Source organism: Mustela putorius, unplaced genomic scaffold, assembly GCF_011764305.1.
Source record: "Mustela putorius furo isolate JIRA1106 unplaced genomic scaffold, ASM1176430v1.1 tig00000480_pilon_pilon_pilon, whole genome shotgun sequence".
NCBI lineage: Eukaryota > Metazoa > Chordata > Mammalia > Carnivora > Mustelidae > Mustela > Mustela putorius.
In genome coordinates this window covers 7,739,088-7,883,266 of record NW_025421397.1, presented here as the reverse complement: position 1 = coordinate 7,883,266, position 144,179 = coordinate 7,739,088, and positions in this window count along the sequence as shown.

Genomic DNA, 144,179 nt, shown 5'->3' with positions numbered 1-144,179 from the left:
ACAAGTATTGTGTGATATCACATATATGTGGAATCTAAAAAAGGTCATGTTTTCTTACATTTTCTTTTAAAATTTGAATAGTTTGCTTTTCTCATTTAAATTATAATCTACCTGGAATGGATTTTTGTCACAGGATAGGAGGAAAGAGTCCAGATTTATATTTTCTGTGTAAACAATCACCCAAGTCCACTACACAGGAAGTTCATTCTTCACTGTTTTTGTAAAGTCAAATCTGTCATTTCACATGTCATTAAGTTGTCATTCTATTTTGTCAATCTATACTAATGATACACTGCATTAATACGTGGTAGAGTGTGTCTTCCCAAATTTGTTCTTCAAAATCTACTTCACTCCTCTTGCCCTTTTGTTTCCCAACTAGGTGTTCTGCAGTAATGTTGTGAGGGGCTGATCCTACTTCCAGCCATGTTTCCTAGACCCAAGCATTCCAGCTTCTGAGGACCTATCACTATGTAACCTGGGAGTTCAAAACAAATTGGAAAATTGTAACTCAAACTCATAAGATATGTTAATCTGAGTTGTTTCTTAGTGGTGACTTTTACAACCATTCCATTATTCTGTTGGTCAAGTTATGTCTCTATGACGTAACATGCTGTAGAAGCAGTGGGTGCTATGATTAAGAGTTCATTGTTCAATCTCTTCTGCCATAAAATTGGTCCTTTGGTATGAGGCGATGTGGTACACATCCACACCAATAAGTCAGGTTTTCTCTTTGCCTTAAGATGATAATGTTCTCAGAGACTCTACAGCAGGCAAGGAAGACAAACTTCCATCTGAGCTAGATGTCAATACCAGTAAGAATGAATTGCTGCATGTTCCAGGGTGGAAGCGTTCCAATATATTCAACCTGGCACCAGAGGTTTCTTTGAGGACTGGTGATAAGATAAAGGGCTCAGAGTTGTTTTCTTCTGCTGGCAGGTTTATAGGTGGCGATAGTGAACATACGTCCTTGAGCCCATATATAGTTTACAGCCATGCTACCATGTAAAATCTCTTCTTGAACCCACTGTGCAAGAGTTAGAGTTGATGAGGAGAGAGGCTAGTAGACAGATGAGAAATATCCTGTCCAACTCCTCTTCACTCTCTTTGACTTTAATTTTTCCAAATTTGTCTTTCAAATATCTGGAGCAAATCTTAGGCCACTCATGCTTGCCTAGGAGTCAATGTATATTGGTACTTAATGCCATTTTCCCCCAAAATGACCAATGTGCTCAGCATACCACTCTTCCCATTGGAAGGATGTTTATTCCCACCGACCACCAGGGCCATCCCTGAAAAGGGAAAAGGGTTTGTGGTTTGGAAGGAGTCCATTTTCCTCTAGTAACAATTCACCTGTAAATGAGAGCTGGATTAGTATCTACTTTTGTCAATGAGCCTCAGGGAACACTTTAGGAGACTATAGGTGTAAAGCTGAAGGAGAGGTAGCAGCAAGACAGAGGTAGGTTACATGAGAGTCTGGACTGTTTCTGTAATTTACTTAAGTTTTTTTGAAATTCAAGGCCTCCATCCTAAGTATACCATTTCTACTGCATGATGAATTGCCTCCCAGTGCACTCAACGTTATGAGTCTCTGAGAATAATAATACCTATTCATTCATGGCTCAGCTGGTACCCAATAGACTACAAAGATATGCTTCTTAAATAGTATCTTGCATCCTGCTGTAGATCACATGAGTTTGCATTGCTAGGGAACTTGTTAGATATATAAATTCTTAAGCTCCAACCAAGACCTACTAATCATACATTCTGAGGGTGATATTAATGAACAATGAAGTTTAAGAACCACTGACTTACTAGGATATCCTGGCAGACCAATGATTACTGAAACCCTAAATGCTTCACTGACATGGCAACCTCCAAGTTTTTGAAGGCTTTATTTCTCATCTCCAAAGCAACCAGAATACTTGTCTACCACAAGGTCCAATTATAGCCTGGTGGACCTCAACTCTGACATTCTGGAATTTATCCTGAGTTTTTGTTTTCAGTATTCATATTTCATATTCATATTCATTTCATTCATATTCATTTCATTTCATATTCATATTTTTTTCAAATATTTCCAATGGACTTTTTTAGAGTTGTCTCATATTGTCTCATTTCTGCACTGTTTTTGCAGAAATACATTTTGAGTCTTAATCCCTCACTTATCTCTTTAATGATACTAAATTGAAGTATGTAAAAGTTTTTACATATTATCACATTATTCTTATTTAATTTAGTGTAAATTCATTTAGAGTAATTTGCTAGCTTTTCATTCTTTGCGTTTGTTAGAATTTTGATTGTTCAGGTTCATCTTGTGTGGTATGTGGCAGTGATTAGAGCAGTAATTCTTTCCCTATTTTTCTCTACCTTTTCCTCATAACCCATCCTGTAGACTGGATTTAAATGCCTCCAATTAACCCCCAAGGCCCATAATCCAGAGTCCATTCTGAAACTGTCATTTTGGAGTATCCTCGAATGACACCGGGGATATGGTAAATTCAGACACCACACCAGTGGTAGACTATTTTCCTCCTTTTTAGTTGGCTTTTTGTTCCTCTACTTCCCAGATTCGTCATTTCTAGTAAACCATAATTTTAGGCTCAATTTGGCCTTAACTTATTTTAGCTCCTTTCACTATCAGTGGAAATCCTCTTCAGCTCTAATTTCAAGAGACAAGCCTGTCTGTGGACACCCCCCTCCCCAGTTAAATGGTTTCCATTTTTATTACTTCAACAGACTGAACTTCAGGTTTTTTCAGCTTACACTGATACCCCAAACCCAGGAAGCATGTGGCTTTAACCTTTCTCACTGCTTTACATTTACATCCTATATCTGATACTTGGAAATGCTTATTTTGCTGGGCTTTTAAAATCTCTCTTCATGTATTTATATACCATTGCTACACATTTTGATGTAGGAGGTAGGGTATCAGAGAAATCAATGTTTAAACTTGTCAATGTACAGAGTCATCTTAAGCAGAAATTCCATATTTTATTTTTCTTCTTTTTGATGTCAAAAATAAACTTATAAGTAAGGCAGAAAACATTTTCAAGATGAAGAAACCACACACCGATACTAGCTGATACACCTAGAATACCTAACCAATAAATGTCATTAATAATAGCTAGGCTATCCTAGATGATAGAACTCCTGGACTCTTCCCCGTCCTTTGAAACTATAAAGCAAGGGAAATTATTTTAGTAAGATAACATCCTGCACAATGGCCAGACAGTAGCTGGGAATTACATTAATATGTATTAGTTCTGAGTGAAATTGTGTTTTCTTCAGTATTTCCTTATTATCCAGCAGATCGGGGCTAAATATCTGCTCTTCTTCAATATTTTCCATGAGGTATCTGCTCCTTCCTAACCAAACATATATCAAATTATTCTGTGACATTTCATCAAGCAGTACTACTCCTTTTTCCTAAAGACAAAACACGCTACTTCCTTGCTACTGTAATGGCTTTGCTTATTCTAGCCTGTCTTTCCATGACATTCTCGAACACCTTTTCTTACTTATCCATACCCTTCACATCCTTCGTGAACCAGTCAACTCCAATCTTCTGCACTAAACTCTTAGCTTCTCAGGAGTCCTACAGTAGTTTGGTCTATTCCGTTTATCTTATATATCATTTTTCTCTATTGAGTTTTTATTGTTAACCATTCTTCTCTGTATGTGTTGGTACACTATTTGAAATTTGAAATCCCTGAGAAGAAAAAATGTGTCCTAACTTCCTTGAATATTCCACAGGGCATGGTCAAATGCAAAAACATTGTTGACTGTCTGATTTGATATGTGGTCTAGGGACATGATAATAATGTGTATGTTATTCCTCTTCACTCTTCATAGCTTCAACTTATGCTGCCTTTTTTGTTTGTTTGTTCAAAGAAATTCATGTGGTTTCTTTCAGGAATAATTGGAAAGAAGGATTAAATTTGTTTTCTCTTTATTTTTTTTTAACCTGTATTTATTTATTTTAGAGAGGAAGAGGAAGTGCAAGTCGTGGGGGAAAGGCAGATGGAGAGGGAGAGAATCTGCAGACTCTGTGTTGAGCATATAGCCCTGTGCGGGGCTCAATCTCATGACCCTGAGATCATGACCTGAGCCAAAATCAAGAGCCAACCGCTTAACTGACTGAGCCACCCAAGAGCCCCTGTTTCCCCTTTGTTTGAGGTAATTGCTCATTTTCCCAGAATACATCCTCCTCACTTTGATACTCAGAAATATTAATATTTGGTTATACAAACTTCAGAATTTCAAGTATTCCATGTGTCAATTGTCAGTCATTAGTCAAGCATTCACTGACCTCTTGCTTCAAAGCCTTAACTATGCTAGACATTTTACATCCCAGAGTTAATGGAAAGAATACTATTTGGGACAAAGTTCCAAGTACCTTATGCTCTTAACCAAGTACATCAACTGGAATATTTTCTACATGACTTGTATTCTTCTAAACTTCTAAGAATCACAAGAAAAAAAGAAATTCAGTGACTTACAGGCAATTTATACAATGGAGTTCCAGATTTTGCAGTGTAAGCAAGCAATGGTAAAATGTGTTCTCTTCCTCATTATCCCAAGTTAATGTATTAGTTCGTAGCATATGGCATGTGAGCCTCATGATAGGAGAATAAGCTTAGGCTTTTATACTGTCTACCAATAGGTGCCAGCATTCATTCAGTTCCCTCCAGGCATGGTAATTGTTCACATAACAGCAGGAAGCACATCTACACTCGTGGCAATGGCTGAGAAATTGAGTTCATCTCACATTTTTCTTTCAAGCTTTTATTACACCGTGTATTTCAGAGTAGTGACTTGATTTTTATGCAATTTAATCCTCTTGCTGTGAGCATCATATTTGAGAACTTATGATCTTTCAGTTCATTCTTCATTCAATAATGTGTTTATGTGCTCTGTATACAGCATTATTTTGATACCAACTATTCTGTCAAATGCTCCAAAATGAATCAATTCATATAAACTGGGCCAAATAAATCAGTCCTCAGAAATATGCTATCAATTCCATTATACAAGTGAAGGGTAGAAACACTGTATTTCAGTGAAAAGTAGAACTATAGACACTAAAATATGCATTACTAATATATCAATCCTCTCATTTTGGTATATACCACTTCTAACTGGGTCTTTTTAGGATAGTAATTACCATAATATAATTTAAGCTCTGATAGCGATATGGAATGTCTCCACATGTTCATCCTTTTCAGGTAATAAGACACCGTAGAAGAGGTCTTATCATATAAGATATCTTCTAGTATTATCATATTAAGTATAGTATCATATTATCATATTAAGTATAGTATCATCATATTCAGATATCTAAAATATCAGAGAGCTAGGGAAAACATGAATATTTGCCATATATGGAATTTAAGAAACAAAACAAAGAAAGGGGAGAAAAGAGAAAGAGGGAAGCAAACCAAGAGACAGATTCTTAACTACAGAGAACAAAACTAATAGTTTCCAGAGGGGAGATGGGTGGAGTGAATGTGTGAAATGAGTGATGGGAATTAGGCAGTGCACTTGTGATGAACACCAAGTGATGTACGGAAGTGCAGAGTCATTACATTGTACCTGATACAAATATTAGTGTATGTTAACTAACTGGAATTCAAATAAAAACTTCAAAAAAAAAAAAAAGAGAGACAGAAAGGCGTGTTTTCTAGGAATGAAGAGTAACCCATGAAATCAATAATCATATTTTAAATCTCTAAAAATGTACAAATCATATTACTTAGTCATGCTATGGATCAGAACAAACTTGACGAATTCATTGCATGACCATCAGGTTTTTGACTGCCAGCAGGAGAAACCAACTCTGACTCTAATATGCAGGAAATAACACATTTTGGAAGAATGGTAAGTCTTGGAAGCCACCAGAAGGTTGGAGAACTTGATCAGATTGAGCCAAAGCCAGGGGACACCAGTTTGTGGGAACCAGCCTCCCTTAAGAAGCACATCCACCTCAAACAGAACTAAGATAACTGCAAATATATAAACCTCAAACAAACTAACCTTATCAACCTTTCTCTGTTCATTTATTAATCACTTAGTTACATGCTTTCCTATGGTTTCTAACAACTTCATTTTTATAATCACTTTTCAACATTCAATAACATTGTGAGTTATGTAAGGTATGTATGATTTTCTGTATTACAGGCAAAGGTAATAATATCTAATGTTTAATTTACTTGTGTGGTTAAAACTCAGTCTTTGATCAAGTTTCAATGTTCTTTCTACTACATTTAAGTCATAGGTGTATTTCTATATTTTCCTTTCTGACTTGCTTAACTTTTAAGTAATCTTGTTGGACAAGATGCTATAATTATATTAACTAAAAAAGTTGGTGTATTTCATTTTGTTATATGTTAACAAACACTACTCATAGAAAGAATGAAAAATACATAATGTGTCTTGGGGACATATGTTTAGTCAGTGTGAATTATTTCCTAAAATGCCTATTGTGGTCCGCATTCAAAATCGCTAATGAAAACTGTGCTCTTTGAAGTTCAGTTTAGCTTATTACCAACAGTTTTTTCTTTTCATATTTTTCTACCCATATCAGAATGAATTCTAGAGCAAAATAAATTAGCCGATTTTGGCCTTTGTTTTTTCAAAATATTTCTTGAAGTTAATTTTAAATATGACATACACCAAGACTTGAACTGATTGTACATTGATCATCTTGGCTTTTTTAAGCTTGGATTTCTATAGTTTTCCACTTTATAATCTGTGAGCCAAGCCCATGACTTATGTGTAGTTAGCTCAGAAGTAAAGAAAAGCTGCTTGAAAACTGTTCAGATTAGCAGTCTGCCACGTATGGTACTCCATTTCCATTTACAAAACTGATTATGCCCTAAGTGGTTCATAGTGGGCAGAGGCACAGAACCTTCCAACTACTTCTGCTACATGAGCATCTTTTCACTGTTTTGTTCCCAGTATCCTAAGGTTTGAACTGCTTGGAATTCTTTTGCAGCTATTTTCACATCTTGGTACTGTGACAAAATAGTTACTGATGCTAGCCAGGACATCTTTCCTCCACAAAGACATTACGGGTTAGCTAAGCTGTCATAAAAAACATCTGCTGAAGTACAGAAAACTGGTATAGAGGGAAAATGCAGCATTCAATATGGTTGAAATATTTCACATTCAAAATTGTTTTTATTATCCAGATATTTGTTAAAAACAAACAAACAAACAAACAAACAAACAGGTCTTCTGTAATTATATGAAAATTAGTGAAAGGATTGCTCTACCGCAGTCACTTTCAAGGATACCTCAAGGTTAACACGACTTCGTAGATATAACATCTGTCTCTTGGGAAAATATTAAACTACTTGTGTCAAGAAAAGTCGTTATTTTGAAACACTATATTACCTTGCAAATTGCTAGGATTGTAAACCATGGCTAATTAGCTTGGTATGGTATGTACATTAGGTGAAAATGAGCTTTTCCTTCAATATCAATGGAAGCACTGTCATATCATGTCATTGAAACTTGCTTAAATGAGAAAATACCTATGATATATTATGAATCATATCCAGCACATAGTAAGCCCCCATTTTATTCAAAAGGAAATAAGTATATCACGAGTTGCTCATGTTTTTATACTCTGCATTGTTCTCAAGCCAATTGAGAAGCAAATAGGATACACATTTTATTAAATTCTCATCCCAAACTGTCTTCCCATCACAGTAGGAATAAAAGAATAAATTATGCCATATAAACTACCACAACTGAACCAGGAAGAAATAGAAAGCCTGAACAGACCTATAACCAGTAAGGAGATTGAAACAGTCATTAAAAACTCCAAACAAACAAAAGCCCAGGGCCAGACGGCTTCCCGGGGGAATTCTACCAAACATTTAAAGAAGAACTAATTCCTATTCTCCTGAAACTGTTCCAAAAAGTAGAAATGGAAGGAAAACTTCCAAACTCATTTTATGAGGCCAGCATCACCTTGATCCCAAAACCAGACAAGGATCTCATCAAAAAAGAGAGCTATAGACCAATATCCTTGATGAACACAGATGCGAAAATACTCAACAAAATACTAGCCAATAGGATTCAACAGTACATTAAAAGGATTATTCACCACGACCAAGTGGGATTTATTCCAGGGCTGCAAGGTTGGTTCAACATCCGCAAATCAGTCAATGTGATACAACACATCAATAAAAGAAAGAACAAGAACCATATGATACTCTCAATAGATGCTGAAAAAGCATTTGACAAAGTACAGCATCCCTTCCTGATCAAAACTCTTCAAAGTGTAGGGATAAAGGGCACATACCTCAATATCATCAAAGGCATCTATGAAAAACCCACCGCAAATATCATACTCAATGGAGAAAAACTGAAAGCTTTTCCGCTAAGGTCAGGAACACGGCAGGGATGTCCATTATCACCACTGCTATTCAACATAGTACTAGAGGTCCTAGCCTCAGCAATCAGACAACAAAAGGAAATTAAAGGCATCCAAATCGGCAAAGAAGAAGTCAAATTATCACTCTTCGCAGATGATATGATACTATATGTGGAAAACCCAAAAGACTCCACTTCAAAACTGCTAGAACTTATACAGGAATTCAGTACAGTGTCAGGATATAAAATCAATGCACAGAAATCAGTTGCATTTCTCTACACCAACAGCAAGACAGAAGAAAGAGAAATTAAGGAGTCAATCCCATTTACAATTGCACCCAAAACCATAAGATACCGAGGAATAAACCTAACCAAAGAGGCATAGAATCTATACTCAGAAAACTATAAAGTACTCATGAAAGAAATTGAAGAAGACACAAAGAAATGGAAAAATGTTCCATGCTCCTGGATTGGAAGAATAAATATTGTGAAAATGTCTATGCTACCTAAAGCAATCTACACATTTAATGCAATTCCTATCAAAGTACCATCCATCTTTTTCAAAGAAATGGAACAAATAATGCTAAAATTTATATGGAACCAGAAAAGACCTCGAATAGCCAAAGGGATATTGAAAAAGAAAGCCAAAGTTGGTGGCATCACAATTCTGGACTTCAAGCTCTATTACAAAGCTGTCATCATCAAGACAGCATGGTACTGGCACAAAAACAGACACATAGATCAATGGAACAGAATAGAGAGCCCAGAAATAGACCCTCAACTCTATGGTCAACTCATCTTCGACAAAGCAGGAAAGAATGTCCAATGGGAAAAAGACAGCCTCTTCAATAAATGGTGCTGGGAAATTTGGACAGCCACATGCAGAAAAATGAAATTGGACATTTCCTTACACCACACACAAAAATAGACTCAAAATGGATGAAGGACCTCAATGTGCGAAAGGAATCCATCAAAATCCTTGAGGAGAACACAGGCAGCAACCTCTTCGACCTCAGCCGCAGCAACATCTTCCTAGGAACAACGCCAAAGGCAAGTGAAGCAAGGGCAAAAATGAACTATTGAGATTTCATCAAGATCAAAAGCTTTTGCACAGCAAAGGAAACAGTTAACAAAATCAAAAGACAACTGACAGAATGGGAGAAGATATTTGCAAACGACATATCAGATAAAGGACTAGTGTCCAGAATCTATAAAGAACTTAGCAAACTCAACACCCAAAGAACAAATAATCCAATCAAGAAATGGGCAGAGGACACGAACAGACATTTCTGCAAAGAAGACATCCAGATGGCCAACAGACACATGAAAAAGTGCTCCATATCACTCAGCATCAGGGAAATACAAATCAAAACCACAATGAGATTTCACCTCACACCAGTCAGAATGGCTAAAATCAGCAAGTCAGGAAATGACAGATGCTGGCGAGGATGCGGAGAAAGGGGAACCCTCCTACACTGTTGGTGGGAATGCAAGCTGGTGCAGTCACTCTGGAAAACAGCATGGAGGTTCCTCAAAATGTTGAAAATAGAACTGCCCTATGACCCAGCAATTGCACTATTGGGTATTTACCCTAAAGATACAAACGTAGTGATCCAAAGGGGCACGTGCACCCGAATGTTTATAGCAGCAATGTCCACAATAGCCAAACTATGGAAAGAACCTAGATGTCCATCAACAGATGAATGGATCAAGAAGAGGTGGTATATATACACAATGGAATACTATACAGCCATCAAAAGAAATGAAATCTTGCCATTTGCGACAACATGGATGGAACTAGAGCGTATCATGCTTAGCGAAATAAGTCAAGCAGAGAAAGACAACTATCATATGATCTCCCTGATATGAGGAAGTGGTGATGCAACATGGGGGCTTAAGTGGGTAGGAGAAGAATCAATGAAACAAGATGGGATTGGGATGGAGAAAAACCATAAGTGACTCTTAATCTCACAAAACAAACTGAGGGTTGCTGGGGGGAGGGGGTTTGGGAGAAGGGGGTGGGATTATGGACATTGGGGAGGGTATGTGCTTTGGTGAGTGTTGTGAAGTGTGTAAACCTGGTGATTCACAGACCTGTACCCCTGGGGATAAAAATATATGTTTATAAAAAATAAAAAATTAATAAAAAAAAGAATGAGTATAATAAATTGCAAGATTATAATAAAAAAAGAATAAATTATGCTTATAGTACAATATAAGTAAGAAAACAGAGGTATAAACTAATTTATGATACCTAAAGACATCAGAAATAAAATAAACATAAACATTTTTTAAAAATAACAAATAAAATAATGTCTATTTTAGTTAAGTTTCAAATAATACCTCCTTCTCCAAATTTCTCTTCTTACTCATTAGATATATCATTTTCCATTCTTCTGGAAAAGCAAACTATTGTATTGCTATTCTCCAGGACATAGTGTGCATACTTGGAGCAACATTTCACAGCTGATTTTTTTTTTTTTTCTGATATGAAGTGGCCATGATGAATTACCTGCTTGCTGAAGGAAATGAGGCAGGTTGGTGAATATCACCCAGATAATTCCAAGTATATTGAAAAGAATAAAAGACAGTATCCCTAGGTTCTGTTTCTGCACATGCCATACAATAGCTGGGGGGGAAATTTTTTGAATTGCAAGCAGTTTTCCACTAAATATAATAGGTAACCCCTTCTTTATTTCAGCGTACCTAAACATTGTCATGAGTCTTCTGCTTGAACAAGGAGATCAATAGGAAAGTTACAACCCTATAAGATACTCCATTCAGTGTCCTTTCTAGGAAGATTTTTAGTGAGTATCATTTTCCTGGGCACTAGGTCTTCTATACATTCAAAAGAGATGTAATGTGTTCCTTCTAACCTCACTCTGCTTCATACAAAGTCTTTGCTTTTCCAGGTACATATAGTCTCACTTTAACAAGTTATATTCCCTATAATGCTTTCTGGACCCTATATAATATTTAGCAAAGTGTTTGGCAATTTATCAGCAGGCTGATACATGATAAACTGAAATTAAACTTACTACTCTCTTCAACATGTAATTGTCTGCCAATGTTCTTTGTAACAAAAATGTTTAGAATGGAATACTAGGTATGTGGAACATTGTAGAATATTGCTCTACTTTATCTAAAAGCTGTAATTCTTTTATTTTTTAAAAGATTATTTACTTGAGCGAGAGAGAGAAAGAGTGTGTGTGCACACACCGGTGTGTGTGCACACATGGGTGGGGGGAGGGGCTAAGGGAGAAGGAGGCTTCCTGCCCCAAACGCGTGGGGCTCCATCCCAGGACCCTGGTATCAAGAACTGAGCAGAAGGCAGATGCTTAACCTACTGAGTCATCCAGGTGCCCACAGAAACCATAAATTTTTAAAATTGATTATTTATTGCATTAGAATTTGAAACATGAAATGATATTATGTTGGTATAGACAGAGAATACTTATCTCCCTGAAATTGTTTTAATTACACTGAAGTATGCATTATTCATTATTCGTTTTATCTTGATTATTTATGCCTATCATTTCAGTATGTCAGAATGCACTTAAATTAAAAAATTTCAACCTACCTATGTACTCTTTAGTCTGGCTTTGTGCAAAGGACCATTATTGAATGAAGAATAAGTATTTAAAATTGTCTAGCAGTATTCATTGAAATCTCCCAGTGTAGAGGCATGAACTCAGAAATTCTTGCTAACATTCATATTGGGAATCTTAATTATTAATTTGGGTTAAGTTGAAGATAAATTTCTGTGCCTCAAGAAAGCTACTTTTTTTGAAGTACAGGATACACTCTGAATCCCTGTACTACGTTCCCATTCTGCAACATCTAACTACTTCTTACCCAGAAACATTCATGTTGCCCAATCCCTTGGTGTCCCAACCTATTGTCTGATGGCACCACCACTGAAGTGATATCTATGTGCCCCTACCTTCTCTCCTAATATATGTAATTTGAACATTTCCTTAAAATTCACTTCCGTGTGGCTAACTCCTAGTTATGTCTATCTGGCCCCAAAGGCACCATACCCCACCAAACACCAGTTCTGTTTTTGTTTTTTTTTTTTAATTCATCATAATAAAGAAAATATTTCAAGATGCTTCCTTTTAGGGTATTATTATGGTAAGATTTCCACACTCAGAAGAATCTTTGAATGGGAAATTTATTTCATGCTATTTAGGACTCCAGTTTGTTTAAGTCTGGGTTAAAACTGTTTCAGTTTTGGGGTTTTGAATTGATTTTGGTCGTGCAGTACAGAATACCCAATTTCCAGGGAATCATACACAGGAAGAGATACAATTCTGCCTTTATTCATTCTTCAGTGTTTTTCATGGCCCTGGAAATGCTGTGTCGATTTTTATATGATTATTATAGCAAACATCTGGAATACCAGATGTGAGCAGACACATTAAGGGGCATTTAATCTATACATTTAAGAATGAGTCAAGTTAATCAGAAAACTCATTTCATTTCTGAAAATGAGTTAGATAAGCCAAATCAATAGTAAAAGTCTATACAATCTGGAAGACAAAAGATTTAAAAAGAGACCATATGGCACTTAAGACAAGAGATTGTATGCGACAATCTAGTGTGTGTGTGTGTGTGTGTGTGTGTGTGTGTGTCCATACAGAAATACAAACTTCTCTGCAAGTCATATATGTCCCTTAGAAGAAAGGGCTAAATATTCAGAAAAGAATAATTCTGGTTTATATTACCCTACTCCATTAATTGTATAATAATTGCATTTAAGAACATGGATCAGATATAAATATTTTTGTAAATATGTCTGAAGACGTATACTATATATTTCATATACTATATTTTAAGTTTAAGAGAGATTTTAACTTCATCACTTACCTTCTGATTACTGAAACATATTAACAAACTATGTAAACATACATTTGAGAAATGCATATATTATGTAAACCTTTTATTGTCCTTCAGTAAATTCTGCTGAAAGAGATTTAATTTAAAGCAACATTTCATTTGAGCATATTTAGTGCTTAAATCATCAAGCAACTATGACTACAAAAAGTATTAAGCAACTGTGTTTTTATAAGAAAAAATATTGTATATGTCATCTTGAGATATTTGGAGACAGCTAAATTGACTTATGAAGAAACTTGTCCATGATCAATACTCAGGGATTTAGAATTCCGCAATTCAACTCCGCTTGTTATCAAAACAAAGATGAGACTTTGCTTCATGTCAACAAGTCTATTAAAAATTACCCCACTTTTTCTTGCACTATTTCATAAGGATTTATTTTCATACTTTAGTATGCAAAAAACTCAACTTGGGGGTTAGCCCAAATACAGATTTCTGGGTCCCAAAGAACTAAGAAATAAAAATTTCTAGTTCTCAGGACCCAGGAATCTATATCTTAATAAGCACTTCAGAAAATTTTGCTGTTGCTCACTATACTGTCTCTGGTTTTCATATAAATGTATAATATGTAAATTAACATAAATGTATAAAGTCATTTGCATAATCCAAATATTTTATTCTGGTGTAGATGCTTCATTTTGTTTTTCGGTAAATATCAACTGAGAGTCTATCATGTTTCAGCCCTGTACTAAGTCTGGTAATACTAAGACGCAGAACTTTCCCTAAAGGGATTTTGAATCTAATAATAAAGACACATAATTTAACAAATATGGATATTGAAGTTTACAAATGAACAAATAAACATAGCATAGTGGTGGCTGAATGAATATTGTAAATTTGAGGTTTTAGAGAAAAACAAGAAGGGTGATGTCTCTTCTGCCTCTCAGGTACGTCAGAGAGCTATTTTGTAGAAGTAATGCTTGAGCTAAAGCTTGGAAGAAATAAGAGGAACAAATTGGGTTAGGTGTTCTATTCGGAGGGAACAGCATGAACAAGTGTAGAGAGGTGTAATGTACTTCAGAGGTAGAGAGTGTAATTGGGAAATAATTGGAAAGGAAGGTGCAGGGAGGTTTGTACCTGATCAATGAAGTGCCTTTAAATCATGCTGAAATATGTGGATATTAGCTTGCAGGCAATGGGACCATTGCAGGATTTTAAGAAGACTAATATGATCAGACCCGTGTTTTAGAAAAAATCAATTAAGTGACAGTATGATGAAACTGGAGGCAGAGACCATTTAATACTTCAGAAAACAAAAAGCGGGGGCTTGAAGGATTGCAGTAATCATGGGGGTGAAGAGAGGAATCTTTTCACGATTTTTACAATTCTATAATACAATGAACTTAGCTGATATATACAAACAGCCCCAATTCAATTTGAAAAAACACATAGGTCTTCAGAATGAAAATAAGTGATCATGCACAAAGTATATAGGTAATATAAGGGCTTGATAGAAAACACAGTGATTAAATTGACTATTATCAGAGACCCATAGAAATTTAAAGCTATAGAAAACCTTGGGATCATCTTGTTTAAATCAAAGAGAGTAAGTTCTACTTGTGGACTACAGGATGCACAACTAGGGACCATAGTGGGTTCATTGAAAAACCTGGAGCCTAATACTGAGGGGTTCTGTTCCTGTTGTAGGGATATAAGAAGCCATTCCTATACTTTAAAAAGGATTTGCTATAATTGAAAAAGAGTGAAAAGTTTGAGTTGGTAATAGTGTTTGGCCTTACAAAGAAACATAATAAAAGTCACGTTTTTACATTTTATTTTCTGTTTTTGTCTCTTTAAGGGATTATGGAAGGCAGTTTATTTATTTATTTATTTATTTATTAAGATTTTATTTATTTATTTGACAGAGAGAAATTACAAGTACACTGAGAGGCAGGCAGAGAGAGAGAGAGAAGGAAGCAGGCTCCCTGCTGAGCAGAGAGCCCGATGCAGGACTCGATCCCAGGACCCTGAGATCATGACCTGAGCCGAAGGCAGCGGCTTAACCCACTGAGCCACCCAGGCGCCCCAGGAAGGCAGTTTATTTTCATATTGATGGTAGTCTTTACAGAATTCTTGCAGGGATTAAAAAAAAGTGAGTTTAAATAATTATAAGAATATTCATGTTTTATGCAACAACAATTTATTTCAGGAATCTCTGCTTTAGATTATGTTAATCATATGCAAACCTTGACATATATGTTACTATCTATTCACATACATAAACATATAGACTTACATATATACATGTTTATACATATATTTGTGTATGCCCATACATATAAAACATGCAGATATTTACACACATACTTCTTTTGCACCGTAAGTACTGTCTAGTGTGCTGGACGAAAACAAATAAACACTATATATATTATATAGATGCCTGGGTGGCTCAGTCAGTTAAGCAGCTGCCTTTGGCTCAGGTCATGATCCCAGGGTCCTCGGTGGAGTGTGGTATCAGGCTCCTTGATCAGCGGGAAGCCTGCTTCTCCCTCTGTCTGCTCTGGCTGCTGCTCCCCCTGCTTGTGTTCTCTCTCTCTGACAAATAAGTAAATAAAATCTTAAAAAAAACAAACAAACTACTATATATGTATGATAAAATTCAGTGAAATATATATGTATCTTTCAATAAAAAACAAAGAAAAATGTCAGTGATTTTTTTTCTGTACTCAAATTTACTTCCTGTTGTCTTTCTAATTCTGGAAAAAAAGCAAAAGAGAATAAGTACAATTTTATTACTTAATGAATCTTTAATAAATACACACATGTATTTTACCTGGAAACTACAAATGTTACACATTTTATTATCAGAAAAATTATATTTTCATTATGATGTTCTTTAAATATACTTTTGGCAAAAAAACATGCATATTTACTCTATAAAATGGTTTTTAAAATATAATTTTGAGGGGCACCTGGGTGGCTCAGTGAGTTAAAGCCTCTGCCTTCAGCTCAGGTCATGATCCCAGGGTCCTGGCATCGAGCCCCGCATTGGACTCTCTGCTCAGCGGGGAGCCTGCATCCCTTCCTCTCTCTCTCTCTGCCTGTCTCTCTGCCTACTTGTAATCTCTGTCAAATAAATAAAATCTTATTTACTTAAATAAGATTTTACTTAAAATTTAGGCTATAGTCACAAATTACTGGTATAAAATAGTGTTAATGTAAAATCTAGTCTCATTATAACCAATCTAGTTTTTCACTATTTTAAAATCTGGAGATAAAAGAGTAAATCCGAACGAAAATTCTCTGTATTTTATATTATTTATGATGATGTTGAGAATGTCATTTTCGCAGACATTAAGAATTACATATTCTCTTGATCTTAAGAAAGTCTGTAATAGGGCGCCTGGGTGGCTCAGTGGGTTAGGCCGCTGCCTTCGGCTCAGGTCATGATCTCAGGATCCTGGGATCGAGTCCCGCATCGGGATCCCTGCTCAGCAGGGAGCCTGCTTCCTTCTCTCTCTCTCTGCCTGCCTATCTGTCTACTGTGAACTCTCTCTGTCAAATAAATAAATAAAATCTTAAAAAAAAAAAAGAAAGTCTGTAATAATGGTTTATTGAATTCCACAATTTAGAAAATTGTCACTAACATGAAGACATAAGCCCCAAATTATCTAATGTAGTAATATTCAATACTAACATACATACAAGCAAGAGCATATGGGGTTTTTCTTTAAACAGTCATCAATGGAACCCACAGAATGTCTAACACATGTATTTAGATACCACAAAATTCAGCCGTTTTATGAAATATTAATGTAGTTTTGCAAGTCATTTTAAAATTCAATGATCAATAATTGATGAGTCTATAAAACAGATGTATTGCACAACAACATCAACACTATATTAAATTTACTTGAAAAGTTAAATTTGACCTAACCTCTCACCTTTTCTTTTTTCTTTACAGGAAAGGGAAGAATAAGTAAAGTACTCCTTCTTTTACCCATGCATTCCGAAACCTAAGTTCTCTCTGCTCATTCTCCTATTTCTTTATTAAAACCTAATGCGGCATAGAGACATCTTAGAGAAAAATAAAGAAAAGATGTGATAAATCCAAAACAAAAAGTCATCTTTAACTGGTAAATATACAATGATGCAAGTAAAACACACAGGAGAGGGAATCAAAGCCAACTTTCCGGCTAGCCAATTGCTTCAAAGGTAGTTCTATGGCCACTAAAGTCAATATCTACAAAATTATCTTCAAATCCACAAGCCAACCTGAATTGTGCATTTTTTTTCTCCCTAGAATTCAGACAAAACTAAAAAGGATTCATAGTATTAAGTTTTAATTTCATAAGGATGGGGGAGGAATATGTCTTGAGAGAATTAAGGCTCAAAAGTTAAGGAAAATTAATCTTAAAAACCCCATAGGTTTTTGGACTAAAGATTAAATATGGAATATTTGCTTAAACATTTATGACATCAGCAGATGGAATGCACCTACCCTTATCACCAAAACCAAAGTAAAACAAAATCTCTCTCCCTTTCTCTCTCTCTGTCTCTTTTTACCCCATCTCTCACTGGCTCTCTCTCTTTCTTGCATGTTGGGCGGTGGAGGTGAGACATCTTCCCTTCCTTTACTACCTTTGCATATTCAGGCTGACTTTTACCTCATTTTTTATTATGAAATAGTTGGTAGATGAAAAGTGTTAGATACATGGGTAAATTATGAAGTATAATAGTAAATCATTAAAGAAATAATTTAAAGAAAGGGAACATTTCCAATTCTTTTATGGGTTTTCACCAGTCTATCTTTTTGCTTTTATTTCAGAAAAAGAAAACACACAATTCCCAGATTAGTTTGTTTTATCATGCCCTTTATTTTTGTAATGTATTTATTATTTATATATGTATCACATTTTAAAAAATTACAATTTTGGCTTTGTCTTATAAAATGTTTTCATAATGTACATATATTTTTATTTTTACATTTTGATGCCCATTGTTATAATGCAACGTTTTCAGTTGTACGATATTAAAAACAACACTTCTATGCTGTTATTTTTCATGCTTCTGGGACAAAAACACAAGGTTTACTTGTTTATAAGATGTCACTAAATTATCTTCTAGGGTGATTATAATGGGTTTGACCCACAGGCAGTAAGTATATGAGAGTTTCAAAGCACTAATATGTCAGCATTTCATATTCTTACAAATCTGAATTCTTGCCAAATTAGTGGTACAGGATATTATTTCATTGTAATTTGAATTATAAATTTTGTGTTACCTAAGGTTGAGCATAGTTTCACAGATTTATTGACCATTTGAATTATGATGTACTTATTTATAACTCTTGCCCATTTCTCTATTAGGTTGTATTTCTCTTAGTAGTTTTTGGTATCTTTTTTCTGTCAACTCATCCTTTGTTGATTAGACGTGAAGGAAATACTTTCTCCTAACTCATGGATTATTATTTTCCTTCTTTACGGTGCCCACACTTACTTTTAAAATAAGTCCTGAAAGGGGTTGCCTGGCTGGCTAAGTTGGTAAGAGCAAGCAACTCTTGATCTTGGGTGATGAGTTCAAACCCCACATTGGACAGAGAGCTTACTTAAAAAAATAAAAAGAAGAAAAGAAAAGAAGAGAAAAGAAAAGAAGAGAAAAGAAAAGAAAAGATGTAAAAAAAATATATAAGAAGTCTTGATCTCATGAACTGCAAATAAGTAAATAAAGGTTTTTTCCTTTAAATTCCTGAAAGGCTTTGGCAGTTCAAAGCAACACAAGTCAGTAGATTGCTGAACAGTTTAACTTGCATGAACATGAAAGACATTGTCCTCACTTTGTGGTGATCACTTGAGCACCACAGGATATGGGGAAGGACAGGAAGATCAAAGATCTAAACTTCAGGTTATAGCAACTATTCCTGAGATTCAGCAGAAGGGGAAAAACCTTTAGGTGGATTCGAATTATTTATATTATATTAATATTGTATAAATGATTACAGTCAAGAGCATGAGAAAGAGAGAAAGACAGGGGGCATTTGAAGACTAAAACTGTCGACCAATTTCTAAAACTGTTAGAACAAATTTAATTATAACAAGGCTGAATTTCATGCAAAATGGATGAATGTTTCAATTAGCATATTTATCTAAGAGTTATGCTGATCCTGTTATTGTCCCAAGAGTTTTAAACTAGGAAAAATAATTGTAAATCATAATAACAAAATTTCAGATAAATTCAAGAAAAGGCTTTCACAACCCTTGGTGACAAATACATTTTGAAATATTTAGGTTTCTTAGGATTATGGTAACAATTTTGTCAATTTTAGCTGCTTGTATTAGTTTTGAAATCCCACAGTCAAAATGAAGAGGTATATAGTGTGTTTAAGAAGAGGTCACATATCATTACTGGAAGACAAATTCTCCATGACACTCCTGCACATGTATCAACTTTTGTCCTGAACTAATCTTGGGATGTTCCTACAGCAAACAGCCTTGGAAGATAGAAATAGCGTACCCCTTCATGGTTATAGACAGGTTTGTTTGAATACCAGTTTAAAAAAAGATGTCTCCCGGGGCGCCTGGGTGGCTCAGTGGGTTAAGCCACTGCCTTCGGCTTGGGTCATGATCCCAGGGTCCTGGGATCGAGCCCCACGTCGGGCTCTCTCCTCGGCGGGGAGCCTGCTTCCTTCTCTCCCTCTCTCTCTGCCTGCCTCTCTGCCTGCTTGTGGTCTCTCTCTGTCAAATAAATAAATAAAATCTTAAAAAAAAAAAAAAAAAGATGTCTTCCTCCTAGAAAAGTGTGGACAAGTTTGCCAGTGCCAGTGGCCCCTTTTAAGAGACTGGGGTTTCCTAAATTCAGGGTTCTTTAACTGTGACACTAACACACTATGTACAACATCCAGCTGAGCCCAGCTCTGCTTCAACTTTATGGAACCTGGGGACAGGGGTAGGGGGAAATTGTACACTATCTCTTATTGGTGTGTAATAAAGTGATAATGTCCTTTATCTCTGACCCAGGAGTCTCATGTTTTCTGTCAGCATCTATGAAAGATTGGTAGGCTAATAATATGTTAGTTTGCAAAAAGAGTAATACTTTAGATCTGCCACAGTTCCTGGAGTATAAAATGATGCTTTTTCACCATCATTTCTTGGTTAATGCTATGTCTACACTACTACTCATTCTTATGGAATCTCTTGATTGGTCCTCCAATAATAGAATAGCTTTGGGATTCTTGTGAACTAGAGAAAAATTTATCCTGAGTGTGAACATTTCTCAGTTATCCTATACCAGTTTCTTTCAAATTTGTTATTGTGGCAAATCTTTCAAACTAAAAGTAGAATTTTCTGAGATGGCTGGTATGATAAAGAGAATTGCAACATGGCCATTAGAACTAACTTCAGTCAATAAAGTTATGATTTACATCTTCTTTGTACACCAGATGTTGAATCTAGTATAAAAACTTATAATGGACCAAGATAAATAATAAAATATTTGAGATTAATTGTGAGAAATGTGAGATTTCTACTTCATATACATGTATACCCTATCCAAGAAATAAAGAGATTCCAGGGAAATTTCTTACTTTTGCTTTAGTAAGAAACACATAAAAATTCTTAAAAATTATAAATAATAAAAGCTATATAATATCCAATAAAGGAGGTTTAGTTATGGATACAAGTTATATTTTCTATTTAGTCTCTCATCCAGTGAAGTGACTGGATGTTTATGCAGGGTGTTGTAAAATGGATTTCCTATAGACGTCCTATTATGTTCATAAGATTACTTAACAACTCTAAGAGTCAATGATTTTACAACTTTTAGAAATTTTTAAAAATCCACAGAAGTATTTCTAATTATATTTTTTTCCTAACAATCTAATTGCAAGTTTACATTTTACACATGACTAGATTAATTCTTAGTGGAATCATCTTGTATTTAATGTGCCGCAAGCTTCTCCAGTTTTATCCCTCATATATGCTAAAAATAAAGTAAATTTTAAGATATACTGGGACTTTTTTTAAATTTCTTTTCAGTGCAACAGAATTCATTGTTTTTCCACCACACCCAGTGCTCCATGCAATATGTGCCCTCCTTAATACCCACCACCTGGCTCCCCCAACCTCCCACTCCTTGCCCCTTCAAAACCCTCAGATTGTTTTTCAGAGTCCGTAGTCTCTTACGGTTCACCTCCCCTTCCAATTTCCCTCAACTCCCTTCTCCTCTCCATCTCCCTATGTCCTCCATGTATTTGTTATGCTCCACAAATAAGTGAAACCATACGATAATTGACTCTCTCTGTTTGACTTATTTCACTCAGCATAATCTCTTCCAGTCCCGTCCATGTTGCTACAAAAGTTGGGTATTCATCCTTTCTGATGGAGGCATAATACTCCATAATGTATATGGACCACATCTTCCTTAACCATTTGTCCATTGAAGGGCATTTTGGTTCTTTCCACAGTTTGGCAACCATGGCCATTGCTGCTATAAACATTGGGGTACAGATGGCCCTTCTTTTCACTACATCTGTATCTTTGGGGTAAATACCCAGTAGTGCAATGGCAGGGTCATAGGGAAGCTCTATTTTTAATTTCTTAAGGAATCTCCACACTGTTCTCCAAAGTGGCTGCACCAACTTGCATTCCCAACATATACTGGAACATTTGATGTATTATATACATTTGGTTTTATATAAATTCCTAAAAACTTGTGCATTCAGAAAACTTAATGCATGCAAATAAACCCATAACTCAGAAATGTATATACTTTTACTTGATCTTTGTGTCTTTTAATTGTAAAAACTAAGTTGATATCTCCTCTTCAAGAAATAGAGGTTTTCAGAGTGCTATGGATTTATCTATAATGACATTCCTTGAAGAAACAACCAACTTCATTTTTTAAAAGATTTATTTATTTATTTTAGAAAGAAGCAGAGAGAGAGGTGGGGAGGGGCAGAGGGAGAGGAAAATAGAGAGTCTTAAGCAGACTCCATGCTGAGCCTTGAGCCCCAGGCAGGGCTCAATCTCATGAGCCTGAGATCAGGACCTTGAGAACATACCTGAGCCAAAACCAAGAGTCAGAGGTTTAACCAACTGTGCCACCCAGGCACACCCCCTTCTTCATTTTTTTAAATTAAGTTTTAAAAATGATCTAATGTATAACTTCAAACTTAAAAATGTCAAGGATAGGGACGCCTGGGTGGCTCAGTTGGTTAAGCAGCTGCCTTCGGCTCAGGTCATGATCCCAGCGTCCTGGGATCAAGTCCCACATTAGGCTCCTTGCTCCGCAGGGAGCCTGCTTCTCCCTCTGCCTCTGACTCTGCCTTCCACTCTGTCTGCCTGTGCTCGCTCTCGCTCTCTCTCTGACAAATAAATAAATTAAAATCTTTAAAAAAAAAAATGTCAAGGATAACAAATACATACTAAAGTTTCAAAGACAACAAATATTGGTCTGAAAATGTATCTAATCTACGTGTCCTAGTAACAGAAAATTTAGGCAACTATTTGTGAGAGAATGTTAATAAATGCATAATCCAAAGTAGGAAAGCCACGGAGTTTCCCTTTCAATAAACAACTGAAATACTTGATTCACATTATGATTATAGCTCAGTCAGTGACATCACAAGAAAATCTCTGACTTAAACTTAGTAAATTAAATTGCTTTAATCTATCATTTCTTGGGGCACCTGGGTGGCTCAGTGGGTTAAACCGCTGCCTTCGGCTCAGGTCATGATCTCAGGGTCCTGGGATCGAGTCCCACATTGGGCTCTCTGCTCAGCAAGGAGCCTGCTTCCCTCTCTCTCTCTCTGCCTGCCTCTCTACCTACCTGTGATCTCTCTCTGTCAAATAAATAAATAAAATCTTTAAAAAAATCTATCATTTCCTGTGGATGTTTATTATAATGTTGGACTCAGTGCAGAACATACCTATTTTATCCTAGAAAGAGAGTTAACGATAGAGACAGAGGCAGAGAGAAAGAGAAAAAGACAAAGGGAGAGAAAAACAGAGAGAAAGAAAAAACGTTAAAAAGTAGTGGCTTGTAGCAATGATGAAAAACATGTTTTAGGTGGCAAAATGAAATGCATGCAAATGACAAGTAGGCTCCCTGTACCCTGAAAACATTCAATTCCGAGTGACCTGTAGCCATAAATTACCAGCACAAGGCTTCGGATCCTAGTCCTGTAATTTCATCAAGATCAACAAGATGCAATCTTGAAAACTGTTTGCATGGTGTGAGGACGAATTGATGCCCTTGTTCCTTCAGACAGCTGAGTTTGATGCACAAGAGTCTGACTACTTTTCTGTCTCTCTGTAGCCGTATATGGCCATTGTAAATAATTAAGTAGATATTTGTTACCCTTTTGTCAAATGTATTTCTGATGTTGCTCTTCCTAGCTTCCATTAAGAAATCCCTTGATTAAATTTTAAAGTCTTAAACAATTTGAGAGTCTGAGAGCATTGGATACAAACTACAATTTGAATGTTTTGCAGGGGAAAGTCATACTCTCTTTGGGAGTAGGAAAAATCATGCCATGTGTTTAGTATGCAGCCCCATGATTCCTTTTCAAGGCACGATATTACAGATTTGATTACCAACCCTGTAGCTGGTTCTTGTAGGTCATTTATTTTCCCAAGTCCCTTTCTGTAGATATTTAGAATATGCTGTTTAAAATATTTGAAAATATTTTAATTTAAGCAAAATACCCTTGTAACTAGAAATTTTAAACTCTTAATCACTCCAACTCATACATAATATGATAAAAAGAAAATACTAAATAAATGTTATTTATAAAAATAAACTTTAAACTCATAATTCCTCTTTATACTTTGTTTATAATACTCTCCAAATAATTTTTAGGAAAGGAAACAAAACAAGGAGTAAAAAAGCTAAATAGTGAAATACAATTTTTTTCTGATTTATGCTTTAAAAAATATGAATAACTTTAATTTTTAATCACATTCTTCTTAAAATGCATGAATTCCAAACAGATTGGTATGAATATGCTGCACTTGTGGGGGTATACCATAATTATTATATATAGTTTGGAAAAAATAAAACAACCTTTAAATCTAGAACACATATAATTTAAAAAACAAAATATGGCATTAATTTTCTATTATAATTAAAAGAAGAAGAACACATTACCTTTTGTGAGGTGTTATAATGAAATGTTTTCTGCAGATTTTTACTTTCTTTTATGCAGGTGCATGTTACAAGACTTTATTTCTCCTCTCTGTACATCATTTCCTCTTTTGCTTTAATAAAATGGATGAAAAGAAAAAATGAAAAGTATATTTATAGTATTCAGAACTATACACTTCCCAGAGACTTTATTTCTATGGTGATGCTATTCCCTTAACAACTCATCTTTTTGACCACTGTACCCATTACATTTACATCCTGTAAGTGTCTCTCTCACTTTGAGATAAGATTTGAGTTATGTTTTGTATATTACACCCCGAATCTAAACAAAAAGTGCTAAAAATTAAAATTGTACACTTTGATCATACTGCCTTTCTCTCTACCCCTACCTACTCCCAACCTCTGCCTTTCATGAACTCTGTAGAGCTCATGTTCATGTTCCATTATTTTTATGTTTCACCTGCTGTTAGCCCTTGACTACTGAAACTTGGCTATGCAAACCCAAGTTTAATTATAGGACTTGTTGATCCAAAGACAGAAGCTGGCTATGCCAGCCACCACCTTTCATCCTTTCTCTTTTAGAGAAAGAGGTAGATAGCCTTGGGTTTGTAACTGGAATCTTTTACTCACATGATGTTCAGTGAGTCAATCATCACAACTTGTTTCCTCATTAAAAAACAAACAAACAAACAAACAAACAAAAACCCAGAATCATAACTTGTGCTTTACAGATTGGTTTGGAGGACTGAGATAGATATATATATATATGTAAATTTTACAGAAGTTGGCAGGATTCTGATACATAGTAGGCTATCAGTAAATGGTTAATGCCTTTTGCGTCACTCATTAACATCCTAGTCCCAGACTTAGAGGTGGGAAGGGTGCTATGGTGTTGACTTGGTTATTAAGCCAACTTAACAATTTTAAAGTTTTAGGGAGAAGGGTGGGTCACTGCAATGGTTTAAAACATTAAAACCACTAGCCTGAAGATGGGGAAGTTTAAAAACTATTTGATGTGTCAGTCCCTCCTCCACAGACTCTGAAAAAATTGAGCCTTGGCTTTGGGAATTTAAAAAACTCTCTATATGATTCTTTTATGCAAAGTTGAGAACCACTGGTGTAGTGTGCCATGCATCTCTGGTATGCTTTTGCTTTAACAGGAGCTTCATGAGTTTCAAAGTTTTGCAGTGGTGGGGCACCTGGGCAGCTCAGTTTGTTGAGCATCCGACTCTTGCGGTGGGCATCAGGTCATGATCTCAGGGTCATGAGATCGAGCCCTGCTTGGGATTCCATGCTGGGCATGGAACCTGCTTGAAATTCTCTGTCTGCTCCCCACCCCCACCCGTGCACGCACATGTGTTCTCTCTCTAAAACAAACAAACAAACAAACAAAAACACACAAGTTATTAAGTCCTGCAGTGGTTCCCAAGCCAGGAGGTATCATCCACCCAAGTATATTAGGAAATGTTTAAGTACAGTTTTGTTTTTCATAGTAACACAGGGAACCAGGGACATAAAGAATCTCTCCACAGGTGAAAGCCATTACCCTTCATCCACAGCCAGTCGAGGACCTCTCCCTAAAGACACTGAGGTTCCAAAGGATATTTCAACCACTTTTTTCTCCTTCTCCATTTCATTCCTCCTATCCTTCCTTTCATCCATCTAGCTTTTCCTTTCTCTTCAGTTAACATTCCATATTTCATTCATTGTTATTTTAATTTTTAATTGCCTTGTATATTATCAGAGAAAATAAAATAAGAACTTGAATTTTCCTAGGGTCCCTGCAGATTGGTCAAGAATATTTCTGACAAAGCTGAGCAGGGAAGGATTGCAATATCTAGAGCCTTTGGTGGACCTATTGTCTGTGCTGTCCTGAAAGTACCCCTTAATGATGCTGGGACAGTAGATATCTGCTCTATTTACTCCTTGCCATCTTTGCCCTCAGATAATAATTTTAAAACCCACTAATGTAATTTGTACTCTTTTTCCATTGATTATACAATGTTCTGAGGCTGCCTTAGAGTACTGAAATAGCAGCAATAATTAGTATTTATTGAACACCCATTGGGTACATGCCTAGCACCACATAGTAGACCACTGTGTGAATCTTTAACAATTCTGCTACTGCAGACTTCAATGGAAAATAGATAGTCAAAGAGCACTTTTGCATGAGGTGGAAATGCATCTTTTCAGGCATGTGGTCAAAATTTAATTCTAATTTATATTTTTTCTGTGCTGATTGGATTTGCAATGATTTATTCTTACTTTTCTCTTCATCACTTGGTTCTAAAAAATCCTAGGTAACTGTAATTGCCAAATGAAAAACAGTTGCAATTTCTTTTGGCGTAATTATTCAACTAGGATGAAATAACACCAGCATTAATGTATGACACTTGCATTTTGACTGTGGCCCTGTTCAATGTTTCTCTGAACCTCCTTTTTGCAGGGTCTAACGGGGGAGGATATATAGAGTTTGGACCACAGAAAACCCTTGTTTCATACACAGAGTTAGGGGGAATCATGCAGACACGCTGAAAGCTAAAAAAGCACAGGAATCACATTATTCAACTATTTTCTGCCATTGGATTTTTAGCTAGCTTTATTCCTTTTAATGCTAGCTATTCTAAAATCAATTATTAAAATGCAAAAGTCAGTTCAGTAGATGTGAGGAAAGGGGTAGTGAGCTGATAAGTAAGTCAGTGACATCAGTAATACACACTGTGATTTTATAATTATGGCTCCAATAGCTCTTATACTTCTGGATGTGAATCATGGCAATACATATTTTCCTATCAGAGGAATTGGGATATGAATAATTAAGTTACTTTTGGCAATGATTTGTATTAATTTGAGTATTTGAGGGTTATAAATGAATAAATAAATAACATCCTGGAAATTGCAGATGAGAATTCTGTAAGAATTAAAATGATTCAATGCTTTTATTTGTTCTTTGATTTCTTTTAAGTAGTTAAGTTATACTGTTGTCAGTATATTGCAACCACGCATTTCCAGAACACTGGTATTGAAGAAATCTTTGGATCTTGTTCATTCATTTTTACCGAATAGTATTGAGTTGATTTGCTGATTTTGCAGTGAAATATCCCACAATGTACCCTAGCACATAAAGGTGTAATGCAATAATCTTGGTGCATTCTCCTGTTGATTTTACGATTGTTTATTTAAGTGCTATGTTAGATAAAATACAAAGGTCTTCAGGCAGGGGAGTAATTTAACCAATTCTATACAAAGATATTGATTAACTTTTTATGTAAGGTAGAAGGCATTATAATATGTTTGAGTATTTCCTTTAAGATACATAGCCAATTAAGTAGAAATTATTTTTATACCTCTCTGGGGCTTAAATAATGATATAAATATTTAACTATGCAAACCTATTCACCTGCCCAGCATGCATACTACCCTTTCTGCCATAAGCATCTTCCTTTTCCAAACAGTTTAAGCATTTTTCCCTGTTTAAGCAGTATCTCTTATCCATGATGCAAACAAATGAAAATCTCACTTAAGCTTCTTTGGAAGAAAATGAATAAGGGCATATCCAAATGGTGCATGTGATGATACTGCTAAATAATTACATCCTGTGCTCTAGAGTTTATATTTTTAGTATTTGATAAAAATATTTCTGACTATAGCTAGGATTTTTTTTAAAAGATCTACCAACGCATTAACATTATTTAATTGAAATAATTAAATAAATGAAATATGAAATTATATTAAAATATATTATATTATTCCACCTACCTATTATAATACTGAAAATAAGACTAATCTTAATTCTACTGCATATCCATATTATAGACAGGCTTGTAGTCATAATGTAAAGGCAATTTATAATCTGGTTTTGATCTATATGGGGAGGAGAGACATTTTATTAATCTAGGGAAATATTTATATTTTTATTAACTTTTTTTTATTAACTTTAATAATCTGTTGGCTTAAATAAAAACATATTATTGTGGTTTTCTAATAACATTTTAATGTCTATGCATTTTTAGAAACACTACACCTCTGAGAGGTTGCCCAAGACATAGGATACACTTAATGAATATGTAGTATATCCTGATGTAAATAACTTCTGTTATTTATTTAGTAAGTACTACTACCATGCACACTGAGGATCAAAATTTTAACTCTTTTTGTACAAGTTCATCAGGAATAGATAGTTATAAATAACAATACCCTGAGAAGTATTCTAACATTGGTATTTCTCATTTTAGAAGGGTTCTAAACTGTTATTTCTGGAAGACAACAAAAATCCTAGAGAACTAGTGAATATATAATAAACCACAGACAGGGAGAAGGGGGTGGGATTATGGACATTGGGGAGGGTATGTGTTTTGGTGAGTGCTGTGAAGTGTGTAAACCTGGTGATTCACAGACCTGTACCCCTGGGGATAAAAATATATGTTTATAAAAAATAAAAAATTATATTAAAAAAATAAATAAATAAACCACAGACAGAATAAGTGAACATAGACTAGGTTATATAGAAATTTCTCTATGATTTCTAGTGGGATTATGACTGAGAAGTGATATTTCGTTCATTTAATTTATATTTCATATTACTTATAATCTTTATTTTGGTTATCAAACCAGAAGTGGATGTATTTATTCCTAATTGTTTATTAGCATTTGGAATTATGTGACCCTACGAGTTGATATAAGTAAGAGGATATGGATATTTTTAACGCTCCCCACAGATTTTGTCAGATGGCTTTTTTAAAAAGTTTTTGAATCAATTTGCTCTCCATTATCGATGTTTGAGATTTCCTATCTTACCACACATTAGCCAGTAACGAAGTAGTCTGATAAATTCTATAGGCAAAAATGCTACCTTATTCCTAGTTCAATTTGAATTTATTTGGTCATTGCTAATTCAGAGCATTTTAGTATACTTTTCATTTTAGTACTTCATTTTCTATAAAATTTCTCTTCATGCTTTTTGCCCATTTTTCTACTGGAATGATCCCCCCCCTTCATTTATATTGAGTTCTAATACAGTAATAATTTTCACCTACTATATTGGTTCCTAATTTTTTTTTCCTGATTTGATGATCACTGTTAATGTATTTGTTCTTTTGAGGTACATGTTTCTTCTAACTTTTTGTAGTTACATTTGTATCCTTCTTTGAAATATACATACTTTCTTTTATGTTTAGAAAACATCTTTCCAAGTAGAGATCACATGGATATTCAGTGTCATTTGTTCTCTGTTTTTTAATGAAGTCATCTACACAGCCTTCTTGAAATCTCATTCTTGCCTTCTGTGGCATAATCAGCTTTTGATTTTATTCTTATTCTCAAGCCCTTTGCTAAGATGCTTCAAGATTTCTCCTCCTCATTCTGTTCCTAAACGTTCTGCTGCTATTCCTCTGGGTTCTATCTTTGAACTACCCTTATTTCACCTCTGCCAGACGAGTGATCTCATTTACAACCGCGCATGCATTTATTACTTACATAAAAGCTTTCTCAGATATGTTTTTTTCTACCTAAATATCTATCCTATGTTTTAAAACTGCATATTTTATTGCAGGCCCTGCACCTCCTTTGGAAGTTTTTAATCAAACTCTCATGCCGAAGTCCCAACCCGTCCCCTTCCCTTGAGCAAGAATGTTGACACTTTACTGCTTTCCTTAAACTGATATAGACAAATCCTATAACCAAACTTTTTCTTACCTGCACAGCCTGGACCCTTATACTAGGTTGAAGGTATTTATAATTCCTTAAACGCACTAGGTTATTTCCCCCAGTTGCAGTCGTCTTTCTACCTGGAACCCTTTTATTCTCCTGGCATTCCGCATGCCCCCTCCAAGCTGGCTCAAGTGGTCCTCATCTATGCTCCTATCAGGCCAGGCACAGGCTTTTTTCTTCCTTTCTTAGCATTTGTCCAATTTTATTGATATCTACTTTGGCTCATGCTCTAACATCTAGCACAAGGAATGTTTCTCAAAAAGAGGAATTATTTCATTTTGCCTTTATTTCCCAGTGCTCAACCATATGATAGGCACTGAGCGATATAGGCAATGAATAAGTATTTGTTAAACTAAATGAAATTGAAAATGTACAGAGACCGATTAATGCAATTACCATACTTTCTCTAGCAAAGCTAGAATTAAATAAACGAGATAATGGGTTTACTCAGGTCTAGCCATTAGTAAATGTGCATAAAAGATGCTCAGAGGGTCATATCTGTTAGTTTGAATATATTATGGATTGGGACTGTTAAAAATAAAAAAAAATTACTTTAGATTTATGTTAGAAATTTGTGATAATGGCTGGGGAGAGGGAAAGAACTGCTATGAGAATAGGGACAAAGAATAAGGGACAGTAACAGTTAGTTAACATGAAGAGTTCACATGAAGAGAGGGCAAAGTCTGAATTTTCTATCTAATCAGAAGTGAGATCTTGGAAATTTCAAGTGGTAAGAGTGTATTTGCAACTGTTTTTCAAAAAAAAAAAAAAAAAGAAAAATAACATTACCAAAGTTAAAAGCGCATAATAAATGCTCCTTAAGAACCATTTATTAAGGGTGCCTGGGTGGCTCATTGGGTTAAGCCACTGCCTTCGGCTCAGGTCATGATCTCAGGGTCCTGGGATCGAGTCCCGCATTGGGCTCTCTGTTCAGCAAGGGCCTGCTTCTTTCCCTTCCCCTCTCTCTGCCTGCCTCTCTGCCTGCTGTGATCTCTCTCTGTCAAATAAATAAATAAAATCTTAAAAAAAAAAAGAACCATTTATTAAGATCCATAATTAGCTTTAAGTTTAATTAGCCATTTATAGCAAATTTATAGCAAATTGAACTTCAAACATTTGCCTTTGCAACAAAATTTGAATTGTAAGATGCTTTTTGTTTGTTTGTTTGTTTATGTATTCTCAGTAACAGACTTTCCTAGCTAGATATTCTTGTTTGGCAGTTCCTGGGAAATGCCAGAATGGATTTCCTGTAAATGTTGACCTCTAAATGATGAAAAAAATCTTGGACTAGATGTTACCAGAGCAGAAATCATGATCTTAGTAAGTTCTTTGTAGCTCCCTCTTTGATATAGCATTTTAATTCCTATGTGGGATCATAGAATACTTTTACTGTTGAATGAAGAGGAATAGAGAGGGAATATTTCCTAGAACAGAAAGGAAGAGGTCTGGGGTGGAGGACTACCTCTGGCCTAAGAAGAATAATATATTAAGGTACAAATAAGTATGTGTTGATAGGTGTTGGCTTTGTCTAGAGAAAGGATGTTGTGAAAATTATGTTCAAAGATTTTAGTGTTACTAGAGAATGAATAATAAAATCATCTGCTGAGTGAGTCAAGCAGGGATAAAATTGAAAACAGGAGGATTTCTGGAAACATGAAAAGAGCTACTATAAATAAGCCTCCAAGGAACCCAAAAAGAATGAAAATGATTAATGAGGAAAAATAAAGGATCAGTTATAGTTTGATAGCAAAAATTATAGGTGACCCATTCAGCAGAGTCTTATGATTTTGTCTAGCAGGAGTTACCCAGAAACAAATTAGAGGGAATGAGATTAAAACGTTGACCAAAAGTTGCAAATAGGTTGGCAAGTAGTGAAGAGAGTCAAGAGAAGAACAGTTCAGGGTAAGTTGGATAATAATGAGTAAACCTGGGAATAACTACATATGTAAAATGCAGAGTGGTATTCATGAATTACTGCAGGTCAAGAGGAATAATGGGTCATTGGTAGCTATTATTGTTCCACTGGGATTTACTCTAGCAAAAGTCTGTGCGAACCAGGATATGTATTTTTTCCTAGGTTCTTAGCTATTCAACTATAGTTAATGCCTAGTAATTCTATTTTTTTTAAAAGATTTTATTTATTTGAGAAAGAAAGGAGTGAGGGAAAGAGCATGAGTGGGGTGAGGTCGGGGGAAGGCCAAGGGAGAAGCAGACTCCTCGCTGAGCAAGGAGCCTGACGGGAAACTCAATCCCAGAAAAGCTTTTCATTCCCTTAGGATCATGATCTGAGCCAAAGGCAGACACTACCCAGGTGCCCCCAGTGCCTATTAATCCTTAACTATATTCCTGTCCAAACAATTTTGGCTTGGCAGGACTAGAAAAATATATTGTATGTATAAATATTATGAATTGGATTCTTAGTTATGATTTGAGCAAATATAGGTAGAAATAGTAAACTCAAAGTCATGTTAGGACATGTAGGCTGATGGGTGAATGTCTAGAAGCCTTGAGTTCTATAGGATGGATTTTTGAACTGGAACCTTTTGATAACAAACTTTCAAATCACTGATTTTTTTTTTTTTTTAATTGTGCTTGGTGTTAAAAAAAAGGAATCACCAGTACATAGGCATTACATACAATGGGACAAGTGTGCGTATAAAGAAGCTAAGTTGGCATAAAATTGATGTCGTCCCACTAGGAATGTGTGGATCCCTCAGAGTTCAGTCTATCGCAGAAGTAGACTTCCTAAAGGCATGAATTAGAATACGGTATGAAGTTACCCATTATTAACATCAAATAATGGAATAATATGCCAAACATATTAACTGATAGCATTTGGGAATACTTACATCCTTCCTCGGTGTGGTCTTGTTTACCACAGAAAATAGACAACAAAGAAAAATTCTGTTCAGTGACCTCCTGGGTGAACTAAGCAAAGGAATAGAAATTACATTATTTAACAGCACAATGTATGCATGTTTCCAGAGTCCCCTGTTCATAAACTGACTTACTGTATATTTGGCTACATTATAACTGTGTATCTAATTTGCAACTTTTCTGCACAATATGGACTTTAAGCCTTAGAATGAAAAGCTTTTCATTTGCAGTTTTTGCAATGGGATGCAAGTCTTCAGAGTATATTTTAAGGGCTATTGTTAACTGTTTATTTTAGAGTTACTATCTTTTGAAATGCTTATGAATGTATAACCATTTTATCCTATATACTTGTCTTCAAACTGATTGTGTGAACAGCACTGTACACAGCTTAATAAAATGGATACTTACTTCTTGAGAGGTAGATTCAATTAGATTAAGTAATGTAATTTTAAATAATTATTACAAATCCTGTAAGACATTTTTATAATAGAGCACAAAATAAAAACTCTTATGCCTGACAATCAGAAGGTTTTTGCTTTTCCAAGATATGTAATCTGTAGGTTAGAGCATTTAAAAGAAGTGTCCTGTCCTGTTAAATCAAATCAATTTAAAATAAAAGACTATTGTAAACTAATGAGGCACAGCAATTCTTGCTTATTTGTTGTTGTTGTTGTTCTTTCTTCCTCACTTTCATTTGAATCAAGTACATTTACTTTTTAAAAAATGTGACTACACTGAGTCTGTCTCAGGGGATAATTTAAGAACGAGAAAGACTTCCATTTGTTTTTTGTTTTCCTTCTCCTTCTCCTCTTCTTCCTCCCCCTTCCCCTTTCTTCCCTCCCACCCATCCTTCTCCTTTTTATTTCAACAACAGTGAGCACCATGCAGACAGATAAGTGTTAATAATGGTGGTTTCCACTTTAAAGTGAGCAATTCTTGCCATGTTGCTGGAGACAGTTTAAAGTTGATTGTATTGTCCTTTTTATTCTCTCATTAAGTTTGAAGAGAAGCTCTTTGTCGGGGGAGCCCTTTATGATGCTCTATATGTGCATTTCTGGTCACCAGGAGTGACAGGTTATGGTCATCTCCCACTGCTATAAAAACAAGGTTACAACAAATGTAAATCGCTTATACAGTTGACCCTTGAACAACATGAGTTTGAACCGTGTGGGTCCACTTATATGGGGATTTTTTTTTTTGAGAAATAGAGTTCAGTACTATAAATGTATTTTCTCTTCCTTATGATTTTTCAACAATATTTTCCTTTTGCTAGCTTATTTTAAGATTACAGCATATAATACATATAACACAAAATATGTGCTATCGACTGTGTTATGTTATGGGTACGGCTTCTGATCATCAGTAGTCTATTAGTTAATTTTTCTGGGAGTCTAAAGTGATCCACAGATTTGTGACTGCATGGGGATTTTCAATTTAATACAGTATGGACTTGAAAAAGTTATTTTACTACTTTGAGACTCAACTATACATTCTTAAAAATGGGGATAGTGATATTGATAAGCAAATGAGATACTGCAAATTAAATTATTCTTTCATTTGATAAAGTTTTACAAATGTTAATATTACAATATTTTCCAAGAAGTTCATAATGCATTAGGGAAGGTTAGACAAGTGTATATATTATCACAATAAAAGGCATTAGTTTTATGACATTGTGTTTACAATAAGAAATAGGTACTTGGCCTTCATTTGTAGCAGGAAGCATTTAAAACCCTTGGAATTTCCTAAATCATGAGAGAGATAAAGCTGTCTCTTGCTTATGTTAATGATCGACTTTGGGACCACACCTAAGATTGCAGCAGATTGCCAGGAGAACCACTTACATGATGATACAGGTGGACTGTTCAGTCCAAACTCCTGATCTCAGGAGACGGGAGAAGGGCTGGAGGTTGAATCAATCTCCAATGGCCAATGATCTCATCAATTATGCCTATATAATGAAGCCTCCATAAAAACCCACAAGTTTGGGGTTTGGAGAGCTTCCAGGTTGCTGAATGGGAGAGTGACACACTCAGAGAGAGTGTGGGAAACCCAACTCCTTCCCCGTACCTTTCTTTATCTATCACTTCCCTCTGGCTGTTCCTTTTAAAATAAACTGGTGATCCAGTAAGGTTTTGCTGATTTCTATGAGCCATTCTAGCAAATTAATTGAGCCCAAGGAAGGGTTTGAGGGAACTTCCAATCTCTAGCCAATCATTCAAAAGTACAACCTAAACTTGCAATTGGCATCTGATGCAGGGGGCCGACAGTCCCATAGGAATGAGCCTTTAACCTGTGGAATCAAACACTATCTTAGTGTTGAAACTGAGTTAACTATAGGTCATCCAACTGGTATCTGAAAATTGCTTTGTGGTTTGGGGAAACTGCCCACCAAACAGTGGAACTGGGTGTTCAGATCTCTTAGATTTATTATCTTAAAATCTTAATTTTTAAGAATCTTAGCATCTTAAAAACTTAGATATTAGTAAATATCTAAGAAGTCTGTAATATATGCTCTGGGGAGACAAAAGTGAATAAAGTATACCCTGCCCTCTGGGAGTTTATGGCTCTGTAGGATGTAGGAAAGCTATATAAATTAATTTTTAAAGTAGACATACATATGTATATGTACACATACATGTACATAGTTACATGTGTTTAAATAGATGATTGATAGATACATAGGAACAAAGATACATAGAAAGATAGATGTGCTATAAAAGATCCAGGATTATAAGGAATTAGACTAAAAGCAACAAAGCTCAGCTTCTATGAGAAATCAGACTAAGAAAGGCTACATTACTCCTATGAACTTATGGAGGATACCCCCTTGGAGCAGCCTAAATGATAGGCAGATAAGGCAACAGAATGAATGGAATCAGAGGCAGGGGAGCAGAGGAGCTCTTTACACATTTGATATCAAGTGATAGGGGGGGAACAAATTAAAAGGACTTTCTACAATGGATTTATAAACCATATGAAACAATTTGCACTTCTTTTCTGAGAACATGGGGCTCTTTGAAATGATTTAAGTAGGAGAGGAACAAGATCAGATCATGTTTTTGAAAGATTATTTTTTATTTGGAGTAGAGATTAGATTAAATGATCTGTGACTGGAAACAGGGTAACTATTTGCTAATTTGTAGAGGTACTCTGGGTAAAACTTCATGGAAAGAATTGGCAATATTTGAGGGAAATTAAGGGAGCAGCAGAAGAAGCAGGAATAGCTTGTTGGATATTCAGTTTCTGGCGTGAGCAAATATGTAAATGATGCCATAAAACTAAATCATGGTGGGGCGCCTGGGTGGCTCAGTGGGTTAAGCCGCTGCCTTCGGCTCGGGTCATGATCTCAGGGTCCTGGGATCGAGTCCCGCATCGGGCTCTCTGCTCAGCGGGGAGCCTGCTTCCCTCTCTCTCTCTCTCTCTCTCTGCCTGCCTCTCCATCTACTTGTGATTTCTTTCTGTCAAGTAAATAAATAAAATCTTTAAAAAAAAACCACTAAATCATGGTTAAAATTATAATTATGCAAAGAAGGAAAGGTAGATGCTGCTAAAACAATGTAAGTAAAGGAATCCAAGTTGGTCAGAAGTCTGGGTAGGACAGCTGCCTTGAAGAAGTGATGAGTCAGCCAAATTTGAATGGAAAATTAGAATTAAGTAGGTCAAAGGGGAGGAGAACACATAGCTAGAAGTAGAACAGTAATTGCCAAATCTTGGAGTGACTGGAAAAAAGTTGGGCTCATTAAAGGAGCTGAATGCAGGCTAGTAACTAGAGTCCAGAGAGCAGCCAGGGAACTCGTGTGAAGTGAGGCAGTGGCAGAAATTAAAGAAAACTATAGAGCACTTTGCTGGCCAGATTTAGAATGGTGGTTTTTATCTTTAGAAAAATAGAATTTGAAGTGCTGGTTGTATGTCTGTGTGTGTGTGTGTGTGTGTAAGGCATATGTAGGTTGTATTTTACCACTCTCACTCTGGGTTCTGTGTATGAAATAGATTACAGGTGTCCACAGAGAATCCATGGAAAATAGGAAGGAAGTTCTTAAGATTCCAAGTAAGATGGGAGACAGTTTGGGTTAATTATTCTGATGATGATGGTGATGAAGAACTTTGGAAGTACATATAAAATAAATTATAGAATTTCAGAATTCACCATTTGTGGGAGCTTCTCATTGGTTCTAAGCACAACTACTAATTAGAAGGAAAATATGTGATGAATATTTTTGCAGTTCATCACTTTTCTTTTGATTGAGGAAAACCAATGTTTATGATAAAAGAAATGGATAGAAACTGAAAAGGAACACTAGACGTGGGAGAAAAAAAAGAAGCAGAAGAGATCATTGTCGGGGCGCCTGGGTAGCTCTGTGGGTTAAGCCTCTGTCTTCAGCTCAGGTCATGATCTCAGGGTTCTGGGATCAAACCCCGCATCAAGCTCTCTGCTCAGCAGGAGCCTGCTTCCCCTCTCTCTGCCCGCCTCTCTGCCTACTTGTGATTGCTCTCAGTCAAATAAATAAATAAAATATCTTAAAAAAAAAAAAAAAAGAATAGGAAGAAGAAGAGGTGACTGCCGCAGGAGCAAGAGGAAGAGAGCCATCAAATATAGAATCACTGTCAAAGATTCTAGGAAGGTAGGTACTAAGCCATAGTCCATGACTTAGTAACAAATAAAAGGACCTTTGACCTGTTCTGCGTTTTGGAGAGAAATGGAAGAGACATTGAGAAAGGTCTCCGAAAGAAGTGACATAGCAGATCCACTGAAAGACTTTTTTGAAAAAGAAAGGCTAAGAGTTGCTGAGAGTTCTCTTCGATATCTTCACTTCGTTTTGTCTATGAAATGGAAGGTCTGTGGATGTTTTCAAGAGATTGGTCATGTTTGAAAAAACAGCAGTAGATGATGAAATCGAAACTTGACTAGGGAACTAAAGGATTAGTCAGTTCCCAAGGCTCTCAACATCTGTTGGAAACAGCCCCACCCTGGGTGATAGGGGAGTTGCAGACTCGCTAGAAACTTTCAGCTTCCACTGGGCACAAAGATAGGCCTGGATCTAAAAAAAAAAAAAAAAAAGTTTGAAATGAATGAAGAGGCTTTGGATTACAGTGGGGGAAAACAGGTATCTTTACGGTACTTTTATCCAAATGTGACACTGAAACATAAAAGAAGTGTATCCAGATGGGTGTCCAGTTGGATTGAGATTGGAGGAGACAGATATTTCAGGCAATGGCATAAAAGACTTGGCATATATTTAAGTTGATAATTATTAACTAGATACCATGTGAAAGAAAGATGCTGTAAGTATTTAAAATAAAATGTGAGATATATTTTCCTTTTTGGATGATATATGCTTTAGTTAAAAAAAAAGGTGCAAGAATATGAAAACAACACTATGTTAGTATATAAGGAATGACAGACAATAGCTGAAAAATGGCACTAAAGTATTTTAATTTTTTTAATAGTCTTATTGAACTAAACAAATAAACTTGGATGAAAAGCCTTTCTCAGTTCTCTATTTTCTTTTTTTTCCTCTTTTTTCTGTCTTTCCACAGCAAATAATATCAATTGAATTTTCTGAGTTTCTTAATAGGCAAAAGTCTACTTATTTTACATTAGAGCACACTTCTAAAGTAAGATTTCAGTGAATTGAACAAATGTCATTACCACAAAAACAGGCCAAGGCCAGAAGGAAGCTCTTTCTCAGACTGAAAAATGGTACTACACTGTCTGATGAAAAATTTTGAGAGATACATTTAGAAACTGTTAGCTTATGGGATGCTTGGGTCGTGTAGTTGGTTAAGCATCTGACTCTTAATTTTGGCTCAGGTCATGATCTCAGAGTTCTGGGGTTGAGCTCCATGTGCAGCTCTGTACTCAGTGGGGAGTCTGCTTGAGGATTCTCTTTCCTTCTCCCTCTGTCTCCCTACCCCCCTGTTGGCTCTATCCGAAACAAATAAATAAATCTTAAAAGAAATTGTTAGCATACATTTTAATTTATAAACACTTCATTTAGGAGACTATTGTAGGGATGTGATGTTAATTATCTTGCTTATATTTGAGTATCACAAATAGGCTTATTTTAGTTTTCTTCTTGTATTGCTGTTAAGGAAAATCTGTTAAGAGATGACCTTTCCCTTTTGTTATTGTATTAGTGATGACAGATTGTGTTTCAGGCACTGTGCAAGAGGCTGATAGGTAGAAAAACATGCATCTTCTCCTGATTGAGCAAATAGGGCAACATGAATAAGGAGATTTATAACCTTGATTGGTAGGTTCATTTATTTCCCTTGATGATAAATTACTACATTTTATCTCTCAGATCAAGAACATAGATACTTTGTTTTAATTTTCTCTCTGAGTCATGGGAATTACAATTATTTTATCCAGAAGTTAAATATCTCAGAAGGAAGATACTGTTTTAATACATTTCAAAAATTTCTAGTTCTACTAGTGGATACTGCATAGACCATTAACTCAAAAACTGCTCCATCTGTGGGCTGGTGAGTCACACTGATATCTTAAGCAAAAAATGAATGCTAGTTTCTGAATAAATGATTCGCCATGCAGAAGATATATTATTTAGGTCTATCTAAATTGTTGAGTCTGAACACTTAACTGGAAGTACTTAAACGCCTGTTAATCATAGTTGTAATTGGTCTCACCTAACCCAGTGGCCTGGCGGTGATAACAGATCAAGGGACAAACAACATAAAAAAAAAGAGGACTCTGTCAGCTACCACCAGCTCTTCTGCTCACGAGCTGTATTGCTGGAACTGGCACCTATTTACATGTTTTTTGTCACGGCCAGTGTGACAAATCAACCAGGAACGTGAGGGTAAGAGGATAGTGAAAAGAAATTAAGAGACAAAGAGATGGGGACAGGAGGAGCACCGAGGAGGATGTCCAATAGTGCCCATTCTACGCAAGGCTGTGAGGCATTATATAGCTAACAGAAACAATCATAAGAAAGTATCTAATTTTAGCTGATTACTAAAGAGTTTGCAACAAGCACAGAAAATCCTTCAAGCTTTCCCATTATCTATTTCCTAAACATCAATAGCAGACCTTCTAGCGCCAGATGTACTGACTTCAATGCCACTGAAGACATAGTTTATGTAAGCACAGCACAGTCTTACAGTGGTGTAGTCTATAGCCCGTGCAAGGACAGCAAGAATTTCTGACCCCAGCCAAATCGTCTCTATCTGACTAGCAAACTTGTGGGAAGTCACGTGGGCGAGCACCCAACACAGAGCACAGACCCTTTCTCAGTACTACTCAACTTGATCAACCTAAGCCTTTTGTTCAGCTATTCAGCCTTTAAAGGAGGCACAAGTCAGGGCCTGGTTTCGTTCTCGTCTCAAGCCTTATCATGGGCTCCCACAGTTTTTTACTCGCTCAATTGATAAATCCTGGAAGGTCTCACAACTCCGTCTTTATTCCTATTTTTACGTGGCTTCCTGGCTTGCATATTGCCAATATATCTGCTTCTGATTGATGTCTTCGGGTATCTTAGAAGCTGACAGCACCTGACCAGTGCTGCACCTAGGTGAATGATTTCCACCAAAAAAATACTGAAAGTGCATCTGTCTTGTTGTCACTTCTCAAATATTTCCCCTTTATTAAGCTCTTATTGTTGTACTAAAGTCACAAGGTGGAACTACCTCTTGTCTACAGAAAGTACAGTGATGTAGCTTTGATTTGCCTTTTTCTTTATAATAGCTTTCCTTTCCCTTGCTTCCTGGCATTTGATTGAGTGGAGTTAGGTCAAGAGATCATCTGAGAGGCTATCAAATAAAAATGCACACAGTGGTCTTTCTCTCCACATCAAGGACTGAGGTGTTCTATGTCAATGAGCTAGCTGCAGAACCAAAAATGCCATCTCAATTTTCCTTTCTTTCTAACTCTGGTGTGCTTTATGTAAATCAACACGAGACGGCAAACCAGTAGTCTGCTGGCCCAACCCTTTTATTGTTGGCTGGTGTGATGCAGGGAAATAATCAATGACTGAACTTGACAGTCTTCATTTTTCGAATGACTCTATTTTTCAGGAAACAATCTAAGTATTATCTGATGGGGAAGAGTGGCGTGGGCTTATGTGATTTCTCTGATAAACACAATTGCAGATTGAATTATTTCTGTTTCTATACATATCCTTATTAAATTTCAAAGGGAAATTTTAAAAACTTTGGCATTTTATAAAACACAAAAGAATTAGCAGGGAGACACTAAACATACTGCAGAGAAAAAAATAATTCAGTCTCACAATAGTAAATTTTGGCAGAGTTTAAATCACATAAGTTTAAATGTATTAGGTTTAAAGTTAATTACCATTTCTCCCTTACCTTTTGTATTGATTAAGCCACTGTTCAAGAATTAGTATTTCTGGGGCACCTGGGTGGCTCAGCGGGTTAGAGCCTCTGCCTTTGGCTCAGGTCATGATCCCAGGGTCCTGGGATTGAGCCCTGCATCTGGCTCTCTGCTCAGTGGGGGGCCTGCTTATTCCTCTGTCTGCCTCTCTGCCTATTTGTGATCTCTGTCTGTCAAATAAATAAATAAAATCTTAAAAAAATTAGTTTTTCTATCTTAAACTTGTTTGAGAATTCTAGAATCCTTTTTAAAAAATTCCTATGGGGCACCTGTGGGGCTCAGTTGTTTAAGCATCTGACTCTTGGTTTCTGCTCAAGTCATGATCTCAGGGTGGTGAGATGGAGCCCTGCATCTGGCTCCATACTTAGCTGGAAGTCGGCTTGAGATTCCCTCTCTGCCTCTCCTTCTGCTCCTCCCTCCCTCTCCCCACCCTTGCATCCTCTCTCTCCAAAATAAATAAATAAATAACTCTTTAAACAAATTCCTGGACCTCTTGCTTTTAATAAGGTTCACAGTTCTTGGTATCAGAATGAAACATAAATTGGTATTTATCAGTCAGCCATCAGTGGTTATTAAATATAGTACTTCTTTCTTACAAATTTCATTAGCTATATTTCTGTTTATTTTTTTCGAAGTCTATTCGAAATTATAATTGCAAAAATCTACACACATGGGAGTTGCAAGGAAACCAGCATTTAAGAGAAATGCATGCCATTCTAATATATAAACAAACCCAGTTTTATATAGCTGTTATGGGAGGAGTTTTCCTAAAACTCCATGTGTTTAAAAGGTTAAAGAATACTTTAAGTGAATGATCTCTATCTCTGCCATTGCTCAAAAAATCTTTCTCAGAGGGCTCTTTCCTATCTCCCACTACAAAAATATCTACTGAAAGTGAACAGCTTGTCCCGAAGGCAAGGAACTTCGCATAGTCAGATGAGTGAGTACATTTTACTCTCACACAGTTAGAGGTTAATAAAAATAAGATGTGATGAAATTGTGTTGGAATTCCAACCTTTTGAATTTTCATTCTAGCACCGCTTCAGTTTTATAAGGAAGATATTTGGAAGGGATTTATAGTTTAGCTCTGTAGGGACTCAGCCACAGTCTCCTACACATAGTCACTAATGGCAAAAAGCCACAAAGAGTTGGTATGGCCATAAGTTTTCATTTGTAGTCCTAATTTGGAGGCAAAACATGGCCCTTATAGTTGAATAGGAAAAACAAAACAAAACAAAACATTTTTTTTCACTAACCATGAACTGAAATTTAATACGTCCTTCAGTTATGAATATACAGATGGAAAAAGACTTCAAATACATAGTAGAATCAGCTAATCTGTTGATTTTTACCAATGAAATTAAATCTTTTTTTCTTGTTGCCTAGTTGTTGTGGATATCTTGAAATACCATTTGTCACTGCTTTAAGTTTATGGTTGATAATAGACCAGCTAAATATTTTACTATTTAATGTATTGAAAAGTCATATGTATTACTATATAACTATATATACTATATATATATTACTATATATATACTTGATAACTGTATTTTAAACTGACTGGCTTTAATTTTAATTCTAAGTATTTTATTTTATGGACATAAATGGAATATTCTGAGGTTCGTAAGTTTCACCAGACTGTCAAAGAAGTTCATGACCTCAAGAAGTTTCAATACTCTTGCCCTGTGCCTACATCCTAATTTTGGTCCTCATAGCTTTGCTACTGCCAAGGATCAAAGACAAGGAAAGATCAATCTGAGAAAAAATTAACGTGAAAGGAAGACATCTAATCACTCCTTCTTAGGTCTTTGTAACCTTTACCTAAGAATCTCTGAAAATTTGCACAGTTCAAAATAAGAGAACTATCAGCTGTATTTTGGAACACGAGCCACGTGAGAGAATAAATCCCAAAAGGGATAGGGATTAAGAAAAATCTCTAGGTACAATCTGAAAAAGGGTTTCAGCAAGAGGTTGTCAACACAGAATTTGAACAAAAGATTGCAGAATCATTCCGCATCACACAAAGAAACATTGTGTCCTAACACCATGAATTTGGCTCTGTCAAAGCAAACATTGAACTGCCTGAAAGTTAAACAAGTATCATTCAGATACTTGTTTGTAACAGGGCAGACAGAGAACTCCATGGAAACAAAGGCTGGGGAAGTGTTTAAGAGCTTACAGGGACTCCTAGGCCACCTGTATTTTTTTTTTTTTTATTGGCCTTAACAAAAGGAGAAAAGCAAACTTTCTCTTACCTTCCTGACAAGAGGTAGTTTTACAACCTGGAGCAAGGCTGCCTACTGAACTTAGGTCCTCCCTTGCTACAGAAACTGGGAGATAAGGGAACCATCTTCTTTGATGAAAATATTTCAAAGGTAGGGACCCAGGTCCTGGAGAAAAACATTCCTGGGTGGTAAAATTTGCAAGAGGCTTTAAAAAAGATTTCAAAGAAGAAAATAAAGAATTGACAATTACAATTTTTCTAATGTAAATGTTCTAAGAAAAGGGAGCTCAGAGCCTAGAGTCAGGAATAAGCCGGTCTAAAGACTAGTCAAGCTGAGAGAAACCTGAAGGCCACCTTTCCATCTTGAGTAGCTCATAACAGTATCATTCCTTCAAGGTAGAATGAGGGAGAGAGAATCAAGTTTATGTTCCTACAAAATAGACTATTTCTGAGAATAAGGGTATATGTGTGGAGGAGAGAGTGAGAGAGAGAGTTATTTTGGTCTAATGGACACTACTTCCAAATAAACACAAATCAGAATGTTAATAACAGCAAATTAAAAAAACAGCCATTGAAATGATGAGTTCTTCAGATGCTGAGAGATTCCAGAAGTATTTCTTTACATTTACTACATTTGATTAAACAAAAAATAAAAGATTATGGTTTTGTCAGTAGGTATAGGTTTTTCCAACAATCTTTTTGAAAAACCTACCATTTCTTTTTTTGGTTTGTCTCTGTTAGGTCCCCCCCCCCCAAAATGGGTATCCCAATAATGGGTCTGTGACTATAGGAGTGAGACTGATACAAAGCAAAATTCAAACAAAGCTTTATTTCGTGCTAAGCATCAGGAATCAAACCAACTGTCAGATAGGTCAGGGCTGCCCCTTACAGAGAGGACGACCCCTCCCTGCTTTCCAGACTAACTTTTATAGAGCAAAGGCCATGTTGTTGGGCTTGGCCAAACACAGGTGGTCAATGAAATTGTAACACACAGAAAGCTGCACAGTCATGCTAGGTGACCAACTGAACTACAATTTACCCTAGTAGACATTTGAACCAGCCTATCACCTAGTTCAGAATTGGTGCCCAAAAGGTGCCCAAAGGGCGGGCCCATACTCCTTGGTAGCCAGGAGACAGTATGCACCCCCATTAATTGAATACCTCCACCTGGCCTGACCCACCCTTGTATTTGGGCTTTGTTACCTGGGACTGGTTTCCAGGACTTGTTTTTAAGTAAGTTCCCATGGGGGAAGGGGGCAGAGTCAATTTAAGTTTTACAACAAAATGGCAGTTCAACTGGGGTGGGGCTGTTCTGGCTGAATAGGCCCTTACAGTCTCTAAAAGGAATGGTATGCCATCCAATCTCAATGTAGGTACTGAGTATACCACAAAGAAGCAAGTAAATCCAACTTCATTCTTGATTAAATAATCATCTTTCAGAGCACCTGGGTGGTTTAGTTGGTTAAGCATCTAACTTCAGCTCAGGGTCCATTACTCCCTGCTCAGCAGCAAGCCTGTTTCTCCCTCTCCGTCTGCACTCCCCGCCCCCATGCTTGCTCTCTCTCTCAAATAAAATAAATAAAATCTTAAAAAACAACAACAACAACAACACAACTAATCACCTTTCCAGTACAAAAATAAGACGTGCTAGTTGTTTTTTTCTTCTTTCTACAACAGGAACTGCAACCTAGTTCTCATTCTTAATCACAGAATCAAAGGTTAACTTTTGACCAACCTGACACTTTAAATCATTCTCTTTTTCTTCCAAAACTTAAGCTCTTTTTACTTCCTTGATTATTCCCATTCATGATTGAATCAGCTATTTTTGTGTTTGGGTATTTCTTTCTCTTCACATTCTATACTACATTTTTCATGAAGCAGTATTCCCCGATCACAGTTTCAGAATCAAGCAATAAATTAACAACTGATACAAACTTAGTATTTTTCTTTATCTTTTAGGCAGCTGTAGTTTGTGACGCCTTTACATAAAATTAGTTCTACAATGAAAAAAACATTTTAGGTTTGACATTCAACTTGCCAACTTATGAAACCTGTTTCCAGCTATTAATTATTATTATAATTATATGAATCCAAGGAAAAGTATTAAATATATGATGCCTATAGACATGTAGATTTAAACTTGAACTTCTATACAGACAAGGCTTTTCTCCTCTTTTACCCAGACACTAAAACTAAAATCTTGTGCTCCTTCCAAACTCCTACTTCTGCAAAACAACAAAAGATAGGAGTCTGCTCTGAACTCAAATTCTGCATCATGGTAATTAGTTTCTTCTTTAATCTGAGAACTGCTCACTCTGTTATTCAAGACAGAAGCAGATAGGGGGAAGAGAGGATGCTCTGGTTTGTGTTTTCTCAGTGTAAATTAAATTGCTGATTTTTGGCCAAAAGGGGGCAGGCATTTCCATGATAAAGGCAGAAATGTGCTTCTATCCAGGAATATTAATAGTTAAAACAAGAGACAGCTATTACCTACTGGAGGACTCTACTTGTGCAAAGAAAGCTCCTGGGTACTTCCAATAAGAAAGATGTACCAGAGCTTGCTGACAGGAACAGAGTGAGCCTTTGTTAGTTCTGGACTTTTCTGTCACTCACCTCTAGATAATATCAAGCACTATGACAGGGACAAGGTGTATGAAACTGCTCTTCAGGCAATGGGGACTTGCAAACACCTAATTGAATTTCTCCCAGAAATAAAAAGATTTTTAAAAAGTCACAGTTTGTCAGTAAAAATGATCTGCTAATTGTAGGAAATTGCTGTTTCTTTTAAGTAATAGATCTTAGTTTTATATAGAAGGCTCTGTTTTTTTTTTCTGATGTTTCACTTTCTCAATAATATTTATTACTATTGCTTTTTTACGATATGCTTACATGTGTTAGAATAAAAACGCATTCTTTTTAGTTTCTAGAACTTTATTTATGGGAAATCTTCATCTGTGTGTTGCAGTTACAGCAACATTTAAAAAGCCACCTAATGAAATACTGAAGTATTGTGTTATTGCTGCTGCTTAATTATTGATGTACGTATATGTATCTGTAAACACAATTGATCACTTATACTTGCTAATGTAATTTATAACAATATTACAATTCTATGCTGTCTGTCAAGATATACAGTCAACACTTACTATTTTCAAGCCACCATGAGTACACATAGCTATTCTTTGTCTGGAGGCACAAAAGGCATGTAGATGCTTCTTCATTTCCAGTCTCTTTCCAAATGTTTTCTGAAAATTAAAGCTTTCCTACTTTGCATATATGTCTTTATTTCCTTGCCTCTGATTTTTGATATAATTAATTTTATATTTGTGTTACCAAATATAAAAACATAGGCGATAAAAATAATAATTTCTTTGTTATTTAGTAAGGGCAGGTAGAGTTAGGAGTTTTCTTGTGTTTGAAGATCCCATAATCATAGGAAGAATAATGACTATGGCTTTGTGTGAAAACTTATGTCAAGTCATCTCGTGAGAATTTAATGTCTGTGATGGTAGATAACTCATTTTGTTACATTCATATATAAGATAAATACTGCTAGAATTTAGATAGCATAAATCATAAAGCTATAGTAGAAGAACATGAATTTGATTTTTTAATTCTCTTCAAATATTTTGAACATTGCTACTGAAAAGGGACACACCCAAATGCTTTAAAAAGTGAAAATTTTTCACAAATACTCCCAGTTCATGGAACAAAAAAATAAGCATACATCAATAAAGTTTAAAAGTAAACTTTATTGTTCTCCTCTAAATAGAATGCAATGTTAGTGATCATTTATGAATCAATATATCAGATTATTAGTTTTATGGGACTATAAAGAAAATAGGTGGTTAAATTTAATAATAGATACATTAAACTCAATTTTTTGCAGCTTCAGAAAATGGTATCTACTAATTGTAGCTCTAGTGTATATATATAAGAATCTGTCAGTCATGTTGCAAGGTGTTTCATATCTAACCATATCCGTCAGGAAGTTCTATTCAAGATCCAGTGGAATTATTCGGGGCAAACAACTGAAATGAATTCTTTTGGAGTGATCAAAGGTAATTACTAGCTTTTGAAAAATGTTTGTGTAGGGGCGCCTGGGTGGCTCAGTGGGTTAAGCCTCTGCCTTCAGCTCAGGTCATGATCCCAGGGTCCTGGGATTGAGCCCTGCATCAGGCTTTCTGCTCAGCAGGGAGCCTGCTTCCTCCTCTCTCTCTGTCTGCCTCTCTGCCTACTTGTGATCTCTGTCTGTCAAATAAATAAATAAAATCTTTAAAAAAAATGTTTGTGTAATTTGAAAAACATAAGTAAATTTTCAAACTATATTGTCAATTATCAAATTATTTAAAGGTAGAAAAATTCTGTGAAGGTATTTTAATATTTTTCTTGAAGTGGTACAAATATGATGCTGTTTTTTCTTTTATTCTTAAGGAAAAGCTTATTTCAATGAAAGTGTCTGAAGAAGCCCTTTGCTAAATGGCTTTCTTTCCAATATTTAATGAAAAGATACATCTGACCTCCTTTCAAATTAAAGATCTTTTGAGAAATCACCCAGTCCTTTCTTTAATATTTTAGAGTGATTTTGATTGCTTTTGAAATTCTAAAGAGGATAGTTACATTAGAACTGTGCTATGCTTTTACTGTTATTCTAAATGAACCCCACTTTTTAATATTTTTTTGGGGGGTAGATAGAAAAATTTAGAGCTAATAAACACTTTTGTAAGTAACATAATCCCCTACTAAACATTTGAGTAAAATATTTAAAAACAAAAGAAAACATCTAACCCATGACCTCTAAAACTGTTTTCTTCTAAGTGTGTAAATTTATTTCAAAAATTACATTCATAAGAGATTTGATTTTCTTTATTATTTATATATATGAAGATATCTATAAAGATGACATATTTCAAGGTTATAAAAGCTGTTATATGTCAAAACTCCACATTTTTCATTTTCTTTTTACCAGTCTGCAAGAGACATGCTTATGTGAATGCTCTACCTTCTATGAATCTGGTACTATTTTAATTCCATTTTATAGATGAAGGAATTGAAACTCAAAGATTTTAGATAACATGCCCCAATAATGATTTTCTTGATGCTATTTCTACTTGCTTTCATGAATTAATCAGAATTCTATTTATTTTTCAAACGTGTTTCCATCTGCTTATTTTCTCAATACTTCTGTTCAATAGAGGTAGAGAGATTATAGTAGAAAATATTGTCACTTACCAATGCTGTGATTTCAGTCAAGTCCCTCACCTTTTGGTGAACTACTTTTCTACACTTCTAAAATGTGTATTAGTATTAACATTCCCATCAATTGAAAAATCAATATATCCCAAAGTGCTTTTTAATCTGCAGTGTAAAGCATTTATTATAAATCAACCATTTGTTTAGTAAACATACACAACTTTTATTCAGTATGTATTATGTGTTCAGCACTGGGTTAGGACCTTATGTAAACCCCATCATGCATTCAAAGTCTTTTAGAACCCTTAAAACAGTATGAGCCAACCTCAGTTTATATTATGATGCCCCTAGCCTAGAAGCCATGTGTATTAGTTTGCTATTGCTGTATCAAAAATGCAGACTTAGCAGTTAAAAACAACACCCATTTAGTAATTCATAGCTTTTGTAGGTCAGAAATCTGGGCATGGCTCCACTGGGTCCTCTGCTCAGAGTCTATCAAGGCAGAAATGAAGATGTCAGTAGACTATGTTCTCATCTGAAAGCTTGACTAGGGAAGAATCCATTTCCTAGTTCATTCAGATTGTTGGCAGAATTAGATTTTTTATGATTGTCTTTCTGAGTTCCCTGTTTACTTGCTGGTTGTCAACTGAGGATTCCTCTCTGCCACTACAGGCCACGTCAATACTTAACCATGTTGCCCACTCACAACATGGCAGCTTACTTCAAAGCCGTGGAAAGAATCCTTGAGATCAGGAGAAATCTTGACTGTATTTAAAGAGTTCTTTCATTAGGACAGGCCTACCTAGACCAAGTCCCTTTATCTCTGTCACGAAATATCACATAATTATGGCAGTGATAGTTCATCATAGTCATAGGTCCCAGCCACACTCAAAGAGAAGAAATTATATAGGGCATGATAGCTGAGGGCAGGAATCTTGGAGCCTTCTTAGAATCCTGCCTACCTGTCACAACTTGTGAGGATAATTTGATCTGAACAGTAGAGAATGTTGACAAATATGCCTTACTCTCAGAAAGTCATAAAGGTAGTCTGGACTTGGAATGTGGAATGAAGAAGCAAGTGATAGGCTTCCAGTAGAAGAGGACTCTAAGCCTGCTATCACTGAAATATTCTACTTTGGTTCAGTGAAATTAGTCAGTCTTGACAAGCAGAATATGAAAAGCATTCCGAATTATCAAATTATGTTTAATGTCTCCTCTATTGGTCTTAGTCTCTGATATCACAAGACAAGACAAATTGCAATCCAGAGATCTGATTAATGAATGTATTAAAGTGGTTATTAAGACATTGGAAATGAAATAGGATCTCAATATTTTGAGATATTGAGCTAGAGACACATACATAGACAATGGTACAAAACTGTCTGCATTCATGACCCAGGCCTTGAAAGTTCATATTAACAAATGTCAAATACAATAAATCAGTTATTCTTGGTCACTTTTTATTTGATTCTTCCATCACAATAGCTTTCCTCCTTGCTTCTATGGATCAAATTGGGAAGTGATTGTCTGCAGTCATAATGTTAAAAAATAGTCCATACTTTGATGGGTTCTTATTACTTATTAAATGTTTAATAGGCTGCAAGATTTACTCTAAGCTTTGTTTCATTTCCCTTGGTGAATATAGTATTACTTGTTAGGGGAAGAATAGTTTCAGTTCTTGGAGAGTTTTATAAATAGTAGTGGGGAAAACTTCAAGATACTTATTATTTTCTTCTATTTAGCTTACACTGAATTGAATTCACAAGCATAATAACCTCAATGGGGAAAAGTTAAATGGAAAATAGAAGAGAAAAATCCTTATCTGCATACTGAAAACTAAAGAAATTAAAGAAATCTCTGTGCGTGCGTGTGTGTGTGTGTGTGTGTGTGTGTGTGTGTGCGCGCGCGATCTACACAATCTTTAGTGTATTTAAGAAGAGAAAAAGGTCACTGGGCTCAACAAGCTGCCCCCTGCTGTTTTCCTCATCACTGGTTTCCTGTTCACTCTCCATACACTCGTTTCACCTCTTTGTCTAATACATATTGACTTTCTTATTTCACAGACTCTGTGATATTTTGCAGCAAGGGTGGTAACCCAGAAGATTCTCTTTCACTGAAAAGCAAAGGGTCATTCTTCTGAAGATGTTTCATATATCCTGGTTTTTAAATGTTGTTTAGAAGAGGAAAAGATTCCACAGCTTAAGGTAATAAACATACTGTTAAATGAAATTTTCTTTCTTTAAAAACCCCAACATAAGTTATCTACAATTTGGGAATATACAGTGTATATATACAGATACAGTTTATTGTCCCATATAGAACAAAGATTTATCCCATCTGAAACATGTATGTGCTTGGGTACAATGTGTGCCCCCTCCACACACACTGTCAGACATACATACACAAAACCCTAAAACTGGCTGGAGGAAAAGACTAGTTTAATGGTTCCATTTTCTCTGAATGGACCTCAAAAACTCAGTAACAACGGATTGGCTAATGAACTAGATGTGTCTTCTCTCTATGCCCAAGAAATATGTGAGTTTGTGTTCTTGTTTTTACTTTTCTGGAAAATGAATGTTTTCTTACTCATTGTGTTCAACATTACTGATTCCTACTATTCCTATGTTCCTTATTTTATCAAGTATATAACAACCTTTCTCTTTTATATTGAGGACCTAAAAAAAATGTATAGGACACAGGGATTATTTCCTTTTGGATGTATTATGTATTTCTAATCCAGAAAACTTACCTGGGGAGAACTTTCCCTTCTTTTTTGAACCACACACTGTTGAACTAAAAGACTGAATATCCGTGGGTCATTTGATTCTCTCCATTCCTCTTCAACCACACTCCTTCTTCGGTTTCTCCTAAAATTCAAGCATTTAAGAGCTTCTTGGAACTGACCCACCATGGAAGTGAACATTCAGAGCTCCTTAGTCCATCCCCTCTAATTTTACACGACTTAGAAACGTTGTCTGTCAGCGCCAATTAGCACTGGGAGCTCAATGGTACTCTTCTTCTCTCTAGATGTCTCTTCCAGATGTGAATGTGTGTGTGTTTGTGTTTAATCTTTGGGTGGCCTTAGAGTTGTCGGATTTAGCAAACACAGAAACAAACAGAACATCTAGTTCAATTTCAATTGCAAATTAATGATGACTATTTGGTCAGATAATTGTCATCCTTCTTGACCATTCCTCCTAACTATATGCAAGCAAGGAAATGGGGAGGAAAGGGCTGGAGTCGCGCATCAGCGGGATTTTTCCGTGTTTTCAGAAAACAACAGTTTTTTTAGAAAAGTCCCTCTGCCGGCCAGATTTCACTTAGGTTCACCAAATGTAACTGTTTCTTGGCCATCATCACTGCCAGGAAGCTGAGAATTCAGTACTGATTTTCATTCTCTTAAGCCTTATAATAGAAGACAAGAAGGGAGCTTGGAACTGAAAAAGGGTGTTAATAAGCCAATTACACTCTCTGGAACACCAAACAAATTAAGTTTAAGGACAAAATTATTAAAAATGTTTAGACACACAAAAAACTCATAAAATCAAATTTCCATAGACTCTTCTAGAAAAAAAAATTACTTAATGATAAGCATATACACTAAAAAAGTTTGAATATATATATATTTATAATGTATACAAATTTGTATCTATCTATCTATCTATCTAGATGTTCAAACTTTTTTTAGTATATCCAAAGTATATCCAAAGCAGGGAGCCAAGAAATTAAAGAAACAGTACACTAAACCCAGGAGTAAAATATTTTTTAAAGCGCTGAATAAAGAGGTAGCAAGAAATAAGAGAAATCTATAAAAAAAAAAACTCCACAAAGTTGTTGCACTTCAATTCAAGGAAAGTTAAAATTTTATGAGGACATTTTTCCCCCTCTAAACTGGATGAAAAATTAATCTATAATTCAAACAAAAAGAAAAAAGCATTTAAAAAAAAAGCCTTTTCCATCTATGCCTGCAGAAAAAAAATGTAGTATGATTTTTAAGCAATCAACAGACATTTTACTGACACATTTTTATGTTTTTTTCTTAAATGGGTTCAGTCATCATATTTGATCCTGAAAAAGAAAGCAGTTACTTAAACATGATATTATAATTTTGTATATTGTTTTCTAGTTTGTTCAATCAACAAAAGACAGTGGACTGAATTGTAGTTTAGGAATGTAAATATTGTGAACATGGATAACCTAAAAGAAACACATAATGAACAGAAATCAAGAGGAGACAGTGGAAGGGGCACCTGAGTAGCTCAGTCATGTGTCCCGCTGTGGACTCCAGGCTCAGCATGGTCAGCACAGTCTGCTTAAGGTTTTCTTCCGTCGCCTTGTGCTTTGCAACTTTCCTGCACACTCTACTTTCTCTCTCAAATTGAAAAAAAAAAAAAAAAAAGAGGAGACAGGAGGAGAAATGAGTTATTTATTGAATCTAAATAAACAGACAAGTTATGGAGTTTCAGTAAAAACTGCCTATAATTAATAGATCAAGAGTTAGTTTTATGCATGTATACTCAGGTAAAGGACTAAAACCAATGAACACTAACAAAAACTGGGAGACTAATAGCAAAGAAATTCTTTAAAAGATAAACAAATTCTTTAATATTTTCCTTCCTTGTGTTAGGGAATGGATAAATACTGTCTAAAGAAAATCAAGTAAGAAGATAAAATACAAGCATTGTATTTTGGTATTTTCTTGAGAACCACAAAATGACCTAAAAATGTAAGTTGTTAAAGTTGGTGAACTCAGAAAGAGTCTAGATATTTTATCACTGAGAATGGCCTCCTTTCAATCTTACAATTAAGGTTCCCTACTTCATTAAAGTTATGGTGATACCAATCAAAAGTATCATTATTTTTTAAAACCTTAAGAAAAAGAGGTATAAATTAAAGTATAATTTAGAATTATAATTTTATGCTTTTTGAAAGAGGTCTGTCAGACTTACATATAGAGTTTTATCCCCTATCACCTTGCTGAATAAATGAATGGGAAATAAAAGTAAAATAAATTAGTTAAAGTATTTTCAAAGTTCTTTCTATGAAGAGTGTGAATCACTGTTCATCTCAGCTTTACTAATGTCCCTTTTCTTTTTTTCTCCAAAAATATTTGTCCCCTGGGCCATCAAGATAGTTGATGATAGCTTTTCCAGACTGCTCTGCATGGTCTCCAGAATTTTCTTCTACAAACTATGGATCCCAATATTACCAAGACTTGCGGTTGCTGATTTATTTATCTTATTAGAATGTGTCTGTGGAAGGTTTTCAAAATATAAACAGAACTTGTATTCCTTCCCCAGATGATTCTTAAATAGTTGGAGATGAAAATGTTGACATTTGAGTTGTATTATCATGCCACAAGTAACAATGATGCGTGCCATGCACCATCAGTGATGAGTGTGTTGTGAACGCTGTCTGCCTGACAAAAATTATGAAATGCCATCAATCAGAGGATGCATCTTGATTTCAAAGATGTTAAAATATGAAAAAAAAAGTAAGTTATAAATGGATGAAATGTAATACTTTATCTACTGTAGGCCTTCCCTGCCACTGACTGACATGGCCATCAAGCCCTGGCTTCTCAGATACTTAATGTTGACGAGGATGCATTAGTTGCTATGCCTCATTTCAATACATGTCAACCATTTAACTTTTTCAATGAATATTTTAAAAATTTCTTTACTCTTATTCTCAGCATATATATAGCATAAATTATAATTTCCCTTCTGCCTGTTATGTTATTTATTACTGATAAGGAAGAATCTGTAAAATGTGACTGGGAGTGTGTGAGGAGTACTGATTGGTTTAATTGGCTTTACAAGATTGAGCTGCATGTATCCTAAGTCTTTAGATGAAGGGGAGGCACAGGTGATCTGTTTGGCCAATGCCACCACGTGCCATTACACTGTGGACCCTGTGCTAGCCTGTGCACTTACAAGGTTTTTAAGGCTACTTAGGACAAAGCCTGCGCGCCCCTTTTTTTAGTTTATAGAAAGGCAAATAATTTTGCCTTGTGGTCGGTACAGTTCTAGGTCAATTCGATCCAATAGAAATATAATTTTAGCTACATATGTAACAACATTTTCTAGTACCCACACTTAAAAAAATAAGAAACAAATGAATTGAATTTTAATATGTTTTAACCTCTATATTAACAAACTATATTATTTCAATATGTAACCCATATAAGATATTAATGAAATGTCTTACATATTTTTGGTACTAAGTCCAGTATGTGTTTGGTACTTATAACACATCTCAATTTGGATGAGGGGTTAATAGACAAATGTGACTGGAGACTGGCATCCTGGAAAGCATCGCTCTGATTATAAATGCCAGTGAATTTCTAGACTACCGATGCCAATGTTTTTGAAGTAACCTCACTTCAGTTTAGATCTGCTTGCCATGGACACACATATGTGTCCAAGGTACTATGACCTGAGGTTTATCCGCTTCTTGAGCAGCAGTAGTCATGAAAGTACTGGCGTGTGCATGAAGAGTGAGGCAAGAGGTCAAGGCTGAGACCTGGCATAGACCTCACTTTGTGAGAGACAGATGAGAAGGAACTTCGAAAAGACCAATTTACTCTTAGAATGGCCGTTGAGGCCTGAGCCAGAGGGTAAGTCGTTTGTGTGTGAGATCTGCCTTGCATTCTGGCTTCTGTTTTCAGGCCTGATTTTTGAGAGTGAGATCTCCTATTTTGCTTTTTCTTGTTGACATCATCACCTTGTTTCTCTGGCTCTCTGGCTTTCTCTCTCTGTGTCTGTCCTCTTTTCCATTTCTCTCTCTCCCATTTTCTTTTCTTTTCTTTTTTAATTAAATTAATTTATTTATCTGAGAGAAAGCAGGGAAGCACAAACAGGAGGAAAGGCAGGGGAGAGGGAGAGGCAGGCTTTCGGCTGAGCAGGGAGCATGATGCAGGACTCGATTCCAGAACCCTGGGATCATGACCTGAACAAGGGCAGACCTTTAACCGACCAAGCCACCCAGGAACCCACTTTTTCTGATTTTCTGTCTCTAATCGTGTTTTCCTCTTCATAGCAGCAATTTTTATATCAAATGTGATTCATCACCTGTACCATTTTATTCTTTCTCTTTTGTTTCCTTCTCTTTGCTCTTGCAATGTACATCTTTTCTCTGATTCTTTCATCTTGCCACACGAAATTCAGTCACTGTCGATTCATCATGGGGCAATAATGCTTTTTCCCTTTGCTATTAGTATATCCAACATGCCCAGTCACGAACCCTACACTCTATTCCACAGCCTAACCCTGCACTGATGCAGAACAGCAGCTACTTGCCACGGGTTTGTTGTGTTTAATGCTTGCTTATAATTTATACTCCACATAATTTCTTAAATTTTATCTGACTCTCTTTCAGCAGGATGGCTTCAGCATTCTGAGCTGTATTCCTCAAGCTGTGTTGTGCTCTGGTAAATACTCACAAATCTTTATTATTGCCGTATGTTTGGAAAGGAAGATTAAAGAGTTATTAGTTTCTCATTGTCTAAGAGTCTGTTTGTTTTTTAAAACATAATCAGAGTTTTGTAAAGTTAATATTATTTTTTAGGCATTTAAAAATAAGAATAAGCTAATTGGTAAGCCTATTTCGTCCATTAATAAAGACAGCATTTATAGATTTGGATGTAAAAAAAAAATTTTTTTTTTTAAATGCCTTTGTTGGGTTGCTTGGGTGGCTCAGTGGGTTAAGCCTCTACCTTTGGCTCAGGTCATGATCTCAGGGTCCTGGGATCAAGCCCCGCATCAGGCTGCTCAGGGGGGAGCCTGCTTCCCCCTCTCTCTCTGCCTGCCTCTCTTCCTATTTGTGATTTCTCTCTCTCTGTCAAATAAATAAAACCTTTAAAATAAAATAAAATAAAATGTCTTTTGTTAGCAATTGTTAATAAAAACCCCAACCCCAACGTAAGAAGAAAAAAAAAAAAAAACTACCCGTAATTCCCGTGATTCTAAGGTCTCGATTTGCTTTATGGTTGGCATTATTAAACAACATGCTTTTTAAGAAAATAAAATAGAAATCTATAATTAGGCATTAAAAGTGAAAAAAATTTTTTTAAAGATTTTATTTATTTATTTGACAGAGAGAAATCACAAGTAGATGGAGAGGCAGGCAGAGAGAGAGGGAAGCAGGCCCCCCGCTGAGCAGAGAGCCCGATGCGGGACTCGATCCCAGGACCCTGGGATCATGACCTGAGCTGAAGGCAGCGGCTTAACCCACTGAACCACCCAGGCACCCCTAAAAGTGAAAAATTATAAAAGACTGATAAGCTTGTTTTTTTTCTAAAAAGATTCTAGAGAAAAACAGATACATAAATTTACATGCTGAGTTTATGGAGTTTTTATGGTCCAGAATTAAGTATGAACATCCAAAAACACATCTAATACTCATAGTAACCTAAGGAACTATATTTCCATTTTTTAGAGATGAGGAAACTAAGGTACAAAGAAATCTTCCAGCGAGAAAGTAGCAGAATCAGAATGCAATCTATAGGCATATGTTTTCAGAGATGATTTTTGAAAAAGTTGTATCATACTACTTCTCATAAGATATAGAAGTCTTAGTAGAATGAGGACAATAGAAAACTGTGGCATAAGAACTTTTTATTAAAATAATAGCATTGATCACTATGACTCTTAGTATTCAATTAATCTGTAGTCATAAAACACTCAGTTTTTAGCCAGGCACAAAAGTTACCTGGAATGAAGACTATATTTCCCAGAATTCTTGAACTCTGCTATGCCCCGTGATTAATTTCTGGCCAAAGTGATGCAAACGTAAGTCTTTTTCTTTCTTTCTTTTTTTTTTTTTTTTAAATCTTTAGGGTTTTGCCCTTAAAAAAAAAGTTTGATTGTGTCATACATGACCTCTCATCTTTCCCCTATCCCCATATGTAGCTTGCATACATGTGTTGAGCTGTATTAAACTATAAAGTCAGGTCACCCAGAGAAGGATGATATAAGAAAAGAGAAAGCACCTCAATCATAGATAAATTCATGTGTCACAGTCTCCATATCAACCTTAATCTATATTAAAAAAATAAAAAAACTCCAATTTTCTGAAACCATTGTTTGGTTTTGTATTAAACCATTATTATTTTATGTCTCTGTTAGAGCAGTACAACGTTCTAACCAATACAAGTGAGTTGAATTGACTGTGTAGTTTTGTATTAGTTATCACCAACTTCCCTCCTGCTTGTCCCTCTCCTTTTCTTTAGGTGTTGGCCAAAATACCTGCTGGAGAAAAACAAGCAGAGCAGGTGGTATTATATGTTCACTAAGAGTTTATTTGAGAACTTTATATCTAGTACCCATTACTTGTTTATAAATTACACTGCATAGCTATTACACGCACTCACATACACACACATGCACATACACACTTTTACTACTATAAGTTTTCGGAGAGAGGGAAACAGTTCTTCACAAAAAGTGTGTCTCTGATATAAGGTGTGTAGATGGCAACATTTTCAGGAATATGGTAGCCTATTGAAAACTTCTTGTTGGAAAATATGACCTGACTTGATTTATCCCAATTGAGACAGTCACTAAAGAACATCTTAGTTTGCAGAAGTCACTGAATGAAATAATATAGTGGGTTCTCTTAGAATTTGAAGGAAATGTCTTCAAGGAGTATTAGAAATACCAGTTAAGTTGGTCTTCCAGTTCTAGGATTTTTCTCACTACTCCCTGAAAAATTATGGGAGTGGGAAAAGAATGTCATTATACTTTGTTTTAACTGTTTCAAATTTTACCTTAGACAAACGATGTACATGGAGTCAAACTGTATTCAGTTTGAAATAACTTGACACTGCATATATTAAGCTAAATGGAAGGCAACATGAGTACACTGAAACTGATTTAGTATGCAATATTTATCTGTGGGAGAGAGAAACACAATTCAATTCAGACTGATTCATCCTCCAATTTCTGTGCACAGAATCCCACAGGAGGTCATCTACTATCATTTTATACCTATTTGGTATGCTCGAATATATCAGTCAGTAATAGAGTAAAACCTGCGATCACGGGTGACAGGGTAACTTGCTCTTCCCTGTGTAGCTGGCGTGCGAAGGTTGAATTTCTGTTTTTTCCCCCGATCCACTTTGTGAGCATGAAATTACTGTAATTGCTTTTGAAAAACTTTTATGTTTTCACTGTAACAGTCAACCTAGGAGGTCTCTTTCCATGCTGTGTACTGTTTCTATCTCATGATGAATATTATTTGAGAATTTGAAGATGATGTTACTTCTATTTATTTATCTAGTCTGGTTAACCCTCTTTTCACAACCCATTGATAGGGCATGCCTTTCTTTTAGCTCTCTCTTCTTCTAGATTACATTGCTCTCCAAATGTAAACACTGTTGCTCTCTTCATTTATTTTTCCAAATGTAATTCTTTGCACCCAGATTTACTAGAGATTTGTATACCAGTAGTATCTGAGAAATTTGAGCATCGAATATATTTAATTAAATATATTTCTTTATCTATTACTCCCTCTTCACTTCATGAATTATTTATATCATTATACTGCCATTACTTTTAGTGATATCTACTATCATGAAAAAGAAAAACACTGAAGTTTGAGAATTCTCTTAAAAATATCTTTTTTTTTTTTTTTTTTTTTTTTTAGAGAGAGATTGAACAAGCACAAGTGTGTGTATGAAGGGGAATAAAGGAAGAGAATCTGAAGAAGACGCCACACTGAGTGCAGAACCCAGTGCATGGCTTGATCTCACAATGCTAAGATCATGACCTAAGCCTAAATCAAAAGTCAGATGCTGAACCGGCTGAGCCACCTAGGAGCCCCTAAAAATATCCATTTTTTAAGATTTACAGACATATATAATATATGAAGATTGGCCAAAAAAAATCAGTTTACTTTTCTAATGTATGTACTGCCACTGCTTCATCTGGATGATAATTCTTCAAAATAATAATTTTGGAAGGTTGTCACTTACTTTAGTAACACTATCAATGGTTAAGACTTCTGTGGAACATTTCTTATTAATCTTCTAAACTATTGCAGATGTTTTACAAAATAACTGTTTTCACCAAAAGACACTTGAAAATATGTTTATCATCACTTACCATCAGGGAAATACAAATCAAAATGATAATGAGCTATCATCTCATATCTGTCAGAATGGCTAAAATGAAAAACACAAGAAACAACCAGTGCTGGTGAGGATGTGGAGAAAAAGGAAAATCTGTGCACTCTTGGTGGGAATAAAAACTGGTGCAGCCACTCTGGAAAACAGTATGGAGGTTCCACAAAAAGTTAAAAATAGAGCTACCCTGTGATCTAGCAATCGCACTACTGGGTATTTACCCAAAGAATATAAAAACACTAATTCAAAGGGATATATGTGCCCTTACATTTGTAGAATTATTACAATAGCCAAATTATGGAAGAACCTCGTGTCCATCAATAGATGAATGGGTAAAGAAGATGTGGTATGTTTCCATATTATTCAACTACTAAAAAAAGGGAGACCTTGTCATTTGCAATGGCATGGATGGAGTTAGAGGGTGCAATTCTAAGTGGAAATAAGTCAGTGAGAGTGAGACATATATTGTATGATTTCACTCATATTTGGAATTTAAGAAACAAAACAAACAAACAAAGCAGAAAAAAAAAAAGAGAGAAAGACAAATCAAGAAACAGAATCTTAATTATAGAGAAACTAACCGATGGTTACCAGAGGGAAATGTGGTGGGGAGATGGGTTAAATAGATGATGGAGATTAAGGAGGCCACTTATGATGAGCACTGGAATTGTTAACGGAATTGTTAAGTCACTATTGTCATATTATACATTTGAAACTAATATAACAGTAGGTTAACCCACTGTATAATGTAATTGTTATATTATACATTTGAAACTAATATAACAATATGTTAACCCATCAGAATAAAATAAAAACTTTAAAAAAAACTACTTTTATTACTGGATAGCGTCACATTATTTTGTAACCAAAAGGGTTTTTTATTCCAGTTTCATTATTTCCCATGTTCTCATTCAATCTGAAGAAATTCTGTTCTTTTTAAGGTATTGAGTCTCTATGTGCTCGAGTTTTGCCAACAGGAAGTGTTCACGTCTACTTTCTGCTCGGGATCTTTCCCTACTGCTAGTTCTTCTTTATGCTCCAGTTCCCTTCTTCTTAGAACTTTACACTTGAACTACAGATAATATCTTTGCATTTTTCTCTCCACTCGTCTTAGGTCAATTTTTAAAATCATCAGATTCATTCTACGGTATCCAACCCCTTTCCTTCTCTCCATGGCAAGAGCCACCACCAATTACAGCCAAGACTTTGTTATCTCTTGCTTTGTAACCAGTTTCTTTCAAACTCTAGTCTCAGCCTAATTCTTAGTTCTTTCACATTGTACCTTCAAGGCTGGAAACTGTGCACCTAGCATAGCTCATATCTAAAGTTTGGCCTTGACTCTTCATTTGGAAGGGTCACTTTAAGCCTGATAGATAACTAGTTTTTCCCGGCCAGCATGACTAAATGACTTTTAACAAATTACAGAATTAAGTCACAGTAAAAATGGACATAGTTGGCAAAGTTCCTGCCTATGGATATATTTACTCAGGAAACATTACAGATTTTCATCACCTTTTAAAAAATGTATGTTGGAACTTAGTGCAAAAATGTGACCTTATTCCAGGCAGGAATCTGAAAGCTCAGTTAGAGCAACTGTCAGCCAAGAACACTACAACTGTTGCTTATCTTCTCTGGAGCAGTATCAAACACTTGTTGCACTTATGTAATAAAATTCCTTTACTGATAAGTGGATTGATGCATACCAAAATGAAGAGAATAAATATGACCTTCTCTCTTTTGAAAAATATGTTCTAAACAATAATCTAACATAGGTTCTTATGAAGATGAAATCTTCAGTGTTGAAAATTCCATTACTACAGCTCAATTCCTCATTAATCCTGACAATAATTATACAAGTGCTATTACCATTTCTCTCAGTATTTTCAAATTCTCTATCTTTTTTGGGGGAGTAGGGACATTTGATTCTAATGCTCTTATTATCAAGAACTTACACTTGGTGAAGGAAACCCAGACTATTTCCTTTTTCTTCCCAGGCACCTAATATTTTATAAAAAGCAAACAAAACAAAAACCACCTAAAACTGTGAAGGACATGAGTTCAAATTTATGACCACTCAAAAAGTTCATGACCTTTGTTGTTCTGTTTTGAAGCCAATAGTGTGGGTTTTTTGTGTTATCTGCTGACCAGAATCCCATATTTAGTGCCTCTCAGTTGTGGAGCACTTATTTGTCCTCTTGGAATTCTTATTCCTCGTCTTCTTCAAGCATCTTCTGTTATTTTCCATAGCTGAACCTAATTAAACATGGAGTGTTGGGTTGTAATTTCCCCAGAAAATATTTTGAGTACAGTTAGAGAGGTCCTTGGTGGATATCTTTACAGAAGACCGACACGTTTTCTTTAGTCACTGGAACTCTGTCCCAAGGAAGGAGAGTGAAAAACACTTGAATAGATGGAATGGAAGAACATTCTAAAATACTTTTTTTTACCTTGCTTTTTTGTTCATAGGTATTATAATTATCATTGTTTTTCATTTATTAACTTTCATTTGGCTTGGAAAGGCAAGGAAGACTTATGCAGAAAATTGTTCATGGCCATTGCTCTTCTTAAGTCTTCCTTACCTTATTACTTCACTAATTTGGCAGATATGTATCATTAGTGTTGGCTGTCATTTATTGAGCACTTTCTATGTACAAGGAGCTATCCTAATGAGATGGAGCAACTCATTTAATCTTTAAGGCAATTCAGTGAGTAAAGCATATTATCCTTATTTAACCAGTGATAAAACTGACACAATGAGAGATTAAGAAACTTGCCATGTTTTTACTGCCTGGCACTAGTAAGTGCTCAGAAACACAATTTTAATAATGAATAAATAAATGGGTAAGTGAAAACTTCTCCAGAGTTAAGTTAAGCAATAATCTCTAAACTTTTCATGATTTTTTTATACCATTTCACTAGAAATTGGGAAATTTTTATTTCAGAATTTTAGAATATCTGAATGCTCTCTTGTCTGGCTAGGTTTGGCTTCTCTCCCTCCTGAGTCTTCGAAATACTATTGTTTTTCTTTTATCTTTGAGTTATTTTGCTAAGGTCAGCCTGTATTGAAATGGTTATGCCCTTTTGTTCAGGGCTAATATTTTCAGACTCCTTTTCTGTTCTTAACCAAAGATCACCTTAACTATGGGATTTTTTATCAAAAAAAAAAAATTGTTGAGTGGCTTTTATGTCATTCACCAAAGGATTCCATTAGTTATTATAAAACATCACCTCACTTACCATTTGTCTGATCTTATGCCATCAGCTTCTATCTATTTGAATGATGTGAATTCCCTGGTTTCCAGCCTCGCTACTCTATTCTAGCCTTGTTTCATGCTGCCTGGGTGGTTATAGGAAACCACATTATAAACAAGGACATTTTGAAGGGAAGATACTGCAAGTTTTGGGCCAGCAATGCACACAGTCAACTTCATGAGTAATATCACTAGAAAACAGAAGGGAATCTAAACAGTTTGGAGTCTGATGTTGAGAGATCAACTGGGTTATAAAATTCATTTATTAAATCACTCATTTATTCAAATAGCAGCCATTGAAAATATTATGTGTTAGGCAAAGTCTAATTATAGGGAACACAAAGAGTAAAAATAAGCAATTAAAAATTTTAAAAAATAAATAAAACATAGTTTTTTCAAGAGCTAACAAGATTTACCAAGGATTATATTACAAGCAAATCTGTGCTGAAAAAAATGATATTGTTACCTTCTTACTGAATAGATTTAGGCAATAGTCTTTGATCTCCTACTATGTGTGAGTTGGTAGGAGATAATAAATACATGGGATATGTATAACAATTGGACTTTAAACAAAAGTATCGTGGTTTAACTTTATGAATTAGATAGAGATTGCTAATTTATAAAGTTGGTCTACACACTTGTTATTTATTATTACCTATTCAATTTTTGTACCTACTATCTAACTTCTCAGATTATTTTCCTAACTCCTGAATTAAAGCCATAATAATTCTTTTACTGAGGGTCTCTTGATGGTAAATTTTCATAGCTTTGGGATGATATTCATGCTTAAGAGTTTTGCCATATCTTTTAATTTCAGGCTGATAATTTTACCCTTTTGTACTTTGGAAATGTTATTTCATTACTGTTGGTAAGTCTGCTGCTACACTAATTTTCATTGTTTTATAACTTATTAGGACCGAGATATTTGACACAACTTATTATTCTAAGGCAGAACATTAAGTGAACGATAGCATAATTAACCAGTAAGATAAAATATTTTATAATTCCACATAGCCAATAATTTAACTTTTAAATAAATGAAATGAGGGGCACCTGGGTGGCTCAAATGGTTAAGCATCTGCCTTCAGCTCTGGTCATGATCTCAGGGTCCTGGGATCTAGAGCCACATTGGGAATCTCTGCTCATCAGGGAATCTGCTCTCAATCTCTGGCCTTCCCTCTGTCCTCACTCTCTCTCTGAAATAAATAAAATCTTTAAAAAAAATGATATAAATTAAATTAAAATTGAAAAGATATAGGGAGAAATAGAAATTCAGAGTTAGAAATTTATTATACCACTATGGGTACCACTATCAGTAATTGATAAATTGATAAAACAAGCAAAAAAACCAAAATTGATAAAACAAGCAAAAAAAAGAAAGGTTAGAGATATTTCAAAAAGTTGGGGACCCTGGATGGTTCAGTCAGTTAAATGTCTGCCTTCAGCTCAGGTCCAAGGGTCCTGGGATGGAACCCCATGTTGGGCTCCCTGCTCAGGGGGGAGTTTCTTTTCCTGCTCCCTCTGCTCTTCCCCAATTCATGCTCTCACTCTCTCTCTGTCATAAATAAATAAGAATTTTAAAAATAAAACAAACTAAAATAAAACTCACAAAAATTTACCTAACAAAAACCTATCTACCTCTCCATCTGTATTATCCATGCACAGAAATGTGAAATAAATATTTACCTAGGCACACTTTGAATGTTTATAAAATTTAATCATATACTTGTCCACACAAAATGTCTCAAATTTTGTGACCAAATGTAGTTAAGCTAGAAAATAATACTGAAAAGAATGCTAGAAATTAAACCCACCTCTACATACCCCAAGAATTAAAGAACTGAAAGTTGAAAATAAAATGATAATGAAAATGTTACTCATAAAACCTGTGATTAGAGACCTAACTACTGAAATAGAGAAGAAAGTTGAAAAATTAATGAGTTAGCATCCATTTCAACATATTGGAAAAAATATCAATTGAAACAAAATTTTAAGTGGAGGACATGGTAATATAAAAGCAGAAATTAATTAAAAGTAAGTAAGCATTCAAAAGAAAGATTAAAAAAAGCACAGTTTGTTATACAAAAATCTAATAAACTTGAAAAACATACTTAAATTCATATAAAATTAGAGGGCAAAAATACATTTGAACATTACAGGCATTTCATGCACAAGGACTGAATGATATTATGAAAAACTTTATGCATATAAATTTGAAGATATAAGTGAATTTAATAAATTCCTAAAAGAATAGAACTTTTAAACTTAAAGAAATGTAGAAACTATAACCAGTTCTATAGTCATTAAAAAAATAGTAGTCAAACATTTCTCAAAAGAAACAAACAAATCCAAACAAACAAATCTCAAGGCTTAATATATTTGCAGAGAAGTTCTACTGATATGTGAATGATAAACATAAATTATTTTAAAATATAATTATCTCAGGAAAGAGAAGGATTTTTAAGCTAGACTTACTAGAAGGGTAAACAATGATATATTCACTTAAGTTCCATTTAAGACTTTTTCATCAAAAAATTCTATTTAAGATTATTTTTCACCACAGAATTAAAAACAAAGGATATAGGAAATAATGTTTTCAAAGCTTGAATTTAACAAGGACTGGTGTCCAGAATATATATTTTTAAACTCCCAAGAATCATTAGTGGTTCAAAACAGCAAACCTTAATTTCTTACACTACATGTCCCTTTCAGATAGGCTTTGACCCACCTCTGTGGTCTTACTTAGGGACCCCTGCTTTTGGAGCAAACTCATTTGGAATATCACTGGCCTCAAGACAGAAGATAAATAAAATTATGGAAATCACATGTGGCTTTTAAAATACTGGGCAAAGAAATGACACACAGTTTCCATCAACCCTGTGTTCACTTCTAATTCAATAGGACAGAGATCTTTAATCCTGCTACAGGGAGGAGTACCACTGGGAAGCCTACCTCAGGTAAGAATGGAGATTTAAATATTCATATAATATCTCATGGGGCAGGTCACGAATGAGAAGTATATTAAATAACATTCTTATGATCAATCATGAAGATGACTTATCAGGCTGGCAAAAATGTTTTAAAAAGTCTGATGGTAACAAGTACAGTCTCTTCAACAAATGGTGTTGGGAAAATTGGATAGCCACATGCAGAAGGATGAAACTGGACCATTCTTTTACACCATACATAAAGATAAAGTCAAAATGGATGAAAGACCTAAATGTAGGATAGGAATCCATCAAAATCCTAGAGGAGAATACAGGCAGCAACCTCTTCGAGCTTGGCCACAGCAACTTCTTGCTAGACATGTTTTCAAAGGCAAAGGAAATGTAAGCAAACATGAACTACTGGGACTTCATAAAGATAAAAAGTTTCTGCACAGCAAAGGAAATAGTCAAGAAAACTAAGAGGGAAGCTATTGAATGGGAGAAGATATTTGCAAATGACGCTACAGATTAAGGGCTAGTATCCAGGATCTATAAAGAATTTATCAAACTCAAGACCCAAAAAACAAATAATCCTGTCAAGAAATGGGCAGAAGATATGAACAGACATTTCTCCAGAGAAGACATGCAAATGGCCAATAGACACATGAAAAAATGCTCCATATCACTTGGCATCAGGGAAATACAAACCAAAACCACAATGAGATACTACCTCACGTCAGTCAAAATTAACAAGACAGGAAACAACAAATGTTAGCAAGGATGTGGAGAAAGGAAAACCCTCTTACACTGTTGGTGGGAATGCAAGCTGGTGCAGCCACCCTTGAAAACAGGATGGCAGTTCCTCAATAAGTTAAAAATAGAGCTAGCTACCTTGTGAGCCAGCAATTGCACTACTAGGTATCTACCCCAAAGATACAGATGTAGTGAAGTGAAAGGGCACCTGCCCCCCAGTGTTTGTAGCAGCAATGTCCACATTAGCCAAACCGTGGAAGGAGCTGAGATATACATGGACAGATGAATGAATAAAGAGGATATGGTATACATTCACGATGAAATATTACTCAGTCATTAGAAAGGATAAATAGTTATCATTCACATCAACATGGATGCAACTGGAGAGTATTATGCTAAGTGAAAGAAGTCTTTTAGAGAAAAACAATTATATGGTTCCGACATATGTGGAACATAAGAAACAGTACAAAGGATCATAACACAAGGGAGGGAAAAACTGAAAATTGCATTTTTTTTAAGATTGTGTTTATTTATTTGCCAGAGAAAGAGAGAGCACGTGAGTATGCACAAGCAGTGGGGAGGGGCAGAGGCAGAGGGAGGGGGAGGCTCCCCTCTGAGCAGGGAACCCGACAATGATCATGAACTGAGCCAAAGGCAGATGTTTAATCTACGGAGTCACCCAGGCACCCGGAAGTAATTGTTTTTTTAAAACTCATATAGGGATTAAAAAATAAAAATATTTTGGAGATTTTTCAAATAAGAGCTATCCACCCCTTTAATTTGGGTTATTAATGTGAGGAAACTAATAAGAATAGATATTTTCTGTGCTTAAATCTATAAAAAAGAGTAAAGATTTTCCATTTAATTACATCTAAGATCAGTTTGGGTTAATTTTAATGGCATAATAATTGCCTTCAAAAGAATTATTTTCAGGGACAACTGGCTGACTTGGTCAGTAGAGCATGCAACTCTTGATCTCAGGGTTGTGAGTTCGAGTCTCATGTTGGGTGTAGAGATTACTTAAAAATAAAAATAAAAAAAATCTTTAAAAAATTATTTTCAGAATATCAAGTGGTACAGGAGTAAAAATACACCAAATATGAAATGTCTACAGTATTTGAAAAAAAAAATATATATATATATATATTTACTTCAGAATAAAACTTATTCTGTCCTTTAAAGAAAAAGTCTCCTCACAGTAATAATAGTATATTCTAAAGCAATTTCTGTTGTTTTGGCCTTTGCCAACCTGACAAGATTTCAGGCATACAAATTGCAGGCTGCTTAGTTTAGCCAAATCAACTTGAAAAGTTCTGCCCATAAAAATCTCTCACTTCTCTAGCTCTCACACAGATTTAAATGAGGAGAATCTGGTACTTAATGTTCTTCTGGTTAGGTTGCTTAGCGACCACTCCACCCTGCAGCTCACACTGTGTTAGGTGTAAAGTTAACTATTGCAACACTTACAGGAATGCAAGCAAATATACAAATATAAAACAACAAAACTGCAAAAATCATGTGGTACTTTTCTGGTCAGGTTAAACTCCTTTAATATATCAGCTCTATTTTCTTTCTTATAAATTTGACTTCTAATGTAGCTAAGTGGGCATAATTCTAGAATGGATCACTTGTTTATTTAACAGTTTTTTTTTTTTTTTTTAAGACTCATCTTCACTGTTTTAAAGAAGTTCAGCTTAAGGAATATGATGTATATAAAATGACTTTTAAAAATGTTGATAAACAAGCTAAATAAGTAAATATTTTAATTTAGATTTTTTTTGAAGAGAGGTGGTTTGGAAACGAATAAAGGATGTACATTTCGTTTGTGTTAAGATTACCAACTTAACAAAACATTTTCAAAGAAAATGTAAAGCACTTTATGAGCTGTAATCTAAAATATACATTCTTTTGTAGTGTGAATGCTTTATTTTGTTAGATCTTGAGTTCCACGTGATTAACAAGTGTTGCGATCACTAAAACCATAAGAGTGATAATTTCTTGTCAAATGCTCTACTTTAATTTTTAACCAAATCCCTTTGATTGGTGTTCCATTCTGGAGCATTTGTGCTAGCAATTTTCACATTCCTGTCACAAAAAATTATCATTAAAGTCTTTTTCAAAAACAAATGAAGCATATTCTTAGTTGTTTTCAACATATGTGTAACGTAATGATTCAGGTATGGTGCAAAAACAGCTAAGCCTGGTGTAGCATATTTTTAGCATATAAATATACTTTCTTGTGAAGATTCTTTAGTTGCTTATTTGTGAAGTGTATTATATGAAGAGACATATAACCCCTATTTTTTATTCCTAGTATAAGTAAAACCAAATGAAATTTTGAGACAAGTTATGGGTTTAAGTTGTGGGTCTTACTCTCTAGTTTTAATCTGCCCTAAGTCATATAAAGAATTTTGACTAAGTCAAGATAGTAATATAGCTAATAATGAGATGTGTTATTGAAATGTTTTAATGCTGTGAGTAGTTGTATTACTCATAAGACTCTCTCACTTAGATTTAATATATCCCTGTGAATTGCAACACATTAGTTTTTTTCTAAAGAAAAAAATAGTGTTAGAGATAAATGATTTTCAAAAAATGTGACTGCTTTGGTTTCTTACAAATTTTCTCAATTGAACATTACCTTTTTCTCAGGAAATGAAAATGATTTTTATATAGTTCCTCAAGCTGATTATAATGGGAACATCATCACTGAAGAATATTTAAAGCCCTAATTACTGTTGATTAGTTCTTTTGCTATCTTATAATGAAACTGAAAGTAAACATTTTCATTTTCATTTGTAAAGTGTCAAAAATTTTAGAGTTAGCAGGTAGAACCTAAATAAAGAATGAGGCTGAATAACTTGATCGGCTGATCCCAGTGTGGGAAATAGAAAATGAGAGTACTGATCTAGGATACAAAAATAGTATTTTGAATTCTTGACAGTATTTCTCTGGAATTTCTTGTGCACTTATGATATGAGGAAGAGATTTTCAAGATTGTAAATAAATAAAATATTTTTTCTTAATTATTATGTATTTCTCATAGATTGATCAGTTCAATTAAGGAGACCCAAAATGGATCACAGAATTTTCTGAGGAGAGATTCTGTGCCTAGGAATTGCCTCTAAATCCTCTTATTGTTGTTGACCTCATGGTCCCTCGTTCTGCTGAATGTGCTCAAAGCACTTCTTCTTCCTGTCAGTGCCTGAAGAAAAGCATTGATTCTCTCCTAACTATTCAGTGCAGCACAGACCTGCAGATTAAGAGAGGTGTTACGGCAAGATCAGGGGTAGAGCACAAAATTTTCAGAGGCACGGGGAGGCATAGACCTTTTAGAAAGGAAGTTATTGCTGGCATTAAAGAACACACACACACACACACACAGAGGGGGAATTTATTGAAGAGTATAAAAATGGATATAAAAAGCAGAGCTGCCAATGACACAAAGATAAAGGAAAGAAAACGAGGTGTTCCTTGAATAAACAAGTAACATTTGGGTAAGGAGGGAGGTGGAGGGGACAAAAGTAAGATGACAGATGGAGCTGGCTTACAAAAGTGCAAGATTATACGAAAGAACTTCAACTTAACATTCAACAGAGGGTTAGTAGGTTCTCTTGCACAGACTGGAATACCTTTTCCTGTACTAGAAAATGAAATATTAAAAGCCTTTATTATCACACTGGAGCAGATAATTAGGCAATTAAAACTATTAAAATTTGATAGAATATCAGAACTTACAAAGCATGCTTGCCAAATTTTAACTCCTCAACTTAAGCGTTGGCTTTTGAACCACTACCCTTGCTTTTAAAAATTGTTAGTGCTTTGTTGCCCACAAAGTCTGTTTTCTGTTACTGGGAATCTGAGGTACTGAAGGCAGAAGTAAGGTGTAGTGTTAGAGAAAAATAATAACCTCATAAGAAATTTATATATAGAAGGTAAAGAAGCAAGGCTAAGCAATGGAAAAAAAATGATTTGTAAATTAAGGACAATCATATTATCAAACAATAGTTCTTTTTGAGAGAAAAGCTAATATCAAAAAACTCTTGTAAGAAATGTATATAAAACACAAGGATTCATATAACAGACTAAACTGTTCTACATTTTTTATAAATTCAAGTATCTAAACCACATAGAATTATTTAGCAATAAGAAAATGGGAATTAAACTTAAGATTGATGACACAATTTCCAACAGATAAGGTTTTTTTAAATAATCTTTAGGGAATATGTAATTTATAATTATTAAATATATTCTAATATTTCCTAAAAGAGAATAAGGTAGTTAGGATTTTACTTCTAACCAGCACGAAGGGGGAAATATAATCATTGTGAGCAAACTAAGTCTTTTTGATTATCCTACCTCAAAAATATCATTATCTGTAGTTGTTGTTTAACATTACTATAACAACCTGAGGATCTGATTTGTACTATAAAAATAAACTTAAATATTTAAATGCAGAAGAGTACTGAAAGCTTAGTAAATTCTTATTGCTTTATTAGACCACTAAAAAGTTGCACTTAAAATGTGAATGGTGACTTTATATTTTGGATTTTAGATAAATGTCAGATCACATCAGGAAAATATTGTAGTGTTCTAAATTTTCCAGCAATATATTAACATATATTTTTAAGTGAATGAATAGGTTAATGTTTTAAATGAATTTATTGCCAACTTCTTTAAAACTATCATTTGCCAATTTTAGGATAACATTGGGTCTTTAGTTTATATGTCCAGAGAAACCATGGCTTTCAAGAACAAAACAAGCAAAGTTATTTTTCTAATCTGAACAAAATTGTTTTAGAACACAAAGTGTCATTATATTTAAAGAATTAGTATTCAAGATTTCCAGTCAAGATAACTGATTAATGACATGTCAGAATATTGTTTCAAACAAATATTTGTTTAATTTTACTAGATAACCATGTTCAAAAGTAAGAAATGAAAATCCCTAAGTGACCAGAAAGAAAATGGATTTCTAGAATGTGAATGGGAGTTAAAATCACATGGTCCACAGAGGACAAGGAGTAAATATGCATATGGGTAAAAGATTTAAAGTCCACAGGGGACCCATGGTTAGAACTGGTCTGAATAAAGCCAGAAGCCAGAACGGTGCTATGCTGACTATAAATAGGGACAGGAACGTATCTATCTGCTATCCTAGAATCTCACCTGAAGACAGTTCTCCATCTAGGCTGAAATAGAGGGGAATCAACTACTAAAGGAGGAAAAACATAAACCTCATTTGCTGTCAGTTTTAGAAAGAACAAAATGGAAATAAAATTTAAAGTTGATAGCAACTAAACTGATAATGATATTTAAACCTTTAGTAAATCAACAATTGCAAGCAGTGTTATAGTATTTACTGGGAAAAATGTAATAGTAGCAGCACCCTGCAAAGATGCAGTGAAAGATTACTGCTGAAGATGAGCTCACAAACAAAAACTATAGAATATATGGGGACTATTACTATATGAAAGGTTGTCCACAGACTCAGGAAGATTCACAACAGAGTTTAAAGAAAGCAGAACAGGATAAAAGGACTGAAAAGTCTGTATTAAGAATTGTGGTTTTCAACCCTAATCTTTCTCAGAATGTTTGACAATAAGAGATACCCAGGCCCCATGATCAGAGATTTTTGTTGAATCTAAGATTTTTTTTTTTTTTTTTTTTTTTTTAAAGATTTTATTTATTTATTTGACAGACAGAAATCACAAGTAGGCAGAGAGGCAGGCAGAGAGAGAGGAGGAAGCAGGCCCCCCGCTGAGCAGAGAGCCCGATGTGGGGCTCGATCCCAGGACCTTGGGATCATGACCTGAGCCGAAGGCAGAGGCTTTAACCCACTGAGCCACCCAGGCGCCCCTGAATCTAAGATTTTAAGTTGATGGCACTTTCAGTGATTTGTAATATTCAGAGAGTTTTGGGATGAGAAATCTCCCATGAACATGCATAAAACATTATAAAAATCTGGAAATAAAAAGCAGAGTTCTTTTTTAAAAATAGAGTTTTTTTAGTTTAAAAAAACAAAATCAACATACAGTTAAAGAGTAAACAAATGCAGAGTTTCCTACCAGTGTAGTTCTCTGAGTAAATTATAGTTTACTCTGAGATATAAATGATCATAAATTTTAATTTTAAAATACTTTCACAACCACTGAATTATGTTAGAACATGTTTGTGACTTCCTCTATAAAATTCTTGAATACATAGTTTATATTTTTGTCCATGTGACTCTGTGTCCAGTCCCTGCCACTTGAGAGTGTTCTGTATTGGTCATACTGCATGGTTTCATTCTTTACCTTCCCATTACAGATATTACTTAGTTTGGTAATTACTTATTGTAATTTTTATTACTAGCATTTCTTCTTTTGTATTGTATTTTAAATCATATATTCTTCAATCCTGCACTTTTTCATATTCTAGAATTTTTATTGAATCGCTCTAACAATTATTATTCTCATCATCTGACCTTAATTATTCCAAAACAAAACATGCTCAATTACATTCATTTCCTGGTTTTCTATTTGCTCCTTTTTTATCATTCTTAATTTTTGAAATGAAAACTAAGCCACAAATTAACCAAAGCTTGATATTTGGTAGAATTTCAAAACTGTTTTTTTTTTTTTTAGAATGAAAAGAATGTTTATCTCTAAGCCTAGCTATGTTGATAAATAAAATGATCTTCTTAAAATTGATTTTTCTAAGTACTTTCTCATCTACAAATACACCATTACTTTTTTGTGATTTTATAAAATTACACTTACTGAATTAAACAAAACTACTATCTCAATATTTTAAAATTTGTTTTAACTATGCTACATTTTTCAAGATAATCTTTATATTTTTTTAAACATTATCTTTTAAAAATTGATTTCTGAAGATAAAATTCTTCTACTTAAGTATTTTACATTTAAGTAATTTAATTTTTATGTATCTTTATATTTCAAGCATAATGAACATTTTAGTTTCAATCATCAAAGTCACAAGTAAATGTAGTAATCAAAGGAAAAGACACAAAGAAATGAAAAAGAAAAAGGGAGAGACAGAGAGAGGGAGAAATTGAGACAGGGAAGGGGAGGGAAGGAGGGAGGAAGGGAAGAAAGGAGAGGGCAGGGGAGGAGGAAGAAAGAGACAGAAGAAGGAAAGGAAGCAAAAGGGAGATAAGAAGTAACAAAAATTAAAATACACAAATGTATCTTAGTGTGACTCTAATTCTTTTCACTTTCAAGCTAAATGGTTTATCGGAAGTTGATCAAATGAAGCAATGATGCCATGTGTTGTGTAGTTATACCAGCAATAGTGCCTAGCTTTATATAATTATGCTAGCAAATTACTACAAAAATACCCATCATAGGCAGGAAGAGATTTGAACTTTTAAACTTCTTTTATGAGGGCATCACAAGAATAGTCATTTCAGCACTAGTTGTAATGTCTTACGGTTAATAACTGAAGTCCAAATGGCACAGGTGTTACAGAACAATTCTCTTAATTAGCTTGCATGACAGTTATCAACATTTGATTTTAATAAAACAGAAAAATAGAAAGGTCTAGTTTCTGAAGAACATGATTAATACTCACAATAATGATCTATCAATTGGTATAAACCACAAAACCTGATTATTAAGTCAAAAATATTTATACTACAATTTGAGTACCTTAAGATATTAGTGACTCTGCTTGGTGAATAACAACAGTTTTAAATCTTGGAGACTGAAAGACTCTCAATTCTTACATTAAATATTTAAAGCAGATTACTAGAATGTGCAGACTTGTCTTTTACTCAAGTGTGCCTTACAATATTAGTATTTTCTATAAGTTCCATGATGAGATGGAAGCTGGGAAACACTGAGATTGAAATCTTTGTGGAGATACTTAGTGAATTTGAAGGCAGAGCAAGAGAATGTCCCAAAAACCAATATGGAGGGATAAAAGATGGTGGATAGGAAACAGGAATGAGGAGAAAAAGAGATTATCATGTAATTCTATAACATATTTCTAAGAAGTATGAAGTTATAAGAAGTAAGAAGTTAATAAGAATACTTCTAAAAGAAGAATAAGCAGGAAATAAAGTGAATGGTAGAGAGGAAATATTTGAAACAATAAAATTTGAGATTATTCCAGAATGAGCAAATGTATGAACCATTAGGTGGAAAAGCCCCCTGAGTGTGGAATAGACACATTGTAGTAAAATTGATGTGTCAAGATAGAGAGAAAATCCTGGAGTCCACCAGGAAGGACAAACTCTGATTATCTACAGAAGAATGGTATCAGGACAGCAAAGTGTTCTTCAACTATAATAGCCGAGAAAAGAAAACTATATGATTACTTAGAACTGTTACTCCCAGAGACTATTGATAAAAGAACTCTGAAAGATGCATTTCGGGAAATAAAGAAGTGAATGCTGAAGGAAAAAAAAAAAAGACAAGAAATCAAAGAGAACACATATTGGTAAAACATAGTAGTATACTTACTAAGTACTAATAATAAAAAATAAAGTACAAAGAAAATAGGATAAGGTTAATAGAGTTTTATGGTTAATAAATTTGGACTAAGTGTGCAAAAGAGACATGAGCATTTGGAGGGGACAAGTTCGTAAGAAACTAAAGTGTGCCATTCAACCTGCCTTGTTCTGGATAAAGAGCAAGGCATTGATTAATATTAAGCACTTATTAGGGAAAAATGTAGATTTAAAAATAAATGTTAGCAACTAAAGGAAAAACTAGGAAGGAAATCTACAATAAGCTACTCTGAAGATTAAAAGTATGGGAAGTACAAAACTAATTAATCTAACAAAGGTCAGAAGACAGTAAAAGCATAGCAAATCATGTCAAAAGAAAATGGAGCAAAATAGTTCAAATTGTTAGTTAATTGAAACAAATGTAAAAAGTCTTAATTCATATTATATGATAAAAGAAATATCTCATCAGGTAAAAGCTGAAATTCAGATATATTCTCCTTTTAGAGAAATCCTAAATCAGAGGACACAGAAAAGTTGGCTATGAAGGGATAAAAAAATATACACAAGTTAAGTATTATTCCATAAATCCTGGTACAGCTAAGTTAACCTCAGATAAATGAGAATGCAAGGTAAATAGTTTAAAAAGGAAGGGAGTCCTTTCCAAGTATTTTCTCAAGAAGAGTAAATTGTTAAAAAATAAAAGCCAAAGAGAAATACCAATTGAAAACTATTATATGGCCATTAAGCCATTGTCAACAAATAGAAGAAAATGAGTGGCAACTAATGTTTGTGTCACTTGCAGTTTCTCAGGGTTGTCAATAAATATATTTAATGGATTCAATAATTACTTTATGCAGTTTGGTTTGAGATAGAGTTTATGTTACATTATTTTATTTAATAAATATTTTAGTTTATTAATATCATTGGATTAATACTTTGGATTCTTTTCATTTTGTTTTAAACACTATTTTATGTATTGCTAATGTAATTCATAATCCTTCTAAAGACCTGAAAAAGATAATATTTAAAAATACATAAAATAAGTTTTAATTCAAACATAGAAAGATAAACCTGGTGAATATTTTGGTTTGTATTCTTTCAAAAAAGGATGATGATGATTTTAACTGACTCACCGAGTTCTTACGATGTCAAAGATTATTTGACTACTTTATACCTATTCTATTTTTTAATATACATGATATTATTATCCCTATTATATAGGCATGGAGAAGTTAATAAGAAGCAGAACCAGGAATAGAAACAATTCAATCAGATATAATACAGCTCCCATTTAGAACCTGCACTGCAATATAGAAATAACTACAGGTTTGTTGAATTAGAACCATCTTACCAGAAGTATACGATCATGAGCATACATACATACTTAAATAACATACATATGCATATACATTCACACACACACACACACACTTGTGTGTGATTTTGTGATATAATAATAAATATGTATTTTAGTCTTTTTTCCAGGTCTTGGCCAAACCCCCTAAAACTCTTATAGCTTCCTAAGTAATAAGAGCAGTAGGAGCTCCTTAGAGCTTATTTGTGTTTTGTTCTTAGTTCTCAAAACAGCTCTGGAGTACAAACAAAACAAAACAAAACAAAACAAAAAACAGCTCTGGAGCAATAAAGATAAAAGGATGGATCCTTTGTCATTTATAAAAAGCCTTTTTGAACCACACCTGAGTTTATGTTAATGAAGTGACTTTTGGAAAGCCTCTAAGGATGGGAGGGGCTGATTAGCAGAGCAATGATCATGTGATTAAAGTCTTGGAGGGTTCATTCCCACTACACCTACCCCCCCATGGGGGTGGGGCTTGAGGTTGAATTAGTCCCCAGTAGCCACTGAATTAAACATGCCTACTCATTGAAATGTCCATGAAACACCCTAACCTAAGGCTTTGTTGTTGTATGAAAGTAGTAATTTTAAAAACAACATGGATTCTGCGCTTAGATACTTCTCTAAACTCTTAATGGGATCCCAGGGACAATTTGGGTATGTTAGTAGAGGAGTGGGCCAGGCTCTGAATGAAAAGTGAAAACAAAAGAACTGTTCAAAAAAAAAGTGGTCACTTTGTAACACTTGATTGGTTTTAAATAGTGATAAGTACTTCACTAAATACCATGTAACTAGTTATTTTCGACTTCTACCTAAAATAGGTTTTGCATTTGCAAAAGGCAAATACACACACACACATTTATATACAGGATCAAATACTTCATGTTGCTTGTATTTTAAACTGCCATTAAAACATTAATCAGGACATCTGGGTGGCTCAGTTGTTAAGCCTCTGCCTTTGGCTCAAGTCATGATCCTGGTGTTCTAGGATCGAGTCCTGCATTGGGCTCCCTGTTCTGCGGGAGACTGCTTTTCCCTCTACCACTCCTGCTGCTTGTGTTCCCTCTCTGGCTGTGTCTCTCTGTCAAATACATAAATAAATAAAAATCGTTTAAAAAAATTTAATCACTTTACCAGTATAAAAGGAGAGAGCACAATCTAAATATGTATTAGCAAATATTTCCAATTTGTATGTATTCTTACAGCTATTCACACAGACTATTTTTCCCCAATTTTCATTTTTGTTTTTCAATTTAAATTCAATTAATTAACATATAATATATTATTTGTCTCAGGGATACAGATCTATGATTCATCAGTCTTATAAAATACCCTGTGCTCATTACAATACATACCCTCCCCAATGTCCATCACCCAGTTACCCCATCCCTCCACCTTCCTCCATTATTAATATTTTATAATTCTTAATAGTATTTTGCATTTTCTCCTGTAAAGAATTAGTGTATTAAGAGAAAATTGCAGGAAAAATTGTTTTCGATAATCTTTTGGGGGTACCCCCATAAATAAGTCAGCTATAGATTTTGTTTAGAATAGACTGATAGGCCGATTAAATGTGTTTCTTATAGATCATCTATCGATCATCTATTATCTACCTACAAACTATAAAATTTACCTATATATTTTCTAATATAATATGCTAGTAGTATAGACACATATTATGTGTTATATCAATATCTATACATTATTGTAATTGTATAGATGGTATTACCTAATATAGTAACATATTAATGGTATAAATACTCTTGTATTAATAATAATATATTTATATTATGGTTTATGGGTTGAATTGTGTCCCCTTAAAATTCATATGTTGAAATTCTAAATCTTATATGTGATCTTATATGGAAATAGGGTCATTGCAGATTTAATTATTTAAGATGAAGTGTATTGGAGTAAGATGGGCATCTAATCTTTTATGTCTGGTGCCTTTATAAAAAGGGGAGGGGCGCCTGGGTGGCTCAGGGGGTTAAACCTCTGCCTTCGGCTCAGGTCATGATCTCAGGGTCCTGGAATCGAGCCCCACATCAGGCTCTCTGCTTGGTGGGGAGCCTGCTTCTTCCTTTCTCTCTGCCTACTTATTATCCCTCTTTCTCTGTCAAATAAGTAACTAAAATCTTAAAAAAAAAAAAAAAAGGGAGGGGATTTTGCACCCAAATATGCATACAAGAAAAATACCATGTGTAGATGAAGACAGAGATTAGTGATGTTTCTACAAGCCAAGTAATGCCAAAGATTTCCAATAAACCACAAGAAGCATGGAACAGATTTCCCTTCACAGCCCTGGGGAGAAACCAACACTGCTGACACTTTGATCTTGTACAATTAGCCTCCAGAACTGTGAGACAATATATTTCTCTTGTTTAAGCCACCCAGTGTGAGGTACTTTGTTACAAGGGCCTTAGCAAGCTAACATACTATGCTACATAATATGGAAAACATATCTATCTAATATACTAGCATATCTGCAGTAATACATATCACTTATCTGATACAAAATGTAGTGCCATCATTTTGAAAGATACAAAAAATTCTAAAATAAAAATGCAACTAAGTAAGACAAAGTTTTATTTTATTCATGTAACGTAAATGCAAAACCTTCAGTTGTTTGGGCTTGTTGATTGATGTGGCTAATGTTTATGCAAACATAATAGCCTGTAGACAAGTGATAAAAAGTTGGAAATGACCTTTGTGGTTATTTAATCGAGCATCTGTCTCAGTACTGGAATAAACTCCATAAGCTCTGTGGCTGGCAGCCAATTACCTTCTTTCCTGGGAGCAGACAGAGAGGTTGACTGACCACCAAAAGGCACAGGGAAGAGTTGAAAAGAGGAAGTGATAATTAGACTGAGATGAAACACGGACAAGAACAGCTAAGTTCCCTCAGGGTAGAGTATAGTGTGAGAAAGAGTGGGGTATCAGTGGGAGAAATTGACCTAGCCAGTTTGTGAAGTGTCTTAGGACTATCCAAAGGGGGCTTGACTAGTCTCTTAGGTGATAGGGAGTTTTTAGAATGATTCATGACCAAAAGTAATAAAATACAAAGTCAATGTGCCTATTATTATTATTACGTCTATATTTTCGGAAGCTCACACCTATGAAAGAATAGAAGTGTTTTGGAGAAAGATCAGAATACAGGCAGCTTAATCAATAGGGGAATGCTACTTGCTTGATTAGTCTTAAACAGTCTGGAGTTCCTGATCTGATGTCATTGATGACTGGATCTGTCTTACAACCAGATTCCTTTCCAATTTTATCTCATGTCACTCACTATCATGCTTCTTATGCATTGGTTATACTGGAATCATCGAGTATTCTATAAATACACATTTTCTTCATGGTACTATGTCTTTACAAATGTAGTCTAGGGTCTTAAGAAAACCCTGAGTCTCTTATACTACTATTTAAAAGGAGAGATTGGTAATGAACACACTTTATTTTATTTTATTTTGCTTTTTTAAAGATTTTATCCACTTACTTGAGAGAGAGAGGGAAGCAGCACAAACAGGGGCAGGAAGGAGGCTTCCCAATAAGCAGGAGGCTGGATAAGGGGCTTGATATAGGGCTGGATTCCAGGACCATGGAATCATGACCTGAGGCAAAGGCAAACACTTAATTGACTGTGTCACCCAGGTACCCCATGAATACACTTTAGACTGACCCTTTCCAGCCTGTTCTGGGCTGGTACAGGTCTCCCGCTATTAACTTTCTTTGGAATCATGTACTCCTTTGCTGCCATGAGAAGGAGATTCTACAGAGTTCTCTGTTGATGAATTTTTTCATACTTATGAGTCTGATGACCTTCTTAATGTATTTCTTGGTGACTTGAAATAACACACTGAGAACCATGTCTATGTTGTTTGTCCTGAAAAACAATATTGTATGTACATGTCCATGTCCATATGTCAATATTGCGACACCCTTAATTATAGCAGTTGGATTGAGTGAATATTCCTACTAATAAATTTCATATATAAGATGTGATTTATCTACATTAGAATTAAAGATGCTTTTTGAAGAAACTACTGTCCCAACTTTTAATAGCATTATAGTTATTACTAAGTAATTTTCCTCCTTCGTTTATCTTGGTTAAAACTGTTTTTAAGAAATTTAGACTATGGGGCGCCTGGGTGGCTCAGTGGTTTGGGCTGCTGCCTTCAGCTCGGGTCATGATCTCAGGGTCCTGGGATTGAGCCCAGCATCGGGCTCCCTGCTCCGCAGGAAGCCTGCTTCCCTCTCTCTCTCTCTCTCTCTCTCTGCCTGCCTCTCTGCCTACTTGTGATCTCTGTCTGTCAAATAAATAAATAAAATCTTTAAAAAAAAAAAAAGAAATTTAGACTAAATCATAACACTATGATCAGGAGTTGTCTCTGCATTCAAACTACATGAATTATTTGTAAAATGGGAAATAATAGTATCTCAACAGAACTATTGTTAGGACTAAACAAAATGACACTTGTCAAAGATTATCCATTGCCTGAGGGTCTGAAAACAAAAATATTAACTGATATCATCTTGTGGGGGAGAAATCTGGGCCTTAAATTTTGATTTCCCTATGTAAGCAGAAACTAACTCTACTAGCATGTACTTCTTTGGCTCCTTTTTCAACAACATGTGGTGACCTTATGTTTAGTCAAGAGTTCTCATATGGATCTATAATTATTATAAAAAGGTTACCAGTTTTATTTGAAAGCACACTGTTTTACACTTGAGCAGTTACATGGACTAGTTTCCCTAAGAGGTGTTATCAGGGGGTGCCTATCTGGCTCAGATGGTTGAATATCTGCCTTTGGCTCAGGTCATGATCTCCAGGTCCTGGGATCAAGCCCCACGTCAGATTCCCAGCTCAGTGGGAAGTCTGCTTCTCTCTCTCCCTCTGCCTCTCCCCTTGTGTGTGTGAGCTCTCTCTCCAATAAATAAGTAAAATCTTCAAAAAAAAAAAATAGAGAATTTGTCAGGGATATTTAGCCCAAAATTGCCCAATAGCCATTAAATTTTAGTTGAAATGTAAAAAAAAAAAAAAAAATTGATGGAGGCTTGCCATAAGGTTATGAACATTGCACCCTTTAGCATAGATCACTGGTTCTTAAACATTGTTGTGTTGTTGTCATTTCAACAGGAAAAACTATTATTCTCCAAGGAGATCTTACACAGAACTCAAGATGAAACAGATTTTTAAGAATTTGCTCAGTTTGAAGCATGTGAGGACCACCACATACTTGCAGAATCCTCTGATTTTTGAGGATCGAAACCTACTCCTTCAGATAGTTTGTTTCTGCTCTTGTATTGTCCAGGAAGTCAGAGAACTGTGTACTCAGCTTATATTATATTAGTTTCCTATTCTTTGAATCACTCAAAAATCATTATTAAATGCCCGCTATGAGCCAGACATTGTTCTTGGTGCTGGGGATGGCAGTGATACAACAGCTTCTTGGGCTGTGCTGTATGATATTTGGGAGGAGAGGAGGTAAATAACAAATAAGTAAAAACAAACGTACACTAATCATGATCACATACATATATCACATTTGTAATTTCTGTATATTCTGTGAAGGTAATAAAAACGAGGTATTTCAATCGAGGGTATGTGTTACAGAGGGGATCACTTTGGATGTTCTCTCAGGAGAGGTAATGTTTGGAGAGTGGCCCCAAATTAACGGAGTTAGTGGGGCAATGGAAGATCTGGAGGGAAAGCCTTCTGTGAAGAGGGGAACGCAAGTGCAACAACACTAAACTCTACTGAGTTGGGCTTATTTGAAAATCAGAAAGAAGGGCAGCATTTAAGAAGGTGAGTGAGAGGAACAGAGCAGATGCCAGCTCTAAGATGGTACATAAGACTCAGGCAAGGACCGGTAGAACCTTGTAGAACCTAGTGAGGAAGTCAGACTTGTAGAACCTAGTGAGGAAGTCAGACTTTATTCCACATGCGGCAAAATACCATTGGAGGATTTGGGGAAGAAAGGATTTGATTTATACCTTAGGAAGATCTCTCTGACAGGCAGAAAGAGAGAGAATGGTCCAGGAGCAAGAGAGCAAATAGATGCTTTTTAACATGTCTTCACAGATTAGCAGCTTGACCTCTTTGGAGAACAACAAAGTTCTTTTTAAAATGTCTTCAGAAAACAATGATGATATCTGGTTTAAATACTAAGAAGAGTCAAATGTCTGCCAAGCAAATAGTTTGTATTTATTTGATGAATGATTATGGATCACATAACTGATAACTGTGATAACTGATAACTGTGTCGCTTCCTGGACTGCAAGTGAAAATGTAAGGAATCCTACGCAGCCCCTTCCGTGCACTCTCCATATCATTGATGATTCTTAATTTCAGTTCCTTCTTTTCTCCTTGTCTTACCTATCTCTCTTATATTCGAACATGTTATGCTGTGTAATGTATAGCTGTAGAGTGTGCAGAGTGTATAGATTTGGAAACAGCCTTTTATCCTTTGTTTGACTGTGCTTTTAAAATTTGAATAAGTGGAAGTAGAGAAAGTCACGGTTGGATGATTAATAACTTAATTAATCATTAAAATTAGATAGATGTACAAATTCCTAGGCATATGTCAAAATATTTCCCATGTGCCATTTAAATTGCAACAAACTGTAGTAAATTTTTGTGTCATATCATCATATTCACTACCAAAATCAATAAACACCGTGGCTCTAAAGAGAAGACCATGAGATTGTAATATACAATATAAAAGATTGTTATAGAGTCACATCCTAAATTCTTAAGTTATACAAAGTTACTTAAAACCAGAAATTATAGATCACTATTTTTATCACAATTATAGAGAATATTACATTTGTTTTCATAAGTATTTTCATAATTTACATATGTATGTGATTTATTTCAAAGATCCTTCCCATATTGTAACTACATATATTGTCATCACTGATTTATGGACTTTCTTAACCCTCTCAAATTTTATGATATTTGTGGATTTCATTATATATGCATGTAGGATTATACATACAAAGATGTGCTTATCATACTCAATGTCATGATTGAATTTTAGTATTTTTACATAAAGTGATTTTTGCATATCTATATAATGACTGATATTTTTTATTAAAGTTTTAGCACTGTTAGCATCCCATGGAAGCCAATAGAAAATGTACCTAACTAGAAATCCTAGGTCAAGCTTTAAAAGTCAGAAAATAGTGTCAAGAAAATCTACTGTGATTGTTCATAAATCAGTATGTAGAATTAAAAATGTGACAGGGTTTAAAGTTAGACTTCATGAAAAGCCTAGATAGTCTTGAGAGCATGTCTTGAAATTTAAAGTATATGCAGCAACTCATTGTATAAACATGGCCTGGGTCCCAAGATAGCAGCTCAAATATATTCTATAACTGAGAAACATCTGCAAAGGGGCTTGTGTCTTGAAAATTTTATTTGCCAGTGGAACACAGATCAAATTATTCAAAACAGAACATAGCCCTGAAAGGCAGGAGGAAAATTAAGATAATATGTCTTCATGATTGTGTGTTATATTCAAAGGTCATATTTTATGTTAAAAGTGTTGAAGATTTATTTATTTATTTATTTATTTATTTACTTATTTACTTACTTACTTACTTATTTGAGATGTTGAGAGAGCCAGCAGGGGAAGGGACAGAGGGAGAGGGAAAAGAGAGAATCTTCAAGCACACTCCCTGCCAGAGCATGGAGCCTGACACAGGGCTGGATCTCAGGATTGTGAGATTATGACCTGAGCTGAAATCAAGTGTTGGCCACTTAACTAAGACCCCAGACACCCCTATGTCAAAAGCTCTAAATAAAAATTTGCTTTAGCAAATTAATATTTACTTTTTGTAAGTGTCTATGGCACATAATGTGGAATCTAATAGTATTTATTATCAATTTATATCTATTAATATCTGAAGATGCTCTAATTTTATATTTATACAGATGCATGATGATACCTCATATAGCATTTAATTGTTAATTAATTGTTACTGAGTGATTAACGTGCTCAATGTTTTATCATTTTTACACGAATTACTACATTTTCCTAACAATTCCATGAATCAGATATCCTTGTTGCTTTACTTACAAATAAGAAAATCCATGCACATAAAATTTAAATTATATATTCAACTATTAATTAGTAGATTGAGGACTAATACTGACCTATCTCAGTCAATGTATATTGAGCAAGTCATGTAACATTAAGGAAAATCCTTCCAAAGCCGAAACTTTGAGGTTCTCCTTAGTTTTTGTCCTCGTAGTAGACATGGTTCTGTTAAATAACATTCATAAGCAAATGCACCTTCTTCTCAGTACAGTCATACTCCAGATGGCAAGTTATTTTTTCCTCACTATATTCTCCAAAGCTTTCCTCAACTCTCCTTCATCTGGATAACAATTGTATCTTTTAAAACAAAGGAATCATGTGTTCTCACAGCTGAGAATTCTTAATTCCTACTGTATTATCTCTCAGCCTTCTATTACTCCAACACCCTCTTTTTTAATCTGTCTCATATTGCTCCTAGATTTGTGTGTGTGTGCCTTTTATTTTGATGCATTAAATTTAGAGAAAGTTTGTAGAAGTATAAGAAATTATGGTCTATCTTTTATGCAATTCAGAAATCATCCACTGCCTTTATTATTCTCTCTTATATACACACACATTTTTCTTGACCATTTAAATAAGCTGGAGATGTTACTAACTTTTCTAATATTTCTCTAATATTTTCTTTTTTTCTCTGATAGCTCTCTAATATTTTCTTTAATATTTCAATGTACATTTCCTCAGAAGTTCTCTGACATGACCACAGGACATTATCAAAATCTGGAGAGTTGGGGGCACCTGGATGGCTCAGTGGGTTAAAGCTCTGCTTTCAGCTCGGGTCATGATCCCAGGGTCCTGGGATCAAGCCCTGAGTTGGGCTCTCTGCTCAGCGGAGAGTCTGCTTCCTCCTCTCTCTCTCTCTCTCTCTCTCTGCCTGCCTCTCTGCCTACTTGTGATCTCTGTCTGTCAAATAAATTAAAAAAATAAATTTAAAAAAAAGTTGGAGAGTTGTCATTATTACATTAACCCAATCCATACTCAATTTTTTTTTCAATCACTCTAATAATGTATTATAACTATTTACCCTGTTCCAAAAACCCATTCAAGATGTTGCATTCATTGTATTTAGTTGCCTTGTTTTTTTAGGCTCTTGAAATCTGGAGCATATGTTGTCTTTGTCTTTATTGATACTCACATTTTTAGGCTAGAGGTCTGTGATTTTGTAGAGTGTGTCTCAACTGAGGTAAAGATATTTTCTGATGATTAGATCCAGGCTATGCATAGAGTGTTGCATTTTATGTCCAGATCAAGATGAAGAACAAGTCCTTAACTCTAAAATATTTTCATTCTTCTTCACAGTGAGCCACTTCTATCCACCCTCAAAAGACAATAATCATTATTTTATTCCCCACAATATATTTGTTTTTCCTGTTCTCGAACGTCTTGTACATAATTTTCTAACAAACCTCTGGGACTCTTTCCATTTTTTCCATTTTTCTCAGTCTATGGTTTGCCTATTTTCTTAAATGTATTTTTTTTTAGCAAACAGAAGTAAGGTTTAATTAATTCTTTTTTCTTTTCTTATTTTTTCTTTGTCTAATCTAAGAATACTTTGCTTAACCCAAGGTGGCAATGTTATTAAAATAATTTTGTGTGTGGAATGAGATAGCAGTCTGAATTTTTCCACCATATGTGCACTTAGTTTTTTTTAACCACCATTTGTTAAAAAATATTTGCCTTTATTTACTGAACTGCTTTGGTACCACTGTAGAAAAACAACATTGAGTCTATTTCTGGGCTCTGTATTCTGTTTCATTTATGTATTGCATTGTTCTCATTGTTTTATTTTCTTATTGTTTTATTTTAGCTTTATATTGAATCTTGATTTCAAGTCCTCCAAACTTATTCTTAAAGGTTTATCTCTATCTTCTAGATCTTCAATATTTCTGTATGAATTTTAGGATCTGTTTGTCATTTGCTATTAAATCAAACTAACACAAAAACCTCATTGATATTAGTATTAAGACTTACCAATTTGGAGAAAGTGACATTTTAAACATTTTGAGTTCTCTCATCCTTGAATCTGTTATATCTCTTCATCTTTTTGGATCTCTTTAATTCCTCTTAACAATATTTTCTAGAATTTAATACATAACACTTGTTCACCTGCAGTCTAACTTTTCTAATATATTTATCTTTTAACACTATTTTACGATTATCTTAAGCTATATTTTTCTATTTTGTTTTAAATTATAGAAAATAAATTGATTCTTATATATTGACTTTGTATCCCATGAACTTTCAGGATTTGTTTTTAGTTTAGTTGTTGTTTTGTAGATCCCTTAGGGTTTTATGTATTTGGATTTGGTATAAATTATCCTTCCTGTGAATAGGGACAGTTATATTTCTTTGACTTTAATCTCTTTTATTTTTTAAAATTTATTTTTCTTATCTTTTATTGTGATCACTTGTAAAATCTTAAATAGAAGTGTTGAGAAAGTATTTCCTTGCCTTGTTTATGATATTTGGGAGAAAGTCACTAAATCCTTTAGGATTAACTATGTTAGAAACAGATTTTTTAAAGTTTTTTTTTTATTCATTTCTAATTTGCTGAGTTTTTTTAAACAAAAAACTGCTTAATTTTGTAATGCAATTTTTAAAATCTATTTAGATGACCATATAATTGTGTTTATTTTTTTCTGCTAATGTAATGATTGATTAATTTTTATGAGTTAACCATTTCTGCCTTCTTGGGTTAAACATAACTTGGACATGTTGTATTATATTTTATTATATATTGGTGAATTTTGTTTTCTTTTATTTTCAAAGATTTTTTCATCTATACTTATGATGGATATTTGTACTTTTTTGATAACTCTTCATTAGGTTTTGGTATTAAGGTTACGGTGTTAAAGTATTAAGATACCAGAAAATAAGCTAGGACATATACCTACTTTCTCTGTATCCTAAAAGGATTTGTGTAAATTTGATTTTATTTCTTCTTTACTTCTTGATAGATTTCATCAGTAAAGTTATTTGTGCTTAAAATTTTTGTTTTATGAAGATTTGAATTCAATTGAGAATGAATGAATGAAAATAAATACCTCTGCCATCAGATCTGCTCTAGTTTGGTTTATCTGCTTGTTTATTTTAAGCTTGTTATAACTACTTACTTTAAATGTTGTGCAGATTCAAACTCACCTTGAATCTGTGAAACATTCCTTCACTGGACTCCAAATCTTCATTAACAGCATTTTAATTAACCCTCGCTTTTGTGTTCTGGAAGTAATTCCTAATAAAGCATAGCAATGTCATGTGTAAATGGGGGAAAGATTTGATGTTCTTTCCCTGTAGTCATAACATTATTCTTTTTTATGAAATTTCATTCATTAAATTTATTAATTAAATTTTGTATGTTTTTAATCTAACGTAATAGTGTTCTTAGAAATGAGAAGATGGAGAATGTTTCTCAATAAAAGTGACTGTGAATGAGTTAAGTTTTAAGAAAAAGCTAAAGCCAAGATGCTCTTACTTCTGACCTCATCTTATTACAGTATGACTTTTAAGACAAGAATAAGTGTACTGATCAGCTTATTTTTTGAGTCTGATGTTTTATAATTAGTTAATAATATGGTCCCTACCAAGCCGATATAAAAATGCTGAATAAGTGTGAACACACTACTAAAATATGCTACTAACTTTTTATCACTTTCTGTGTTCAGATAGAAAGGGAACAATTTTGCTGGAAATAAGGTGGATCCTTTTGAAGGTTTCTGTAATAAAAATGATGCATTTATCTCACTTCCCAATTATTTTCAAGAAATAGCATGCACTAGAAGAATAAAAAAATATGTAAAAGTAGATCGTATGTGACAATGTGACATATAGCACTTTGTGTACAAATATAGACTGAGATGTTGGCTAATAATACGGTGTCAGGAAGGGTGCCAAATCAGAAAGAGTTCACCTTTCATCAATTGCTATTTATTGTTGCCTAGAAATCGATAGAGTATGCTTTCTTTTGAGATTGCATGTTGCTTAAAGAAAAGTTTTCCTTTCAGCAAATATCAAAGTCTTTCATATTATATAAATTTTATCTTCACTCTGGGATTTTTCACCACTTTAGACATAGTATTGTGCACCATCAATTTTTGTACTTTGGCTTTCTTTGAAGTTGTGTTCATTATATATGTTATTTGGAAATAGTTGAACTTGATTGTTTCAAATATTTTGGTAATATGAGTGTCTGTTCATGCATTAACGGACCCAAATTTCTCAAAAGACCTAATATAATCTATGTTAGAAAGGTTACATTGCCCCCAAATCTGAGTAACTTCTGGTTCCTCCATTAGAAAGTCCCTACACCATGATTAAATTAAGGCTGCATACATTTTAACAAAGACTCTTTATTCACTTATGAGAACAGAAGACCAAAGTTTAGTTCTGTGCTTTGTCTGATCTTTCTGAAGACAGATGATAAAAGCAGCTCATTTAAAATGTCTAAAATATGACATTCGAGGCCTTACAATATTTTATTCAAATTGATTACTGCATCATTAACTGGAAGCACTGAAATTATTTTATTGATTCTCTCCTAAGAATTTTGTTATTTATCAATTTTTCCCTTGAAATAATCCTGATATATTTTGAAAAATGATTTCCTCTTTTCTTAGCATTGTGTCCTATTTGAACCAGATTGAATGACATTCCCAGAAGCAGAATATATAAGATTCTACTGGTTTTTTGTTTTGTTTTGTTTTGTTTTTTCTTTCAAGATATTGAGTAGAAAGATCACTCTACTGTTTCCAATAATGAATCTTTCATTTAGAGATGGGCAAAGCGAAACCTACCAGGATCCTGGCATCTATGTTAGGATTGCTATAATTGTATTTTAGCACTCTGCTTCAGTTAATTTTTCCAGGATTATGCTACAAATTACAGAGACATTATTCACTTAAATATGATATTAGATTTCCTTTAAGATGTTTGTCCACAAAATTCATTCCCCAAACTTCTCTCTATGTAAATAAATTTCAGAGTACACTCTTACCAGATAACCAAATATGATTAGCAGTTTTTTTTCTTTGTTTATAAACAAAGAACAAAGCCTTATCATTAGAAAGTGATATGAGACTGAGTTTTCAGCATAAAGAATAATATGAGATGTTGTATAGTGGATGAATCCCACCATGTCGCCTGTAATACTGCTGACACATTTTTTGGGGGGGGGACAAAAGAAGTATTTAGTTTTAAGGGAAATGTAGAAAAATGATAGCTTTAATTTAATTTGTCTTGATACATAATCATGTGAAGGTAACTAACATATTGAACTAGCATTTTGTCACTTCTGGTGAAGTATAACCATGAAACTGTGCCATGATAATTACTTTTAATAAATTACTGACATTTTTAAAGTGTATGAATGCACAACTTTCAGCTTGCCCTGGTTTGTCTACCTTTATGTTACGGACGCCATAATTTTCTCTTTTACTTTGGGATGGCTTTCTGTACAGAGGAACTCTAAATCTTTCTCATCCCATAAATACGTGAACATAAACCCATGATTTATTGCAATTTAGCTTCTGTTTCTGTGGAGGAGGTTTACTGTGCTGAGAAAACTCATTAATCTCATTCAAAGTTTGTAGTATAAACATAACCTTTATAATATATAACAGAACAAATTATGTGTTTGTGTGATTTACCGTTTCTGTTTTGGAAAGAGAACAAATTGTAGTGTTTTATTCCTACTTTTAGTTTCAATATTCATTGATAAATTTGCACTATTAACCCAAACCAGGTATAAAATACATTATTTTTCATTTTGACATGTGTTTTTGCATTTACTTACTATAAAAAGAAATACCAAGATGTGATTTGACAAGAAACAAACTTCAGAGTCAAATTATCTGTGTCTGTGTTTGTGTTTGATGAAACTGGCTTGTGATACTGAGTGTGATTGTGGATGCAACTTTTTATTTACATGTTGATATCTTTTAAACTCCATATTAACTTACTACAGAATTTCTTTAAAAGAAATAAACTTTAAAAACATTATGCCCTTTTAATTTGTGCAGAATAACTTTTTTATTTTGGGCACTAAACTGTTTTTGTTAAGTCGTTATAGATTCCCCTAAGACCTACCAGTTGTGTTTTAAAGGTGTTAAATATAGTAATAAGAAAGTTATGCTACTACCTTATGAGTTTGTTCTAAATCCTTTCTCATCTGTTCATTTGTCTTTGCAATTTTCTGGAAGTTTTCTTTTGTGTAATTTATTCTCTTTCGAAACATTTGAATTAAATAAGATAATTCTTAATCTCTTATATCAAATCAGAATTTCTCAGTAAAGGCATTCTAGCATCATTTATTGCTTGCAAAATGATAGTTCCAACAATTAGTGGAAGGGAATATTGCCTTTTTGGGTTCATAATCTGCAGTATAAACATTTTATTTTTACATAGCTGAAAGTATGTAAAGCAACAAATTATTAACTCATTATCAATTAAAAGACCATTTTAACTTGTTAAAAAGCACTTTTAGTTAATAAATTAATAATCATCCAATGAAAGTATAATTTTTTAATTTACTTGTGTAGAATATTCTGAGAGGTATTCACGAGGGAGCTTCACCCTGGAGAAATACTGCTTATCAGCACCAGGTTGGTTTAAAATGTGTTCAAGTAATCAAAAACATGTAAAAAGGACATCTACTCATTATTTTTCCTTCTTCTTATTGGTCTATCATACCTGAAAGCTCATCCTTTGGCAGTCAACCAACCTGTTGTCCCCAAGCCTGGCAGAAAGGCAGTAGAGGGCACTGTGAGAATGTGACAATACAGCAAAGATATTGACTCCTTCCAGCAGGATACTGTGAAATGTAGCAGGCGAAAAAGGGGAGTCGTTTTTCAATGCTAAATTATCCTTGACTTACTGATTCTTGAATGGAAAGTCATCTGTCAAAATCTACTATTTACCAAATGAATGTTCGGTGTTCACTGGGCTCAGATGTCAGCCTCTTGAAGCCTTTTCTCTGGACCAGACTTGGACAGTTGGTCAATGTGCCCCAGCATATGGCTTAATTTCTATATGAGAACTTTATGCATAATACTCTGATACACTGCGATTCCTTCCATCTGTCCATTTTCTTGTCCCTTTGATCCTGGTGTAGATATAGCAAAGCTCTTACTCTGACTACCAACAACAAATTACTTTTGAAAAATAAAACTTTCATATTCAATGTACCTCTATCATTTCCCAACAACTGGAGTGTCCTGGCAGATTGTATATGACAATGCCAATTTTGGAATGGGATTTGAGCAAACGAAAGCACCACGATTGCCTCAAAGAACAGATAGCCTAATTTCTTGGTTACTTTTTAATTTGTGCTTCCTAACCAGAGGACTGATGGGGGACCGGGCAAAATAACCTCTGACCAAAGTTACATTCTTTAATTCAGTCCTATGGGCCTTATATTTTGTGAAAATGTATCCCGGATCACCATAACCATTCGACTGTCAGCTTACTGTTCTGCACTGAAACTATCTCTTATTTTTGGCTTTCCATGAGTATTTCATTAAAAATTCAAAATATTGCACCAATAATTGCTAGCCAGACTCTATTTATTATCACAGTGTCTACTTAGAAACACTTGCTCCCAGTCTTCTCTTATAAGATTACTATAAACACAAACATTGCAATTTATACTTTTTAAGTTCTATTATTACCTTTGATATCTCTCTGACTTATTGTGGCTAAAAAAATAAGTCCAAAGAACTGAGAATACATTTACCACTGAACATTGTGCAACATATATTTTAATGTTCATAATAGCTAAGAGAATCATAAAAAGTGGCAGAACATTGCACACAAATGCACTTATACCTACTACCTTATGTATTTTCCAAATTTGTGCCATTTCAGAAAAGCATGATGAAAGATAGTTTAAGAATTCCATACCGCATTATCCTTAATGTCTTTATATTTGTAAATAAATCCTGAAGAGTAACTGAAGGGTGAAATCTACTTGTAAAATCTGCTGTCAGGTATTCTAGATGGTAGTAGAAACACAGAGTTGAACTTCAGCTCTTGGGACAGAAGCAGTTGAGTCCTTCAGAACTAAACATACGTGACCCAAGATCACTGAGAATGTGCACAGAAGATATTTTTTGAGATAACATGGTTGTTTTGTTGTACAATGCTTAATCATGTAATTAATATGTGATTTCATAAAATTTCTCAAAATTTTAGAAAAATTTCACAACATTTCTAAAACTAATGAACCAATATCAAAATAGCACAGAGAAAGAAAAAGAAGTCATAAGATGAATTTGTAATATTCTCTTTGTTTTTTGGCTTAAAGATCAGCACATGAAACTAAGGGTGTACTTTATGGTACAGTGGGTAATGTATTGCTATTTTATTTTATATGTGGGTTCCCTCCTTACCACTTCCTTGATTTAGTCTTCCACACTGCCCCCCAAAACCCTGATAACTGCCAAATTTCCCCTGAGTGGTAAAAACACAATCATTCTCGTCTCAAGAGCAACTTCTCAGAAATTGGTGGAATGATCAGTGTGTATTTATATACTATGGTAACTTACCGCATAAAATACCTCCCTAGTCCCTGGTGTCTTACAGTAAAACAAAATGTGCTGCCACTTGCCAATTTCATTAGATCAGCAATTTTATTGGCGTTATTTTTGCAAGCATTAAGTTTCTGGAGGCAACATTAAATAAGCTTTATTTTCTGTTTAAAAGAAGTATAGAAAAATAGTCATGATGCATTAAGTGCTTATCATGCATCAGGCACTCTAATGATCATGCACATGCGTCATCTCTAATCCTCACGACAGCGATGTTCAGCCAGTCTTATCAGCATTTTACAACCAGGTAAGTGAGGCTCAGAGAGCTTAAAACATTGCTGAATGTAAAGCCAGTATGCAAAGCCAGGCCCTCTGAGAGCACAGTCCTCGCTGTCTCTAATGTGTCCAACTGCCATTCACCACTGTGTTCCTCCTTTCCGACATTCAGGTCTGGGTTTAGACTGAGTTTTTCCCTTACAGATTAGTACCTACATTCTTCAGCACCCCGTGGAGACTGCTGTTAGAAATAAGGATTCTGTTCATACTTATTCTGACCTTTCCTCAGTATTGGACCATTCTTTGGAATTTGTAATGGTTTATGCAGACCCTGGACTTAAGTCTGTGCTGAAATTTAGAGACTGTTTATTTGAAACAGCAGTCAGGACAAGCCCAAGATTTATTCTGGAGAAGAAATAATAAGACTGGCCAGAGTACATCCATATAAGTACTATGGCAGTCATTTTTCTGTAGACATAGGATTTTTATTTCAGAGTTTCATATGGAAACATTTCACATTGAATATTAGTATCAGAAATTCTGTGTCATGTGCCCCACACTCTCCCTGGAGAGAGGGGCGCAAAGGCCCATTCCGGCGCTATTAGACCCAGAAAGACCAGACACTCCCAACCCGGGTCAGTGGGAAAATCTCAGTGTGCAATTGCTACTTGGAGCCTCTCTGGTGGTCTGGAGCTGCCCAGACAGCTGCCACTGTCTTGGTTTTGGGTACAAGCAGGAGATCCTGTGTCCCCAGGGACTGTGACTCAGAACCTGCTCTACCAGCGGCCAAGGGGGAATTTCATGGACTCTGCAGCACCCACAGGGGAGCAGACTGAGACTTTTCTCTGAGACGGAGGTCGGGGTGCAATTTGCTTTCCTCTAAACCTCGAAAAACCATCAAAAGCTGTCAAGGCAAGAGAAAAGAAGTGAACAAACATAAAAACCTCCAGAGAACAAAAGCCTGAAAATATGTTTTCCTCAGAGCCCACCTCCTTGAGGGGGGCAGGAGGACTTAACTTGGGAAACCTCATTGATTGAAAACCCACGTAGCAGGCCCCTCCCGCAGAAAACCAGCCAGGAAAGAAAAAAAAAAAAAGAAAGAAAGAAAGAAGAAGACAAGAGAACAACCACCACTACTTCATAGGACAACTTTTATTTTTACTTTGTTCCCACTATTCTGGCTCATTTTTTTTTATATATAGATAATTTTTTAACCTATTGACCATCACAGTGAGATGTCCAGTACATCAAATTCTGTAATAATCCTTATAACCTGAACTTTTTGATACATACACCTGTGTTTTTCTTTTGCTTTTCTATTTTTAAATTTTTTTTTAAAGATTTATTTATTTGACAGAGAGAAATCACAAGTAGAGAGGCAGCCAGAGAGAGAGAGAGGGAAGCAGGCTCCCCGCTGAGCAGAGAGCCCCGAGTTAATCCACTGAGCCACCCAGGCGCCCCTATTTTTAAATTTTTTTAAATTTTTGTTTAGTTAAGTCTAGTTTATTCCTTTTTTATTTTTATTTTCTAATATTCATATGGAGTTAAACTTCAAGGTAACCCCCTTTCCCCAATCATTGCTACCCCTATAGGTAAACCAATTTTTAATCCCCCTTTATCTTAGCAAAGTTGAGTCCTTTAACAAAGATATCAAGATACATTCAGGAAGAATCAAAATAACCTTCCTCACCCACACTGAGAATTTATAACCACTCTCCCATCTTTTTCTTCTGCCAGTGTTTCTGTGTATTTGTGTTTGTCCTGATAGTATACAAATCTTATACCTGGGGTTCTTTTTGACTAGGTTGTTCCTTTTTTTGCATATATATATATATATTTTTTCTCTTGTCTTATATTTTTATCAGTCTTTTTGTTTGTTTTTATTTGTATACTTCATAAATCTTACATTGGGGCCCATTTGGGCTGAGCCTTCTCTTTTATCTTCCCTTTCTTTCCTGTCTCTCTCTCTCTTTTTCTTTTTCTTTTCTTTTTTCTCTCATTCAGGTGGGGAATCCTGATTGCTCAGAAACTGCACCACAGTTGGTACATCCAGCTACATCCGTTCAGTCATCTCTCACCAAAATGACAAGGAGGAGGAATGACCAGCAGAAGAAAAGTACATAGGATGGGCCTTCTGCAACAGAGCTAATCGCTATCAACATAGACAATATATCGGAAAAGGAATTCAGGCTAACAATTATCCAGGCAATAGGTAGGTTGGAGAAAGCCATGGATGACCAAATTGAATTAATTAGGGCAGAACTGAAAGTCACCAAGATGATGCTCAAAATGCTCTTAATGAGTTCCAATCTAATCTAAATTCTCTAAAAGCTAGGGTAACTGAGACAGAAAATAGAACTAGTGATCTGGATGACAAACAGATAGAGAGAAAGGATCAGGAAGAAGCCTGGAACAAACAGCTTAGAAGCCACGAACACAGAATCAGGGAAATAAATGATGCCATGAAACATTCCAACAGCAGAATTATTGGAATCCCTGAACAGGAGGAGAAAGAAAGAAGTTTAGAAGATATAGTGGAACAAGTTGTCCATGAAAATTTTCCCAATCTCACGAATGGAACCAGCGTTCATGTACTAGAGGCAGAACAGTTTTCCCCCAAGATTATAGATTCTCTAAAGTCCTCGAGACACCTAATAGTAATAATGAAGAATTATAATTGTAGGCAGACCCTCTTGAAAGCAGCTAGGACAATGAAGCTCCTTACGTACAGAGGAAAGCCCATCAGAATAACATCAGACCTGTCCACAGAGACCTGGCAAGGCAGAATGGGCTGGCAAGATATATTCAGGGAACTAAATGAGAAGAACATGCAGCCAAGAATACTTTATCCAGCAAGACTGACATTCAAAATGGATGGAGAGATGAAGAGTTTCCAAGACCGGCAAGGCTTAAAAGACTATGCAACCACCAAGCCGACACTGCAGGAAATATTAAGGGGGGTTCTATAAAATAGGAAAAATCCTAAGAATAGCATTGAACAGAAATATAGAGAAAATGAACAGAAAGAAAGACTTCAAAGGTAACACGATGTCAATAAAAACATAGCTATCAACAGTCACTCTCAATGTGAATGGCCTAAATGTGCCCATCAAATGACACAGAGTTGCAGATTGGATAAAACGACAGGACCCATCCATATGTTGTCTACAAGAGACCCGTTTTGAACCTAAAGATATACCCAGACTAAAAGTGAAGGGATGCAGAAGCATCTTTCATGCCAATGGACCTTATAAGAAGGCCGAGGTAGCGATTCTCATATCAGATACATTAGATTTTAAACTAAAGACTGTAGTCAGAGATACAGAAGGATACTACATAATTCTTAAAGGGATTATCCATCAAGATGATCTAACAATTGTAAATATCTACACCCCCAATATGAGAGCAACCAATTACATAAGAAAACTATTAATCAAGATAAAGAGTCATATTGATATGAATACATTAATAGTAGGAGATCTTAACACACCTCGCTCAGAAATAGACAGATTATTAAAGCAGAAAATCAATAAAGAAATAAAAGCATTGAATGACACATTGGACCAAATGGGCCTCATAGATACATACAGAGCATTCCACCCTAAAACAACAGAATACTCATTTTTCTCAAGTGCACATGGAACCTTCTCAAGAATAGACCACATACTGGGTCACAAATCAGGAATCAACCGATACTAGAAGACTGAGATTATTCCCTGCATATTCTCAGATCACAATGCTTTGAAACTGGAGCTCAATCACAAGGAAAAGTTTGGAAGGAACTCAAACACCTGGAAGCTAAAGACCATCTTGCTTAAGAATGCTTGGCTCAACCAGGAGATCAAAGAAGAACTAACCAATTCATGGAAACCAATAAGAATGAAGACACTTCTGTCCAAAACCTATGGGATACAGCAAAGGCGGTCCTAAGGGGGAAATACATAGCCATCCAAGCCTCCCTCAGAAAAATCAAAAAATCCAGAATACGCCAGCTGTCTCTACACCTTAAAGAACTGGAGAATCAACAACAAATCAAGCTAACTCCACACATAAGAAGGGAAATAATCAATATTAGAGCAGAGATCAATGAGGTAGAAAACAGAGATACAGTAGAACATATCAATGAAACTAGAAGCTGGTTTTTTGAAAGAATCAATAAGACCGATAAACCATTGGCCACACTAATCCAAAAGAAAAGAGAGAAAGCCCAAATTAATAAAATTATGAATGAAAAGGGAGAGATCACAACTAACACCAAGGAAGTAGAAACAATCATCAGAAGTTATTATCGACAGTTATATGCTAATAAGCTAAGCAACCTAGATGAAATGGATGCATTCCTAGAAAACTATAAACTCCCAAAATTGAACCAGGAAGAAATTGACAACCTGAATAGACTGATATCTAATAATGAGATTGAAGCAGTGATCAAAAACCTCCCAAAAAACAAGAGCCCAGGACCTGATGGATTCGCTGGGGAATTCTACCAAACTTTCAAAGAAGAAATAACACATATTCTCCTAAAGTTGTTTCAAAAATTTGAAGCAGAAGAAAAACTTCCAGACTCTTTTTATGAAGCCAGCATTACCCTGATCCCCAAACCAGGCAAAGACCCTACCAAAAGGAGAATTTCAGGCCAATATCATTGATGAATATGGATGCTAAGATTCTCAACAAGACCCTAGCAAACTGGATGCAATAGCACATTAAAAAGATTATCCACATGACCAGGTGGGATTCATCCCTGGGTTACAAGGATGGTTTAACATTTGCAAAACAATTAATGTGATAGAACAAATCAATAAGAAAAGAGAGAAGAGCCACATAATCCTCTCAATTGATGCAGGAAAAGCATTTGACAAAATCCTGCATCCATTCCTGATTAAAATGCTTCAAAGTATAGGGATAGAGGGAACATTCCTGAACTTCATAAAATCTATCTCTGAAAGACCCACAGCAAATATCATCCTCAATGGTAAAAAGCTTGCAGCCTTCCCATTGAGATCAGGAACACAACAAGGATGCCCACTCGCACCACTCTTGTTCAACATAGTATTAGAAGTCCTAGCAACAGCAATCAGACTACAAAGAGAAATAAAAGGTATCCAAATTGGCAAGAAAGAAGTCAAACTCTCTCTCTTCACAGATGGCATGATTCTTTATATGGAAAGCCCAAAAGACTCCACCCCCAAACTACTAGAACTCATACAGCAATTCAGTAATGTGGCAGGATACAAAGTCAATGTACAGAAATCAGTGGCTTTCTTATACACTAACAATGAAAATACAGAAAGAAAAATTAGAGAATCAGTTCCATTTACTATAGCACCAAGAACCATAAGATACCTGGGAATAAACCTAACCAAAGAGGAAAAGGATCTGTACTCGAGGAACTACAGAACACTCATGAAAGATATTGAAGAAGACAAAAAAAGATGGAAGACCATTCCATGCTTTGGATTGAAAAATAAACATTGTTAAAATATCTAGACTGTCTAGAGCAATCTATACTTTTTCCATCAAAATTCCACAGGTATTTTTAAAGTGCTGGAGCCAAATAATCCTAAAATTTGTATGGAACCAGAAGAGAACCCGAATCGCTAAGGAAATGTTGAAAAACAAAAATAAAACTGGTGGCCTCATGTTACCTGATTTCAAGCTTTACTACAAAGCTTTGGTCACCAAGACAGCATGGTACTGGCATAAAAACAGACACATAGAGCAGAGGAACAGAGTAGAGAGCCCAGATATGGACCCTCAACTCTATGGTCAAATAATCTTTGACAAAACAGGAAAAAATATACAGTGGAAGAAAGACAGTCTCTTCAATAAATGGTGATGGGAAAACTGGACAGCTATATGTAGAAGAATAAAACTCTACCATTCTCTTACACCATACACAAAGATAAACTCGAAATGGATAAAAGACCTCAACGTGAGACAGGAATACATCAGAATCCTAGAGGAGAACATGGGCAGTAACCTCTTTGATATCAGCCACAGCAACTTCTTTCAAGATATGTCTCCAAAGGCAAAGGAAACAAAAGCAAAAATGAACTTTTGGGACTTCATCAAGATCAAAAGCTTATGCACAGCAAAGGAAACAGTCAACAAAACAAAGAGGCAACCATGGAATGGGAGAAGATATTTGCAAATGACAGTACAGACAAAAGGTTGATATCCAGGATCTATAAAGAACTCCTCAAACTCAACACACACAAAACAGAGAATCATATCAAAAAATGGGCAGAAGATATGAATAGACACTTCTCCAATGAAGACATACAAATGGCTATCAGACACATGAAAAAATGTTCATCACTAGCCATCAGGGAGATTCAAATTAAAACCACATTAAGATACCACCTTACACCAGTTAGAATGGCCAAAATTAGGAAGACAGGAAACAACATGTGTTGGAGAGGATGTGGAGAAAGGGGAACCCTCTTACACTGTTGGTGGGAATGCAAGTTGGTGCAGCCACTTTGGAGAACAGTGTGGAGATTCCTCAAGAAATTAAAAATAGAACTTCCCTATGACCCTGCCATTGCACTACTGGATATTTACCCCAAAGATACAGATGTAGTGAAAAGAAGGGCCATCTGTACCCCAAAGTTTATAGCAGCAATGGCCATGGTTGCCAAACTGTGGAAAGAATCAAGATGCCCTTCAATGGACGAATGGATAAGGAAGATGTGGTCCATATACACTATGGGGTATTATGCCTCAATCAGAAAGGATGAATACCCAACTTTTGTAGCAACATGGACAGGACTGGAAGAGATTATGCTGAGTGAAATAAATCAAGCAGAGAGAGTCAATTATCATATGGTTTCACTTATTTGTGGAGCATAACAAATAACATGGAGGACATAGGGAGATGGAGAGGAGAAGGGAGTTGAGGGAAATTGGAAGGGGAGGTGAACCATGAGAGACTATGGACTCTGAAAAACAACCTAAGGGTTTTGAAGGGGCGAGAGGTAGGAGGTTGGGGGAACCAGGTGGTGGGTATAAGGGAGGGCACAGATTGCCTGGAGCATTGGGTGTGATGCAAAAACAATGAATACTGTTATGCTGAAAAGAAATAAAGATTTTTTTTTTTAAAAAAAAGAAATTCTGTATCAGAGAAACAGTTTTAATTTTTTTAGGATTTTTCAAAATATTTATATTTCATAAACAGAAATGTGTTTTCATACTTTTATTAGTTTCTAGAAATTTTGTAAGCAAATTGTGCTCTCATTTTAGCTAATATACAAAATAGTATAGCTTACAACTTTATCTATTTTCCTCATTTTTGGTATTTACCTTTTATCTTTTTGCTCGGTGTTTACTTCACCATGATTTGCCACACATTTATTTTTAATTAACAGTATTTTTTTTAAAGATTTTATTTATTTAACAGACAGATCACAAGTAGGCAGGGAGACAGGCAGAGAGAGAGGAGGAAGTAGGCACCCTGCTGAGCAGAGAGCCCAATGCGGGGCTCCATCCCAGGACCCTGGGATCATGATGTGAGAGGAAGGCAGAGGCTTTACCCATTGATCCATTCAGAGACCCAATTAACAGTATCTGTAATAAACTACACATTAGAGCCTTATAGAACAAGGCAAGGCAATAAAGACTCGTAAGTACACAAATAAATACAATCTTGTATCACTAACAGGATAATTTTTCTTGTGTCTTGCCAAATGTTAGAGACTCATGCATAGCTATATTTCCTAAAGACCTAATGTCTAATGCTTAATTTAAACCAGCATTACTCACCTAGATTATTTGCAGTAGCTTTTGAATTGATCTCATAGTACCCTTTTCCCAGAGCATCCAAAGTGAGATTTCAAAAGATTAACATTAATTTGTCATCATCTTCCATATGCATAAAATATTTTCATGACCTTGCAATGTAGTTAAAGTAAAATCCCAAATTCCTCAGCCTGCTCTCAGATATTCTTGATCAACTAAACTTACTCCGTATCACCATCTCTATCCTAGACCAGGGACAGATTTACTTTGATCTGCTTCTCAGTACTTGAGGAGCCTCTTCTCAGCCCAGAACTACTTTGTCTCCTTCACTTCAACCCAAACTATCCTCTGAACAACCTTGTCTCAGTTATAGTGACTCCTTGTGAAAACTCCCATTCTAGATAATCTGTTCTAAACTGATCCCTAGGGCTATTCTCTTACAAAATCCTACTTTAATTGTAATCACAGCAGTTGTCACAATTTATCATTATGTTTACTGGATGTCTTTTTCTAGACTATAAATTCCTCAGAGGAAGGAAGAATGTCTGATATCCAGCAGCTATTAGAGTATTCACTTAGCTTGGGTCATTAAAGCATAATTGTGGGTACTTACAAATACATTTTCCTAAAACATAGATTATAAATATCTTCTTATTATTTATCACTGTGTTTCACCACCAATTTAAAACTCAGTGATATTTATTCAATTATTTACTTAAAATTAAGCGTGTGGAGGTGATAGCATCATTTAGTGAATTCCATTTAAAACAGCAAGTTTCACTGAGATACCACAGTGAGGTCACATTATATGGAATTGTTGAGTCATTAAAGATCCGAAATATATATTTTGCATTTGGAAAAGATTGTTGAGAATTTGCATGCAGTGGTTCATTGGTATTTAATGTTTTAATCTATATTGCAACTCTATTTGTGAGAGGAGATAGGTGTTATAACAGAGGCAAATAGGGTATGATTAAAAAATAGGTATTATGTTCATTGCTAGAATGGCTACTTACAGTCTCTGCTATTATTGAGCCTTCATAACAGAGTTTGATGGGATGAGCTGTTTATGAAGAGCTTGTTTACACTTGACATATAATTCTACATATTAATTTAATGGCAACAAGCTGTGCTAATCAAGAGACACATTTTTACTACTTCTTAACTTCCATGTGTTTATATAGTGTCATTAAGCCTCCTGATTTTCATTTTGCAACCTAGTTTTCTCTTTAAGAACAACTTAGATCCCCCAATCGCTCTAATTTCTACCTTTCAGTTGCACACTTGTTGCTTATGCCATAACCACTTTCCCTTCTTTACTTAATTATGCAGGCTTTTTAAGCAGAACACCTGCTGAGGGGTTAGCTACTTTTGAAAAGATCCAGTTGTCTTTGGAGCAAAATGAAATATAGGCACAGAGGCCCAATTATTATTAAGTGTTAGCATAATTATAAGTAGAGTGTTTCATTATATTACATCTGTTGAAGTTTTAAATGAATCTCTGTAATGTGCTATATTAATAAGCAGTGAGGAACTGCTGACTTGGCATCCTTTTGGCTCACATTTGTGACAACAAAAGAGGTTATGAAAATGAAATCACCATAGGAGCCCTACTGAGTTAGTTACTATGATTCAGAAGCCCATTATGGTAATAAAGCAACATGAGACAATAATGCTGGGGACTCGAATAGACAAGAGATGCTCAGTATTGCTCCAAAAACATGATGAAGAACAAGTAAGAAGGGCTGGGAATTGTACTTAATCTAGTGTAGCAGCTGTCACAAGGCTGAAGAAAATCAGAAGTTCCTCTTCACCTTCCTCTTCTGCTTGATTCTTCTGCCTGCAGTTTCCTGACTCAGAATATATGGATTGTTTCTTTTACACAGAGGAATTATTGTCCTCATGGTCTAGAGGTTGCAGAGTCACCTCTTCTATAGGAGGACACAGAAAAAAATGGCACAGATCTGGTTTCGAACACAACGGGGGTTGTAATTGTTCTCTGTCCTTTGTGATTTCCACATGCAATGTCAGGGTTCAAACAAATACATAAAACAGAAATGACGAAAGCCAACGGGTGTTGAAGGAAACAAACTTTTGAGATCTGTAAATCTGGATTATCTCTCTAGCATATACAATGAAGTCAGCATGTGTTTTATACCAGAGCGTAAATAGCAAAATCCCTGCCAAATACTCAATGTTTGTTTTTAAAATATTGTTTAAAAACCTTCATTTCTGTTAACATTGTCATGTTGACTGGAGCTAATTTATAGGATGTTTGTAACAGAGTAATTTAATAAACTGCTTCTTTCATCTGTTTGAAGACTCAACCATAACTGTTTCATTTTATTCATTTATTAAAATAAATGTTATTATTACACAGTTAAAATCGTGTATTTTAAAATTTTATTATTAAACAGTTCAAATTCAGTCTGAGACAGTTACAGTCAGACAGATTTAATTCATCGGAGCCCTGGGCAACTTTTCTTTGCATTTGCAGCAAATCTACTTGTTTCTATAAATAGATGCAATCTTTTTCTATTGCTGCATAATAAAGCACTATAAAGTAGCTTTAGAGACCACCTGTTTTTTAGCTCAGAAGTTGTGGGTCAACAGTGTGGGAACAATGTAGCTGGTTTTCTTCTTAGGGTCTCAGTGGCTAAAATTCAAGATGTTGGCTTACCTGTGTTCTTGAGGATCTGGTCGAAGAATTTGTTGCCTAGCTCATTCAGGTTGTTAGCAACATACAGTTCCTTGCAACTGAAAGACTGGGTTCCTTTTTCTTAGCTGACTGTTGGCTGAGTGTCACTCTCAGCTCCTGGAGGCTTCTTGTATTCCTTTCCACTTGTCTCTTTTCCTCTTCAAAGCCAGCAGTGCAGAATCTCTCCTGCATGGAATTCTTCTCACACTCAAATATCTCCACCACCTCTCCCCAACCCCCAGTTTCCAACCTCTAGGCCTAGATTTGAAGGGTCACAAAGCCCTTCAGTAGAAAGCTTTCCCATTGTAAAGTCAACCGATCTAGAATCTTAATTGCATCTGCAAAATACCTGTATAGCAGCACCGAGATTAGTGTTTTATTGGATTTACTGGAAGAATATATATGTACACTAGAGGCCAAACTCTTTGGAACTATCACAAATATCTGCCTCTCACTTGGTCCTTAATACAAACACATACTCAAAACATCAAGTAAATGCCAGAGAACTTGACTGGAATTATATAACTAGACAGTGAAATAAAGCAATGTTTTCAAAGAGTGGCACCAAAAATTTACATTGTAACTTCTCAGAAAATCTTTGATTTATCAAAAACAATATTTTTTTATTTTTATGTTAAGTTCTTTATTCATGCAACAGATATTTATTGCATCCCTTAATACACACAATAGCTACAGACAAAGAGCATGCTAGATCCGTTCTCTCAGGGAACTTGTGTATACTTTGTGTCAGACACTGATAGAAACAGGAGATGGAGTTGCAAACAAGAATGATTCCTGGGGGCTCCTGGGTGGCTCAGTGGGTTAAAGCCTCTGCCTTCGGCTCAGGTCATGATCTCAGGGTCCTGGGATCGAGCCCCACATTGCGCTCACTGCTCAGCAGAGAGCCTGCTTCCTCTTCTCTCTCTCTCTGCCTGCTTCTCTGTCTACTTGTGATCTCTGTCTGTCAAATAAATAAATAAAATCTTTTTTTAAAAAAAAAAAAATGATTCCTGTATTTGAGCATCTTATAATTCTGTTGTGAAAAAGACATAAAAAGATTAACTACAAAAACAATTAGTTAATTACGGTTGTGATAAGTATGATAAAGGCAAAAATGTAGGGTCCATCAAGACATGTGTCAGAGACTTCCCTGAGAAGTCACATTCAAGCTGCCATCTGAGGACCAGGAAATTGTGAGGTAATGAACAGTGAGGGGAAGAAGGGACATAGGGTGCTGATGGAAAATCTTAGCTCTTTGGTAATACATGAAAAATATTAGTAACATTTTTTCCTTTGTGTTAATACCCTGTAAAATGGACTCAGAAATTTTTCTGTATAGTAAAATTTGTGATCTTTCTATAATTAAATATATAACTTATTGAGATAATGGAAATAATTCTTGGGACAACTGTTATACTTTTGGCTTAAGGCATATGGATAATATGTCTTCTTCCCAAGGTAAAATGCACTTAAAATCATATTTAACACACACACACACACACATACACACACTTCAGTATGTTTCTGGCACTCTTCTAAATCATTTACAAATAATGAGTCCTTCAAGCCTTATAATGACTCTTAGGTCGCTACAATAATTATCTCCATTTTACGTAAAAAGAAACCTGAAATACAGAAATTGAGAGTGATCACAGAGTCAACAAAGAGTGTGAACCTAAAGATTTGACTCCTGGATTCATAATACTGACTCTGATGACAAGGTAGCCAATGCCAAGACACTTAAACCACCCAGCACCTGGACCAAAATATATCATGCTGTACAAAAAGTCACTATTTCTTTTCTTTTTATCTTGGCCCATTTGTGTCACTGTATTCTGCCTTTTTTTTTTTTCATGATGATGATTACTGATTGACTTTGAAAATAAATCACACCTGAAAAAATGTTGCTTTCTTCATGCCTTTTATCGAACTGATACATTATTTTTAGAAACTTCTCAGAAGTTAAAAGAGCACACAGTCTTTTTGAATGCCTGTCTATATATGGTAAATATTTTATTTCCAATATGGATAAAAATACATCTTTCAAGATATGTAAAAATATAATCAGGTAGTTTGAAATTATTGCAAAAATGTTTTATTGAATTCATCTATTATATTTTAGGTATGCAAAGATACATGAAAAGGTCTGAGTTGTTTGTAGAATCAAATATGGCCATAAGTTTTTCTTTAATACAGTTTTCTCTCTTCCCAGTATCAACACTATTTTAATTCTTATGAGTCATTTCTCACAGCACAATAAGGAACTGATAATTTTTTCTAAGGCTTGCTTTCCTTTGAAGATTAGACAAGTAAAAGCAATAAAGGGTATACAGTTTGGGAATAAAGAAGTAATTTGTCCATGATCAAAATGAAGAGGTGGAGAATTTAAATAGAGACTTGGAACCCATATAAAAGAACTCCTAGACATTGTAAAATAGGGGTAGCAAACTTTTTTGTAAAGCACCAATGAGCAAATAGTGTAAGTCACATAGTTTCTGTTCCAAGGAGTTAGGTCCATCCTGGTGGTGTGAAAGCAGGCATAGACAACATATAAAGAAGAGGATGTGGCTGTATTTCAATCAAACTTATCAAAGGTAAATTGTAAGAAGGAGAAATACCTTGCAGAAAAATGAAGGTGCAATTAAAGGCTTAAAAAAGAAAGGAATTTGTTTTCTTTTGTAGGAAAAAAAATCATACATAGAGATAATACTAAGTCATCTTCTAAATCGGACTAGAATTTTCTAGAATTCACTAGAAACAAGTGAATTTAGAAAAGTTGAATAATCCAACTTGAAAATAACACTATTTAGTTGCATTTCTTTATACTAGCAAGAAACAACCAAAATTAAGAATCCAGATATACAGTAGAATCAAAATAGTGCTTTGGAGGCCTTGGGATAAATTTTAAATCCTATGTGCAGTACTTTTATGGTGAAATTTTTAAACAATTTCTGAAAAAAATTAAATCCCCCCCAAAAAAGGAAGAAAAAAGAATTTATCAGGCAGGTTCCTCCAGCAACACAGAACCAATAGGATACATGTAAATAAAGAGAGAGATTTATTTTAAGGAACCAGTTCACTCGTTTGTAGGGGCTGGTAAATCCAAAATTTGCAGGACAGGCTAGCATACTAGAACTTCTGGCAGGAGTTAATGTTACAGTATTGAGTCTGAGGGCACTCTTGAATGCTTCCTTTTTGGGGACCTCAGGTTTTTTTTCTTAAGGTTTTCAATTGATTAGGTAAGTTACACTCTTATTATAGAGGATATTTTGCTTTACTAGCATTTTGAAAATACCTTCATGGTAACATCCAAATTGAAGTTTAACTAACAACTGGGTACTATAGCCTAGCCAAGTTCACATATATATTTAATCCGTCACAGTAAGACATATAACCATGTTGATAAATTGGAAAACTCAACACTGTAAACATGATCACTACTCCCAAATTGATCTAAAGATTCAGTACAATCCTAAGAGAAATCCCTGCAGGCTTTTTTATTTTTCATTTTTGTGTAGAAATTTATAAGTTTCTTCTAAAATCTGTAAGTATTTGAAAGCGTGATAGTACAGCAAACAGAATTTTAAATGCAAAGGACAGAATTGGAGAATTTATATATCTCGGTTTTTAAATTTACCATAAAATCAAAATAAACAAGAAATTATGGTGTTGGCAATAGGATGAGCATAAAAGCTAGAGATTAGAGAAATATAGCCACACCTATATGATGCATTGATTTTCAAAAAGGTGCCAAGATGATTAACTAGGGGAAGAATAGTCATTTCAAGAAATAATTTTGAATCAATGTGATATGATTTTAGTACTACATATATTTATGTCAGTCCCTACATCACACAATACAAAAAAAAAATTAACTCAAAATGACTCAAAGCAACAATGATAAAACTTGTAGAAGAAAACACAAGAAAGTGGGGTAGGCAAAAATGGCTTAAACAGTACACTTAAAAGCAACAAATTTGAAAGAAATAACTTACAAGTAAACTTTATAAAAATTTAAAAAATACTATGCTCTTCAAAATTCACCATTTCATTAACAAAATGAAAATACAAAACAGAGATTGGCCAAAAATATCGCAGTTCATGTATCTGAGAAAGGACCTACATCTGGAATATATAAAAACTCTTATGAACCAATAAAAAGATAATAAGAAGTAAATCATACCTTCTCACAAAAACTTGAGGATGATGCTTCAGAATTCATTTATTCATCACAGCTCAGAATTGGAAAAGTCCAAATTATCTAACAAAAAGTGAATTCTTGGGGCACCTGGGTGGCTCCGTTAGTTAAGAGTAGGACTCTTGATTTTGACTCAGGTCTAGATCTCAGGGTCATGAGATCAGCCACATGTGGGGCTCCACACGCAGCTCAAGTCTGTTCTCTCCCTCTCCTTCTGCCCTCAACTCACCCCTGCCCCTGCTCACTCTTTCTCACAATCAATCAAAAAATCAATAAAATCTTTTTAAAAAGAATTCTATTTTTAAAGTTTTATTTATTTATTTTAGAGAGAGAGACAGTGTGCAGATGAGCAGCAGGAGGGGTGGAAGAAGAGGGAAATCATCTCAAGTAGACTCCCCATTGAGTGTGGAGCCCCACTTGGAGCCCAATCCTATGACCCTGAGATCATGACCTGAGCCAAAATCAAGAGACAGATTCTTAACCAACTGAGCCAGCCAGGTGACCCCAAAAGTGAATTCTTAAACAAATTTTATGACTTATAAAAAAGGAATGCTAATTATCAATTTAAAAAACAAAAACAAAAAAAAAACAACTGATGGAACTGCGTAACTCAGTCAGTTAAACGTCTAGCTTTGGCTCAGGTCATAATCCCAGGCTCCTGGGATAGAACCCATGCTGGGTTCCTTGCTCAGCCGGGAGTCTGCTTCTCCCTCTCCTTCTGTCTCTTCTCTCGCTCTCTTGCTCTCAAATAAATAAAATCTTTTTTTTTTTTTTTTTAAAGAACTGTTATAAAAGCACTGTGGATGAATACCAAAAACATTATGCTGAAAATAAGAAGTAGACATAAAAATGTACATATTATATAATTCCATTTATATGAACTTCTCAGATAGGCAAAAAAAAATCTAGAATCTAGAGTAAAGAGTAAGAGGTTTACTAAGAAGGGATGAAGGAACAACTTCGGGTTGGTAAAACGTTATACTTCATGATTGGAGTTGCAGTTACTGTGTTTATTCATCTGTTTGAATTTATAAAACCTCCACTTAAAATGGGTCAATTTTATTATATGCAAATTATATCAAAATAAGATGACTTGAAAATAAAATCTCGTTTTATGAAATACTTTGGTTGTATATGAAGAGTTTAATGATCACCATTCATTCTCAGTCACTTCCGCAGCTTAATATTACTCACTTTTCCAGATTCATTTCACACCACTCCACCACCACTCATTAATAACAAGTTGAGCCATGTAGGGAGAACTTTTCAGTTGATATTACTGGGATAATCACATAAAGCAGGGAGAACCTTTGGACTTTATTCCTTTACTAGATGTTAAGATTCATTTGTAAGTTCAATAGTATTATGCTGTTGAGTGATGGCAGAAGTTAGAATGTTAAACCCAGTTTAAAATGAAAGGTGAGGCACAAATAATTGGAAAATTGGGTAGTACACCAAATCCCACCTGGCACAAAAATAATAAGGTAGAATTGGGCATAAATTTTAAAATTACGATGTAACATCATCTTTGACGCTTTAATGAGAAAATGCTAGTTTTCATTGCAATTAAACTCTTAACTGAGCATTTCTTCAAGTAAACAAAAAGAGTTATGGACTCAGTGTGTGTGTCCTCCACAAAATTCATTTGTTGAATCCCTAACCTCCAATATGATAGTATTTTTAGGTGGGGCTTTGGAAGATGATTAGGTTTAGAAGAGGTCGGACGGTGAGCCCTCATGCTGGGATTAACATTCTTCTAAGAGGAGGAAGGGAGACCAGCACTGGGTCTTTCTACCATGTGAGCACACAGTGAGCAGGTAACCATCTGCAAGCCAGGTAGAGGGTTGTTACCGAAAAACGGAATCTGCCAACAACTTGATCTGGGACTTTCCAGCCTCCAGAACTATGAGAAACAAATGTTTATTGTTCATAGCACCCAATCTATAGCATTTTGTTTTAGCAGCCCAAGCTAAGATGATCAGTTTCTAAATAATTGTTTACCTCTCCTCTGACAACTAGTTGCTATAGAAGATCATTTTTAGGTATTGTGTACTTTTCAAAATTCATAGCCATATGTTCCTTTAATATATATTAGGAAAAGTATAGGTGTACATCAAAACCATAACTTCGTGTGAATTTTGGTTTCATATTAAAATAAGTTGGAATGCTTTCAAGGCCTATTTTACAAATATCAAGCAATATTAGTATTAGTAGACTTTAATCAGAAAAAATAGACAAAAATTATGATGATGATGCAAAAATAACAACTCAGTTATTAACAATTTCGTTATTCAATTTCCAAATTGCCCTTTTATTTTCTTTATTTTTATTTTAAATTCCACTTAAAAAATACAAATAATCATTAATTATAGTCACTGATGCAAGTGCACAGAATCCTTACTAATGGTGTAATATTCCTTGAAATTAAACTGCCTATTTTATGTTTCTTTAAATTCTGCTTGGGATGAATTTCCAGCCAACTTTTTGGGAAAGTAAAGGAAGTAAACTGTTCTACAACTAACGCTTATTTTCCTGAATTCTTCTCTCTCAAACAGTAAAGAACATCTTTATTTAGCTTACATTGTACAGTGCCTAGAAAGGTCTCAAAATCCTGTGTTTAAAAAAAGACTTTTGTATGACTAAATTCTGTAAGAATTTACAGAGTACATTTCTTCCATGTTCTGTCTGAGGAAAGGTCGTATTTACGTTCAGCATGTGGAGATTGATATTTGATGCAAAGAGTTCTTTGTTTCTAACTCAGAAATCTCTGCTTATTTTACTGAAATCCATCCTTATGCATACTTTTCTAGTTCTATATAAATCTGACAAGAACTTTCCAAATCAAGCACTAAAGGTGGATGATTTTATATGGTATTAACAATTCTCAATTGGTAGTAACCAATTATTGCCAAGGATAATGTGATGCAGTCATATTTCCAAGAACAGTATTTAAAAGTTTTGTTCCTCGAATGACTCATTGCTGTCATGTTTCCAGCTGTGCTGAGCCTCTTTCACTCGCCTCTTCACATTCATTTTAATTTGTTATTTTAATCAATAATATTGAAGTCACAGAGAGGAAAAACAGCCAGCCTAGTAATGACTGCCGACTCTTTGTTGATTTGAGCTAATTATGTCAATTTCACACATACACACATAACCAGGTTAAATGGAAGCTTGATCCCTTGCTTTGTACACAATAAGTATTTAGACAGTGACATCTCATGGCAGAATCTCCTTTTTGTAACTCTAACTGATTTTGATTTTGTGTTTGTTCTTCTTTCCTACATGCCCTTTTCCTCCTTTTTCTGGTTTCTGTAACTTTAGGGACTAAATTTGGATGTGTTGCCAGAAGACATAGATGCTTCCCTGTTTTTATGCCTTTTCTCATGCCATTTCTCTGAGTGTTTTAAGACATGGCTTAATGGTAGTGAGGGTTTGAGGAAAGGAAGGGTTGAGAGAACATTAAGTTTGAGGATGAAGAGATCATGGGTAGCTTTTAAAAGGAGAGCTTCCTTAGAAGCCAAAACATTTTAAATGTTTCTTAAGAAGTTGAGAGTTGGTGTTGAAATAAAGGCAGTCAATACATAGCACTTGTTGAAAAAATTTGGAAGTGAAAATGAGAGAAAAGGAGAAAGAAACCAAAGTATCCTATAAAGATATTTCAAATCTTTAGACATTGGAGGGTAAAATGTTAGAGACCAGTTGAGAAAGATAGGTAAAATATTTTATAGTGTTCAGGAATAATTGAAGGAGCAGGTCCCCAGAGGATGAAGGAGAAAATGGGACTGAGGAGGCTTTACCTTAACAGAGAGCAGTACCTCAATGCTTCTGAGGACATAAAGAAGGAAAAAAAGAATCTTATAAAGACTGAAGTCTTTTGGATGATGCAGATGTATTATGGAAGAAGTCATGTCAGTTAAACGTGATCTTTTAGCAATGTTAAAAAAAATGTTACGCGTATATAAGGCAGGGGTATATAGGGACTCTTTGTACCTTCCTCTCAGTTTTGCTGTGAACTTAAAACTGCTCTAAAAATAGTCTATTAAAACAAAAATGTCATCTCCTTACAATTAACGGCATGAATTAAAGCGTGGAGAAAGCAGATCTTCTGAGGAGCTATCATCATTAACATTATAAGGACTCAGTCTCAGGGCTTATAAAAGGACTCTACAACAAAGTCCCAATTAAAGTTATGACCATAGGGCTGCCTGGGTGTCTCAGTGGGTTAAACCTCTGCCTTCGGCTCAGGTCATGATCTCAGTGTCCTGGGACTGAGTCCCGCGTCAGGCTGTCTGCTCAGTGGGGAACCTGCTCCCCACCCTTTGCCTGCCTCTCTGCCTACTTGTGATCTCTGTCTGTCAAATAAATAAGTAAATCTTTTTTTTTTTTAAAGATTTTATTTATTTATTTGACAGAGATCACAAGTAGGCAGAGAGGCAGGCAAAGAGAGAGGGGGAAGCAGGCTCCCTGTTGAGCAGAGAGCCTGATGCAGGGCTCAATCCCAGGACCCTGAGATCATAATAATAAATAAATCTTTAAAAAAAATAAAAAATAAAAAAATTATTAAAGTTATGGCAACATTATTTTGGAATGGGATCTGTATCTTTTTTCACTTTTATAATTCCCAAATAAAACTTAAGAAGGAAGGTTTTTTTTTTTTTTTTTGGTGTGTGTGTGTATGTATGAGGACTATATCGATCAGTGAACAAAATAATTAGAGGCAGGAGAGTCCAGGGTGCTAGTAATGGTGGCTAATTATTGAGCACCTACTAGGAACCAAGCACTGTGATGCCTGCTTCTGAGAACTTATCACCAACCTTGAGAACCCTTTGTAAGACAAATGTTATTGTGCCCTTAAAACAGATTATTATTACTATACTATTATTATTATTTTAATTATAGCATTTGTTGAATGCTGTGTGGCAACACTGGGAAAATACTTCATAAGAATTATCTTATTTAGTCCTTGAGTCTTAAAGGGGGTTCATATGTACTGGGTTCTCCAAGGTGCTTGACATTCATTATTCACTTTACCACAAATTTATGAGGTAGCTCTCTCCACTTTATAGTTAAGAGAACTCAAAAACAGAGTGGCTACATAAATTCAAATTCAATATATCATATATATATTCATATATATATTCATATATATATTCATATATATATTCATATATATATTCATATATATATATGAATATATATATTCATATATATTCATATATATATTCATATATATATTCATATATATATCATTTGACTACATTCTTAAATACTGTGTGATATTTTTTGGATTAAAAGATACATTTGCCTTGCTTTAGAGTTCTTGCCTTGAAAAGAAGGCCAAGAATAAATTAGTTGACCATGGACTTTGGCCTAGTAAGGGAGTCAGTTATTACTGGACTGGAAATGAAATGGGAAAGTAGGAATTGTCATCCCACTCATATTTAATTATTAGATAAAATCAGATTTGGAAGATGTGGTTTATTAAGAGTTAAATGGAGTTATACTTATGTAGAGGTTTGGAAGTGAAACATGACAATGAATATGTCCAAAGAATTGACATTTGTCCTCACAAAGAGCTCAGGGAGAATAAGATAACTGTTAGAGGTTTTAAATTTTGAATTTGAATTCAAATGGGTTTTGAATTTTTGAAGGATAAAAATGTGCAATGGGATATACATTAGCAGGCAATCCAGATGCTAGTGCTAGCTAATAATAATAATAGAGCAATGGTTAAGGCCATTTGAGAAATAACATTGATGGAACTTTTCCAGAGGACATTACTGATGTGTCACATAGTATTTATAAGAGGGGAAGCCAAGTCAGGGGGAGGGGGGGAGACAACCATTGTTATATTAGACATTTTGCACTGTGTTTTAGTCCCAGTTTTCTTGTGTGTTAAAAAAATTTAAAAGTTCTAATCACTGTCATTCATGGTGATGTAACAATTTAAAGTGAATGGATCATTTCTGAAAACCACCAGATACATTGTTTTCCAAGTGTTGTTATTTTATGAATTTGATAAATTAAGAAATTTCAAAGAAGATAAGCATCTACTTTCTCATTTGTCATTAGGAAAATCTTCTTTCTTACTCTTCTTACATTGGGAGAAAAGATTATGTAATTCTAGGAAATAAAGATTGTGGAGACAAAAGAAGTATGTGATTTGGTGAGTGCTGTGAAGTGTGTAAACCTGGTGATTCACAGACCTGTACCCCTGGGGATAAAAATATATGTTTATAAAAATAAAAAAATTAAAAAAAAAAAAAAAAAAAAAAAAAAAACAGGCAGATAAAATCCAGATTCTCATTTTTCTAAGAGGCCTTTTCCTTATCCTTAACCTAAATTTTTGCCCTGTGTGAATGACTGGGAATGAATACATTAAATACTATAATACAAATTTTCCCATTTAGTGCAGAGTTTGCAGTCACTTGCTATGTCACCTCATCCCAGTCCTAATGAGCTAAGGGGGAGGTGCCACCATTCCATGGACCCATGTGTGTGCCTAAATGCTCTACTCCATGAGGCCCATAGCCTCCCTCCTCAAAGAAGCAATTTGGATTAAACTTATCACTTCTATTTTTATTCCTATTAATCAATCCATTTCTAAGTGTAAGTGTTCAGGCTCCTAATTCACTTCCACACCATCATCCTGATTATGATCTATTCTTCCCAATTCTCCACTCTCTATCTTCCCCAACATTCTACTAGGCCCTCTTCATTATCACCAGGCTTCCCTATTGTCATATCAACTTCTCAGAGACTCTTCTTAGAACATATTTCCTCACCTACAGTCCTTCAAAGTGGGGACCATTGACTTCCTCACATATCATATACCTCATTGTGGGAAAATAGATTAGCATTCTCATTCACCCTTGCTGCTTTAAGATTGTCATTTCCCCAGCCTCTTTGTAAAAATCAACATTTCCATGAAGCTAACGAATTTGCTTATACCATCCTCCATTCAATGACAGTCTTACATGTATGTAGGGCTTATTAGTTGCTAGATGCTATTCTAAACATTTGATGTATTTTAAATTACTTAATCATAATTAAAGCATCTTTGCTTCCCAGGTCCTGCTCTGGTCTCTATCACACTAATACAGATGCATTCTGCAGAGGATGTGAGATAGCACCATGTTATCTGCTATAGTGAATGTAGCTAAGACCAACCTATTTCTTAATGTAAATTTGTCCCATTAAGAAACAGATGCTCCAGGAATCTTACTGGTCTTGTACCTTGGGAAACTTATAAGGAAAGGTTTAGAAAGACTACAGCCCTGATACGGAGTTGATCTCAAGGACACAGGGGATACTCATCAACCCTCTCCTATATCACCATTCTATATTCCTCTCATCTGTGATGAGAACATTTGCTGGTCCATATGACTTGTCTGTTGGTATAACCCAGATGCTCAACACTGAGGTATTTGAGCCTCTGTTTATCATATATTGTTGTCATGCTCTGCTTGCTACTTTTTTCTGTTTACTAGTAAGCTGGGCACAGGGGCTCTAAGAGATAGCCAGGTGGAAATCTAAGTTACAAACATACTCTTTAGCTCAATCTGGCACTGAGACTGTTGCCTGAGGATAATCTCTTCTCTTCTTCTTCTTCTTCTTTTTTTTAAAGATTTTATTTATTTATTTGACAGATCACAAGTAGGCAGTAAGACAGGCAGAGAGAGGAGGGGAAGCAGGCTCCCTGCTGAGCAGAGAGCCCAATGCCAGGCTCGATCCCAGGACCCCAGGATCATGACCTGAGCCAAAGGCAGAGGCTTTAACCCACTGAGCCACCCAGGCGCCCCTGAGGATAATGTTCTTGATCGTACATAGACTATCATTGTCTTGATACTCACTATACCTTTTTCAACTTGGTAGATGGATCTACCTTGATGCTGGATCATCCTTGATGCTGAGTTTCATTTAAAGAAGAAATTTTAAATTAAAAATGAGAGAAATGCCTGACTGGCACAGGTCATGCAGTTCTAGTCTCAAAATTAACTAGTGAGTAATTAAGCTCTTCAATTGCTTCCAGAGCTGCAAAACTCAGTCAAGTTTGTTGGTTTTCCCAAACAAGATTGCCATGATAATATCACCTGTTTTCATTTTGTAGGGTTTTCTTTTTTTTTTGGGGGGGGGGGATGTGCTGTTGCTACGTTAAGGTGACATCTCTATGTATCACTGAGACTCAGAAATTGTTGAGGAATGAGGGATGGATACCCATGATCCAACCACAGGAATGGATTTTGGGGGGGTCATCACCCAGCATGCTCTTGGCCTGATGACAGAGAATGAAATAGAAATAGAGTAATGCAACTGTAACATAGTAAGTGCTTCTCTTAGATGGTATTAGGTAGACCATTAAGCATTATTATATTCCTTTCCTCAGTCTAATGATAAAAGTTTGTCAGCAAACTTTTTATTTAAAGAGCTAAATAATACATATTTTAGGTTTTGTGTACCATATGGCCTCTACTGCAACTGCTAAGCTGTACTGTTGTAAAGTGAAAGCAGGCATAGACAATATGGAAATGAACAGGCATGGCTGTGTTCCAATAAAACTTTATTTACAATAACAGGCTGTAGGCTGGATTTTACTTGTGGACTGTAGTTTACCAGCATCTAGTATAAAAGGAAGAAAACCCTTAGGTTCTTGGTAACTGTGTCCTGTGGATACCTCACTCTTCATGAGATTTATTGAAGAAGGATGTCTTGGCAGGCTTCCATCAGGAATAAGGGAATGAGTATGCTTATTCATGAATTTTTTGCACTGCAATCTGCTCGCCATTATTACCAACCTTTAAGTACATGCAACTTCATTGTAATATAGTAGTGCTTAATTAATTTTTTGTAAACATTTCACAAATTAATGAAACAGTAAAAATACTAGTATCTCGTATCTTTATAAATGTTTTCAAATTAGTAAAATGATAATAGTAGTTTTGTTCTGATGCTCAAAATATGATACTAATATATAATTAGTTATGTTTTAACTTTAGGTAGGCTAGGAGTGATTCAGTGATACAAATCATTAGATACAAATGGCTTATGGTGTGGGTACCATTAAGCATTAACTCGTGGTTACTACAACTTATCTATCATACCTACAACTTGTTTCAGAGGACCAGCAATAAGCACTTGTGAAGTGATATGTGTGCAATTCCTGTAACATACGCTGAAATTTAGGTTTCTGCAATAAACAAAACAAGAGGAGCATTTAAAGTTGAAAAAGTGCACACCATATTTTATAATTGGAATTTAAGGACAGATTTAGAGACTTTGTATTTCTAAAGTATAGCCTCTTTCACACATTCAGCATAACAAGAAAATTAAAATGTTACAGGAGAGCAAAAAAAACCTTGACTTAGTATAGGCATACATTACATATTAATTTTATTTTTGGAATGTATAAAGATGCACTAATATTCTCTTTAGGTTTTAAAATTACCTCCAGAGATATGCTCATTACACAGTTTATCCTTGGCCAAAGATTTGACACATGAGGTCAAAAATATGTTAACTTATCTCACCCCATAAAATATATTAGTGTATCATAATATAACCATTTTGATTATTAAAACTTTTTCTAGCTTGATTATTTAGTTGTGAAGAAAGGAATAAAAATGAATTCTTAAAAATATATACTGTGTATACTGGTAATCATCTGCGAAGGTGGTTTCCAAATTCCTAATTTCTGGCCTCAATCCTCAATGCAGATTGGAAAAGTGCAAATGGAAGACTGTCACCTAAAACTCAGTATTAAAGGGTCAGTTAGAGGGGTGCCTGGTGGCTCAGTGGATTAAAGACTCTGCCTTCAGCTCAGGTCATGATCTCAGGGTCCTGGGATCGAGCCCCGACATCAGGCTCTCTGCTCAGCAGGGAGCCTGCTTCCCCTTCTCTCTCTGCCTGCCTCTCTGCCTCCTTGTGTTCTCTCTCTCTCTCTCTGTCAAATAAATAAATAAATACATACATACATATAAATAAATAAAGTGTCAATTGGATTGTTTTCTGTGCCTGTGAGGAAGCTGCACATAACAGTTAAATTCCAAGTGTCTTTGCTTTTTATCAAATTCAAATGCTCTAACATGTAGCTACTATGATGATTGCAAACTCTGACTTATGGCAATAACTGTCTTATTTTTTCACAAGAAATTTGATTATTTGTTAATAAAACAGTGTGTTTTGTAGGTTATGACATCCCCCTGAAACAACTCTTACTTATAGGATTGGCATATGTATTGTACAGTCTTAAGATGCTATAGCCTCACCATCATTTTTATGATTTTTCTGATGTTCCTCTTTGTGTAGATGCTAAAACTGAAAGGCAACGGTAATACTGCCAGGGCACTACAACCATAACAAGTTGTCCCAACTATCCAGATTCTCTCCAATTTATTGAGGTTTGCCGTCGTATCTGACTTAGACTTCATACTATGTCAGATAAAGAATATGGTTTCAAGAGATAAAGGAGGATAGCAATTTCCAGACACATTTGTCTCTTCCTACCTTGCTGGAGATCTAGGCATACTATTCACCAGAAGACAGTTTATATAAAGTGCTTATGTTTATACAGTTGAAAATATTTCAGTTGTCAAAGTCAGTCTTCTCCATAGAGGAGAATGTTTAAGAAAAGAAGGAAAAAAAGAAACAAAACAAAACTTAGGAGTTGCTGTTGTGAGATTTAAAAAATCATCAAGATTATTACTCAGGTCAAGTGTCATTTAAAATTGCGAAAGTCTTCTTGCTTTGCAAAAATACAACTGATTCTGCATTCTCCTCCAAAACGTAGTTGACTCGGTCGGGGAGTACGTGGCCCCACCATCTCTTCTCCTCTTGAGTGCAGTCTATTCAAGGCCAAGGTTGTTTCTAAAGGACCTTCTGGAGTTACAGGTGCAAACAGTTCCAGAATTATTACATTTATTGTTATATTTCTAACCCACCACCAAAGAGCCATCTATTAATTAGAGCTCCCTGTCCAGTTTCTGTCTCTCTTTTTTTTTTTTTTTTTAAAGATTTTATTTATTTATCAGAGAGAGGGAGGGGGAGAGAGCGAGCACAGGCAGACAGAATGGCAGGCAGAGGCAGAGAGAGAAGCAGGCTCCCTGCTGAGCAAGGAGCCCAATGTGGGACTCGATCCCAGGACGCTGGGATCATGACCTGAGCCGAAGGCAGCTGCTTAACCAACTGAGCCACCCAGGCATCCCCAGTTTCTGTCTCTTAAATGTGACATACATATTGGGCCCCCATTCACCTCTCACACACATACTCTTTACACTCGAAGATGCAATAAAAAGTTATTATATTAAAAAGCAATATTTAAGTATATGCCTCTCATACTGAAATAAATAATTCATAACGGAAGTTTACAAATAATCAGATCATCTTATTACTTTATATATGAAGTAAGACAAGTAAACTAAAAGTATTCTCAAAGTTTTAGATGGAAAAAATCTGTGTTCTCATGCACGTGACTGAAAAACTCAGCTTTCACTCTTGGGTACACTATTAAATTCTAAACAGTAAGTACGAATATTGATTTAAACAAAATTTTGGCAACCAATCCCATAAACAAAGATCATTGAGCACTAATCTCAGCTTAATGATATAAAATATGGTTTTATTTAATAACCAATACAGCAAATATTATAAAAATTTAAAAAATGATAAAATCAGTTTTATCATTCACTTAGGATCTCGTGTATGTGTATTCTTAAAGACGAAAGATAAATGCTACAAGAAAATGCTGAAAAATTAATTACAATTTAAAAATGTGCAACTATTAAATTTATTTTGGGGTAAATAACAGAAAGGCATAATACAAGGAAATCATGGAATTCTTTCCTTTATTTTTTTAAGTTTTTATTTATTTATCTGTTAAGAGAGAACAGAAGCAGGGGGAGATGCAGGCAGAGGGAGAAGCAGGCTCCCTGCTGAGAAAGGACCTCCAGATCAACTGGATCCCAGGATTCTGGGATCATGACCTGAGCTGAAGGCAGACGTTTAGACAAATGAGCCACTCAGGCATCCTGAAATCATGGAATTCTTTAACAAAAGCAGAAACTACAAAAGCAGCAGCAACTACATGAGAAAGAATCAGAGGTACTTTATGGAGATGTTCAAGGTATTATTTTAGTAAAATCTTTGTGCAAGTTTTATCCTTCTTATATCAGTACCCAAACAAAACACAAAGCTAGATTATCACTTGCTCCAATGGATAAACAAATAATTATGCAATATCTTCTTCAGAGATACTCTCGATGCATAGAAAAAATTAACAATACATACATACAAAGAACATTCTTAAAGTCTAGAAACATGCAAAATATACACAGATTAGCTGATGAGGAAACTTAGGACACATAACGAGCAACTGAAAAAAAGAAAGTCAAGCATTTTGGTGAAGGCGATGCAACCAGAACTCCAGATATTTGTCCACTCACAGTCCCAAAGAATCTTTAAACTGCAACACAACTCTCTTTTTGAGATCATCAGGGCAGTGTATGACACAAACTTAGGCGCCAGAGAGTCCAGAGAGGATTTCTTTCCCCTTGAGGAGGTCATATTACCACAAGCCTTGAATGACTGTCCATTTATTTAGAAAAAAATTATAATTCCAGAAAAGCATCTCACCTTTTTAATAAAAGTCATATTAACATGATTTTGTATGCACAGAGCTATCTAATGTCAGTGGGTGGTTTGAGAGAACCTGAATAAAATGCCGAAGGAGTTAATGACTTACATGTCTACACAAACCAATTCTCAGCTTTAAACAGAGAAATTCATTGAATTTCACATTTTTATTTCATAACAAATTAAATTAATTTTACCCTTCAACTTAGGATCTCTGTATTTAAAACTATAGCTATTACATTGATATGTGTATTATTAAAGATAAAAATTTTCAAACTCAAGGGAACTTCAGTCCAACATTTTTTGAAGTAACCACTTTAATTTATAAAATCATATATATAATTAAAACCTGACTGAGAAAAGTTCATGAGTTATTAAATCAGAAGGATTTTTTTTTTCATTTTATGTGCATGGGTATATATCACTTGTCTTTACATACTACAGAAGTAAGTACCATGACAGCAAGTTTTAGCTTAATAAATACTTTACAAAAATTTAACTACAGTACCAACTCATACTTATAATTCTATTTGCTGGTTCTCAAATATTTTCTGCCATAAACTTAGGGTTATTAGATAGTTAATTACAATGTAACCTTTGAGGAATATTCAATAAGTTATAGTACTTTCAGATTTTCATTTATTTTAGTAAATAATTTTCATATTCAGATCATGACCTATTATAAAGAAACTATGGCATATCAATCAATAACTTTACTTTCAGGGATTGTGTGGAAGTAGATTTTAGATTTTATTTAGTCAAAGGACTCTGATAGGAATATTAATATGAGCACTGGTTGGAGTTTAAGTGCCCACTATCTATTTTTTAAAGGTGAGTTCATATGGAACACAGATTTACTCACCACTATATTTATGGCCAGACTGTCACTATTGTGTCATTTTGTAGAAGTGAGCAAAAATTCAACAAAGCAAGCACTTTCCAATTTAGAGCCCCTTTACAAGTGTATTAAACTTACAGGAAAAAAAAAAATATGGCACAATCTGTCAGTTAAGTCAAACAAACAACTAACAAACCAATAAAGTCAATCAAACAAGTTTTGGCACTTTACATATAAAGTAATTGTTGATGATTTTCAAACTGCATTCTTTGGCCTAAAGTCTAGGTAGTAGGTAGAGATAATCAGAAAACTATCTTTTCTTGATAGCCCCTCCCAACAATTTTCTAAATTCTCTTTAATAGTTCAATTATCTTGTGTGATTTTTTTTTTTTACCTTTTATGATTTAAAAACCATGGTGATTACATAATGTCAGTTGGACAAACTATTATTTGTTACTGTGTAAACTGTGCCTATGAGAGGGAGAAAACTTATTAGCATAATGATAATGACAATGAAGATGACGGTGTTGAGTAATACCTTTTATTCAATTTTTATTCCTCCTGATTTTGGAATACTTCCCTGGCAACCAAGAAATAACCTGCATTGTTCCAGACATTCTGCATGGGTCATTTTGATATATTACATATTTTGGTAGTAGTAATTTGTATATGATTCTCCCACATTAACTGAGTGAGGAATTTGAACTGGAGTTGTCTGTCCTTCCCATCTGACTAAACTTAAGATCACATGTTTCCAGCAAATAGCAGTAATAGAGGCCATAATGAGGTATAAACAAGTTTTGGGCAGAGAGGAAAGTTCACCTTCTTGCATTATATACACTGTGTTTATGTCCATCACTTTGTCTTTTTGCTTTCTATACCCCTTTATAAATTAAACATTAAAAACAAAATAAACAAAACCCAGAATCAACAAAAAGATGGCAGAATACTTGAAGGGATTAACTACGGATTGACATGGCCAACTGGAAGGGCCAGCCATGATCAAGAGGTTACCTGTGACTAAATCAATATCTACTATAAAAACCTATCTTCATCATGGCAATATTAAGAAGAGAAAGCACATAATCAAGTAATGGAGCATTGTGTATATCCCTTATAATTCCATGTGAGATTAATAATTTTGACACCTGAGATGAAAAAAGGGTAGGAAGTGCAGCCAAGTTTTCACTATTAATGTTTTTCTCCCCTTACATAGTTGGGTCTCTCAATCATACGTCAAAAGATCAGACTACTTCAGCAGCAGAACCTAGATGGAATCAAATTTTCACCTTTTTAAAAATTGTCTCCCCAAGTAAGATAAATTAGTTGGACTGACTAGTTAACCCCATTCTGTTGTTAATACTATGTGGTGGGGGGGGATGCCAATTTATATAAGAATTTAATTTCTGGCCCTTGAGGAAAAGAAGTGAGTATTAATATTGCTATGCTCCTACAGGAAAAAGAAAATGGAGAAAGCACTTACATGGTCTGAATCCTATACACAGACTGGCACTACTGTGGTTAACATGATATCCATACCATTATAACAAAGTATTGAGATGCAGCTCTATTCTTCTTCTCCCCAGCCTAGGAACAATGGGGGAAGAATGGACATCCTTATAATGAGCCAAGATATCAAAAGAACCATTACTATTATGTCTTAGTCAGATACATCCAGATACATACTAAGACTGAATAGACTTTTATTCTGAATCTTAGGATGGAGAACAGGGAAATAGGCAATTGTGGCTATTTCTGCTTATGTTAAATATTAAACTTCCATTACACTAATTATGGTCAATCTTAAAAGGTTTAATTAAGGTGAACCACTGTGGTGGCAGGAAAAAATTTAAATTGGTTAATAATTATTTAATTTTGTCTATAACAGAAGAAAAACAGAAAAGTTGTAAATGTTTTGTTAGCACATGAAACTTGGTGTGCCACACACCCCCATCACTCTCCAGAAGAAAGCAGCCAAAATTATTGCATATATAATTTCACGCTTTGTGTCACATGATTCACTTCTAGTTGCCCAAACAAGAATTGAGACCCTTCCAAAAGCCACAACATACATCCTGAAAATTGACAGCTGTGATTTATTCGGTAGCCTGATGTGAGAACTCTGCCTGCCAGTGAACTATATATTGAATAGATCAATAGTGATTAACTAAATCAATTATATCCCCTCCCCTTTTTTTTTTTTTTAACTATAGCAAGCACAGAGAGTTGGGAAGGAATAGAAAGCAAGGAGAAAATAGAGATGAATAAATTCATCAGTATGGGGAATTCGAGAAGGAAGCAAAGAATGCCTACTTCTGAAGGTATGATAAACTGCCATAAGTTCTTAAAATTGCTGAATTTCCAAAAAGATATCTCTTGATATCTTTGAAGCCTAACTAATGGAGAAAGTGTAGAGATGATTTTCTGTTCTAAAATTTTTGGTTAACCTTGCAATAAACACCAACTGTATAAGACCATTTGCTAATTTCCTGAAAGAACCTAATCAGGAAATAAATGTTCCCACAAAATATTAGCTTAAGTTGTGATCCATTTCAGTAGTTACAGACTACAATTTTTGTTTTATTGTTATTTCTGAATAAGAAGGAATAATGGATGCCACAGAAATTCTAGGAACCTTCGGGAAAATGGCCACGCAAGGAGTCCTGGGCAGAAGACTACATATTCGTACCCACTGGAATTTGAAGAATGAGTTAAAAGACTTTATCATGTGAAGCAGGAGCTCAAGGGAATCCCAGAAAATGTGCAGATTGTGAAGGTATATGAGTGAACCATATATTGAAACAGGTAAAAAAAAGCACTTCCAGAGAGATTAGAGAACCAACGTTTGCAGTCAAATGCTTTACCACTGAGCTGTACCCCCAAGAGAACCAAAGTTTGAATGTTTTAAAGAAATGTTATCTGTTCAATAGGTAAATCACTCTCAAATAATTTTAACTTTCAGAAAGTCATTGCCCACTCTTGGAAATGCTTATACCCAATGACTTGGGTTTCCTAAGTAGAGGGTAGATCTTCTTAAGGAATATTATACTATCATATCATATCATATCATGTCACATTAAACATTATAATATCTTACTTGCATTGGAAATAGTACTAGATCATCCACATGGTCTTCCCCACATCTAATGTTCTGCTATTCTATTTAGATTTATGACTAGGCAATGAATCAAATGTAACATTTTAATGTAATATGGTCTTTAGAAAAATTACTAGTCTAAACAAAATATCAAACCCTTATTCAGATCATACTCTGACATATCATGGTACTACTGTACAAGGTATTACTGAGTGATAATGGAATTCTGTCTTGTATGTATTCTATAGGAGACTATATTTTTCTAAGAAAATTCATCCTCAGACATCACATAAGGACCTGAAGTGTGAAACAATTTGATATTTACTTTTACTCAGTATTCTATTCCTAGTGTGAGAAAGAAAGAAAAAGTTCAGACTAGTTCAGTCTTTGTAAAAAGAGGTAATGGTGAATGTGTTAGCTTATGTAATGTAAAAACAGGGCATTATCTACAGGTTTGGCAGTAGGAAGGAGTTTATAAAGTTTCTTCAGCTTCACTAGCAATAGGAAAAGAAGAATGAATTTGGATTTTTGCTTCAGCAAAAGGATATCAAGGTATGAATTCAAGAAATATAGGTAAATAATCTGTTCCAAATATTGCCAACACAGGAAAATTTAAGAGTTGTTTAAGGGAGACTGTACCTGTGATATTTCACTAGCTTTAATAAAAGAAACACAGTTTTGTATAAAAAGTGATTACATGTGGGAATTTTATTTTGAAATGTATGCATCTTTATGTTGTTTATACTAATTAATATTGTTTCACCTCCTTTCTTTGATAATTATTCGAGCTGTAAAGCAAGTAATCAGCACTCTTTTAGTCATTATTTCATTTCATTTTATTTTAATATTTTAATGGACAGATATTGGAAACAGTTTCAATATATAGCAATGAATTTGAATACAAACTTTTTTTGCAACCTATTGAAGCCATTAAATGATAACTATCACACTGGAAAAAGAAATGCCATAAGAAAAGTAAACAATGCTGTTTCTATAAGGTAATTTTTACTCCTTGCTTACCATGAATAAGTAGGTGAAGTTATACGATAAAAGTGAATAAATGTAGAAATTATACTTTTCAGAATGTTACATGTAAAAACATGTAAATATTTGTCAAGGAGCCATGAAGAAAGTTAATATACAAATGAAGAAAATACAGGGTTAATGCCAGGATTCAATCACTTTATTTTAAAAAATGAGCAAAGATTAGGTTGCAGTGTGATGTGGTATCCCAGAGACTGAATTTAGGAGTGGTCTAACAAATTATGTTAGAATTCCTGGGTTAGTCAGACTGAAATAAGGGAAGTTGGGCTGATTACATACAACTCAGCAGCTCAACAAGGAACAAATCCAAGAATAAAAGGTGATTGCATTCACTGATCAGACACCAGGCTATTACTTCTCTGAAAAGAAGAAGAAGGCTGAAGTTTGAAGACAAGAGGTCACTAGCAGGAAGACCTAAGATGTGTCAGATAAAGATTTGATATTTACAGTTGTGTGGGAACTCAAGAAGTGCTGGAGCATTTATCTCACAGTTTCTTTTATTTTCTTTGAAATGTTTCCTTATTAGATTTCAGGAAGTGTATCAAAGTTTTAATAAAAATGATGATCCTTAGGAAAAATGTAAATGACTACAATAGGATAAATTATTTTTCTATATAATGAATTATAAAAAGCAATTAAAATTGCAATTTGACAGAGTAAATGAGAGAAAGAAGGCGTTAGTTGATTGGCAGTTAATCTTCAAATTATTTCCTAAAGCAAACATATGCAAGTTGAACTAGCATGATGGATTCAGTGCACTCATAAAGTTGAGAAGGACCACTTCCCCAACAACTGCTCTGTGTTAAGCCACCACTAACATTCCCTAGGCTTCTTGTACAATTTCATTTGACCTTTAGTTAGATCTCATCTCTGCTAGGAAACTACTTTTTAAAAAATTTTCTCTGGGGTTGCATCTGCATAAAGACTTAGTTATAATTAAACAGGAGTTACAGAGGAAAGAAGATGTAGGCATGCTAATGAGATTTTTAAAGAAATACTTTGGGATTTATCAATTTAGTAGTTAAATTATTGATGAGAAAGATTTCACTAATCAAAATCAGATTTAAGTGTATTTTCAAAGTTCAATTATGTTCTGCCAATTTGCTTTTTAATTAAAAATAAATAAATGATCTTAGACTTCTTTGGTGTATTTATATGGAAACCAATTATTAATGAAATGTAATCACTATGGATTTCTAAAGGCGGAGATCTTTTGTATGTTGTTTTTATTCGTATTAAAAACAATAAATATGGCACTAAAAGAGGGCAGGCCATTTTTACTCCAAAGTGATTCTCACTAAGGTATGTATACAGAAGTTATAGCAGACATTTCAGAAAAATCTTTCAAAAAATTCTCATCAGTATACCAGAAATGGCCACAACAGATTATTTAACTTTTATAATTTATCTTTTCATTTTATTTATTTATATTTAATCCCATTTAGTGAGCATTATATTTAGTTTCGTATCTTAACACTTAATTTAACACTGAGTTCTTACTGGGTGGTACATTTTGTGTAGTTCTATTTATATAAAATTGAAGTTTAAACTTTATACAGTTAATTGACTATTTTTCTGAGGGAAAATGTCCATATCTAGGACATCAATTTTCTAATAAAAGCTTTTTTCCTTGTGGCTTTATATAATTTACCTGTGCTCTCTAGACACTTCTATTTCCTTAAATTTAACATGGAGATAATGCTACCAGGCTACACAGCTACTGAGTCATTAGAATTAAATGAAGCAAGGCTTTAGTTAACACTGATGTCCTATTTTTGTGAACCTTTCTTCTATTCAGTTTCTAATTTCAACCTGTATTCCATTTGTTTATTTTCATTTAAATTACTGAACTTTTGGACTCTGCTTTAGTTTCTGCTCCGCTAAAATTGGACTTTCTCTTAACCTACCCATCCTATTTGCCCTTTCTTTTAAGAATCCTGTTTAATAATCTCTGTATTATAAAGATTAGTCTGTCTTTCAATGATTGGGAACATTTCTCCTTAATATATGTGTCTTTATTTATTTATTTATAAAATAAATGGGTGAATCACTCTAAATAATGGCTTCATTACTTTATTATTTTTTAAAGATCATATTTCTCAGAGAGAGAGACAGAGAGAGGGAGACTGAGAAGGCAAGGGAGCAGCAGGCAGAGGGAGAAACAGGCTCCCCGCTGAGCAAGGAGCCAGAGGCAGAGCTCTGTCCCAGGACCCTGGCCGGGATCATGACCTAAGCAGTAGGCAGTCACCTAACTGAGTGACCCACCCAGGCATCCCAATTTTATTTTATTTTAAAGATTTATTTATTTATTTTGGGAAGAGAAAGAGGAAGTGCAAGTTGGGGGAAGGGCAGAGGGAAATGGAGAGAGAAGCTCAAGCCAACTCCCCACCCTGCTAGGAGCCAGATATCCCCGCTTGATCCTAAGATCATTACCTAAGCTGAAATCAAGAGTGGGATGCATAACTGACTAAGTCATCCAGCTGCCCCTAGTCTTCATTATTAAAAAAAAAAAATAAAATTTCAGTTTATTTAAAAAAAAACAATTTCAGTTTTTTTAAATTCTTTTTTGAATATTTCTCAATGTTGAAAAAATAACTCAAATAGAAACATTAAATGTAAGAATCATTTCAGCGTTTGCTCATATTTTGAGTCATTTTCAAATTGCATTCCCTAAGATTTAGTTTAGTTGAAATTTCACAATAATTTTTATTTTAGTTTTATTGAAAACTTTATGTATTTCTTGTTACAAATCAGTTGTTCTTTCAAACTAATTACAACATCTTGCATTTGTATATTTTTTACAGGTGGTTTTAGTGAACTACTGATAGTTTCTGGAAGATTTTTAACAAGTTAGGAACTTCTATTTCAAACCTCCTGTCTGTTTTTTAAGTGTATAGATATGATAAAAGAAAAAAAAAGATATGTAAAAAATATATATAAATAAATATATTTATAAACATATATATTATATATATATAAGATATGTAAAGATTTTTTTCATGGGTGGTACACATATGTCATTACCAACAACCAAACTGCATAACAAAGTAAATATTTCCAAATGCCTGTTTTTTTATATACCACATGGCACAAATTTCTTTCCAAGGGCACTTACCTTCTTTTTGTTAAAACGTACCATTTTTCTTAGATATACAGATTAAATGTGCTTTTTTCAAGAACTGATGGGCAGTATATACTGTTGAAAATACATTCCCTTATTAGTGTCCATCAGAACAGCAATGATAAGCCAATAAATTTAAATTCTATAACCCATTTACTCTCCCCCCTTAAATAATTGTAAATATCTGTGTGGGAAAAAAGTAGTTTCTTAGTCAATACTTATCTTTTTTAGCAAATTACTATAAAGATTTAACTATATTTTAAAGGTATTGACTTTATATAATTAGGCACATCAATGACATTTTGCAATTTTTGCAGTGAATTCTCTGTGAAATAAATGAACTATGAATAACACAATAAATGAATTTCAAGTATAATATCCTTATTAAATACAGTGAACATAAATACATATTTCAAATAGTGTTCTATATAATAGTTTTCAGAAATTTTTGAAAAAACTTCATTTTATATGTGATTAAGTTGTAATCATTTTCACCTGAACATTTAAATGACTGTCAATGATATCGCTTTCTTGGTAGCGGATGCTTGCATCTCAGTCAGCACTTTAGAAGGGATAAGAGGCTTTTAAGATGTTTATCAATTTTGTGACCATTAGTTTGGTTTAATAGAATAATTTGCAAACTCCATCAGCGGGAACACATAAACTGCAACAAATTGCCATACAATGAAAAAGAGTTGTGAGGTTTTAAGCGGTTGTCTTCTGTAAAACTCAACTTTTTTCAGCATATATAACCTATTTTAGGGGTGCCTGGGTGGCTCAGTGGGTTAAGCTGCTGCCTTCTGCTCAGGTCATGATCTCGGGGTCCTGGGATCGAGTCCCACATCGGGCTCTCTGCTCAGCAGGGAGCCTGCTTCCTCCTCTCTCTCTGCCTGCCTCTCTGCCTACTTGTGATTTCTCTCTGTCAAATAAATAAAATCTTAAAAAAAAAATAACCTATTTTATAATGTGTAGCCACTTTATATATGGAATAAAAAAACAACATTTGTGGTCCAAATTTTGAATATTAGCAAAACTTAATTTCCTCCTTTGTTAAAAATGATTACAAATAACAGTTCTAGCTGTCTTTCCTGCTCCCCAGTGGATCATATACAACTATTCTCTTATGCATTCACCACTCTTTGAAGGCCACAAAGATAGAAGAAATATTTGGATGAATTTTGAGATTAAGGGTCATTTTCTCAAAGTACAATAAAATAGCCTTTGCTAAGCACCACTGAAATGCTTAAAAAATAGCTTAAAAAGGATTATTGATCGAATATTGGTTTTTTTACTTGCCTATGGAAATACACACAGAGAGCACTTATTGTCAATACAAAGAAAAGCCCCATGAGGTGGTAGGTGTGTATTTATGTAGCACATAGCATAATGCAGGTGCTTGATGAATCTTGGATGATGGTCACAATAACTGTTAATTTAATTATACATTCCCTGAAATAATACCATCTTAACCAGCCTTCTTTTCAAATACTGTTTTCAATCTCTTGGGAGAGGAAAAAAAAATCTACAGAAGTTTTTCTTTTATTTAAGTTGGAAGGGAAATGACAACGAGATGCTAAAAGTTTTTGATGATGATCTGTATTTATTATGGTTGAAATATTATTTTAATGATGTTGGGGAAAGGGATGCCCAGGTGTTACAGTTGGTTAAGCCTCCGACCTGGTTTTAGCTTAGGTCTTGATCTCAGGGTCATGAGATTCTACCCTGCATCAGGCTCCCGGCTTGTAGGGAGTATGCTTGAAATTCTCTCTCCCTCTGCCTCTCCTGCTTGTGCTCTCTCTAAAATAAATAAGTAAATCTTAAAAAAAATAATGCTGAGGAAAAAATAAAATTGAAGTTTGTCTTTTATAATGGGCATACACTTCTAGAAATCTTTGAAGACCCAATGATTTGTATTATGAGAAAAGGGAATCAGATTTTTCACTCTAGTATAAATGGTACGGCATGTTCATGGGTTTTAAGTTTACATTTAAAAATGGTGATATTTCTCCAGTACCATCAGCTCTTAATGTCGTGGTAGCTTACTGATCTCATCATTTCTTTATAACTCACTGCAGTGCCCACCCCATAGGTACCTAGACACAATAAGGTAGAGTTATGTTACCATCCATGAGCACACACTGTTTTAATTTGACATTATTATCTTTTATTACTTTTTGTTTGGGTCTCCTTGTACGGAACTGATAAGGAAAGCTAACATTTTATTATGTTCAGTGTGTATTTGATTGTGCCCTTGTTATCTTAGCTTTGATACATTATTTCCTTTGTGTATATAGTGTAATCCCATTAGGAGTTATTGTTCGTCTCCATACAACTATAGCAAATGCCTGATCTCTGTAGACATTATTGCTGCCTGCAGAGTCTGGATATAATTTTCATCAACTGATGGAGCCATCTTAAACCATAAGAGTAATTTTGAGTAGCTATCATCCTGTTATTGCCAACAAAGAAACAAAGGCATTTTGAAAAAATTTCTGGACAATGAGAGTAATGGTTGCCATCACCTTTTAATGCCAAAGGTTTGATTATCATCAATTTCTTATCTAATGTAAGGTATATGTTTATTCATACAGCTTATATACATGCATATGTATTTGTCGCCTAGTTTGAATATATACATAGAATAATGGCAATAATAAAGCTTAGGGAACTTTATAAAACTTAAGATAATATACATAAAAGAAAGTAGAACAGTTTCTGGGACATGATAATGCATAAAAATTTTTAGTGATTATTATTATTTTTTTAAAGATTTTATTTACTTATTTGACACAGAGAGAAAAGTCACAAGTAGGCAGAGTAGCAGGCAGGGGGTGGGGGAAGCAGGCCACCTGCTGAGCAGAGAGCCCAATGCGGGTCTCGATCCCAGGGCCCTGAGATCATGACCTGAGTCAAAGGCAGAGGCTTAACCCACTGAGCCACCCAGGCACCCCCTAGTTATTATGATTTTAATGGCCTATTTATATTAACATCTTTTTAAAATATAAACAATGGCATTACATACAGCACTTTGGAAAGATAATTTCATCATTTTTAACTTATAAAATTGAGTTTTATTTATTTATTTTTATTTATTTGGGGGCTACGGAGGGAAAGGGAGGAAGAGAATCTTAAGCAGGCTCCACACCCTGCATGGAGCCCAATGCCGGGATCCAACTCACAAGCCTGAGAATGTGACCTGAGTTGAAATCAAGAGTCAGACACTTAACTGACTGAGCCACCCAGGCACCCCTAAAATTGAATTGTATGCACTAAATTTCCTAATGTAGTTCCAAACATCTTGCATATGAGTGTTGGAGAGTATTTTCACTTTCTAGTAATATTTCAAAAAGTGAAATTATGTTTCTTTTATTTTGCTTTTTTGCAAACACAATTCCTTTCTAAATTTAAACATTAGAAGTATGTATTTTATGATAAATTGTGGTTTAAGAAAGTGTGCTAACTACTACTAATCAGCTAATTTTTAAAATTATTCTTTGAGTTAGTTGTACTATTTCTTTGTAACTTTAGTGCAAATTTGTTTTGGCTTTATATAAGTAAATTCCATAATCATTTATGATACTACTTTCAGTACATTTGGCATAGAACTGAAAGAAAAGATAATATTTTGGTTCATACAGTAGAGTATTTGATATTTTTTTATTATTTTTTTAAAGATTTTTATTTATTTATTTGACAGAGAGAGATCACAAGTAGGCAGAGAGACAGGCAGAGAGAGAAAGGAGGAGGAAGCAGAGAGCTGGATGCGGGACTCGATCCCAGGACGCTGAGATCATGACCTGAGCCGAAGGCAGCGGCTTAACCCACTGAGCCACCCAGGCACCCCGAGTATTTGATTTTTAACCGTATTATCTTGACTGTCATTTTTACGATGGGGGATATGGGCTGTGAATGAATGAGTGTAAGAGAGAATGAATTCAATTAAATACTTTGAGGAGTTTGGTTTGATATTTATAAAAGCAGTACCAAATTAATTCAACAAAGGACATAGGCATCTAAGAAAATGTAAGGGAAAATGGATCATTGTAAGATAACTGCAAAGATAATGATCTAGAGGATGGAGAATTATCATGAGTGCCAGTTGGAGTTGAGCTGAGGGCTAAGGTTGGTATGATTACGTACCAGGAAGTGACATCGAGGATGGTTTACATTCTAGATGGTTTACAATCCTTTCCATCAAGATGGAAGGAAGGTTGATGACTTAAGAGATAGTCAGATGATGGACTTTCAAGTGAGATGATAGACTTTTAAAACTGTATGTGGAGAAACAGTAAAAGGCCAACTGTGTTTAGTGTTTCATATTCCCACATAATTTAAAAATTGTATCCAGTAGTTGGAGTTATTTTGGGAAACATTAGGAATTATTGTCCCCATTTTATAACTTAGAAAAGTGAGGTTCATAGAGGGTGATTTTTCAAGATCACACTGCTTGAATTTTTCAAGATCACACTGCTTGAATCGTCACAGCTGAGATGAAAACCTAGACTTTCAGGACTAATGCAGTGTTCTTTCCAGCATATCCCACTGCCTCCTTAAAACACGCAATCTCTTGTCCTTGTGTCCAATTCGGGGTGTCAGTGGTAGTGCGGATCCTAGTCCTTTTATAATCTCTGGTGTGTGGAATAAGGCAGGGGCTGATATGAAGAAAATCAAGGAAATTAATGGCCAATTTTCCCAGGATGGCATACTGCAAACAACTTCTTAAAGTAGATTAATGTATATAATTTATATTTATACCGAAAACTTTGAGAAAGAAAGAAAATAACAAGCTTTTACAGCCTTAGCAATTTTTATTCCTTTCTACATCTCTTCCTCATATGTCATCTTACCTTGGAAATCAATAAAAAGGATTCTCTTTTAAATCCATTTATGTTCAGATTCAACTCTGAATTCAACAAGTGCTTCAAAAAGACAAACTAACCTAGTTTTCTAGACCCCATGAATTTGCTCTGCTGGATATAGATGCCATTTTAGATTCTTGTATGTCCCAAAGCTTATTTCTGAACATAGTTTCTCTTTTTAATACAATCTCCATCTTTCTTCTCTTATCCTTGCTGACATTTCATTTCAATCAGGGTTGAGACCTTGTCTTCAATCTTTTTGAATCAACTTTTGATGGATATAGGTGGTTTGTTAACAGCAGCAGCACCTATTAGGAGCAGTGGTGTCTGTCAGTCTTTGATTTTCCCCCTACAGGTCATTGTTTATCTTATTTCTGTCTACTTTAGAGACTTCAGTGAATTTTAAAAATATATTTAAAAGCCAATTTACCATTTTGAAAGGGATAGTTTTCTTTCATTGTTGTTGTTTTTGTTATATTCAAGGACATAGTGTTATATTTTGATGGAAGTTGTTCCGCTTTATTATCTACTAAAATCATCAGAGAAATGAAAAAGAATGTTCCCAGTGTGTAAGCTATACCCTGGAAGTGTGTTAACATTTTTGGAAGTTGCATTATTCTTTAAATCCAATAGTGAAACTTCTGATAAATAAGTGCTTTAAATAACTATTTTTAAGGAAAAAAGTATCAAAAATTGACAGCATTTGATATGTTCTATTGTTTCTGACATTATGATTACATAAATTAAAGAATTGTAGCCTTTTCTTAATTAAGAAATTTATTAGCCAAAGCCCTCATTTAATGACAAATGTTACTTTTTTTATTTCTAGAGGATATAAGGAAAGTACAAATCTTGGGAATTTAAGAACAAATTCCAGGGTCATTTGTTATGGAAAATTAGTGCACAAGAACAAGATATAATCTCATAATAAAGGTTGGAGTAGTTAAACAGGAAGAATAAATCCTAGATTGAAAGACCATAAACCAGGAACACAGTTTAGGGCCTATAAATCCTCACTTGAAAATAACAATTTAAAACAGGATAAGAAGACTAAAAAGGCAAAAGCTTAGAGATTTTTTGTTGTTGTTGATGGCAGTTGAGGTGTATATTTTTGTGGGTGGAAACTGACAAGATTGACTGGATTAGAGCAGATGGTATCTCCTGAGTCAGAGTTTGAAAGAATACTCAGAGGTTAGTGGAATCTCATTAATGTGAAAGATAAACAGTACAACTTGCTCATTAGCCAATGTAGAATCTGAATCTGTTACTATCTTTCATACAATCACTAAACATTGAAATCCACTTAAATACTATAACATCCACAATAGGGACCTAAGGGAAAGTAAAATAACCAGAATAAAAGTTTTCTTGTTTTAGAATTTTTGCTTTAGAATTGTTTCCTACCTATACTCTGTGTCATATAATATCATTTGCTGAGAAATAGTCACACTTCTGAAATAATGTTCCAAGACAGTTTTAAAATATTAACTTAATAAGTAAGGAAATAATGAAATTATCCTTCTAGAAATGAATTTGACAGCATGTAACAAAATTTCTAAAATACTTCTACACTTTGAGTAGCAGTTCCATTTATAATTTTTGAGGAACTAATGATAGGCTTGTAAATATTCCTTTTGAACAGGATGTTCACTACAGCATTATTTATTATGAGGAAAAATTGGACACAAGCAATCTGATCAATAATAGAAGACTACTTAAACTACTACAAGCTGTTGATTTCAAATATGCTTCAGCTATGTAAAATGATGTTGATAATTATTTTAATACTTGGAAAATATTTACAGGATATTTGTCTTAGTCTATCCAGAGTTTTATAATAAAATACTACAGATTGGATGGTTGATCAATAGTAGAAATATATTTTTCACAGTTCTGGAGGCTGAAAGTCTGAGTTCAGGGTGCCAGCCTCATCTGATGGGGATCCTCCTCCAAGTCACAGGCTGCTTGTATCATAACATGGTAGAAGGAAGCTTTTTGAAGTCTCCTTTTAGAACTCTTGATGAGGGAACAGAAGGATGGCTGAGGACAAAGCAAAAGGCTGACCCCTTGCAAAATTCCCCCAACCCCCATTCCTGGGTGGGACATATGTGACATTCTTTAGGAATCTCCCGACTATCTTAATAGTTTGCTAAAAAGGGCTAAAAAGGGCGAAGCAACCTTGGCAATAGCAAGGCCTCTGGTATCCAGTATCTTGTAGGTCCTCTTTAGCATATAAAATTTCTAGTGAAATCTCCCTTTTCCTTATTTCCCCCACCCCCATGGTACATAACCTGCCACCCTCACAACCCAGGGCAGCAGCTCTTCCTGTCCATGGGTCCTGTCCCCGTGCTTTAATAAACCACCATTTTTCACCAAAGATGTCTCAAGAATTCTTTCTTAATCATAGGCTCTGGACCTCACCCAACTGAACCTCCCCTATATTCTAAAACTTCATCATTTGGTGCCCAACGTGGAGCTCAAGTCTTTGCAATTGGACTCTGAGCTTTTGGTGCAAAATTGGTGAGTACTTTCTCTCCTTTTCCTTTAGTCTCATTTCAGGGGCTTTTCAAGGAGTATGGTCTTTTTGGAACACTTTCATATTGATTGCTCAGGTTGCAATTCTCTAGCACATGGCTACTCTGTGGGGAGGAGAATGTCTGCCTTTTGGCTGGGGGTCAGTAATAAGACTGGAATGGTAATAAGACCCAGAAACTTGATGGCCTCTCTTAATTCCTGTTCTTATATAAAGTTGTCTCTCTTGGGCACAGGACATCCACCTAAGTCCTTAGGATGCCTGCCAATCTTAAGACTCCCATGTGAGGTTTCCTTCTGATTGATCAAATGTGACCCCCCTCCATATCCCTGGTCTAGCCACTTCTGGCTAAGGAACCTCCAATGGGAGCTGGCCAAAACCAGTACCCAACTGAATTAAAATCCAACCAGGGACCATTTCCTAGGGAAGTTGGCTGTAAAGACCACATGTGTTGGAATGTCATTTGAGCATGGCTTCAATAGGTTTCTTCAGTTCCCAAGGACTCTACCTTTGGGTGCTTTTTAACCCACTGGAAATAATTTGGATTGCAAAATTTAGGAAAGGAATGAGCTCCTGTAACACTGCACAGCCTCAGTGGGATCTATCAGTTAGATATCCTCTGCAGGAAATAGGGACAAATGGACCTATGATACCTTCATTGCTCATACCTAAGCCTCCATTGTTGTACACCAGAACCCTTACCTAAAGGCCTTTTGTAGAATTTGTTTGCCCAAATGAGTCAGGTGGTAAACTCCCTCCTGACACATTGGATGATAATTATGTAAATAAGCCTTCTAGTAAACCCAGGTTGCTGGAGGATACACAGGCCAACCCTAGCAAAGGGGACTCTGAATTTCTCTCTCTCTGTTCCTCCTAATAGATGTGGGAGCTTCTCCCTTATTCATTTCCCATGTTAATGGCGATAACTGGAGCCAACTGGGGTTAGTCTAACTCAGGATGAAGACTTTAAGGAATATTCCCAAGCAGCTGCCAAAACTCCTTTTGTTTCAGGGAAATTCCCTGTCTTCTCTGGCCCGAAGTAGACTGCCTGACCCCTTCCCCCTTGTTGGTGGGAAAGCATGGTGTCTGTTGGAGCTGATGAGCTCTAAAACTGGGAATCCTTTCTCTGCCTTCTGGCAGCACTTTGTTTCTTCTGTCTCCCCCTTCTCCTGTTTCTGCACCAATATGGGTGTGACCTGTATGATTGGCCTCTAGACCATGCACCAAGGCTCCTTCTGTCTTCACTATCAAGAAGCAAGAAGAGCACCCTCCCTGGACCTAACACCCTCCACTTCAGATTTCCCCACCTGTGTCTCAGGTAAACACTGAAAATGGGGTAGGCCCAGGTGGAATATAAATCAGTATGTAAAATAAGATAAGTTTGTTGGTTTAATTAATATAGATATGTCTTTGAAGTTACAGCAGTAAATGTGAAACTTTTATTCTATCAAGGTTTACTGAAGGTCAAATAACCTCGTGTTACCTCTGTTGCGATTTTTTAGCAAAAAGATGACCAAACTGATGGCCAATTGTCTCAAAGTTTTCATGGGTAATTGTTGAGACAGCTTTCAAACTCTTGGGTAACCTGAAAGTTCATAAGTTTTGCTTGGATGATAAATGGAATTAAATTTGTTGGATATCTAGGTCTTTCAAATAGGACAAAATGCTAAGTCATTAATTACTGGAATAGGTTTGTGCTTTTGATTTACTGTAAAGAAATTAAGAATATTTAAATCTGCTAGTAAACACATTGTGTGCTTAACCGATTCACAAATTTGTGATCTAAAGAATTCTGTTGTGACAGTTCACTAGTTGGTTAATACTTAACTGACTAGAGACTATGGTGTTTCTAAGAGTGCAAAATTCTAACTGTAACTAAGACTGATGGAAATAAGGGAAACAACTCTGTATATGGAAAAGTAGAAGATATGTAAGAAAGATACAAGGAATGGAAATCCATTTTTTGTTGAAGGTAAAAGGTAATTTGTTCTAAATGAGATGGTTGTTTGGAAAGAAACAGTTTGGGACAAAAACTAATGTAAAAGAAAGTTAGTAGAAGGTTTGTGAAGGGAAATCTTCAGAAAAGGAATTTTAGGCATGGTCAGGACAGAATAAGATTAAAACAAACAGATTTTAAAGTGCACTGGTATAAGATTGAAATTCTCTGTTCAAAAAGACAGTTTACTTAAATTAATCTGCTGTTAGAAAGAAAATGCAAACAGTTGTTTCCTCTTTGCCTGTCCAGAAAAACCACATTTTGCCTATATTAGGTCTTTAACATCCCTAATTATATTTAGACATGTGCTTTAAAACTCTATAAGTGTTGACACGATTTAAATTGTAAGTGAAATCTCTTTAACTCATTATGCTTTTCCTTGGTATGCTAAATTACTCGGAAAGTACTGCTAAACAAATAATAAACCTAGGGTTACATTTGGGTAAATGCTATAACTATTCTAGAGGATCTATGCATTTTCTAAAGTTTTAATGTTTTGATAGATCATCACTTGATATTGTAATTATTGAAGTGTTATGTGTCAATGGGTCACAGAATTACTGAGTTTCCTTGTCTATTGTATCATAGTGAACTCTCGAATCAGATCATTAACAATGTCCATTTCTGAGTTTTGGGTTTTTTTTTTTTTTTTTTTTGTAAAATGAGTTTCACCTTAAAGGAGATTTATATAAAGGACTTTCGGGACAAATACAGGTATTCAATATATTAAAAATCCTAAAACTGAAATGGGTAACGAATTTCCAGAACTAACTAAAGCTGCATTGAAACTAAACCAGAATTAGTAACATGGGACTAAATGAACTAAAAGATTATAGTGTTATGTCTCTTATTTTATACATTGCTCCTTTTCTAATGTTTACTCTTCCAGATTAAAAAAAATTTTACTTATCTGTGATGTACAGAAATGTAAAAATATTCATTTATAAACATATCAAAGCATTCAACTTTTCTCTCTACGTGAACCCTCTGAAACTCAAAAGGTCTCAGTAAGTAGTATTGCTTCTTCCATGGCAATGAGTCATTTGCATAAGTTCAATAAGAATCTTTTCTCCTTGTAACAGGACACTATTGGAATCATTGATTATTTTACCAAGGCTTTGACTGGAATGTCATATTTGAGAAAGACATGCATAGATTCTGATATGACCAGGTTGACTTTATGAAACCTAGAGCCATTAAGCCCCTTAGAACCCTTGGCCTCATACCTTGCTTACAGAGTTCCCAGCAGCCTCACTAGGTTAGTAAAGAATGTCACTTCCTGGCAGGTGCAGAAACCTCAGGATACTTTGGGGACCTCATGAAGAGGAATCTGCCCAAATCTACAGGTATTATACAGGCATGTCTGATGGCAAGTACTTGGCTTGGCTTCTGGCCTGGAGAGGCTACTTAAAAGTTTAACCAAGAGATCCCTTATAAGAAGCTCCAGAAAAGCAGATTATAAAAGATCTGTATGATCACTCACTGTTCTTGCTGAGCTTATGTAAATAATTAGAGCAAGTTTGTTAAAACTGGTCTTGTTTTTCAAATAAATTAGTCCCAATTTGGCCATTTCTGGAAATGAGGGTTATCTTAGAGAGAAAAATTATATTTCAATAACACACTTTTGTGGATAAAGTTCTAGATTTGATTGTCTTTAAATGTTTGTTGTTTACCTAAGCTAGACAACTTGAAGTAAACTTCAGAGAAGTTGCACAAAAGCTCATTTAGATGATCCTCTTGCTTTTTATTCTGTGAGGATAACAACAGGACCCATATCACATGATTAAATAACTGGAAAATTAGATTGATTCCCCAACAATTGTATAACTTATTTATCACCTTGACCAATTCTGTGTGGTTCAAATGACCTCGTTTGTAAAAGCCAGAGTATACCCCACCCCACAGGGATAACTACAAACTTGTGGAGATAATGGACGATCCCACTTTCTTTATGATTGGATTGGATAATGCATGTGGGATTCCCCTTATCTCTTGACAACTTTTCTCCCACTTGCCAGTGATCCTTTGTAATTAGGATATTGTTAAGGATGAACCACTCAAAAAGGGCTTCTTAATGGTTTCATCCTTTAGTCATATTTCTCTTAGAAGCCACCTCTGTTGAGGTACAATTGCAAACAAAGGCTTTAGCTATACGTAGAACAGCCCTCCTTGTAAAAGGAGCCTCAAAGCTCACTATGGGATAGTCCCTGACTATAATGACTTCATATCAGATCCAGATTTGTCTTAGAAACAAATCTTAGAAGCAAAAGGCCACAAATTGATGATGGAGGCTGACTTACTAAATACTGGGCTACAATTACAGATACGCCAGAAATAATACTTAAAACTTGTCAAACTTTAAACCTAATTACTCATATGCCCAAACCTGACCATTGTACTTCTTTCTTTATAGAGCAGAAACAGTTCAGAGGTTATTGATTTTGCTTCTCTAGTTGGCCAGATTTAAGATGAACCTATTAAAAAAACAAATGACAGCTGGTTTACTGATGACAAGAGTTTTCATAAAAAGAATAAGAAAAGCTGGGTATGCCATAGTACTCACTAGCACTTTGCAATTGCCAAACCCTTAAAAATAAATATTAATACTGACTCCAAATATGCTTTCCTAGTCATACATGTCCATGGAGCAATTTGGAAGAAAAGAGGTTTATTATCAAGCCATATCTCCAAAATCAAATTAAGACCTAAAATTATTACTCTTTTTTTTTTTTTTTTAAAGATTTTATTTATTTATTTGACAGAGAGAAATCACAAGTAGATGGAGAGGCAGGCAGAGAGAGAGAGAGAGGGAAGCAGGCTCCCTGCCGAGCAGAGAGCCCGATGCGGGACTCGATCCCAGGACCCTGAGATCATGACCTGAGCCGAAGGCAGCGGCTTAACCCACTGAGCCACCCAGGCGCCCCTAAAATTATTACTCTTAAGGCTGTACACCTACCTAAGGAGATAGCTGTAATTCACTTCAAAGAACATCAAAGGATAGAAACTTAGGAACAAATGAAAGTAATATAGGGTTTATACCAGGCCACTGATTTGGACAAAAAGGCCATGGAGGTGACAAAAACTTTGTAAAAAAAAAAAAAAGAAAAAGAAAAGAAAATTGTTCCTAGGTTTGGACTCCCTTGGTCCCTACAAAGTAAAAATGGACTGCCTTTTACTACACATTAAAAAGATGGCCCTCCAAAACTGAATAGCCCTTGATATCTTGGCTGCAGTTACAGAAACTCAAAATTGGAGGACTTGTCTTCTAATGGGACCCAGTGGTTATATGGCTCTACTTGTGCTCATACTTCCCTCAGGTGGGATAGGCCACTGTACTCTAGGTTTTGCCTGGAATCATGGATGCATTATTAAAACCATTACCAACCTGGCCAACCTTCCAAAACTTAAAACAGTGGAGAACTCATTCTGTCTCATTGGTATGGATGACTAACATTCACTTTTGTTCTCCCTTTGGAAGTGAAGGATGTTTGGCACATGGATGCTCTAACTCAGTCAGTCCTAAAGGACCCTCAAAGTAGCATTTCTCTATTAAAAAGCTATGGTAATATAAATATGTAAAGCAGCTTTACAAAATAGAATGGCATTGGATGTTTTAGCTGCTACACAAGGTAGAAGTTTTGCTATCATAAAAACAAAACACTATGTTTATGTTCCAGATGATCACAAAATATTTCCTGGGTTCTGACATACTCAAGTTGGCACTTTACACAGTCCCTCTCTCCTTTAAATGATCAAACTCCTGGACAGGAAGAGGGTTTTTTTGTCAACTAGCAAAAAACTTATTTGAGCTTCATTTTCTTTTTTTACACTAATCATGTTTTGCTGTTTTCTCCCATGTCTCCTCACCTGGCACCAACTCCTTCACTGCCATAACTTCCACAGATGTTCCTTTCCATTTGGGAAGATCACCTGAGCAGTCTCCCCTGGATTCAGCTGCCTCTGTCTTTCATAACTCCCCTACACATTTCCCAACTGACCAGTGTTGACCTGAATAGGTAGGGACAACTCTATGCCCCTGTTCACCAGGAAGATGTTACAGAAGTTGAGACCTTCGACTTTCAACAACCTTAAAGATTTAAGGGTCAGAAATGTTCAGGGAGCAATGATGAGGGAACTGAAGTCTGGCTGACAACAAAGCAAAAGACTCACATCTTGCAAACTCCCCTTTATCCCCACTCCTGGGTGGGACATATGTAACATTCTTTAGGAATCTCCCGACTATCTTAATAGCTTGCTAAAAAGGGCAAAACAACCTTGGCAATGGCAAGGCCTCTAGTATCCAATATCTTATAGGCCCTCTTTAGCATATGAAAGTTCTAATGAAATCTCCCTTTTCCTTACTTTCCCCATCCCCATGGTATATAACCTGCCACCCCTCACAACCCGGGCAGCAGATCTTTCTGCCCATAGGTCCTGTCCCTGTGCTTTAATAAACCGCCATTTTGCACCAAAGATGTCTCAAGAATTCTTTCTTGGTCATAGGCTCCAGATCTCACCCCACTGAACCTCACCTATATTCTAAAACTTCATCACACTAATCCTATTCCTGAGGGTTCCACTATCATACATACAAGCAAGCATAATAAAGAGTTAGAGGTAACCAGAAACAGAAAGAGAAGTCATTTCAGAACTCCAGCTACTTTCTGTGATCCTATGCCTCACAAGTTCTACTTGCCCTAGCACACTTCCTGTGGAACTTCCTAGGAGGTACCAGAATAAAGAAATGCAGAAGAGTTTTAAGGGACAGAGGGAATGCATCAACTCACAGTCAACACCAGGCCAGGAAATAACCTAACCCTATCAGAGATGATAAATCAGGGTTAAAACTCCCAGTGGTTTCAAAAGCTAGAAAGGCCCTGCATTCCTGACCTGAGATAAAGAGACCTAGACCCCATCCAGTTTATACCAGCTATTATTAGGAGCCTGCTATTAGCCTCTACTTCTTGTCCCACAGTTACCTCTGCTTTGTTGTAATGTTAAAAGTCTCCACTCAAGAAGGAGCATAAACTTCATTAACATAACATAGGATGCCTACATAGGATGCCTGTAGAGGCATTTTTCTAAATTTGTCTGTGCAACCTTATCCGCCCCACCTTGGGATGATAAAATTCCCCCATTCTGAATGTTCATCTCAACCCTAAATTAAAAAAAAAAAAAAAAAAAAAGACAGACAGAAATAAGCCAGTCATAAAAGAACAAATACTATTATATATAAGTGTAACTCCACTAATATGAAGTGCCTAGAGTAGTCAAATTCCTACAGAAAATACAGTAGTGGTTTCCAGAGACTTGGGGAGAGGGAATGAGGAATTAGAGTTTCCGTTTTGCAAGATGAAAAAAGTTCTGTGGATACATGGTAGTAATGGTTGCAAAACAATGTAAATACATTTAATGTCATAGAACTGTACACACACAAATGGTTGAAATGGTAAATTTTATGTTATATATTTTATCAGAATAAAAAAAAGATAAAAAGAAAAAAAAGAAAAAGAAACTACCTCATCCCCACTTGAGGAGTCACAGCTTTGGAAATTATTCCCTGTGGTTTCCTTCTTTGCTGCAGTTTCCTTTGTGTGCCAACTTCACCTGATGTAGTTTCTATCTGTAGCTCACAAAGAAGGAAACTCATAATAATTCTGTTATATAGGCACATCCCAAGGGCTCTACCTCTAATCCCATCATATTGTGCATTAAGATTTGAACACATGAATTTGGGGCACACACAAATATAACAACATAGCAACATCATTAAGCTAAAAATAGTTTACAAATTATAATGCCCATTATGATACCCAAATGTAAAGTTTTAAGAAAAAAGACTAGAAAGGATACCCTAAAATGTTAGCAGTTGTTACCTCTGAGAAATAACCAGAATTCTCCAAGTGATGCCCTATTTAAAACGAGGAGATACTACTGATAAACA